General features: G+C 38.4%; 3 protein-coding genes across 7 annotated transcripts; 1 reads left to right on the forward strand and 2 right to left on the reverse strand.

The window, feature by feature from the left end:
• Window positions 1–701: 701 nt before the first annotated feature.
• ECRG4 (ECRG4 augurin precursor) lies at window positions 702–14,583 on the forward strand. The gene is made up of 4 exons (XM_081326749.1): window positions 702–1,130; window positions 3,016–3,063; window positions 8,866–9,023; window positions 14,069–14,583. Exons 1-4 carry the CDS (start codon window positions 866–868, stop codon window positions 14,231–14,233), a joined length of 636 nt encoding a protein of 211 aa, XP_081182875.1. The 5' UTR covers window positions 702–865; the 3' UTR covers window positions 14,234–14,583.
• Window positions 14,584–14,704: 121 nt separating this feature from the next.
• On the reverse strand, window positions 14,705–89,773 carry UXS1 (UDP-glucuronate decarboxylase 1). 5 transcript variants are annotated; one of them, XM_081326739.1, is made up of 16 exons: window positions 89,508–89,773; window positions 60,839–60,955; window positions 53,314–53,341; window positions 48,820–48,871; window positions 46,825–46,868; window positions 43,455–43,515; window positions 38,986–39,166; window positions 36,830–36,934; window positions 34,331–34,390; window positions 28,318–28,439; window positions 25,752–25,871; window positions 24,040–24,083; window positions 21,209–21,269; window positions 20,310–20,367; window positions 19,255–19,358; window positions 14,705–18,827 (listed from the first exon to the last, which is right to left on the reverse strand). In XM_081326739.1, exons 2-16 carry the CDS (start codon window positions 60,906–60,908, stop codon window positions 18,696–18,698), a joined length of 1,242 nt encoding a protein of 413 aa, XP_081182865.1. In that variant the 5' UTR covers window positions 60,909–60,955; window positions 89,508–89,773; the 3' UTR covers window positions 14,705–18,695. The 5 variants fall into 5 exon arrangements, with proteins under 5 accessions (XP_081182865.1, XP_081182863.1, XP_081182864.1 ...); XM_081326737.1 differs by lacking the exon at window positions 60,839–60,955 and having other exon boundaries at window positions 48,820–48,868; XM_081326738.1 differs by lacking the exon at window positions 60,839–60,955 and having other exon boundaries at window positions 36,830–36,913.
• A 29,130-nt stretch (window positions 89,774–118,903) lies between these two features.
• On the reverse strand, window positions 118,904–139,981 carry ST6GAL2 (ST6 beta-galactoside alpha-2,6-sialyltransferase 2; the record flags this gene model as incomplete). Its single annotated transcript, XM_081328101.1, has 5 exons — window positions 118,904–119,166; window positions 126,011–126,185; window positions 130,933–131,034; window positions 133,125–133,222; window positions 139,045–139,981. 5 exons carry the CDS (start codon window positions 139,979–139,981, stop codon window positions 118,904–118,906), a joined length of 1,575 nt encoding a protein of 524 aa, XP_081184227.1.
• Window positions 139,982–144,179: the final 4,198 nt, after the last annotated feature.

Genomic DNA, 144,179 nt, shown 5'->3' on the forward strand with positions numbered 1-144,179 from the left:
AAGTTCAGAGTACCAAGAGCCCAACTATTTCGTAGGGTGGAGTGCCCAGCTTAGGTATTAATGAATAAATTCATTTTGTACTTGGGGCACTGAATGGCCTAGAAGTGAAGTATTGTCCATGGACTGAAGAACCATCAGCTCCTCTGACTTTTTTCTATTTAACGTTCCTCACACACATACATCTCACACATGTAAAAAGGAGTGGAACTTCAATATCTGGCCTGCCTACCATTTTGATAACTTTTAATTGCCCCCTGGATACCCACGGCATGTGGGCAGGGGATGATGGGGGTTCAGGATGAGAGAACTGGGTTAGGGGATGCTAATACATTCTATCGACACTGAATACTGTAGATTCCTGTATGTATGTGCACCAGTGGTGGGATTCAAATATGTGAACAACCGGTTCTCTGTGTGGATGCCACTTCCGGAAATCCATTCTGGGCCTGGGCAACAAAAAATAAGCTACAGGTTCTGCCGAAGTGGTGCCAACTGGCTGAATCCCACCACTGATGTGCACCCATGCATTTTATGAATGCAGTTTGGCAGCAATAGTGATGAGCTGGAAAGATGGAGAGAGAAACCCCGAAAGAGGGAACCAGTTTTCACTGCTTTGTACATTTGGCAACTGCTGTGTAGTGTTACAGTTCCCACCCGGCGGATGTTTTACCGATGTACAGTAATTGAGGCTGGAACCGCCATCTCGGATATGCTGGCGGAATAGTTGGAATTGTAGTCAGGAGGTTTTTCTGGCACCGAATACGTTTGGAAACCTGGCAAGCCACCTTACTCCCGTTCCAAGGCGATTACCACTCCGCTCCATACTCGCTTTCCGTCCCGTCAGCCTGCGAGGGAGCAGCGGTCAATGAGAGGCTCCGTGGGGTCGGCTGCGAAAAGAAATCGCCTGCCAGACTCTCCCGTTTCTCCCGCCACTTCCTTCCCACTCACTCAGCCGCCTCGCACGCGTTCTTTCCCCCGCAGGTCGCCTAAGGACCGCGCAGCGTGGGACGAGCAACTCCGAGGACCCACCAGGATGCCGCTGCCGCGCCGTGCTTGGCCCGAACGGGCAGCTCCGCCTTCGGCTGCGCTGGTGGGGCTCCTCCTCCTCCTCCTCCTCTGCCTGAGCCCGGGTGAGTCAGCCGAGCAGGGGGCGTGATTGCTCCCTTAATGACAGGAAGGGAGCAGGAACGCACCTGGCTTGCTCTCATGCTAATAAAGAGAATAATTTGGAGGTAATTCCAGAGATGCCCCACCTGCTGGAGCGTCCTCCCGCCACACATTTGTAATTGCTGGAAGGTAAATTTCTTTTGCTCCAGCTGTTATGTGCTGCTTCTCCTCAGCTCTTGAAGATCTAATGGTAATGAGAAAGACCTGACCTTCAGGGTGCTTCAAGGAGAATGACTGGCAGCAGTGGGGGCAAAAAGAAAAATACTGCAATGAGCACTATGGTTTTGGGTTTTGCATTGGGTTTTGGCCAGTTGGGACAGAGAAAAGAAATGGTGGTGTGTACCTTTGCTGGCAGTGTTGCATATCAAGGGTGCATTTGGACCATCACCTTTGACAGACTAGAGATAAGTGAAAGAGAATAATGCTTGTCTTCCCTACTGATCAGTGTTTCTCAAACTTGGTCATTTTAAGATATGTAGACTTCAACTCCCAGAATTCCCCATGCTGGCTAGAGAATTCTGGGAGCTGAACTCTGTACATCTTAAATTGGCCAAGTTTTGAAAACACTGTTTTGGATGCTCTCAGCTCTGTCCTGCTGGATGGATGGGCAGAGCATGCATAGGACCCAGATTGTTGGGGGCAATAAGCTGACTTTGTAATAATGCCGCTTGCAGGGGGGGGCTCGAAAGCCCTAATAAGCAGGCATATACATGGAATGAAGGCTATTGCTAAGCACATTGGTTTGTGCTTAAATTGTAAGCCGCCCTGAGTCTTCTGAGAAGGGCGGGATATAAATGGGATTAAAATAAATAAATAAAATAAATTACAATTCCATATCTCTTGAAGGCCTGAGATTTATGAATTGAGTAGTAAAAAATAGTAGTATTGAGTAGTAAAAAATATTTTGCCTGGATCCATCACCACTTGTTTTTGCCTTTTTAAATATTTGTTTTCAGCTGGGCCACAATGACAGCTTTATGACCTGGGAGTTGAAGTCCATAGGTCGTAAAGTTGCCATTGTGACCGACCCTGCTCTACCCTAATGATCCAATGAGAATTGCTTGTTTCTAAAGATGGCTTCTGGCAAGATTGGTGGATGGTTCTTTTTCCTTTCTTTCTGAAAAAACAGTGCTGCTGTTTACTAATTTATCAAGTTAATGCCAACATTTTTATGCATGTACAGATCTAGAAACCGATTCCTTAATAATAAAGCATATAGCATGAATATAAACTTGGTATTCTCAAATATATCTATTCCTGGAATAGATAAGCTTCTTTAAAGATTAGTTATGTAATCTTATTCATTCATGTTTGTTGGAAATGCACATACTATACCATAGTTTCTTTTAAGTACTGAAGCACAGAGAAGGAAAATTATTTGTGTTCATCAGTCACATAATTGCATGTGCCTAAAAAGTAGTAGGGACGCGGTGGCTCAGTGGGTTAGGACGCTGAGCTTGTCAATCAGAAGGTCAGTAGTTTGGCGGGTCGAATCCCAAGTGCCGCGTAACAGAGTGAACTCCTGTTACTCGTCCCAGCTTCTGCCAACCGAGCAGTTCGAAAGCACGTAAAAATGCAAGTAGAAAAATAGGGACCACTCCGGTGGGAAGGTAACAGCGTTCCGTGCGCCTCTGGCGTCTAGTCATGCCAGCCACATGACCATGGAGACGTCCTCGGACAAGCGCTGGCTCTTCAGCTTTGAAATGGAGATGAGCACTGGCCCCTAGAGTTGGAAATAACTAGCACCCATGTGCGGGGGAACCTTTACCTTTACCTTTAAAAAGTAATATTGTATAGGAAAATTGCATTATTTATACATTTTACTTAATTTTGCTTTTCTTAATTCAGGTGTTTCAAAGGGAAATAAACTTAGGTTGATGCTTCAGAGAAGAGAAGGTAAGCCTGTTTAAAATGATGCAACTTCTCTTACATGTTAGTTGTAAAAATAATTAAAAATAGATAACTACATATTCAGCCTGTCCAAATTCTTCCCTGTAATTTAAGAGAAAGTGACTTAGGTAAAAATAAATAAATCCTGGCATGTTTCCTGCACAACTCTTCCCATTATTTTACTTGACTCAAGGGGGAGGGGGGGAGGGAGGGAGGGAGGGAGGGAGACAGACAGACAGATACTTGGGAAATCAGTAATGTCCGTCCTCTAAACTCTACATCAGGGGTGTCAAACTCAATTTCACTGAGGGCCACATCAGCGTTATGGTTGCCCTTAGGGGGCCGGGTGGGCGTGACCAAGTGGGCGTGGCCAGCTCAATGCTGCTCACTCAGCGCAGCTTACTCGAAATGCCTGGGTCAGGAGAGAACAAGTTGCACCAGCTAATTTGATGTGGGGACATCTCATTGCCCCACAAGCTCTTCACCTCCCCAAACATCTGCAGCCAAGCATGTGCAGAGGATGGAAAGGGCCTTCTTCCCAAGCCCAGGCATGATTGGTAGTTTGTTAGCTCAGATGTAGATAGCCTCCTAGTCTCCAAGCTTGGAGAGAGAGAGAGAGAGTGTGTGTGTGTGTGTTCCTTCTTCTGCCTTGACAGATCTCTGGAGAGCAAGAGGAGGCAGGGAGCAGTACTTCCCAGTCCTGCATGGGGGAGGCTGGCCCTTCTTGAAAGGGAATCCCCATTTCCACTCATGCGTGGAAAGGATGCTGGCTTGTTGGAGCAGCCTTCCCTCATGCAGCTTCCCTGCCACCTTATGCTCCTCTCCAGAGATCTTCCCTCAGCAGCGGCCGGCAAAGTAGCTCGCACGTGAAACAAGCCCGGCAGAGGAGCCGGAGCGGCGAGCAAAGACGCCCGGCCTGGATCCTGCAAGGCCCGGCCGAGACGCGTCCCCAGCAGCGGAGCTGCTCCAGCTCCTCTGCCGGGCTTGTTTTGCATGCGAGCTACTTTGCCTGACGCTGCTGGGGGCGCGTCTCGGCCGGGGCCTTGCAGGATCCGGGCCAGGCACCTCTGCTTGCCCTCAGAAGCACCTGGCCCAGAATTGCATGCGAAAGAAGCCCGGCAGAGGAGCCGGAGCGGCGAGCAGAGGTGCCCGGCCTGGATCCTGCAAGGCCCCGGCCGAGACGCGCCCCCAGCAGCCTCAGGCAAAGTAGCTCGCACGCGAAAGAAGCCTGGCAGAGGAGCCAGAGCGGCTACGCTGCTGGGGGCGCGTCTCGGCCGGGGCCTTGCAGGATCCGAGCCGGGTGCCTCTGCTCGCCCTCAGCAGCGGCCGGCAAAGTAGCTCGCACGTGAAAGAAGCCCAGCAGAGGAGCCGGAGCGGCAAGCAGAGGCGCCTGGCCTGGATCCTGCAAGGCCTGGCCGAGATGCGCCCCCAGCAGCAGAGCCGCTCCAGCTCCTCTGCCGGGCTTCTTTCATGCACAGGCTCCTCTGCCGGGCCTGTTTCGTGTGCGAGCTACTTTGCCTGACGCTGCTGGGGGCGCGTCTTGGCCGGGGCCTTCCAGGATCCGGGCCGGGCGCCTCTGCTCACCCTCAGCAGCGCCCAGCAAAGTAGCTCACACGCGAAACAAGCCAGGCAGAGGAGCCGGAGCAGCTCCGCTGCTGGGGGCGCGTCTCGGCCGGGCCTTGCAGGATCCGGGCCGGGCGCCTCTGCTCGCTGCTCTGGCTCCTCTGCCGGGCTTGTTTCGCGTGCGAGCTACTTTGCCGGGAGCTGCTGAGGGCGAGCAGAGGCGCCTGGCCCGGATCCTGCAAGGCCCAGCCAAGACGCGCCCCCAGCAGTGGTGCTCGTCCTCCCCCCCCCGCGTCCCACCTCACTCCCTCTTACCTCCTACCTCCTCCTCCTCCACTTTTTTTTTGGAGCCGCAGGAGACTAATGAGATGCAAATGGTGCTGGGTTCCACCAGCCCACGTGCACTTGCCTCCTACTGAGCAAGTGCTCAGCCGGGCCGGCGCCAAGGTGGTGGGGGCCGGACCTTTGTATCTGGGAGAGTTGTGCGGGCCGGATTCAATCATGTGGCGGGCTGTTTGTGGCCCGCGGGCCTTGTGTTTGACATGTCTGCTCTACATCTAAATCTGCTTTCTGTAAAAAAAAACAAAAAAAACGAGGCAGTCATTTCAAGTCATCATTTAGCCTTTCAGGACAAATGCAAAGCTACCCATCAATGACTGAGCTAACAAAAGACTATAACAGCCTTAACTTTGCAGAGTGGGGAGTGTGGATTTAGAACACTTTCAACAGTTAGTTTCCATACAAGCTGTAGTTCTGTTCTTGAGAAGAGAATAATGAACAATTATGGAAAATATTTGTGGCTCCGGGCTGGGATTTAGAATGTTAGTGTTCACTGTACTTGTTTTTTTTTCTTGCAAATGTTTTATGGCCAAACAAGGTAACACTGCTCCTTGGTGGAGCAGTGGGCTAATGCCTCCTTAAGTAACACCAGCTGTCTGCAATTAGTGCAGGTTCGCATCCCACCAGGCTCAAGGTTGACTCAGCCTTCCATCCTTCCGAGGTAGGTAAAATGAGGACCCAGAATGTTGGGGGCAATAAGCTGACTTTGTAATTATGCCGCTGGTGGTGGTGGGGCCTAATAAGCAGGCATATACATAGAATGAAGGTTACTGCTAAGCTTGTAAGCCGCCCTGAGTCTTCGGAGAAGGGCGGGATATAAATGGAATTAAAATAAATAAAATAAATAAAATAACATCATCAATGCTGCATCTAGCAAATCAAGATATAGATAAGAAAGAGCCAAGACAATAGTCAGGAACAATCTAAGATGAAATAATCCAGCACAGTAGGTCAGTCAGAAACAAGCTCGCAAACGCAACCCTGTGGAAGACATATAGACAATCTGCCATGCATAAAAAGCCAACATATATCACTTCCTTGGATCAAACCCTGGCAATGTTACCTAGTCTGATAATAAAACATTTGCAAAAAGAAACCCAAGCTTCATGAACCAAGGGCTAAAGAGAGCAGTGAACTTCAAACTGGGAGAAACAGCAATTCAGTCCTGCCCAAATAGAAAGTGCAAAAAGAAACTCATAATAACACCTTGATTTTTTTTGGTTTATAGGTAGTTGTTGATTTATGATAATAATGGAATTTGCCTATTATAAGTTTTGATGGTCTTAAAGTGGGTCACCCATGTGACTGATCTGGTTTTATGACCTTTTTTGTTGTGGTTGTAAAATGAACTTTGCAATTATAAAGCAATTTTTTTTGCTGGTATTTAGCAAAAAGTCATAAAATGCAGTCACTTAATTATGGGATGCTGTAAATGTATGGGGATGGACAGCTGTTGAAACTTTGGAACCAGGTCGTAAGTAGTGTCTGTGAGAAGGATGTAGGTGACCTTATGTATGAGTAAGCAGTGTCAGTGGCGTAGCATGGGTTGTCAGCACCCGGGGCGGGGCAAGGCAACCGGAAGCGGAAATAGAGGGGCGGGCGGGCGGTGACATCACGGCACTGCTGAAAAGACGCGCCCCGCAGCGGCGTAGACTTTCCAAGAAGAGTCGCGCGCATGCGGGATGCTTCCGGGTCCCTCTCGAGGGCGGCTGGGCGGGGCTCCGACCTGCAAGAGCCGCTGCATTCAAGCTCGCCGGCTATCACGGAGCCGAACCGGGCGACTTTTAAGGAAGGCTCTTATTCTGGAGCAGTCCGGTGCGTTGAGAAAGAAGGGACCCCAGTTTCTTCCTTCGCGGAACTGGAATCCAAAGTCACCCTGCCGCCGCCCTCCCGCACGCCCGTCCGTCCGTCCACTACCCTTTCTGGCTCGCTCTCCCGGAGCGGATGAAAGAGACACGGGAGGGGGCGGGGGCCGGGAGAGGGGGAGGGCCTCTGCAGCAGGGGGCCTCTCCTGGTTGGGCCCGCGTGCGCCGCCTGTCACTGGGCGGCGTGTATGTCGGCGGCCTGGCCCCGCCCCGCCTCTTCGCAGCCCGCGGCGCGGACAGAAATGACACAGAGCCTCGGTGGCTACCGAGCAGCTCAGTGCGAGCGCGCCCCCCCAGATGTTGCGCCCGGTGCGGCCGGCCCCCCCTGCACCCCCCACGCTACGCCACTGAGCAGTGTCCTAGAGTTGTCAAAAAAAGTCAATGCAGTTCTAGGCTGCATCAACAGAGGGATAACATCAAGATCACAAGAAGAGATAGTACCGCTCTATACTGCATGGTTGAGGCTACACTTGGAAAACTGCAGCCAGTTCTAATCACCATGATACAAAAAACCAACCAAACAAAAAAACCCAAACTGCTGATGCCCTAAAAAGAGTGCAGAGAAGAGTAACATAGATAATAAGGAGTTTGGAGGCTAAATGTATGATAAACAATTGAGGCAATTAGGTTGTTGTTGTTAGTTGCGAAGTCGTGTCTGACCCATCGTGACCCCATGGACAACGTTCCTCCAGGCCTTCCTGTCCTCTTCCATCTTCTGGAGTCCAACTAAGATCACACCTACTGCTTCAGTGACTTCATCCAGCCACCTCATTCTCTGTCGTCCCCTTCTTCTCTTGCCCTCAACCTTTCCCAGCATTAGGCTCTTCTCCAGTGAGTCCTTCCTTCTCATTAGATGGCCAAAGTATTTGAGTTTCAACTTCAGGATCTGGCCTTCTAAACAGCAGTCAGGGTCGATCTCCTCTAGGACTGACCGATTTGATCGCCTTGCAGTCCAAGGGACTCGCAGGAGTCTTCTCCAGCACCATAGTTCAAAGGCCTCAATTCTTTGGTGCTCAGCCTTTTTTATGGTCCAACTTTCACTGCCATACATTGCAACTGGGAAGACCATAGTCTTGACTGTTTGCACTTTTGTTGGCAGGGTGATGTCTCTGCTTTTTAGTGTGCTGTCTAGATTTGCCATGGCTTTCCTCCCGAGGAGCAAGCGTCTTTTAATTTCTTGGCTATAGTCCCCATCTGCGGTGATCTTGGAGCCCAGGAAAATAAAATCTGTCACTACCTCCACTTCTTCCCCATCTATTTGCCAGGAATTGAGAGGGCTGGATGCCATGGTCTTGGTTTTCTTAGGAACTAGATACATGTAGCCTAACGAAGAGAAGGCTTAGAGGAAACATGATAGCTATCTTCCAATACTTGAAGGGCTGTCACGGGGAAGAGGGGGAGTCAAATTATTCTCCATAGCATTTAAGGGAAAGATGAAAAGCAATGGGTGGAAGCTCATCAAAGAGAGATTCAATCTGGAACTAAGGAGAAATTTCCTGACAGTGAGAATAGTTTGTTAATACAACAGCTTGCCTCCCAAATGCATCATTGGAGATTTTCAAAAAAGATTGGACAACGATTTGTCTGGGATTGTATAAGGATTCCAGGCTTGGGCAAGGGGTTGGGCTACAAGATCTCTAAGGTCCCTTCCAGCTCTATGATTCTAGATCAGGGGTGTTGAACTGCCGGCCCATGGGCCTGATGCATCCTGCGGAAGCCACACCCACCCCATTGCCGGCAATGGCAAAACTGTCCTGATACATTGCGTGATGTCATGTGACATCGCGAGTTTGACATGTCTGTTCTAGACCATCATCACAGACCTCAGGTGAGAAAAAAAAAAGAGTACATTAAGAATTTAGCTTTTATTCAGGGACTGTGTTCTGCTGATAACATAGGGTACTACTTTTTAACAGTGGCATTTTCTTCACCTCATGCACTGAGTATTCGATGTAGACAACATATGACTGATGAACCTGCTAGAAATAGCTACAGCCCTGTTGCCGTAAATAGAGTTGGTGTTTTTGATTTTTTGCTTCAGCCCCTGTTCTGATGAAGGAAGAGATGTCTGTTAAAGAAGATAAGGCCAAGGAATTCTTAAACAATCTGAAACGTCAGAAGCGCCAGCTTTGGGACAGAAGCCAGCCTGATGTACAGCAGTGGTACCAGCACTTCCTCTATTTGGGTTTTGATGAAGCTGTAAGTGGCATAGTTGTACTGTATCTTCCAAAAATGTAATTCAGTGATCTGAATTAGCACTGTGGAAATTTTGTTGGATTCAAGATAACTGCTTAATGTTTTATTTTCTTTGAAATAAGCTTCATATTTTTGTTTTATGTAGTTATAGATATAGAAAGGAATTCAATTTAGTTTGAATCTTATATTTATTACAGTAGGTATGGGAAACCTGCCTTCTTTATCAGCAAAATCATCCCACTTATTATAAGTGAATTTGAGAAGGTGAATACTTGATAATGGTCACAGCAGGTCAAGCTTGATAACTGTTTCAGGAATCTGTTCAAACCAATTGAACTTAATTCTGGCAAAGTTTTTCTGGAAAAAAGCAGTTATTTAATGACATGAATGCACAGAGAACATTCCTACCTTATGGTTTTACTGAAGCATAAATGGGACATGCAAAAAATGAATCAATTTTTCATGTAGGCATTTTACCCGTCAAATTAAACCACTTTAATTTCAGGATATACAGGTAGTCCTCAAGTTACGAATGGAATAGAGCCTGCCCATTCCATTCGTAACTCGAGGATTTATAAGAGTGGATCTTGTATTTTGAACGTGATTCATTCTCAGCTTTTGCCCACGCATTTGCTAATTTAATGCATGGGCAAATGTGCAGCTTGTTAAGTGAAGATAAGGTATCTTAGGATGGGGAAGGCCATGGGGGGCCTACTGATGAAACAGGCCACCTGCTTCAGACCACCCCTCTCCCACTGAGATACCTCATGCTCTCTCCCCTGGGGTCTCCACAATTGCTCCCCCGACCAATCCTGCCACGCCAGGTCACTTAATTTGTGAAAATCTTCAGCCTATTTCTTTCTCTGCTCCCAGCAAGAGTAGAGGGAGGCCTCTCAGGCCCACAATGGACCTCCGGAAGCATGCGGCCACTGCCCACAGCCTCCATTCTGGGCCTTGGAGGTCTGGAGAGGTCTTTGAGGCCCAAGACAGGCCTCCGGAGGCCCACGGAAGAGTCTCCCAGCCTCTTTTCTGGGTGGCAGCGGCCAGGAAAAGGCCTCTAATGCCTGGATCAGGCCTCCAGAGGCCCTGGAAGCTGCCCCCAGCCTTTCGGGGCGGCAGCAGCCTGGAAAAGGCCTCTGACACTCAGATTGGGCCTTCAGAGCCCCACTGAAGTGTCCCTCAGCCTCCTTTCCAGGCAGCAGTGACCCAGAAAAGCCTCTAATGCAGTGATGGCGAACCTTTTAGAGACCGAGTGCCCAAACTGCAACCCCAAACCCACTTATTTATCACCGGGTGCCAGGTGGGACATGGCCCACTGGGTGGGCGTGGCTGTGGTGGTCATGGCAGACTGGGTGGGTGTGGCCAAAGTGGGCGTGGTCACCTCGATGTTGCTCATGGGGAGGGATGTCTGTGGGGGCCGTACAGGGTTGGGGGAGATCCATGGGGACTCCGGCAGGTGGGGCGGTGGGCAGGAGGCTCGTTCTGTGGGGTGAGGCGAAGCAGGATGGGGGCGCCATTGCCACGGGGCAAGGCGAGGCAGGGGCCAGGGCAGCTGCTGCCTGACACCATTGGCCCCCGCACACAGAGGCCAGTGAGCGCTTGGGGGCTGATGGTTTCCGTCAGCAGCCAGAGCCTGCTGGCTCCTTGACCTTTGTACTCTGGAGCTCCGCAGCCAGCAGTTCAGAGAAACTGCCTCTGAGCTGGACAGCTGGCTGACAGCTGAGGAGGCAATGCAGTGGTTTGTGCCCAGGAAAAGGAGAGCATGGGAGGCCAGGAGGGAAGGGGGGGAGGGAAACCAGCTGTGCCAGGATGCATCTAGCCACGTGGGACCTCAGGCGGCTGGTTGAAGAGGGATGGTTGCCATCTCCTGGGCATGGCATGTGTGCCCACAGAGAGGGCTCTGAGTGCTGCCTCTGGCACGCGTGCCATAGGTTTGCCACCACTGCTCTAATGCCTGGATCGTGCCTCCGGAAGCCTGCGAAGGCCTCCCCCAGCTTCTATTCCATTCTCTGTTGCAGAGAACAGAAGCCTAAACTACCATGAGATCATGGGAGATCAGTAGCGTGCGATCTCACGTCACTGATCTTGCATTACTTTAGGTCTCCATTCTCTGTGAATGCACCAAAGGCCTAGAGCAGCCAAGAAAGTGAAGGATCTCTCAATCTTTGCAAGGTGAGTATTCACAGGCCTAGTACCTAGGGAGACCCGAAGGGCGAGGGACGGAATAGTCAGAGTGAATGTTGCAGTGCTACTGCGGTCATTCATAAGAGTGAATGACTGCCGTGGTGCAGCAACATTCATAATTTCAGGACTTTTCGCAAACACTAGGGGGCGCTTATTGGGTAACTTTGAACACTAAGGGAACACTCGGGGATTACCTGTAGTTTGTGTGCATGTGTTATTTGATTCTAAGTTGTAGTTGTTTTTGGAAGGAAAAGTCAGAGGAGCCATTTAAAAAATACTGAATGAGAATATACTGTAGCTTTGGTGGCAATATGTTAGGAAGTCAAATGCTAAACTGAGAATAGAAAGTAATAAGGAAAGATACAGTGAAATCTTATAAACTGGATGGATTTTTTATTACTGAAGACACTGCAAAAATGTTTACTTGAATGTGCATTAGGCTGTTTCAGTACTTCAGAATTTGAAAAAACATATTTGAGTTCTTCAATTTTTGTTTTTCTATACTAGGGTATACTAATAAATTTTGAAGATAAATGACAGTAAAAGTTACTTATAAAGAACACTGGAAAACTGATAGAAGCTGAATCCTGGATATAAATCCATTTTCCAGCATGTTTTTTAAAACAATACAATAAGTACTTAATGCAAAAGAAATGAATGATATAATCTTTCAATTATTCAAGGCCTTTTTTTCCTTGACTCACTCTTTATGACATTTTTCCCATTGCAGGAATGCCTTTTTTTCTTCTAAATATTTTTATAGAAAGAAATTTCATTTGATAGGGTTTTGACATAGAATTGCTGGTAGTTATTAAAATGAAGTCATGTGTTGCCCAGATAGATGCTTGTCATAGTAATTAAAGTGCTGAGTTTTAATAGAGGAAAGACAGGTTTAAATGTCCATTGGCCCCAGAGATCATTAGATGTCTTCGCCCCAACCTACTCACTGTAGGTCCTTAAAGAGCGAAACGGGGAAGAGGGGAAAATATTAAAACCATCCTTAATGCTTTGCACTGGGATTACGCTTTGCACTGGGATTCAAATACAGGTTGTCCTCAACTTATGACCACAATTGGGCCCAAAATTTCTGTTGCTAAGGAAGAGAGTTAAGTGATTCTTGTCCCATTTATGATCTCTATTGACCTAGCTATTAAATGAATCACTTCAATTGTTAAGTTAGTAACATGGTTGTTAAGTGAATCTGGCTTCCCCATTAACTTTGCTTGCCAGAAGGTCGCAAAAGGTGATCAAATGACCATGTGACACTGCAACCGTCATAATTGTATGCCAGTAACTAAGCATCTGAATTATGATTGCATGACCATGTGGATGCTACAGTAGTCATAAGTCATTTTTTTGAGTGCGGTTGTAACTTTGAATGGTAACTAAATGAATGGTTCAGGACTACCTGTATACATTAGTGGCTCATTTTCATGTCTTTGCTATTTCTACTAGCCAAATTTACTACTGTAAGGGCTGCTGTGGTTATAAAATGAGATGAGGCCTTCATATATGTCAAATTTCCAGCAGCACTTTATAAGCAATATATAAATAAACCATGATCACAGATCACTTTATTACTTTTGTCACACAGAGAAACAAACTAGTTAATTATAGATTCATGTGATAAATGTTGGTGAACAATTAATCAAGCCAGTATGCTCTTGTATTTTAAGCTTGCATCAAAAATATTCACAAAATTGGGCAGGTAATACATAAATCTACTCAAGAATAGCAGAGTAAAAAATAACCACTTTTTAAAATCCAAATGACTGTTACCATAATAATTTACACACCATCTTCAAGAAAAGAAAGCATAATTTATTTAAAAATGTGCATAATATTCATCTGCAAAGTGCTGAAATGTTATAATAAGCAGTCATGTATGCAGAAAATATAGCTAAACACTGATACATAGCTTACAATTTGAAGCAGTGGCGCACTGGTTAGAATGCAGTACTACAGGCTAACTCATTGCTCACTCCAGGAGTTTGATTATGACCGTCTCAGTTAACTCAGGCTTCCATCCTTCCGAGGTTGGTAAACTGAGGACCCAGATTGTTGGGGGACAATATGCTGACTCTGTAAACCATATATAAATCTAAGTCCTATTGCTATTGCTACTTCATTAAATAGAATGGTACCAAGTTTCAAAGTTCGAGGTGAAATTTGATTCACACTTTCAGCAACTCTTTTATAGGTAGTCCTCGATTTATGGCCAGCACTTAGTGACTGTTTGATGTTCCAATCTACCTATCTGGAGGGGTACTTACAACCCAGATTCAAAGTTTCAATGGTTATCCCCCCCCAGTCACAATACTACATCTTAAGTTATGACAGTGATGGTAGGCTCCATTATGGTCATGACTCAAGGACTACTTGTATTCTCCATCTGAAATGAATTATAAAAGCACACACAAAGAAATGGACTACTAATATTTTTAAAGCATTTTAAGCAATTTGTGTTAAATATTAAGCAAAATTTTGCAACCTTATTGGAAATTTCTGTCTATTCTTGATTGAAATAAACTGCATTGTATTCTTCATAGAAGAGTAGATGTTATATTAGTGGGATTCACTGGCTCTGTTCCTTTTACTTTATAGCAGAGGTGGGGAACTATTGCCCCTTTATGACTTCAACTCCTAGAATTCATCAATTCAAAATCATCAATTAGCTTTTTAAATTAGAAGATAATGTTCCACAGTGCATTATAGAAGATGGTATACAGTACACATACCATTTTGGGTGAAAATATCTGATCAATATTGAAATGTATATATACTTCAAGTTTCTAGTAAAGCATAGCATTTTTATGAATATATGGCTTCAGAAATCAATGGTCACTTTTTCTCCTTCTCTGCAGAAATTTGAAGATTATGTCTCCTACTGGTCAAACGTAGGCCATGGTGGCCATGAATACGATGGTGGCTATTATCATCACCATTATGATGAAGATGCCCCTATTGGCCCACGAAATCCAGACACCTTCAGACATGGAGCAAATGTCAATTATGATGATTATTATTAAGATTCTTCTCTGTCTTGACTATTAATATTAATCCTTTCCTCTCTGTATTGACTATATTAACTCTCCTCCTTGGCGTGAGGACACTAGAAAGTTTTTTTATTGGTTTTAATCTGATTCTTAATTTTAGCTAATGGGGTTGAGGGGAAAACCCCCAAAAATCTGGTCTTGCATATATATTCCTTAACATATCTGCAGTAAAATTAAAACTTTTTAATATCGAATTTTAATTATGTATTCTGGTGAAATACTTACATTATTAAGAATAACTTTCCTTACTGAGACCAATATGGCCAATATTTTATATATAATGTACAGCTTACAATGAATAAAAACATAAAAATGAACAACAATGTCGTACAATAACATCTTATTACCCATCACAGGGCCATGATACCACCATATCAACTCTGCATTTTTCTGGTTCCACTCCCATCCTAGCCCAATCCTGGGAGAAGAGTCAGGGTTTGTGGCCTGAAGGTTCAAGGCTAAAAGGATAATTGCTCTCCAGATCCCATAGGGTCAAAAATGGAAAGCCATTCCATCTTGCTAGGGTTAAGTTGCAGTCAGTTCTTCCCCATCCATAGTCTCCAAGCATTGGGTCAGCACCTGAACATCATTACCTGTCCAGTCGCGGGTGGAGGCATATAATTATCATTTGCATATTGATGACACTGTACTGCCAACTGACTTTACTCACAGGCTTTATTAGATGTTAAATAGGAGTGATGAGAAACCAAGCCTTGAGGCACCTACGTAAGATAGGCAGATATAGACTTCTCTTCCTCAACCCTTATAGTGACAGGAAGGAGATACACTGCAAAACAGTGACTCCCATTTCCAACATCCAAATCCAATCCAGGAGGATACCCTGGTTGATGGTACTAAAAGTTGCTGAGTGATCCAGAAGAGCCAGGATGGATTCAACACCCCCCCACCCCTATCTTAAGCTTTCCAGAGATCAACAAATGTTATCGATGCCATGTCAGTACTATAAAACTGATTGAAAAGGGTCTAGATAATACACTTCATCCAGGGCTCCCAATGCTACACCCATCACTTTCTCAACAATCTTCCCCCAAACACTGCTGCCACCTGAGAAGCCTTAACCAACCTTGGAGGGAGAAAAGCCCAGATAAATGACAAGGAGCTAGCTACTTCCTCAGCATCAACTGGCTCAAACTCTTCCCAATTAACAAAACTAGTCATTTCCATAGCACCTGCCCAGCCAAGTCTACTTCAGCAAAGCCAAGTACCTTTTGACAGGTGCTCTACAGGGGTTCTCATGACCATTCCTTACCTAGAAGAGGTCTGGTGACCTAGAATAAAGCTGCTGGTTGTCTGTATGCAGATACAGTAACAGTGAAGAAGTGAGCTCATTTTGTCCTAATAAAGTATGTCTTAATAAAGACTCCTTCCTGTGCCTGTTGGCTTGTATTCCTCCAGCAGTGCTCTCATGCCACTACATCTCCTGAAGACCCTTGGCAAACTATAAGGATCTAGAGTAGCCACCATCAAAGAGACTGCACAATCACAGAGCAGTGATTCAATCTTATTAAATGCGCATTTCAGTCTGCAACTAAGGCCCTGGTTGAACCATGCACCAACCTCATCTTTGTCCTTAAGGAAAAAATATAGTCCAGTTTCCTTTTGAAAAAACAAACAAAAAAACCCCCGCACCTTGAGACAATCATGACCTGGATGACTGAGAATCTGCATAGTCACAGTCTCAGGAATAACCTCAACCCATCAGGCCACCCAATTTAATAGGTCCCTCCTCCCTGCAGTGGGAGCAGCTCATAGAGAACTCCAGGGTGAAGAAGGAATGGTCTGTCCATGGCAAAGAACTGATGATAACATTCCTCAGATTATCTTGCCACCACCCCAAGACAAATGCCAGATCTAATAGGTAACCATTTGCACTGAACTGTTTTCTCAGGTCACCAAAAGATTCTTCTCCCTTGCTTTACATTAAGGGTTGTTGTAAAAGCTTAGAAATAACAGGCACTTCTCTCTTGGCACTGTTGTGATAGTGACTGTGCATTGTTATTGGAGCTTTCCTTCAAGACAACAGAAGTTGGCTGGCCATCTACACTCCTATACATCTCAAATTTTTCCTACTGTTAAAACATGAAAAACCTGTAATAGGATTAAGACATTCCAAAATTTCCCTTTTAAAGAAAACAGGATGCCATAGTTTCTGTAGGAATGTGAAATTCAATTACGTCAATATTAACCATAGTTAAAACTCTTGTGGAAGTGGCCCTGATTCTGCATTATTTGTCAAAAGTGGGCTAATACTGGAAATAGCAATAAACATTGGGCACTATCTAACAAAATGAAATTCAATGGTGAAAAAAGTAAGGCTCTACATTTATGCAAGAAAAACCAAATGCACAAGTACAGTATAGGTGGTACCTTGCTCAGTAGCAGTAACTGTGATAGGCATCTCAGAGTCCTCGTGGACAATCACTTAAATATGAGCCAGTAGTGTGCTGCAGCTGCCAAAAAAGCCAACACTGTGCTAGGCTGCATTAACAGAGGGATAGAATCAAGATCATGTGAAGTGTTAATGCCACTTTATAATGCCTTGGTAAGGCCACACTTACTGTACTGTATTTAGTTTTGGTCACTACGATGTAAAAAAGATGTTGAGACTCTAGAAAGAGAACAGCAACAAAGATGATCAGGGGACTGGAGGCTAAAACATATAAGGAACGGTTGCTGGAATTGGGTATGTCTAGTTTAATGAAGAGAAGGATTAGGGGTGACATTTATTTATTTATTTTTTTTTATTTATTTATTTATTTATTTATTTATTTATTTATTTATTTATTTATTTATTTATTTATATTTATATACCGCCCTTTCCCGAAGGACTCAGGGCGGTTTACAGGGTGATTAAAACGAAAAATACAAAAGTTAAAAACAATTAAAAAAAATAATGATAGCAGTGTTTCAATACTCAGGGGTTGCCACAAAGAAGAGGGAGTCAAGCTATTCTGCAAAGCACCTGAAGGCAGGACAAGAAGCAACGGATGGAAACTAACCAAAGAGAGAAGCAACCTAGAACTAAAGAGAAATTTCCTGACAGAACAATTAACCAGTGGAACAACCCATATTTTCTCGTCTTTCTCCTTCCCAGTGTGATTTGTGCTCTTTAAGAGCCCCACAACCCAAGCCAGGCTTTGAGAGTAGACAGAAGATTCTGCATTCCAGAGACGGGAGCAGAAGTCGTCCACTGAATTTTATCCACACAGGTAGACCTCAATTTACAACCACTCCTTTAGCAACCATCTGAAATTACAACACACTCAAAAATTTGATTTACAACCAGTCTCCACACTTACAACAGTCACAGCATCCCCATAGCCACATGATTAAAATCTGGGCACTTGGCCACTGGCATGTATGTACAATGACTGCAGCATCCTGGGCACATATGATCATCATGTGTGACCTACCAGCCGGCTTCTGACAAGCAAAGTCAATGGGAGAAGCTGGATTAATTTGTTTAACAACTGTGGCAGAAAAGGTCATAAAATTGGGCATGGCTCACTTAACAACTATCTTGCTAGGCAATGGAAATTCTGATCTCAATTGGTATCACAGGTTGAGGACTACCTGCATGTACCTACTTGATTTTTAATTTGATTTCAGAGAGTTATTTGTAATTGAATTGTATTCATCAAAAGGTACACTATCTAAAAGCTCACATAATATTGTTTAAAAGAATCAGTTACACAGGGGCAGATATAAACATCAGGCTGCTATACCTGTATAAATAATATGTCCACAACCACAGACTTTTCTTTTACTTAAATCTGTAAGGTTCAGTGTTTTATTAAAATAGCATATTCAACCACTGGTAGCCAATAATACATTAACTTTTGCCCAGAGTATGCACCATACAGTAGTGATTTAAAATAGCATTTATCAGTGGAAATTGTTCAAATTCAAGTGTGCAACTAGAACTAAATGTTGGGTGGGGGGAATGGATTTAAAGAATACATAAAACTCTTGTACAGATATTTTCTAAATGCCAGTGTTTGTCATCTGACAATACTGCTACTTTTTTCCTTTATGCATAGTATCTCTCATTTAAAGTACCCATTTTATAAATAAATTGGCAATTCTGCCCTTATCTTATGCGTAGCTTCACAAAGAAACCAGTAAATAAAACTGTCAAAGACAGTTATAACAAATGATCTCACAGCAAGATATAAAACCTGAAGATACTAAAAAAGGATGCATCTATTTTACATAAAAAGACAGATTTAAAAAGTGCAAGGCAAGAACTGCAGTTTTCTTGTTGAGGCACATCCACTTCTTTAAAGCAAGCTTCAGAGTGAAATTCCAGTTTTTTTTTTCTTCATAATACCTGTTCTGAAGTCTTTTCCAAAAAAAACATACGACATCTTCTCAAATTCAAGGTAAAAATGTCATTTCTTGTCTAACTGAATTTTTAGTTATGTCTGCTTCTTCCTTTTTTTATCCTAGCAGGTTTTGGTTTAGGAATATATTGGTTATTTGCTTGATATTCCAGTTCTTTCCGAAAATAATGAATTGCTTTATTTAAACCTTCTTCCAATGGAACCTGTTCCGGAGAGCAAGAGCAAGAGCAAGATTATCCATCCTTACAGAATATGTGGTACTTATTTGTAGTACTAAAACCCTGCTTCCTAAAACTATACTCATCAATTAATGGAAAAATTCATGGAAGTTTGTTTTCCAATTTGATGAAATTGGAAGTAGCAAAAAATTAGACATTTACAAGGGAGAAATAGAGATTTACATATTTTGTTTCAGTACTTTTGTTAAAATGACCGGCTTTTGGAGTTTCTCCTGAGTTTAATTAACTTGTTTTATATAAAGGATCAAGGGACATTTTTTAAAAAAATGCTTCTTTCTCCTATTCCCAAAAGGAAGCACACAACAGAATAAATTTCAACATTTTTGCCTTAAATGGTATGAAATAAATATTACATTTTGAAACTACAATACCACTGATGAACAAAACGTACCACAGGTTCCCAACCAAGCAATAGTTTGGCTTTCTTGATATCTGGCTTCCTTTTTTGAGGATCATCTTGAGCTTCTGACAGAAACTGGATTTCACTTCCACTGCCTGTGAACACATTTTATAGTTAGGCATAGTAATGAGTGACAGCTGTTACAATTTCAGTTTCTGAAAAGAGATACATTTCCTTCTGGAGGCAATCCACGCCAAAAGTTCCATAATAATACAGGTACCCCTCGACTTGCATCACTAAGCAAGCCTGGCAATTATAGTTCTAATCATGACGGTCATAACGTGGCTCATCATGTGACTGATCCAATTTTGCTACCTGTTTTTGTGGCAGTAGTAAAACAAGCACCACAGTTGTTAAGTGAACCCATTGTTCGCTGCGGGCCGGTTTTGCCAAAAACCAGAAGTAAAGACCAGTTCCACCAAAACTAACATAAATCATGGTCACTGACCACAGGGTACAGCAAATAGCTGTAAATGCTGTCCAGTTGCCAAGCACCCAAAATGTGGTCATGTAACTGTGGAGATGTCAACTGCCGGGGAAATCAGGAAATCCAGGCAGTTCAAATGAGTATAAAGGTTTATTACAACCTTAAGCACTCTATAAGAATCTGACCTACTAATAATGGTCAAAAAATGAGGTGGTAAGAAAGGCATTCAAGTTGGGCTGGACTTAGATCTCTTGTGGGCATGCAGGGACTCATTTGACTGCTCCCTCAGGCTCAGCCTGGTCATTTCCTATAGGAGGCTGACATTAAAACTTTGAAACTGGGTTGTAAATACCTTTTGGGGACTCTCTGTACAATGCATTATACATTATTCAGGGTACACATGGACCACAGAAGTTTTAGTATCTATAGGCCTATAATTTTTCTTTCCTTTTTTAGTTAATTATTATTACATCATCATTGGGTTTTCTAGTAGCAGTTCCAAATTAAATCATTTGAATTTACTTATTTATTAAATTACCTTCCATGTAGCAATCAATAGGAGACACATACCACCAAGCTCTATATTTTATTTACAAAGTAATTTCAATTTTGTACTTACCCACAAGCTTTTTAATTAACTGGGCAAATTCTAGAATAGAATGTTCCTCTGGATTCCCCTAGAGATACAACAAATATTATTAAAATAATGTTTATGGTACAATTGTGTAAAAGTTAAAGTATAACAGTATTGTATAGTACAATAGTACAAATCTATTATTTAAGTACAATAAGTAGGAGGAAAATTTAGCCTTTGATCTTCCATAAAGAGTTATTTCCTGAATGCTCATTCTCTCTACCAGCAAATTGCAAAATATGTTCTCAATTGCAGAAATCTCCATTCCTGAATGGAATCCACCACAGGAATTCCTAAAGGAAAAGAATGATCTAAAGACTGGAAACCTGTCCTTGTTCTAGCAGAAATTCCTACTGTTTTCACATCACTCTTGAGGGCAAACCTAAGGAAATGCATTGTACATCTCAGATCATAATACATTCAGTAGAAATGTTATCTATAAGGGAGCTCAATGGTTTAAGTTACTATTTGATTTAGCAACAAATCTCAAAGAGATGAAATATTATGAGACAAGAATATAGTTACAAAAGCAGCACACTGGATGCAGAAATTTACAGTATAAAAAAATTGGATTTATAAAATTGGGTCTGCAAAGACTTTATTTGCAGATACAACACAGAACTCACTGCATTTAACGTAGAAAAATAGCACCAAACTAATTTGTCCTCATATGTTGCTCATGTTTTTAATAACAATGAGAAACAGGAGAAGTTGGTGGTGATGGTGGTGGGCCTATTGCAATTTTCAGGTCAGAACAGTACCAAACACTATGTCCCAGCACTGATTGATTCTATGCACTCTGAATCTGGGGGTGCTATTTTGTTTCCATACTACTTTACTGAATTTCCCATTAAGGTTGATAACAACAAGAGTGTTTTGTTTACCAAGTTAACAGGACTGCTAACGTTGCTATTCATTAAGGACACGAGCCCATTCACAAGGTCACTGAAAAAAAAAGACAACACAGCATGAGATGAGAGTTATTTCCTGGATTTATTTATGGTTTGGCCTTGCTAAGTGCTGACGATGAGGAAAAATATTTTCTTGGGAGAAGTTTTCTGTAAGCAGTGGTATGGGGGGAGGGGGGGCGGCAGCGGTCAAGGTGACCCAGGCTGACAATGTTCCATTCCTTTTATATATGCAGTGCCATACTACTTTCACCATTAGGATGAAACAGGAAGCTTCTGTAGATACCCATAAACAGAAGCCAAAGCAAGTGAACCACAGCAACTTACACTGAATATACACAAAGGGATGGACAAAACAATTTTCACAAAAGACACAATGTACCCATTGAGACAATGGGATGGATGAATTATAAAGATGTCAGATTTAGGTGCAAAACATAAAACTTTAAAGTCAGGGAACCTTTATTAGACCGAAACCTAGAGTTGGTTTTGAGTGGTACATCATGGTCCACATTTTAATCACCTATATAACCAATTCAAGAGGCAGATGACTTATATAGATTAAAAGTAGTTAATTGGATTGTTTCTTTTGGCTTTAATAATGAAAATTAAACAATGACATTTACCAACAACTTTTGGCAAGATTCAGCATGTGTAACTATGCTTTAAAGAGAGCGGAAAGGTAACTCAAGTAAATGGTTAGCTTATAGATAGTCTAGGGACAAACATGCATATTCAGTTATCTCTCATTCTAAGTCCACTATTCACTGCCTGAGTAGAAAATTTCCAAACAAAATGTAGTGTGAATCTTTCACTGTAGTCATCACAGGTGTTCATGGGCATCAAGAATTCAAGATGGCGGCCACAAGTATGCAATCAAGGCCTGTTCTGCCATGATGCATGCAAGCAGGGGTAAGGTCACTAACTGCATGATTTTTGTCATCTTCTTGATTATTTTGACCTCCTCCTTCTCTGCTAGTCCTACTTAACTTTGGCATTAAGCGCATAATGAACATTAGCAGGCAAATTCATCCAGTACAGCTATGGGATAGGAAAGTGGTTTAGATTCCTTAGGCCCTTTAAGAAATGGGGGAGGGTAATTCCTCTTTTTATAATTAAGCTATGTGATCTTTTCCCAACAAAATTCAATAAATGTAGACCATAGGCATAAGTGAATTTGGAACAGCAAAAGTAGTCACAGTATTTTTAAAATTAGCACAAATATTGTGCTTATTCTAGGTTACTGCTAAGCCACCATTATGCTGGCTAAAACTGAAAAAAACGCTCTCCTTACAAGGAAAACTGCATATCAGATATTCAGCAGAAGAGGGCAGTAATGGTTTAAGGAAAAAAATGGGAAACCTAGAGACTTCTAACACTTCTTTGCTACTTAGGTTCATGGGGTGTGTGTGTGTGTGTGTGTGTGTGTGTGTGTGTGTGTGTATTTATGATTATTACTAAGCAATTTATATTGACTATTTCCCAGTCTGTAAAAATTAAGACAAATAGCGGGTGTGGACATTGTAGACATTGTAGACATTGTATCCCAGCTGAGCTGGGCTGGGCTGAATTAATTGTAGCCAAGGCGCTGCTAGAAAAACATTCCACTCTATCCTGGGTGGGATAAATTTCCCACACTGCTCCAAATAGATATTTGAATGGCTGGCCCACCACCAAAGCCTCTGCTTGGGCCAAGGTTCAACCAGCAAATATACATAATTGGAACTGATGCAGGTTTATACATACTTTGGACAGATCATTTGTTCCTGTCTATTTTTTTAATCTAAAGCGATTGTTATTTGTTTGGAAATTGTAATCAGCTTCCACTTAAAAGCAGCACCTCAGTAGGGATGCAGTGAAAGAATAAGGCCAGGATGTACAGTATGACACAGTTATTTTCAATGGTGTCCTTTTTAACATTATTAAAGATTATATTAAATAAATATAACAAATACAAAAATCTAATACATAAATAAATCAAAAAGGAAAAGAAACAAAAAGTATTTAAAAAGTGTAAATGTTATGTTTTTTTAAAAAAAGAAAACACAAGAAGAAACTTCCCCCCTTCATTCCCAACAAGTAGATTCAACATTTATAACTCATCACTGTCTCTTAAAATAGCTGTGCCAGGACTGAACTGAGGGTGTAGGTGCTCGGAAATAATTAGTCAGTGTTTTAATGGGTAGAAAATGTTGTAATTTTATGACTTTTTTAAAAAATTAAAATGACGTTAAGTTCAAGGTAGGAGCTTTTAAAAGCTGAATTTTCTAGATTTATAAGTTTGGGATTTGAACAGGGAAGATGTTAAGCCAGCAATGGCATACTTGCTGTACAACATTGTTAGATGAGTCATGATTATCGTTCTTCACATCTGAAGCCTAAACTACACGAAGATATATTTACCTAAGAGTAGACATTAAGAGCTAGATGGAGGTTCAACTTGCTAGTTGTAATGAGAAGTTCTAGAAGACATGGATCTAATTTGCAAGAATTCTTGCCTTTGAGGTGAGCACAACTAACATTCAGAATTTGTAGTTATTACTGTTTTATTTTTCTTTTAGTTTTGAGGCAGTTGGCTAGAAGAAATGTAATTATAATGCTCCATACAAATTCCTACAAATAGTTTTTAAATCTTGCTATCAAATAATGGGCCACATGAATGAAATTACTCAGGAAGTGCTGAAAAGTTATATGGCAAAACTATGGCATGCGGAAAATGCTTTCCCACAAACTCTTCTTGAAACAATTAACATTGCTAGCTAAAGACCATAAGAAGACTGAGCTGAATAGAACATAAAAATGTATACCTGACATACTGGAATGCTCTGGTTTGAGTGCCAGGCCCATATACCTGGAAGAATTAAAATTGACATAAAAATGCATAGCAAAGATACCACTTTGCAGTGATGTACAAGTACCATTCACGTATCCTCATTTGTTTGTCCTGATTTACCAAATGATTATCTGAAGTTAGATGGAGCATAATCTTATTATATACCTCTTAAGTACAGATTAATTTTTCACTAGGTTCATGGAGTGCCACCAACAGGCTTCCTGTCCAATTTATAATCCAACAGGACTATTTCATATTGATCTATTTGCTCATTTTCATGTTGATCATTTGTTCAGGTCTAGCAATTCTTACCAATTAAAAAAAAATCCATTATTTTCAACATGACATTTTTTGTTTTGTTTTTGTAAAAAAGATTCCATAGTAGATCATGCCCCAAATAATTATCAATTTCCCTTACAAATGATAAAGAAAAAATGTTGCTAAGTTGGCAAAAAATAAAACTAAGTCACCCATGCTAGCTTTTCTAACAATTTATAAAGAATTTGAATCTTCTATAAAGAATATAAATCTTTTTTTAGTGCAAGTTGAGACACTGCCTATTAAATGACTTAGCAACAATCTTGTCAGTAAGCAGATTACAAGCATTCTGCTAGTACATGGTTGTTTGCCAGAAAACAAAATATTTCAATTTTGAAATGGCTAAATCTTATGAGATTCCATTGTTCTTCAAAAGGATTTCAATACATCCTTGTCTGAAAATCTTTTAGGTTTACTTTTATATTGTAAAACTGCTTTGCTATTCTAAGATAAAAGCATTCATTGTAAATATTTAAATTGTTAAAACTCAGCAGTAGCTTTCAATGTTATTTTAAAAGGACCATTTCAATGTACTGTATTGCTTGAATTGTACCAAATGGAATTAAGAAGCAGTTTACATGTATATATTTCTCATTTCTGAACTCTAGCACTAGGTGATAAATAGATGCATGAATATCTGCTATAAGTAAACCACAAGAGATACAAGTGCTGCTAGCAAATATCAATTCAGGAACCATTTTCAGCAGAAACACTTCACATATTTGGTTGAGTAAAAGGTAAAGGTAAAGGTTCCCCCGCACATGCGTGCTAGTCGTTTCCAACTCTAGGGGCCGGTGCTCATCTCCGTTTCAAAGTCGAAGAGCCAGCGCTTGTCCGAGGACGTCTCCGTGGTCATGTGGCCGGCATGACTAGATGCCAAAGACGCAGGGAACGCTGTTACCTTCCCACCGTGGTGGTCCCTATTTTTCTACTTGCATTTTTATGTGCTTTCGAACTGCTAGGTTGGCAGAAGCTGGGACGAGTAACAGGTGCCCACTCTGCTGTGCGGCACTCGGGATTTGACCCGCCAAACCGCCGACCTTCTGATCGACAAGCTCAGCATCCTAACCCACTGAGCCACCGCGTCCCTTCTATTTGGTTGAAGACTTCCCTTGATTTCTTACCAATGAATCTTCCACAAATTAGAAACAATTTCTATAACCTTAGGAATCTTAATATTAAATGGTATTTTTGAGTACAACACAATGTGCTTACGTGATTAAATACTATACGTTAGAATGTTTCAATTTCTAGTTTTAAGATTCTTTACTAAAATATTGATTCTGTGAGATTTCACAAAATGGCAGACTTTGATGTGTCTTTGCCACACAGTCATTAAACTGAACGGACAAGAAGATGAATACATACAGTTAAGGGTTCTCCTTGAAGAGCTTGCAAGATAAAGTTACTAACAACTCTGCCATCATTCATATGCATCCGGGGGCCAAACGTATTGAAGATTCGGGCAACTCTTACTTCAACACCTTCCTGAAGGGACAAGAAAAATAGTATCTTGTAAAAAATCCTATTGAAAATGTTCATGCTGGGTTCTATCTCTTTTTGTATTTTCCAGAATAAGATATACATACAGTTGTAATGATTTCATATGGTGCAGTTCAGCTATAGATCTACTGCCCATCAACACAGTATCCTTCAAAGATCTGCTACAACTGCCCCATCATCCCAGCCAGCCTCTAAAATGGCTTAGCAATTATGAGTGTTGGAGTCCAGCATAATGGGAGTGGACAAACTGGGGAAGACTGGTTTGTAGCACAGTTGTTGAAAGAGCTCTTTATCAGAGATTCTTCTTTGGAGGGATGATATAATGATCTGTCAAGAGTATTTCTGATTAAACTAAATCAATTTTTGTTGGACTTTTGGGGACATGAAGCACTTCAAACTAGTCAACAAAACAGATACTCTTGAGGATGCCATGAACGTTTATAGATCTTGACAACAGCAGGAAATGTTGCCAAACATTATTTGTTCTCTTTATAATATTTCTAGAAGAAATGCCAGAAAGTATTAGAGTTTACATTGCCTCTTACAATGTTTGTATAGTCAGTCTGCCTTTTAGTAGCTTAGCAACTGTAGATTAGAAAATGAATTTCACCATATAGGATGAAACATAAACAACTGTTTAACTAGTTTATTCTTACTTTCACAACAACCTATCCAAAGAAAAACTCTGCTAGATGAAGTAAAATTAACTGTACACTGAAAACATTAATAAAGCTAACAATAAAGCTAAAGCTTATGTTGCTAGAGAAGGCTCTGGATGTATAGGAAAATCTGAAAAAGAAGCCCAGAGGAGACAAAATGTAGATGCTGGCCAGTTTGCTCTAGTGGTTAAGGTACCAGCCTAGAAACCAGGAGACTGTGAGTTTTAGTCCCACCTTATGCATGAAAACCATCTTGGTGACTTGGGCCAGTCACATGCTTTCAGTACAATCCACCTCACATGGCTGTTGTTATGGGACAAATAGAAGGAGGAAGAAGTATGAGATACTTTCACCGCCTTGAATTATTTATAAAAATAATAAAGGAGGGATAAAAACAAAAGAAAAAACAACAAACACAGATTTACAACAACTCAAGAAGCAATTACTGAGAGAATAGCATGCTTCAGTCCACAAACAGTTGAGTGTGACTTAATAAACAAACAAGAAACAAAAAAAAACCAGAAAACCAGAGATGAAAAACAAGATTTTTGTATTAATATATATATAAAAGAAAAGATGGGATAAACAGAAAGACTGAAGGCTGCCTTCAGCCCCCCAAAATAATTACTTATCTCACAACTGAGAGATTTTGCATTTCTCTGCAAATGCCTTAGTATTACACTAATTTCCCAAATTCTGGACTACAGGTATTCCTCAACTTAAAACTATTCATTTGGTGATCTTTCAAAGTTACAATGGCACTGAAAAAAGTGACTTATGACCATTTTTCACACTAGTGACCCTTGCAGCATCCCCATGGTCATGTGATTTACATGCAGATCCTTGACAACCGGTTCATATTTACGACGGTTACAGTGTCGTAGGATCATGTGATCCTTTTTGCAACCTTCTGACAAGCAAAGTCAACAGAGAAGCCAGATTCACTTAACAACCATGTTACTAACTTAACAATTGAAGTGATTCATTTAATAGCTAGGTAAATAGAGATCATAAATGGGACAAGAATCACTTAACTCTCTTCCTTAGCAACAGAAATTTTGGGCCCAATTGTGGTCATAAGTTGAGGATTACCTGTATTTGAATCCCAGTTCAAGTGTAATCCCAGTGCTCCTTTTTGCAACCTTCTGACAAGCAAAGTCAATGGAGAAACAAGATTCACTTAACAACACTTAAGTTAGTGCTACTAACTTAACAACTGCAGTGGTTCACTTAACAAACGTGGCAAGAAAAGTTGTAAAATGGAGCAAAACTCACTTAACAAATTTTTCACTTAGCAACATAAATTTTGGGCTCAATTGTGGTCATAAGTTGAGGACTACCTGTATAATGTTATAACTAAGAGCCAGTTTGCATAGTGGTTAGGGCAGCAGGCTAGAAGCTGGGAGACTGAATTTTAGTCCTACAGAGACACAAAGACCAGTGCTTTTTTTGTAAAACAAAAAGGTGCCGGAACTCACAAGTGTCATACAACCCACCTTGCCTACCCTATAAGGTTCCATCCAAAAAAGGTGCCAGAACTCCGTTCTGAGCGTTCTATGAGGAAAAAAGCCCTGACAAAGACAATTGGGTGACCTTGGGACAGTTCCTCTGCTTCAGTCCAAGGAAGAAGGCAATGGCAACCATTTCAGAAAAAAAACATTGCCAAGAAAACTGCAGTGCTAGTTCTGTCTGCCACCAGAAGTCAACAATGACTTGAAGGCACACTCTCTCACACACAAATGTTAATACTGTGCAAATCTTGCCCTCAATACCTGCTTCATATAGGCATAGCACATGGTTTCAGCAACTCTTTTTCCTTCATCGTAACATGCTCTAGGTCCTATAGGATTCACATGACCCCAGTAATCTTCATTTTGTGGGTGAACTTCAGGATCTTGAAAGACAAAAAAGTTTTCAATATCCAATAACAACTATCAGTATTAATATTAATTACTTTTGATAGAACATATTTAGGAAATATTTAGTGTCTCAGGCTTACTATTGGGCACAGGTTTTAGCCATTATATGAACGAATTAACGAACTGCTACATAGCCAGAGGAGAAAGAAAGCTCTTCTATGGAATCATGGAAAGCAGAGCTCAGCAAAATATTTTGTGAATGTGTTTTCTGTCTTGAAAAATTATTTTACTTATCTTTCTAGAACCATTTGTTCAATTTCCTTGAGATAAACTGTAGTTTTAGTGCACTTTTGGAGACTTAATTTCCTTGTAAGTGATCCCAGTCAACTGAGGTGTGTGTGTTTGTGCTCCACAGTATATGGGCCATTAAAAAGTTTAATAAGGAACAAATAAAACCCATTTAGAAAAAGGGCAATATGCTGATCATATAGCTCAAGCATAAAAATTGCTATTGAGCACCAGAATTTTCTACAAAGCAGTTCACAGCATTGAGATTTTGATTTTTAAAAAAGGAGAAAGAATTGCCTTAATTTATATAAAATGGAAAAAGAGCTACTGTATGCCTAAAACAGTCAATATTTCTTTCCATTTCTACTTTGATTTACTTTTGCTGGGAACTATTAAAACCAAGTAGAATTCTTTCTTCTGAGCCACACCATCATTTGATAAGAAATTAATTTATTTGCAACTGAGTTTGTTAAAAAAATGATTTGCTAATTAAAAGTTCTGCTAAAATGCTTTATTGCAGTTACTCAATTGAGAAAGGCTAAACAAACATCAATCAATACAAAAGGTCTTTTAATTATCTGCAGTGTTACAAGAACAAATTGTTCATACATACCATGGTGATAATGTATGTTTTTTATATTTTTACTTTTCTTATATTGCAGTTTTTTTATTTTATTGGCGTTTCTATATTGTTTTTAATGGTTTCTGAGCCCACCATTAAATATTTGAGATGGGAGCTATAGCCCACATATTCTGTTTACAAATTGTTTAATAGTCACATCACAGATATAGCTTAAACTGTACATTTTAAATTGCTGAATATCTGAAATCACTTCAGTTTCCATTAAACAAATTTCCAAAGAAATCAACCTGTTAGTAAGAATGAAGATTTGACTGTAGTACATATCTACAACATGGCTTAGCAAATGAAGCTTTTCAGATATAATTGGATTACAATTCTTACAACGCTCTTTACATGGGGCTTCCCTTGAAGACCACTCGGAGGCTCCAACTGGTACAGAATGCGGCCGCGAGAGTTGACTTGGGAGTTTCCCGGTACTCCCATGTTACACCTTTGCTCTGCGAGCTACATTGGTTACCAGTTGTCTTCCGGGTAAGATTCAAGGTTTTGGTTATGATCTTCAAGTCCTTACATGGCATGGGTCCGGGGTACCTCGGGGATCACCTGCTGCCGGCGTCAACTTCCCTCCGCCCTGTGCGTTCCCACAGAGAGGGCCTCCTCAGGGTGCCTCCGGTCAGGGAATGTCGACTGGTGGCCCCCAGGGGGAGGGCCTTCTCTGTGGGCGCTCTGGCTCTATGGAACCAACTGCCAGTTGAGCTCCGGATGGCATCGGACCTTCACTCCTTCCGGCGCGGTCTGAAGACCCATTTATTTGAACAAGCTGGTCTGGCCTGATGGGGGACGTTAGGGTTTTTTAATGGGTTTCTTATATTGTTATTGTTTTTATCTGGGCACTTGTTTAATTCCCTTTTAATTTTTGTATTTGCTATTTATATATGCCCCGTTCACCGCCCTGAGTCCTTCGGGAGAAGGGCAGTATACAAATTTAATAAAAGTAAAGTAAAGTAAAGTTATAGGCCTCCATTGAGATGGCCATTGGTCAAGGAATATAGGAACTGTAATCTGAACATCTTGATGGCACTAGGATGCCAAACTCAGAACAAAACAATATGCCAAGTTAAATGTAATTGAATTACAGTAACAAATAATTAAATAGTAAAGTAGTGTAACAGACCCCTTCATGGATTACTGCATTGTCGTGGTGAAGGGGCTTGTGTAATTCAATGAAGCTATGAGCTATGCAAGTAGAAAAATAGGGACCACTACGGTGGGAAGGTAACAGCGTTCCGTGCGCCTTTGGCGTCTAGTCATGCTGGCCACATGACCACGGAGACGTCCTCGTACAAGCGCTGGCTCTTCGGCTTTGAAATGTAGATGAGCACCGGCCCCTAGAGTCGGAAACGACTAGAACGCATGTGCGGGGGAACCTTTACCTTTTAGTGTAACAGACCTCTTCATGGATTACTGCCTTGTCATGGCGAAGGGGCTTGTGTAATTCAATGAAGCTATGAGCTATGCCGTGCAGGGCCACCCAAGACGGACAGGTCATAGCAGAGAGTTCTGACAAAATGTGATCCACTGGAGAAGGAAATGGCAACCCACTCCAGTATCTTTACCATGAAAACCCCATGGACAGTACCAAAAGGAAAAAAAGATATGACGCTGGAAGATGAGCCCCTCAGGTTGGAAGGCGTCCAATATGCTACTGGGGAAGAGCAGAGGGCTAGTACTAGTAGCGCCAGAAAGAATGAAGCGACTGGGCCAAAGCCGAAAAGATGCTCAGCTGTGGATGTATCTGGTGGTGAAAGAAAAGTCCAATGCTGTAAAGATTTTTTCTCCATAGGAACCTGGAATGTAAGATCCATGAATCAAGGAAAGCTGGATGTGGTCAAACAAGAGATGACAAGACTGAACATCAACATCTGAGGAATCAGCAAATTAAAATGGACAGGAATGGGTGAATTTAATTTAGATGCCCATCAGGTATACTACTGTGGGCAAGAATCCCTCATAAGAATTGGAGTATCCTTCACAGTCAATAAAAGAGTAAGAAAAGCAATACTGGGATACAATCCCCAAAATGACAGAATGATCTCAGTTCGAATCCAAGGCAAACCATTCAATATCACAGTAGTCCAGGTCTATGCCCCAACCACCGGTGCTGAAGAGGATGAAACTGACCTTATAGAACTAACACCAAAAAATGATGTGCTTATCATCATGGGGGAAAGTAGGAAGCCAAAAGATAACCGTAATAACAGGCAAGTTTGGCCTTGGAATACAAAATGAAGCAGGGCACAGGCTGATAGAATTTTGTCAAGAGAATACGATGGTCATAGCAAACACTCTTTTCCAACAACCCAAGAGACAGATCTACACATGGACATCACCAGACGGTCAACACAGAAATCAGATTGACTATATGCTGTGCAGCCAAAGATGGAGAAGCTCTATACAGTCAGTAAAAACAAGACCAGGAGCTGATTGTGGCTCAGACCATGAGCTTCTCATTGCAAAATTTAGGCTTAAACTGAAGAAAGTAGGGAAAAGCACTAGTTCAGGTATGAACTAAATCATATTCCTGACGAATATACAGTAGAGGTGACAAATAGATTTAAGGAATTAGATCTGATAGAGTGCCTGTAGAGTTTTGCAACATTGTACAAGAGGTAGCAACTAAAACCATCCCAAAGAAAAAGAAATGCAAGAAAGCAAAATGGGTGTCTGAGGAAGCTTTGCAAATAGCTGACGACAGGAGGAAAGTGAAAGGCAAGGGAGAAAAAGAAAGATACACCCAACTGAATGCAGAATTCCAGAGAATAGCTAGAAGTGATAAGAATGCCTTCTTAAATGAACAGTGCAAAGAAATAGAAGAAAACAATAGAATAGGGAGGACTAGAGATCTCTTCAAGAAAATTGGAGAGATGAAGGGAACGTTTCATGCAAAAATGGGCATGATAAAGGACCAAAATGGGAGGGACCTAACAGAGGCAGAAGAGATTAAGAAGAGGTGGCAAAATTACACAGAAGAACTATACAAGAACGAGCTTAACATCCCTGATAACCACGATGAGGTGGTCACTGACCTCGAGCCAGACATCCTAGAATGTGAAGTGAGGAAAGCTGAGCAACAACAAAGCTAGTGGAGGTGACAGTATTCCAGCTGAACTATTCAAAATCTTAAAAGACGATGCAGTAAAAGTGCTACACTCAATTTGCCAGCAAATTTGGAAAACTCAACAGTGGCCACAGGATTGGAAAAAGTCAGTTTATATTCCAATTCCAAAGAAAGCCAGTGCCAAAGAATGTTCAAACTATCGCACCATTGCACTCATTTCACATGCTAGTAAGGTTATGCTTAAAATCCTACAAGGTAGACTCCAGCAGTATGTGGATCGAGAACTACCAGAAGTACAGGCAGGATTTCAAAGAGACAGAGGAACTAGAGATCAAATTGCCAACATATGCTGGATCATGGAGAAAGCTAGGGAGTTCCAGAAAAACATCTACTTCTGTTTCATTGACTATGCTGAAGCATTTGATTGTGTGGATCACAACAAACTGTGGCAAGTTCTTAAAGAGATGGGAGTACCAGACCATTGTATTAGTCTCTTGAGAAACCTATATGTGGGTCAAGAAGCAACAGTGAGAACTGGACACGGAACCACTGATTGGTTCAAAATTGGGAAAGGAGTCCAGCAAGACTGTATACTGTTACCCTGCCTGTTTAACTTATTTGCAGAGCACATCATGAGAAAGGCAGGGCTAGATGAATCAAAAGTTGGAATTAAAATTGCCGGGAAAAATATCAACAACCTAAGATATGCCCTGTTCACCGCCCTGAGTCCTTCGGGAGAAGGGCGGTATACAAATTTAATAAAATAAATAAATAAATAAATAAATAAATAAATAAATATGCAGATGATACCACTCTAATGACAGAAAGTGAAGAAGAACTAAAGAGCCTCGTGTTGCAGGTGAAGAAGGAGAGTGCAAAAGTTGGGTTGAAACTAAACATTAAGAAAACCAAGATCATGACATCTGGCCCTCTCAATTCCTGGCAAATAGATGGGGAAGAAATGGAGGTAGTGACAGATTTTATTTTCCTGGGCTCCAAGACCACCGCAGACAGGGACTGCAGCCAAGAAATTAAAAGACGCTTGCTCCTGGGGAGGAAAGCCATGGCAAATCTAGACAGTACACTAAAAAGCAGAGACATCACCCTGTCAACAAAAGTGCTTATAGTCAAGGCTATGGTCTTCCCAGTTGCAATGTATGGCTGAGAAAGTTGGACCATAAAAAAGGCTGAGCGCCAAAGAATTGAGGCCTTTGAACTATGGTGCTGGAGAAGACTCCTGCGAGTCCCTTGGACTGCAAGGCGATCAAACCGGTCAGTCCTAGAGGAGATCGACCCTGACTGCTGGTTAGAAGGCCAGATCCTGAAGCTAAAACTCAAATACTTTGGCCACCTAATGAGAAGGAAGGACTCGCTGGAGAAGAGCCTAATGCTGGGAAAGGTTGAGGGCAAGAGAAGAAGGGGACGACAGAGAATGAGGTGGCTGGATGGAGTCATTGAAGCAGTAGGTGTGAGCCTAAATGGACTCCATAAGATGGTAGAGGACAGGAAGGCCTGAAGGAACGTTGCCCATGGGGTCGCGCTGGTCGGACACGCCTTTGCAACTAACAACAACAGTGTAACAGAAAATATGATTTGTCAGTCATCACCATATAGCCAATTATCTATGGATCTTCATAACCATACAGCCAATTATCTATGGAAAGATAGTTTGATCTAGTGGTTAAGGCACCAGGCTCGAAATCAAGTTCCACCTTAGTCATGAAAGCCGGCTGGGTAACCTTGGGCCAGTCACATCCCTTCAAGCCAACCCACCTCATAGGATTGTGGGGAAAATAGGAGGAAGAATGGGTTTTGGATATGTTTGATGGCAGGACAAACAAATTGTTAAAACTTTAAATAGAAGACAAGTGAGGTGGGGGAAAACAATTTAATAAAGCCTTTATGAAGTGGGACTTCCCAGATCAGTCACTTCTTACCTCCATACACTTCAGAAGTGGATGCAAGGAGAAGACGGGCTCCAACACGTTTTGCTAAACCTTAACAAAAAGAGGATATATTTTTTAAAAAGAGGAGACATGTCTTTCTTTCACTCCAACCAACCCTGAAGTAAAATAATACACATCAGCACTTCTTTCAGGACAGAGCTCCAGAACAAATGCAGACTTGTGATTCGAGAAGTATTTAACTATGCCAAGAAAATCTGTACCAGTTTTAAGAGTACAACAGCATGTAGCCAGGTAATATTGTTTATTACTTCTTTGCTGTGAAGGTTCATTATATTATTAGCACAGGGGGTTAACATGATTTATAATCTGGAATTTATTATATTTGTGGAAGGTGCCACACATCCTTCTACCCCTTTGGTTCTAGCCTCTGTGAAAGGACTGCAAATATAATATAATAATAATCAAAATGTAATAAAATGAATGAGTGAGTGAGTGAATGAGTGAGTGAATGAATGAATGATCTGGGGTGAAGATGAAAAGTTTATTCTTATCCTGCCATTAAAAAATCAAAAACATCAAGGCTGAAGGCTACAAAACAAAGGATATAAGAATCTATTATGATGGCTTTAACCATATTTGTGTATACACGTGAATAATCCAGCTATAATTACTTAATAGTGTTTCTCAATCTTGGTCACTTGAAGATGGAGGTCTTCAACTCCCAGAATTCCCCAGCAGCAAAACAAAGCTAGCTAGGGAATTCTGGGAGTTGAAATCCACCCATCTTCAAGTGATTAAGGTTGAGAAACACTGACTTAATACTTAACAGAGTAAACAACATTTTAAGACAGGGAATATCAACTTGGAGTCTGGGAATACCAAAACATTCCCAGGCATGTCTACAAAAATCCTCTAGGCTCCCTATACCATCTGTTTTTTTAATTATTATTTGAATTAAAACCCCTATATTGCTGCAAACAAAAATTTAGTTTTTGTTTTTGTTTTAAAATGTTTTGTTTTAATTTTAGTGTGTGTGTGTATATATATAAATATTTATATTGCATTGAATTGTAAGCTGCCCAGAATCGTTAATTGACATGGGCGGCTACAGAAACTACAGAAACTGAATAAATAAATAAAATAAATAAATAAAAGTAGCCATCCTACTGATTTGCAAGAGTGATTCTTCAGCAGTACAATGGTCCCACTGGGATGGCTGAGAGGAATCTGGGGGCCAATCTGGCAAATGACCTTTTATGAGTGGCCATGTCCTCAATTGCATCATTTTTCTACCTAGGCAAGGCTCCTATTGCAACTACTGATAGAACTTCAAATGTGACCCCGGCTACATCTGTTTCAATTGCATTGCACAATTTTATTCTAAATAAAAAGATTCAGATTTATTTCTTAAAGATTCAGATTTATGTCTTACATCTAGGAATATTATTGGTGAATATTCTATTCTATTCTATTCTGAATGTTATTTTCTATTTCTGAGGCCAATACTTAGTGATTTGCCTTGAACATTTTATCATAAAACTGTCCTGTTACTGTTCACTATTAAATATTCTTTGCTATCTGAGCCAAAACAATGGTGCAGAATCTGTTATTCACCAGATTTGCGAATCCCTTTTCCCACTGCACTCTGCAGGAACTTTCAATGATTAGCATGGGCTGAATTGCCTTGGTATTATAGTACATTCTTTGGTAACAACTTCAAAACTAAATTTCTCAATGGAATGGAAATAATTTGAAATTGTATTAGACATGAATATATTTTTACATTCTCTATTAAGAATAATCTCTTGGCAATTCAGCCACTGTAAAAGGGCTACTTCAATCACCATGCTGGCACATATAAGCTCAACATGCCCTTTTCTGTTGGGTCTGCATACACACATGCATACACACCATTCACACTGCTAAGACACGTTGGGCAATTGACAGCTGAAGGCCCCTTTTGTGCCAACTCTGGAGTCCATGTTAATCATGATTGTTGAAAACTGACAACACAATTCATGCCAAATCCTCTGTAATACATAAAAGAAACTGCTTTAAACTCTCACCCTGTCTATATGGATAATGTGTCTTTGTACACTATAGGGCCTTCAACTTTATTCAACATTGTAAATGGGGACTGTGGCAACCAAGAATTTACTGCTGAATGAGCCACATGCTCAGTTTTTTATACAAATAATTAAAGTAAAATTCTCGCTTATTAGGCAAGCTGCATTCCCTTCCATAAGTGGATTGTCAACTCTACCTGCAAGTTGAATTTCTGAACAAATACATGCAATGTGACAGATATCAGCATGCTGCTTGCCTGTTGCAAAACCATATTTTGCCTTAGTATGTTGTGTGAACTGCTAAGTTCAGCTCAGAACTTCTTGTTAGCATTTCAGGAGATCAATCTGCAACAATACATCAATTACAGAGAGACACGCTAATGGAAAAATTGAATGAGAATGCTGGGTTTTATCCTTCCTAGGTAAACATGAAAATAATGTTGCACTTAAATTTTATACTCACCTAACATATTTAATGTTCCAATTGTGTTTGTCTTTAATGTCTTTATGGGATTATACATATAATTTGGAGGAGAAGCTGGAGAGGCTAAGTGATAAATCTGGTCCACTATGGAAAAAAGGGGAGGGAGGGAGGGAGAGAGAGAGAGAGAGAGAGAGAGAGGGAGGGAGGGAGGGAGGGAGGGAGGGAGAGAGAGAATATTTATTTTACATTAAATGAATAAAAAAATTCTGAGGTTCAACAAAACTATATTACTTTTTAGCTTGTATTAGATACATGCATGTCAAAGCCCATTTATTATTACAAGATGTTCTTGTAATCAATATCCTAAAAGAATAAGAATTAGAGTGCAAGTTACATATCTCAGAATTATGGGTTAATTCACAGCCTCTGCTCTATACGGTAGTATTGGGTAACCAAGTCTGAAACAAGGGAACTTATTTTGCTGAAGAGCAGAACATCAAAGATACTATGGAAAATTCAAGCCCCCATCCAGTCTATTATCAGATGATTAATTTGCACAGGTGAGAGCTATTTTTCAACTGCAAGATCTTCTATATTAGGTTACATGAACATGTAGGCAAGATACATCTTGAGAAAGCAGATTGAAATAGGTAGCCAGAAAAAGCACTTGAGAACATGAAGAGGTCATTTCCACAGCAGCTATAATAAGACAACCAGCTCTGCCAGGTAGTCAGTTCTTTAAGTCCTCATGCAGTCACAGACTGCTTGGAACTGGGGACCTTCCTCAAAAATCAGAAAATAGGCATGCATAGCTGAAGTATGCACTTTAGCAAGCCAAAGGAAGGCCTCCACCACTCAGAAGAAGCACCAGGAGCTTTAGAAAGAAATTATATATGCTAGAGACAAGAACCAGAAATAGAAAAAAGAATATAATAATTATGAAATGCAAACTATGAATACAGTAAATTAAATAGCTGGTGATTAAAGCTAGGAAAATGCCCTTTGCACACTACCCAGCTAAAAAAAGCAAAGTAATTCTTCAAGTCCTGTGTCATTATTTCCCAATGAATGATTCAAACTTTTTATAAAACATTCACTATGCTAACAGGTTCCTTATGAATTTCTTTCCAAAAGTCACTTGGATGAATATATTTTTTGCCTACATTTTGGTATGCCAATTCAAGAATTAATCTTTTACAATCAGTGGTGACTTCTACACCTATATTTTCATTTTATTATAGATCAATGGAGAAGATACTTTGTACTATGAAGATATTGCACTTTGCACCATGAAATAGCTGATTCTGTAAGCAAAATATCATAGAATAAACCTGCAGATGATCTCAGGTAAAGGGGATCGAATCAGATGGAAAATATATTAAGCCGAGGAGTAACATTCTCACTGAAAAGCCTTGTTCCCATTCTTCATCATTAAAAGTGTAATGATGCTCTTTCTTCCCTTTTTTAGGATACTTAAAGCTTTCCTCGATACTAAAAACCAGAACCAGGCATTCCAGGATAGCATCTCCATGTGATTTTAAATCACACTGAAGAAAGGGAGCATTGTATCTCCTTATTCTTCAGATGCATCCATAGTGGAGGGCAAATTCCCTACTTGCTATGATCAATATCATATTGACTCCAATTTGGATAAAATTTAGAAAACTTGGAGATTTGTGCAGTTTAAAACCAAGGCATCCTAATTTGGCAAGTTCTCTAGTTATATTAAACATATGCTGGTATAAATAGGAGAAAATGCAATCCACCATATCAGTTCTCTAGGAATTTCATCACTTCCAGTGACAATTGCCCGTTCAAGCCAGTATATACTGTACAGCTCTCCATGCATGGGTGAACTCAACAGTATGTAAAACATATCAGATTTAAAATATTTCAAGCTATGAAAATGTATGTAATGTTCAGAACAGGATCACACACCTACAATAAGATCAAAACAACCTGTTTTAGTTTCGAAAGAAGAGAATCAAGCCTCTAATTTTAAGTCAAATACCACAACAATCACTCAGGGTACACCATACTGTGTAAGAATTATGGAAAATGAGATTTAACAGACCTTGAGGATATCAGGTAGAAGAAGCTATTGCAGAGACATTCCAACCACACAGGGAAAGCACTTCAAAGACAAGAATGGTTCTTTAGTGCCGTAACCAGCATGTATGTCTCAGGATACTCACCTTCAATGTACAGGGGCTCTACGACATCATGATTAATCAGTTCAAAGTTCTCATGGCCAATCCAGTGTTCCACGTTTCTTTTCCTGCCCGTAAAGAAGTTGTCCACAACTGTAACTTCATGGCCATCCATCATTAGTTTGTCAGTAAGATGAGAACCCACAAACCCTGCTCCTCCAGTTATCTGCATTAGGACAGTTTGCATATAAATGTTTCTTCTATTTTAAATGAAAATACCAGAGAAAAAAGTCCACAAACATTACATAAAAGAACAACAGCACTCAGAATTCTTTTAGCATCTTGGCTGAAAAGGCACATACAAGATTTTCATTCAGATCAATCAAACAAACCAAAGGTATTAATGTTTACAATCTTATCTCACCAAAGAAATTTCCCTTTAGTTTAGCAAAGAAGTGAAGTAAGTTATAGGGAAAGAAGTAGGAATTTAGGGCCCAAATTAATATATTCGCACGTTGTGTAGGATATATTTTGTACATGTTGAGAACATTCTTTTTAATCCAACAGAGGATTTTGCCACCTTAACATGCAAGCTTTCATGAGGATGTGGAGGCTAACAGAACAGAAGAGGAATGCAGACACAGATCGTTCAGAGTAGAATTATAATACAGACAGGAGGTCTAATGCTGTTGCATTACCATCTTCATTAAGAGGCCTCTTCCCATAGTTATTATTTCACTATTAAATAAAGGAATTAAGCAGAACTACATTTTGAGCAAAAGCCCATTTTCTCATGGTTTTCCTTAAGCCTTTTCATCAATTTTGCACAGATAATGGAGAAAAACTATAGGTCATCTAGTTTTTCATAGAAATACAAAGATCTTTAGCTGTGCCATGTAGAAGTCCTAATTACCCACAACATTCCAAAGACCATAGAAAATAACTGTGCACTGTTGAACTGTGAAGAAAACAAATGGGCTTCAGTTTAATATGACAATTTCCTAAGGGTCAACTGTATAAGAGCCAATTTTTAGTATTCAACCAAGACAAGCTACAGAGCAACTGTGAAACTAAAGTGACTGCAGATATTCCAAATAACTAATAGTGGATGACTTCTCATAATGGGAAGAGTAAAAAATCTTGAATATATGCTAACTTGGCTATTCATTCTTTAATTACTGTCTTTACAATTATAAAATGCATTGAAAGGGGATAGAAAATTACATGTGGAGTAAAAGAAGAATATTTTTCTACTTGAATTTGATAAGTCAGCCCATTTAAAAATTATAATTCTCCATTATTTAATATTATTTAGCTAAAATAGCTGATAAAGTGAACAAAAGAAATACAAATATTACAAATATTCTCCGTCAAAGTGAACAAAGGAAAAAAACCCATAACAATCTATTAAGGATTATAACAATCTGTTTTATTATTTTAGATTATGTTTAAAGTTTAGTGTGTCTACACAATACAAGCAATTAATAGCAATGTTTACAACTAAATACATGCTCCTAGTGCAGTGCAACAATTACTTACTCCAGCAAATATCTCCAACCTGGTGCCCTCCAAATAGAATGAGAATTCTCAGCATCATGACAACCTCAAGGGTTTGCAGGCTTCCAAAAAGCATTGTAGCATATGCCACAAATTGTTCCAGTTAGCAATACTCTACTGTGCAAGTGAAATTCTATTTGCTACTCATATGATCCAAGTCATTAATCACTGACCCACAATGTTGAAAAATTTGACAGTAGGAAAAATGTTCTTCAAAGTAACTTCTGGATAAAAAGTTCCACCTTTTTGACCTTTACTATGAAAGTTGCTGTAGCACCTGAGCCACTAGAAGACAGTTCAATCTTTAATGTGGTTTAAAGCAGGGCTACATCCTGAACTAAATAGATGCCATATTAGAAGTGTTCATAAAACTGAGAACAGCATTTTTTAATATAATCATACCTCAAAGAGATACTAAATTTCTAGTAGATTTGTGGGGGAAGAACATGCAACATAAAATTATTAAAGGGACTAAGAGTTTGTCCACTCTATCTGATTTGGTAGGACAGGTAGATTGTCCTTAGAGAAAATAAAATGCTTCTCAAAATGATACATCAGCCTACCTTGGTGCCAGAGAGACTGACATCAACACATTTTTGCCCAATATTTCAATAACCATAAAATGAACCATAAACTATTAACTAAATTCATCTGTATAAGTGTTCCTTAACAAGTTGCTTAATGATTATTTAAAGTTATAACAGACACTCTCCAAAAGGTATTTATGACCCGTCTTCAAAGTTATGAATGCTATACTCTCCCCTGGAGTCTTATGATCACATTTGCGGCATTTGGCAACTGGCTCACATTTAGGACTGTGGTCCTACGGTCACATAACTGCAATTTGTGACATTTTTTGATGGATTTCAGTGATTTTTGCAAAAAAACACTCATTTGGGGAAATGACCACGTTGTTCAGTTAATGACAGCAGTGACTCATCATAAAAACAGTCATAAAATTGAGGGAGACATGTGTTGACCTGCTGAACCGCTACAATGACTTAGGGTGGAAATTCCATTTTCTTTCTACAGCTTTCATGTATTATTTAGAACTGATATTTCTTTTTAGAGTTTCTAGAACAATCCTATTGCTCACTTTTAAAATTGAACAAGAGTTTGGGTCTCTTGACTAAGCAAAATCTCCTCATTTAACACATTCTTTGGTCTACAAAATGAACTATCTTAGCACTCTCCTGTTCTTTTTAAATACAGGACTGTGTAAGCATATACAAAAATGGGATTAGGAAATATTCTTTAGGAGATTCTGTATAAATATAGAAGCATTGACTTGCACAATTTGAAACCTATTCCATTTTACCTGCTACTTCCTTTGTATCAGATAGTATGAGAATCATACATGTGTTTGTCATCTGATGTATATCTTATATCTAAGCATATATTTGAACACCACCACAAATGTCTGCATTAACACAATATGATCAATGAAGGAAAGCATTTACACAACTTCCTTTAGGATTTAAATTATGAAAGTAATTATTTTTTGTGAGTAGAGCCTGAAAATACAAAACAATAGGAAACTCTGCACTTTTATTTCTGCATAATTATTTCACTGAACTTTGAAAACTGATATTAGGTGTGTATGAAACATTAAAAAGATTTGTATCATACTGGAGATGCAATTTGATTCACCACAACAAAGCTGTTCCCATCAACAGGAACTACTTTGGGTCAGCCCTTCTCCCCACGGACAAGATGAAGGCTTCTGGAACAGGTCACTAATTCAGTTGGCACTGAAGTGGTACTGAAAAGGTACCTGATTGGGTAGCTTTGGAACATGCTGAGGACTGCCCACAGGGTATCCTGAAGGCCTGAAAGCATTTCAGCCAGCACTGTGGAAAGATGCTGAGAGGCGTTTCTAAGCAGCGAGGGATGAAACAAAGTAAAGGCTCTTTTGATTAAGGGCCACATTCCATTGTAACATAGGTTTAAAGAGTGCTTAGCTAGAGCCTTTGTCAAATTTTGGAGGGAAATTATTTTATGCAAATTACCATGAGTGATCTAAAGCAACTGGCATAGTCACAGAAATGAGGTTAATATTTTCCATCGAAAAAGAAAATACTAGAAATGGTTCCAGAAAGTCTTAATCTTGCATCATTGATAGTAATCATGTATTACTTCTGTATAATTTACTTTTAAGCTAACATAAATAATATTGTCTGATTTTTTTAAACAATTGTGTTAGTGGCCACATTAAAAATATGCTGGAATGCATGTGAAGTTCCTCACTTACATGGTTCACCAGTAATTTGAAAAGCTACTGCTCCAGAATATAGAAGGATCTCATTAGATGCATCACACGAGACATTGCTCCAATGGATATAATCACACTGCATTATTCATTGAGAGACTCAATGAGATTAAAAGTATCACTTCTCCAAATACCAAGTTCAAGCCTGTTATCTTTGTTTTTGCATTTTAATACAGAAATTCGCATGTCTTATGACTAATCCTTTATGGGATTTTTATTTATGATCACTTTCTCTTTTAAGATTACAAAGAGTAGCTTCTAAGGGGTTCTTAACTGCCTGGAATATGAACCGAAGCATAGCTCAATCAATCCCCCTTTTTGACAATATTAATCAGAGAATAATCTCTATACATTTTTTCTTCTCTGTACTGGGCAAACCCTAGAAATTGTGGAAGCAGTTAGTTAACTTGCATTTGATTGGTAACAGCGCTGGGGCTCAGTGGGGCAGCCTGTGGGATGCTCAATCAAGGAACCAAATAGAAATAAACAGTTGCTGATTCCACCACCAAACTGCCTTAGACATGCAAGCCTGCATAGTCCCAACAAAAGATTGACTTGGATCCCCACACAATTTTTCACAAAGTAAGGTATTTCCTTTTCAGTTTGGACCCCCTTCCAGCTTTGTTTTTATTAATTTTATGCAAAAACTGAGACTAACCGATTAGCCTCAAACAAATGTTGAACTTACCAAAATTCTTTTACGATCCTTTTCGGATAAGAACTTCACTGGTGGGTACTTTTGAGTAAAACTATGAAGCATTTCAAAATAGAAACATTGAAGCAACACATCAGTAAAGGTTGTAAGCATTGTTAGGTTCATTAAATATTAGTTTTTCTCAACTCCTTGATTCCTGCCCTTCATGGATTTTTTTTAAAAAAATCTGGATTATGAAATCTTTTATTTCAGAATGGTTAATGAAGTATTTAATAGGAGGAATTATAGTTAATCGTCCCCAAAATTGTTTCTGATGTCTAATGGTTCAAAATATCAGTGAAAATATGTACAGGAAGACTGTTACAAATACTCGCCACAACAAAAGAAATCTGCCTCCAAGTAACTGTGGAATTTCACAAGAGAGAAAAAGTTAATACTTCCTTCATTGTTTGACAGAGTCACTGGTTCTCTTCCCACACCCTGCTAGTGTTTACTTATTTCGTTTTAAGAGATTTCTAGGCCACTCCAATCTAATATTCTTCTATATCCGAAGATCTATTTTAATGCAACAGTTTCTTACAATTAAATAGGATTTCTTTGCGATGGATCCCTCTGTTCTGTTCTTACTACAGAAAGGTATGAACTGTTCATTAACATTAATTCTTTGACTTGTTCCATTGTGGACAGGGAAAAGAAACCTGGTTCTAGCCTTCCACTCATACAGGTAGTCCTCAACTTACGACCACAATTGAGCCTAACATTTCTACGGCTAAGCGATTTGTTAAGTGAATTTTGCCTCATTTTGCTAACTTTCTTGCCACAGCTGTTAAATGAATCACTGCAGTTGTTAAGTTAGTAACATGGTTGTCAAGTGAATCTGACTTCCCCATTGACTTTGCTTGTCAGAAGACCATAAAATGGGATCACATGACCACGGGCACTGCAATCATTATAAATATGAACCAGCTGCCAAGCATCCAAATTTTGATAATGTGACTATGGGGAAACTGCAACAGTCGTAAGCATGAAAAATGGTCACAGGTCACTTTTTTCAGTGCAGTTGTACCTTCAAATGGTCACTGAACAAACTGTTGTAAGTTGAGGACCTCCTGTACTTCTGCCATCCAAACATTTAATATATCCTTGCTTTGTTGTAGAGTATAGAATAATAAGATAATACATTTACAACACATATGGAAAGTCATTTATCAATATACTGGGGAAAATATTTAAAGCTTCTTATTAGCTCTGCAGCTCAAGAGTTATGTTTGGAAAGAAAACAGACGTGATGTTCTGAATAATATTCTGACAGACCGGAACATCATTAGGGACTATTTAGAAATTGCATTTTTAGAAAGAAGCAATTCAAGTAATATAAATTAGGTACCATTTAGAAGGCATCTCTCCAAGAAGGTGTTGAGAATATTATGTCTGAATTATTCTAAGACTGGAGCAGGGAGATTTTCTATCCATTTATACTAATAGACACTATTGATTCCAGCATGAGTAAAAATTACCAGCACAGTGTCATGCATTAACTTTGAAATGGAGGGAGAGAACAGATAGCAAAAGATCGTACTTCATTTTCAGATCTGAAATATCCCTCTGCAACTCTGCCTACTAAATACTTACTGAGATACCAATTTGGTTTTTCAAAATAGGGGACAATTTTTAAAATTCTGCAACAGCTATCTTATATAATACACTTGATAATCATTGCTTGAAATGTTAGATAATATTTGTTTACAATGCATTTTTCATTTGCAGTTTCTATCTTTCTTAGTGGATGAAAAGAAATAAATGCTGGTTTGGTATAAAAATGCACCAGCAGTTTACAATAATACATGTTTCTACATGTTATCATAAATACAAACATGCAGTTACCAAAAAATGTTAATAGTTTTTAGTATTTAATTTACAGTAATACTTAAATTGTGATTTCCACATTAATTTAAGTTCAGAATTAAAATAACTGGTCATGCAGCCAAAATATGTCTAAAGAAAACAAGATTTTTTAAAAATATTTAGAATCTAATATCGAAGCCTCCATTTATAATTCAGCATTCAATTTGGAATAGATACCTTACAACAGGGGTGTCAAACTCAATTTCATTGAGGGCCGCATCAGCATTGCGGTTGCCCTCAAGGGGCCGGGTGGGAGTGGCCTGGGTGGGAGTGGCCTACTGGGTGGGCATGGCTAGAGTGCGTATGGCCTACTGGGTGGGCGTGGCCAGCTCTACATCGTTCGCATCAAGGGTGCCTATGGGGGCCTGGGCAGGAGTGGGACAGATTTGGGGGTCTCTGGCAGAAGGAGGGTCTCTGGGCCAGGGCCAAGACAGTGGGGGCCATTCCCTCACTGTTTCCAGGATGGCTTCGGGGGCCGCATGAAACCACTTTGCGGGCCGGATCCGGCCCCCGGGCCTTGTGTTTGACATGTCTGCCTTACAAGAAACTACTTTATTAGTAGAATTTAAATAAAATATACTGCTTGTTATTACAGGCTGTCAAAAGTTTACAGAGATTTGAGGCAAGATGCCAGATACAGTCAATCAGTGTTTATTGCTGAAATTTACTATATGCAAAATCCTTGCATTTACTTTCAAAATGAACTCCAAATATTAATATATTTATAAAACATGATGTGCTGACATTTGCAGAAGAGAATTAAAGGGAGAATCAATTTAGTTCTACCTTCTTCCTTTTAGCATTGTTATGCTGTCATATTTAACTTTAAATTCTTGTTCTACAGAAGAGAATTGTGTATTTTAGGCTGCAAATCTATTTACACTAACCTGAGGAGTAAATCCCACTGAACACAGCAGACCTTCAGAATACAGTTCTACAGGATTATATGATTGGTTTGATAAACCACCAATGATAGGTTGCTACTACTTTCTGCTGCTAAGATATATTCCTATCTAGAACACCACAGAAAGTCACATAACCGTGCCCTACTTTATATCAGTTTTGCTGCGGTTAAGTGAATCACCACCACTGTTGTGTGAGGTCATGTGATTGTGACTTGCAACTTCCTGCCAGCTTTCCCATTGACTTTGTTTATTGCAAGCCAACTGTGAAATACAAAAATTGCAATCACATGACCATGGGGCACTATGATGGCTGTAAATGCATGCTGGTTGCCAAGCACCTGAATTGTGATGCTGTGACTACTGTAAGTTTAAATACTGGTCATATATCTACTTTTTCAGCACTAAGTTAGAATGGTTGTTGAATGAGGCAGCCGTTAACTGAGGACTATCTATACTTAATACTACCATTAGAGACAGTAGCATTTATTGCAAACAGACTTTCTTTCAATACAGCAAGATGGCACTCTAATCAAATATTGCCTTAACTTAAAATAAAACAAAAGATGATCTACTGAAAGCAGAAATTGGCATACCTTTTCTCTAATTCTCGAATCTTTTCCCTCAGAGGTGCAATAACCTAAAAGAAAATTAAACGTTATTTTTAATTTTGTGTAAATATCTTTTCCATTTAAAATGACAATTTGTAGAGAATACAGGCATTATAAGCCATTTTAAATATTTCAGGGATATCATGGACAGAGTGTTGCAATCTCTTAATAAGAATCTCTCAAGTTACTAAGGGCAGAAGTGGTGGCGGCAATAAAGGACATAGTCCAAACCCCAAAAGCATCAAATCAAATCTTTATTATGGTCACAGATCAGCATAGAAAACATCCAATTGCTACTTTCCTGAGCTTCATTTGGAACTAATCAAGTTATTGCACAAAGATTCAAGTGATTTATAGTGTTCCACAGTTGCTTTGATTAGAGAGCTTAGTGGCATATAAATTTAATAAATAAGTAAACAAACTGCTAAGCTTGTAAGCCGCCCTGAGTCTTCAGAGAAGGGCGGGATATAAATGGAATTAAAATAATAATAATAAAAAAATAAACTGACAATTGGTTAGCCTGCCTGCTTTCCTTAAATAGTCTCCCAGTCATCATGGCAAACTGCAACACTTATGACACCTGCCTTCATTCCTGTCCTTCATGGTCACTGTGGACACCTTCTTCTTTAACATTCCCTTCTGCCACATTTTTTTGCTACCTTCCATAGATGCAGTGTTAAGTTCTAACAAACCATGTTTTAAAAAACCCAAATATCCCAAAATTGAGCTCCCTCAATACATTCCAGATATAGTCAACATTATCTTAAGTGGACTCCCCCTTGGTGTCTTTTGGTTTTTTTTTTTGCCCTTTATAGCCCAAATGTCCTCCAAAGAGTCCTTCAACCATGTAAAGAGAACCCTGGAATTCACTGGGAGTGTCCAAGGACCCCATTTTAATTATTATACTATGTATATTCTGAATATATTTTATTCAGAATTATATTCAGTGGTCATGAATGTAATTCTAGAGAAAATGGCTAGAATTCATTCATTTATGTTTCAAGCACACATTGGTTTTGCCAGTTATACTAATGATATTTTATATTATAAACAGTAATTACCTACTTATAATATTCAATTATGTTCCATAGTTCACATCCACGTGGTGTTGTTATTATGTTTTGCACACAAACAAGCAAACCTTTGAAAATATTGGGATGGCTTTGAACTTACTGTAGCTATATTTTGAACAGGTCAAATGAAATAATTGAGACTTACAGTAAGTTATTTATGATGAAGATAAACCTCACTGATTTCATCACAGTTGAATCCAGGGGTGTCAAACTTGTAAGGTCACATGATGTGTTGCGATGTGTGGCAACTTTTTTGCCATTGTGGCAATGGGGTGGGCGTGGTTTCGCTATGATGCATCCGGCCTGCAGGCCGGCAATTTAACACCCCTGATCTAATCCACTTGCATTTTAGCAACAGCAAATACTCTTTAAAATTAAAAATGCCAGGACAAACTATTAATATAAAATCAAAATGACCTATTCTGATGCAGATTGCACACAGAAATTGGTTTGAAGATCAGGATATGGTTATTTATGTGGCATATAAGTATGCATTACATTTTTAAGAATTGATGTACATGTTAGTAGCCATGAGGACATTATTAGAACAAACACACAACTATTCTCCTTCAACCCCAACCAACATGAGAAGCTTAACAAAGCAGGCTACAGGGGTGGAGCTGGGAATTTCTGTAAATTTTCAAGTGGAAGGATGCAGTTTTTTAAAAAATCAAGATGGCTTCCAATATAACTCCACCTGGTTTTTATGTGTGTCACCTTGAACCGTTGTAGTCATCTTGATCTTTTTAAACCAACTCCTACAGATACTTTTGCAAGCAAAAGAAATGAAATTTCTTCTATTCAAGAGGAAGTATTAAGAGAATAAAGTGGACAATTGATTTATTAATGCAAAGCAAAATATTACAAGGGAGCAGGCAAAGAAAAAAAGACAACAGAATTTACTAACCTCTTCAATTTTATTTTCTACTTTTTGATCCCCATTATCCTGGATAAACCTGCTGGATAGGAGACCAAAGAAAGAAAGTAACATTTTAAACATGCCAAGCCACACAGTCATGCTATCAAATATTATATACTCATGAATTTGTGTTAATGTTTTTGTTCTAATGTTCTTTGAAAAAGAAGCCACTTGTCACCACACCAACTATTAACAATGACCACAGTTTGTCTGTGTTCAGACATAAATGAAAAGCCATCATAATTTCTAATTTTCTCCTTCCAGGTGGATGGGTGGGAAGAGAATAAATAGATGAATCAGAAGTGCTAAAGTAAGATTTTAACATTGTACATGGATGCTGATAAACTTCAGAGGTCAGCAAATATTATTTATTTTTTTGGTGCCTTTCCTTCTGGAACTCAAGGCTATTTCCATGGCAGTTCCAAAATGTTTATTTATTTATTTATTTTAATTCCATTTATATCCCGCCCTTCTCCGAAGACTCAGGGCGGCTTACAAGCTTAGCAGTAGCCTTCATTCCATGTATATGCCTGCTTATTAGGGCTTTCACACACACCCCAAGCGGCATTATTACAAAGTCAGCTTAATTGCCCCCAACAATCTGGGTCCTCATTTTACCTACCTCGGAAGGATGGAAGGCTGAGTCAACCTTGAGCCTGGTGGGACGCGAACCTGCACTAATTGCAGGCAGCTGGTGTTACTTAAGGAGGCATTAGCCCACTGCTCCACCAAGGCTCATTGTTGCGAAGAAAACTGCAGAAACCAGTCAACGCTGACTCAACACCTAATCTGCCCCACAAAAATAAATGAGAAGAACAGGGATGTGATTTTGAATCAAAGGCTCAAACCTTAGTCACTTACTGGATTCTCTGCTCAATTTTACATAATGTGTTGGGTATAAAAAGTTTTAAAAGCTTGAAATGTCAGGTAGAGATCATCCGTAGCTTCAGGGTGAAATATCATCAATATGCTGATGATACCCAGCTATTCATCTCCACGCCGAACCAACCCAGTGATGCCCTCGATGTGATGTCCCGTTGCCTGGAAGCGGTACAGATTTGGATGGGAGAAAACAGGCTCCGACTCAACTCGGCCAAGACTGAGTGGCTGTACATACCATCATCTCGTTTAGTCCAAGAGGTTCCATCTCTGACTATAGGAGGAGAGATGTTACCTCCCATTGATAGAGCACGCAATCTGGGCGTCCTCCTAGATTCACGACTGTTTTGAAGATCATATTGGAGCCGTGGCTAGGGGGGCATTTGCACAGATTCGTCTTATATACCAATTGCGCCCCTTTTTGGACCGGGATGCCCTATGTACAGTCACCCACACACTCGTTACCTCCCGTATTGATTACTGTAATGCTCTCTACATGGGGCTGCCCTTGAAGACCACCCGGAGGCTTCAGCTGGTGCAGAATGCAGCTGCACGGGTTGTGATGGGAGCACCCCGATACTCCCATATTACACCCCTCCTGCGTGAGCTGCATTGGCTACCAGTTGCCCTCCGGGTGAGATTTAAGGTGCTGGTACTTACATTTAAAGCCCTACATGGCTTAGGTCCGGGATACTTGCAGGACCATCTGCTGCCGGGAACAAATTCCCATCGTCCAGTACGCTCACACAGAGAAGGCCTCCTCAGGGTACCGTCAGCTAGGCAATGTCGGCTGGCGACCCCCAGGGGGAGGGCCTTCTCTGTGGGAGCGCCAGCCCTATGGAATCAGCTCCCCCCTGAGCTTCGGATGGCCCAAAACCTCCAATCCTTTCGCCGCGGCCTCAAAACACTCCTGTTCCACCAGGCTAACCTGGACTGACAGGCATTTTAATTAATTTATATTTAGAATTTTTAATTTATTTTTAAATTCTTTAATTTTAATTTATTGCACAGATGATTTCAATTTTATTTTTATCTTGATTTCTGTACTTATTATATGTTTTGTTGTTAGCCGCCCAGAGTCCTTCGGGAGATAGGGCGGGATATAAATCCCATCAATAAATAAATAAATAAATAAATCAAAAGCCAGGGAACATGTTAATGTTTGAAGCTTTGCAATTTTATTTATTTAAATATGAAGGGGCAACAGGCATCACCTAGGAATGTTAGGAGTATCTATTTTTGTTTGTTTTATATATCCAGGTTGCAAGTAAGATCCTATGAATATAACAAAGTCAACTGTGCTTTAGTGAGAATAGAGTCTGTATCAGTGGTGGAATTCAAATATGTGAACAACTGATTCTCTGTATGGATGCCACTTCTGGAAGTCCATTCTGGGCTTGGGCAACAAAAAAAAAATAGCCAGTGGTTCTGCCAAAGTGGTGCGAACTGGCTGAATCCCACCACTGGTCTATATGAATAGGTGCTCAAAGTAATTTACAGAAAGCAGAAAGAATAAAACATAGTCTACTTAAATACTATAATGTTAAAAGAGCGTGGAAGATTCAGAGAGACTGGCAGTTTCAGGAGTAAGATAATACTTCTTTCTTTACATTTTCAATCATTAGCTCAGTCTGAGAGCTGATGGGATTAGCAGATAAATCATTGCACCAAGAGGGGAGACCATGGTTCAGGCAGCATGAACCTCAAGTGAGGGAAGAGAGAAGGGTTCTCCCATAACCTAGACTTTTTCATAGGAGAGTTGTGAGGATAAATTAAGAATATTTATCATTCCCTGAAGTAACTAGAGAAAGAACAAAGTTTAATTAAGAAGCAATAGCGTGAGTGGTATTTATTAATTTATTAAGAGTCAGTTACACAATTTGTCTGCAGGCAAAAAAAATCAGAGGTATACATTGGTGTGAAAGACTGTCTATGAAATAGCTATACAGTTTTAAAATGGAAAGTATAGAAATAAAAAATGATTAATCTTGTTCATGAGTCATTTTTATTTATTTTTAATTTTATTTTATTTAATTTTTTATTTTATTTACCTCCCCCACAAGACCCCACATTTGAGGGTAATTGACATAGCTCATGAGATGGACCCTGCCACATAAAAAGGCTAATTCCAGGGTTCGAAGTAGACTTCAGACATACAGTACACAATGTCACAACGTTTAGTAAGTGCTTTTGGTTTGTTACGTCTTTTCATCTGAACCTACTTTTTCCAATTTACTTAAGGAGAATTCCAGAATATGCACACTGAGAAACATTACGGTCTGGAAGAAAACAAGATGAATTGATTTATTCTTTCCCTTTAATGGCCTTTTCTTATAGGTTTTGTGTGGAATGCTTAAAAGATTTTCTTACAAAGCATTTTCTCTGAAATGTATCTCACAGTGAGGGTTGAGTCAGTTAAATGGCGTAATTTGAAGATTTGTAGACAAAATACTCTCAACAGGGTACAAGAAGATAGATACAACAAGTACTAAAGAAATATTTTGGAATGGAGCTAACCAATAGGATAGTGCTAGAGTACTGTACAAGCTATATGGAAAGGATATGGAAGGGGACCGTGTTGCTCTAGAAGCTATAGAAATCCACAAACTAGGACCTGTTCCCTAAAATAAATTTGTATCCCAGGCTTAATATTGGAGTTGTATTATCTCCCACAGGGTTGTGCCATGCTTTAAATTCCAAAGCAAATGCTTTTTTTCTCCCTTAGAATGTACTGTAGAAGCAGCTATAAAACCCTGAAAAAGATCTGCTGTTTTAAGGATTTGTAGAGGTGTTTAACGAATGTCCTCATATATACAATAGTTTGTATGTTACAATCAGAAGTGCTACATGTTTTTTAAGAACAAAAATAAACAAGTGGACAGTAAGGGTAATTCATACAATATATATATTTACTGCTTCAACATATTATCATTTACAAAATATGCTTAAAATATTCTAGTCTCATGACAGTAAACAGCAAATTCCCAACATTAACTATAGAATCAAAATTTCTTGAAATGCTACAACTTTACTATTAAGAAAAGGAATGTGTATTATGGTATACCATTTGTATTTTCTTCCTAGCCACCTTTTCAGCAGAAGGGAGAATACAATAATGGTTTTGGGCAATGAAAGAGATAAGGTTTGTAAAAATATGAGAAATTAATATCTGGAAAATTGGAAAAGAATGTGGAATGAAAAAGCATGAATATTAATTTTGTTGGAACTAATTAATGTAAGTTTCCCTGTTCCATTTTTATTCTTCACTGTTCTTTTTCTGAAAGACCAACTTCTCTCAGATTAAGCAAATGTGGTATGTGACCAGCAGAATCATTATGGATGGAATATTTTCCCTGCTTCAAATGTGGAATTCTAGATGGAACATTTTCCCTGCTTTAAATGTGAAACATCACATCTTGTGCTTGATGGAAATGTTCAGCCCCTTTGATCAAAGGTGACCTCTCCCATCATAGAAATCAATCACACTAGCTACCATTTCCCCACCTTCCTTTCTAGCAATAAGCAACAAAGAGATATTCCTTTTAGTTTGAAAGAAAAATTATTACAACTATACATATGTATAAGAGAAGTATATAAAATTACCTCATGTTGAGCACATTTCCCCATACAGCTGTAAAAAAAACAGTAACTTTAATTAATATTGCTTAACAATAATTGGCATAATTTTCTAATACATTTGTTTTAAGACACTAATAATTTTGTCTATGTAGCATGTGTTTGTAATGCAATTTATTATTTCAGGAATGGAACGGTTTTCTGAAAAGTGATTTACTATGTATATTTTAATTCACCTTGACCCTGCAAGGGGAGAACAGAAAGATAAGGGCATATGTCTCTCAACTACGAATATTTACTTGAGAATCAAAGGCACAATTATGTTTGGATAGGTTAGCATGCTGTTTACAGCACAGAAGTACTTATATAGCAAAATATAATAACAAGTAGCCCTTAATTTTGACTGCATGTGTCACTCTTCTTGCCTGTCATTGTGCTATTTTTCCAAATGTAATATTTGCTCTGGGTGCACACTGGATGCTATAGCTTACTTCAGGCCCCCAAATCAAGAAATACATGTAGCGATTCTTCCAAGCAGCTTTCCTTATTGTTCTTACAGACAGAACCTTGCTAAACTGAAACATTTTACTATCTACATCAAGCATATACTCTGAGAACTATCAGGGAGGGAGTGTCTTCATCCTCTTTCTCTCACACAAACTATCTGAATGGAGTAGCCTCTTAATTCTTCTGGAATGCACTCCACCTTGTGAATCTAGACTATGTTTCATCACATGTCATGGCAAAGGAGGAAAGCTTTGATCTAGAACATTCTAACTAATGTTTCATCCCAACATATATGTTTATTGAAAAGTTAAGCTCCATTGATTTATCTCCAGATAAATATATATGGTTGCTTTCATCAAGCCTCAATAAAATGGCAAATTAAGTAGCTTTAGACAATGGATGTGCATGACAATTAGCGGCCCTTCAAAATCTAAAGTAAAGGTAAAGGTTCCCCCGCACATGCGTGCTAGTTGTTTCCAACTCTAGGGGTCGGTGCTCATCTCCGTTTCAAAGCCGAAGAGACAGCGCTTGTCCGAGGATGTCTCCATGGTCATGTGGCCGGCATGACTAGATACCAAAGGTGCACGGAACACTGTTACCTTCCCACCATAGCGGTCACTATTTTTCTACTTGCATTTTTACGTGCTTTCGAACTGCTAGGTTGGAAGAAGCTGGGACGAGTAACAGGCGCTCACTCTGCTATGCGGCACTTGGGATTCGATCTGCCAAACTGCCGATCTTCTGATCGACAAGCTCAGCGTCCTAACCCACTGAGCCACCGCGTCCCTTTTCAAAATCTAGTAAATAATGAAATAGCCATTATTTCAAGGTGATGGTTATTGATGAAATTATGAATATGACTCTGGAAATGATGAGGGCTACAATTAAAAGCATTACTGGTTTAGTTTAAAAAAGTATAAAAAGAGCCAAAAGCAGCTTTCAGAAGATTACATGGTTTTTTAAAAAAAATTAAAAGTATCCTAAATTACTTGGAAAGCTATAAACAGTTTTTTTTTTATTGAAAAGTTTTAAAAATACAGTTTTCCTTTAAAAAAACCCCCCTCCCCCTCCCTCCTCCCCTCCCTACCTCCCCCCTTCCTCCCCCCTCCCCCCCTCCCTCCTCCCCCCCCTACCTCCCCCCAACCCCCCTCCCCCCCCGACTTCCCAGAGCTAAATACAAGGTATATATATATAAAAAGCAATCATAAACAACCATATACTAACAACTATAAATTCTAAAATCCATCACTCTCTAACTTATATAGGATCAAACAAAACTTAGCATTATTAAATATATATAGAAGACTAAAATAGAAAAAAAGAAAAAAAAAGAAAAAAAACCCCGAAAGAAGACTTATTCGAATGCTACATAAAACTTCTTAACCCTATACTTGTTCTGGATAAACTCAATCCATTTTCTCCATTCCATAATATAATGTTCTTGCGAGTAATCTTTCAAATAGGCCGAAATCTTCGCCATCTCTGCCAGGTCGGAAACCTTTAAAATCCACTCTTGTATAGTCGGCAGTTCCTCTTTCTTCCAATATTGACCTATCAAAAGTCTTGCTGCCGTAACTAAATTCAACATCAACTTGGAGTCCACAACTGTAGCGTCAACAATTATTCCCAACAAAAAAAATTGCGGACAAAACTTTATCCTCCGTTTAAAAATCTTCTGCATGTTCCACCAAACTTTTATCCAAAAAGCCTTGACCTTTTTACATGTCCACCATATGTGAAAATATGTTGCATCTTCATCACCACACCTCCAACACTTAGGCTGATAATTTGGATACATACTTGCAAGCTTTTTAGGATCTAGATGCCATCTATAAAACATTTTATAAAAGTTCTCTCTTAGATTTTGAGCTTGAGTAAATTTTACATTCCTCACCCAGATCTTTTCCCACGTATCCATTGTAATAACTTCCTGAATGTTTTGGGCCCATTTTATCATACAATCCTTAACAAGCTCTGTTTCTGAGTCGATCTCTATCAATGCAAGATATATCCGTTTAATATGTGCTGGTCCCTGATTTCTAATTTGCTTTATCAAATTTTCATCAGTCATTGCAAATCCATTTTTCTGGTCTTCTTTCCACCTGGCCCGTAACTGAATATATTGAAACCAAGTCTGAACAACCTTCTCTTCTCGCAAGAAGCTATATGATTTCAAGCACCAAACATTCCTTTCCAAACTTAAAATTTCCTTATAAGTAGTCTCATCATGTTTGAAACCAGCATGTATATTTTCTATTGCGTGTTTTGGGATTGCCCATAATGGTATCTTGCTGCTTAACTTATGTCTATACTTCTTCCAAACTCTCAGCAGTGCCTGTCTTAAAATATGTATCCTAAACACAGTATCTACCTTCTTATCATACAACAAATATGCATGCCAGCCAAACAACAAATCATGGCCCTCAAGATTTAATAACCTCGGTTGTGTCAAATTAATCCAATCACTTATTCCTACTAGTGCAGCAGCTTCATAATATAATTTAAAATTAGGCATTTTAAGGCCACCTCTCTCACGAGTATCCTGCATAATCTTAAGTTTAACTCGTGGCTTTTTCCCTGCCCACACAAATTTATTGATACCACGCTGCCATTCCTCCAAATTAGAATCTTTCTTAAGAATCGGTATCATTTGAAATAAGAATAAAAATTTGGGCAGGACATTCATTTTCACTGCTGCAATCCGTCCCAACAAAGACAATTGCAATTTTTCCCAACTCTCCAGTTCTTTTTGAATTTTCCCCCATAATTTTTCATAATTATTTTTATATAGCTTTGTATTAGAGGGCGACAAAATCACCCCCAAATATTTAACCCTTTTAACAATCTCAAATCCAGTTAGTCCTTCTAGGAGAGCCTTCTGCGAAACTGTCATATTTCTAGCCAAAATTTTAGTTTTCTGTATATTTACTTTAAATCCAAAAACCTTCCCATATTGTGTTATTATCTCCATCAGGTCCACAACAGAGTTCTCTGGCTGGGTCACTGTAACAACCAGATCATCTGCAAATGCTCTCAATCTGTAATCCTGATCTCCAACTTGTATCCCCTTAATTTTTTCTGATTTCCGAATCTTAACCAATAATATCTCTAATGTTAACACAAATAACAAGGGCGATAGCGGACACCCTTGCCTTGTGCCCTTCTCAATATTACATACTTTTGTCAAACTATTGTTAACTATGATTCGGGCAGTTTGTTTTTGGTATAATGCCCTAATCGGTTGTAAAAAATTTTCCCCAAAATCCATTTTACCTAAAACTTTCAACAAAAATTGCCAGTTCAATTGATCAAAAGCCTTTTCAGCATCTATAAAGATTAGCGCAGCAGAGATCTGGTTGTGCCTTTCCAAAAACTCTAACACATCAACTATATGTCTCACATTATTTTTCATTTGTCTTCCACTAATAAACCCCGTTTGGTCCCCATGAATCACCTGTTGTAGAACCCTCATCAGTCTATTAGCCAAAACCTTAGCAAATATCTTATAATCTGTATTTAAAAGCGATATCGGTCTGTAATTTTTAACTAAAGTAGCATCCTGGTCTTCCTTCGGAATCAAAGAGATAAAAGCTGTTCTCCAAGACGGAGGCACCTTTCCCCCCCTCTGGATTGTCTGGAACAGTTCCTTTAACGGTTTTATCATCTCTAATTGTAAGTTTTTATAATAGGCCGCAGTCAAGCCATCCGTGCCTGGTGCTTTATCCACCTTCAGTTCCTTAATAGCTATAAAAATTTCTTCTTCTGTAATCAGTTGATTAATCCCCTCTTTTTGTACTTGCGTAAGAACCGGGATGCTAGCCTTCTCCAAATACTTATCAATATCTTTTGCATTAATGTCCTCTTTAGTACCGGTATATAATTTCGAGTAAAAATCCACAAAGGCATCCTTAATAAGATTCTGTTGATACACAACCCTTCCTTTATACTCAATCTTATCTATATTAGATGCCCTTTGTTTTTTCCTCAGTCTATAAGCTAACCATCTGCCTGGTTTATTAGCATTGCAAAAAGTATTATGCCTAGCAAACTGCAGATTGGTCGCCACTTGATCAGCCATTAATTTATCAAATTGTCCTCTTAACAGTCTAATAGCCTCCTTAATCTTCACATCCTCTGGGTTCAAAATCAAAGCCTTTTCTTTTTCCTTTATTTCATTCTCCAATTCTTTCCTTCTAGTTTCCACTGCACGTCTATGTCTATTATTCATATATATCAACACCCCTCTCATATAGGCCTTGCTAGCATCCCAAACCATATCCATAGAGGTACCCTTATTCATATTAATCTCAAAAAAATCCTTCATCCGCTGTTTGCATTCTTCCACATTTCTCTGATTTCTAAACAAATTCTCATTTACGCGCCATGAGCGCCTATCTCCTTTTTCCTTATCAATCTCCAACCACACTGGACTGTGATCAGAGATAATTCTTGCGCAGATCTTCACCTTTTTAGTTCTCAAAAGAAAATCATTAGTCAACAAAATAAAGTCAATCCTCGAAAAAGATTGGTGTCTATCAGAATAAAAAGTATAATCCTTCTCCTGCAGATGTCTCTCACGCCAAATATCTCGCAATTCCAGGTCATCCTTCATTTCAAAAAAAGATTTAGGCAGTCTAGCGTGACTTGGAATGCGCTTAAAGGCTCCAGCCTTATCCAACTGTACATCCATAACTCCATTCCAGTCCCCCATAAAAATAAAGGATTTATAATCCAACTGGGTAAGCTTTGTATGAAGTAAACTAAAAAAGTCAGCTTGTTGTTGATTTGGTGCATATAATCCAACTAAAAGCGTCTTTTTACCTTCTAACAACAGCTCGATCATAACATATCTTCCATGCTTATCTGCTTCGATTAGATCCGCTGTTAAGGCACTTTTAACATAAACAACCACTCCATTTTTCTTATTCTCTGCAGAAGCAACAAATTGCGTACCCAGCCTCGAGTTCAATAAGTACTTTTGATCCAAAACTCTAATATGCGTTTCTTGCAGGCATATAACATCTATCTTAAATTGTTTTAAATATTGAAAAACTTTCTTCCTCTTCTGCGGTGAGTTTAGTCCATTAACATTCCAGGTTAAAAATTTAGTTGCCATGTATATCCTCGAAAAGCTCTTGGACCACAGCTTTGATAGGACTAGCTTCCTTAGGCCGTGCTCCTCCCACAGCTTGGCTATGAATGCGTTGTGAAGAATCTGAAGGCTTTTGCTGATCTTGTTCTTTTATTTTCTTTGCTCGTTTTAAAGCAGCACGTGTCACTCTTTGCTCTCTAGGATCATCCAAAGAAATTGTAGCTTGATCTCCTCCAGCACCATTTTCCTCTGTTTCCTCCTCTTGTTGTTCTTCTTCTCCAGATCCCTTTCCAGCTTCCAGAAGCGTTAATGGGGTTGCTTTTAAGACATTATTGTAGAAATCACGCGCTTGTTTCACAGTAATCAGCCTGTACCTTTTACCTTCATACATCACCATCAGCCCATCTGGAATCTCCCATCTGAACCTTATATCTCTTTGCTTAAGCTCTTGCACAAGAAATGTATAGTCCTTTCTTCCCCTTAAAATCCTTGGAGGAATTTCTTTTAAAACCAAGACTTCTTGTTCAGCAATCACGACCTTAGCATCATAGGCAGCTTGTATAACTTGATCTCTAATTTCTCTTTTTGCAAAATAAACCACCACATCTCTAGGCAATTTTCTCTGTCTAGCAATCCATGAATTCACCCGAAACACTTTATCCATAGCTGCTCTTATTTCAGATGCTGGCTGGTTCAATACCCCTTCGAGAGCCTCAGAGATCAGCTGCTTTAAATCTTCTTTAACATTCTCTTTTAAACCTCTAATTCTGACAGCAAACTGCATCTGGTAATATTGGGCAAGGCTTAACTCCCTTTCCAATTTGCCTCTTACATTTTCATTCTCCCGTGCTTTTACTTCTAATATAGCATTCCTTTGAGCCAAATCATCCATTTTTTCATCTAAATCTTCCACACATTCCGCCACTTTATGCACTGAAGTCAAAATGTCTACCCTCATCACGCTGTACTTCTGTTCCATCCTCTCTTCCATTCTTTCCTCGAATTTCTCCAATTTCTCCTCCATCTGTGCAAATTTATCAGCAATTGATTGATTAATTGATTCCAAAAGTACCTGGGCATGTTTATCCAGAGCATCTCGCAAATCCTTCGATGTCAGCACTTCAGGAGGGTGCAACGCCTGTAGTGATGATTGTTGCACCGGCGAGGATCCTCCACTCCGGAGAGTTTTAGAGGGAGGTTTAGCCGCCATCTTTTAATCCTCAATTATGACGCACTTTCAATTAAAGTTTAAAAAGTCCAACAAGTTCGAGAGTATAGTAAAATAATCCTCTTCACCTTTTTCCTCTTGTACCGCTCTGCCTGCTCCTTTAAATCATAGTCCTTTCTTCAGGCAGGGATGGTTCGCAGACGCCTGGCTCTGCTCCAAGAAGTTCGGAGCAGAGACGACGGCCAGCTGGGAGCAACCCAGGCTTCGGGGGAGTTCGATCCTTCAGCCGCCCAAGCTCCAAGCTCAGGCGGCCTCGGAGAACTCTACCCCTACCTGGGGCCTCACCCCCTCCTCTTCTCCCGAGGAGGGGGCTTCAATTTCGCCCGAACAGCTGATCGGCGCTGTTTCGGGCGAAAAAACAAACAGCTGAGCCGCGGGCAGCCAGGGGAGGCTGTCTTCGGCGCCGCGCCGCCACCGGAAGTCCCGGAAAGCTATAAACAGTTTAAAGCAGCCTTCTCCAATTCAATGGCCTGCAGATATAACAGGCTTCAACTCCTGTAATTTCCTGACTGATGTTGAAATGTATGACATCTACAATCCACAATACTAGGAAGTGTGCCTTTAATACATTAAACATCTCCCTTTCACTTTTCTTCACCTAAGTGTTTATGCAAAGACAATTCAATGCTCATATGCTGCTTTAGGATATCTATAAATATAATGCAAATTCACTGCTTTGAACTGTTTACCATATACATAAGACCCAGTTTAAATAGATTACTTACTATTCAGAACAATGCAACCAAATGAATAAAGATCCCCCAGGACCAAGCATATCTTCTGAAACAGGTACATTGTTGATAGTATTCTCTATTTAGAATTTCGGACAGCTCAAGAAGTTCCTGCACATAGATTTTTAATGCCACTGAGAAAACAATTTCAAAAGCATCTAGAATGCTTTTGAAACAGAACCCTGCATCACTTTATCCTAAAGGGGTCCCACAGCTTCTTGGAGACCCATCAGCTATTTCTAGCAGATTTAAGGGAACAAACTATCCATTCTTAGGTGAGGAGGGGAGGGGAGGGGAGGGGAGAAGAGAGGTAGGGAAAACACATTACACATTCCTTTTTCAATCTGAAAAAAACATTTAAATTGGCAAAAATGGTATAAGGTTTTATTCAAAATGCATAGCATGCTACTTTACTTGTCATACTTATAGCATCGTATAAGGAATACTGTATATGCATATAAATTTCTGCACTAGAGATTGTTGCCATCTTTAGAATAGAATAGAATAGAATATCTTTATTTTCATTGTGTAATTCACAACAAAATTAAGTGCTGTCCACAGTGCACACTAAACAAGTAAAAACCACAAATAAGAACATACATTATATGCACACATCCTTCACATTCTATTCACCATTGCACTGCCCCTAATATTGCACTTCAATGTTGCACTATACTGTGGTATTTAATATGGTTACAGCTCTGGGATAAAAACTATTTTTCAGCCTATTTGTCTTTGTTTTTATTATCCTGTACCATCTGCCAGAAGGTTCAAAAAAGGAACGGCCAGGATGAGATGAGACTTTAAGAATATTTTGAGATTTCCTAAGACAACGGGAAGTGTACAGTTCATCCGGGGGTGGGGGTGGGGGGAGGAGAGGGCAACCAATAATCCCCTGGGCAATGGTAATGACCCTCTGGAGCGCTTTCTTATCTGCTACTGTGCAGCAAGCAAACCACACACAAATGCAATAAATTAGAATGCTCTCTATGGAACAGTGGTAGAAGGTCACCAGCAGTTTTTCATTCAGTTGTTATTTCCTGAGAAGTCTCAAGAAATATACTCTCTGCTGGGCCTTCTTAACCAATGCTATAACACCCAGAAACCTAAAGCTGACCACCCACTCCACACAGTCTCCTTTGATGATCAGGGGCTGAATGTCTGATCTATTCCTCCTGTAATCTACTATAAACTCCTTGATCTTAATTGTGTTGAGAAACAAATTACTGTCTCTGCACCACAAGAGCAACCACTCCACCACATCCTGGTAGGCACTCATCCCCCTTGGAGATAAGCCCCACCACTGTTGTATCATCTGCAAATTTAACAATAATATTGCTAGAGAATAGAGAATCACAAAATCTTTTGATTTATTAGTAATTACAGCTTGATTCGTTTAAATAATTTTTTTAATCTTGTTTGGAAATAAGCTTTGTCCAGGTGTTCAACTAGAACAAGGGGCTGACTCCTGATGGAACTGTAATGCCAATATTATTGTATCTCCATCTATACTTTGAGATCCTCATCCAAACCTAGTCAAACTATCAAGGTTTTCCAGCTATTCTCTTTTTTATAATATTTTATTAGTTTTCTAATTTTACAATTAAACATTTAAAAAGCAACATGGTGACTGGGTTAGTAATTCAATAACATACTTATCTATTTGCATACAATCTTGTTGTTTTCTAAAAGTTATCTATTTTCCACCATATTAAACGAAAGGTCTATTAGTCTTATTACACATCTTATCTATTCAATTATGTTACTTTTTTCTAAAAATTATCTCACCATATTCAACCTTCTAATCAGTAATATGAAATCCCGTCTAATAATTCAAAACCCTAGTTTCCTTCAGCTTTACTCTGTCTTTCTTCCTTTGCCAACTGACCTTCCATGTCAGTACTTTTGAATCATCAAACAGTTCTCCCTCTATTATTATATGTATTATTTGAAATAAGAAAGATCATTCGATTAGTTTTTTTGGAAGAACTAGCCCATTTGTATTCATTAGATCGCCTACTATTACTCCAATTTCCCACAATTGTCCTGATAGGTTTATCTTCCATTCAATCTGTTCTTCCTTTTCTTCAAATTTCTTCTGAGTTATATAAAAAGACTTTTCTATTCTCAATGTTGTCACTCTATTTTCTGATTTTTCCGTTGCCTGGATTTGTTGGTGAATTGTTGTCTTAGTGTTTGGTTGTTCCACTTTTCCTGTTATTTTCTGCATTGTTAGTTCTTTAGTTGTAGTCAAGGTCTGGGTTTGTATATCTAAGCTCACATCTTGTTCCTTTATGTTGGGTCTTATCTTGTCACAAGCTGAAAGGATGGTTTCATGTATTGAATTCAACATGGAAAGGATTTTTTCCTGATCTTCATCCATATTTTCTTGATAATGTGTTAAGTTAAAGACTTTAAAATCAAACTAAAAATAGTTTTTCATTTTTTATAACTTGGTAAGGGACATTTATTTCATGTGTTATAGGTAGTCTTTATAGTGGAGATTGTTTACCAAGTAAGAATTTATCTCATGTAGTAACAGATGCTTCTCATTTAAAGAAATAGGAAAGCAATTCCCCACATATAACTCTGAAAATCAGCAAAGGTTTACATTCATAGTTCAAAGAGGTCAGATATGCTGCCCAAAAGTTCCTTCTTTACAGATGAGTTTTTCACTGTAGTATCTGTCAAGGTCAAGAGAATTTTTTCTAGAGTCTGGGCTTCAAGCCAAGTTTCTTTTAGGCAATAACAAGTTATAATACCATACTTTGCCACAAGATGTCACCAATGCCATTTAAAGCTTTTTAAATCCAAAGTTTTAATGATAGTTTTTCAAGGTTTATTTCTTTTTTTTTAGATAAACACAAACATCTCCAGTAAGAATAGGAAAACTTTTAGCCCCCAAATTTCAAAAGTGTATGCATCCAATTATGTTAGAATTGTTCTTATAGTTGCTGTTTCCCCTGGGTAATTAGTCACTGCTGTTCTTAGAGGGTGGGACAGACATTCCCTTCCCTATCTCCTCACAGGGGGAAAAGTACTTTGGGCAGCTTTTACAGGAAGAGATGTTTAAAGTCTTAATGAGAAGATCAGATCTCATCATGTTTCATCTGTGTTGCTTTAAAGGTGCTTGGTAGTAATTTTGACTTCGGCTGTCAGCAGCTTAGTGACGAGCCATATTTCTATGGCCAGTCTTTCCCCTGCTGGTTTGGAGAGCTGCCCCGGATCAAACAGAAGAGCTGCCACCCTCCCGTGATGAAGCAGGGGTCCCCTCCTTGCTCATCACCCCTACAGGGGACTTTCGACCCTTTCCAGGGTCCCCCAGTGGGATGAATTCGGGTGCGGAAGACGGAGCTTGCCTTCCTGCATTCGCAGGCACTGCAGTGGCAAACCGGAAGTCAGCTATTCTCTTGAATATATATTAAACAGAATGCTTTACATGATCCAGGAAAGAAATAAAATAATCCAGGAAAGAAATAAAATAATCCAGAAAACCTGAACTAATGAAATAAAAGAAGGGAGGAGGAATGGATATATATAGAATATACTGAATTTACTTTTTATTCTTGCTTCAAAAGGAGCAACAAATGGCTGAATTCTAAGGAATACAATATTTCTTTTTTTTTCTTGGTTAAAAAAAACAGGCAGATAAAAAGTTAATTCTGAAAATCGAATAACCTACAGACTCAAGAATAAAACAAAAAGTATTCACATTTGTCTTTCCCTGTATGTAACAAACAGAAAATTTTAACTTTCCAACAAAAGCTGATAAAAAGAGATAGGGCAATGAATTTTCAGAATATGCATTTTGCCTAATGTGATGTTGATTAAGGTCTCAGTTTCTGGATATAAACTGTCACAATCATCAATTCCTTTTAATGCTCATTCTTCTTTTATACAAACTCCTGAAAAACTTTGCCTGCATTGATAATAGCTTTTACATGTTTGTTCATTTCTTGATTTGGTATGACCATTTTTAATCTCGATTTCTTTTACATCTTATCAATTTATGTATAAGTTTAAAAATAAACAATAGGGAACATTTTCTAATTCTTTTTATTTTCAGGTTGGAGGGGGGGAAGAAAAAAGAAAGATAAAGGGATTGAGAATAAAATATTGTCCTTTTTTTTCTTCCAAATTTCAGAACTCTGATTAAGACCTAGATAAACCAGAATCTATAGTGCATATTTCTACTCCTATTTAAGTAAACATAGAAGATCATTTTTTAAAAAAAATTCAGCCCAGAGGACTGCAATTTACAGTGATGGGCTAAATCTGAAATAACAGATTCCTGTTTTTGGTTTGTCATTTTTGTGATTCTATGCTTCTGATAATGAAAATAATTTCCCAGCATAATTCAAGAAATCAACTTGTTAATCTTTGACCAGTTCATGTATGCATCTCTCAGATGCACACTAATAGAGAATGATCTTACTCCAGGTAAGAAGCTGTATATGAAAGTTTTTTAAAAAATACTAAGATTAAGAATAGCTGATTAAACTCACACAATTTATTTTAAGACCAAGTTATGTTGTCATTTACTTGTTTGGAAAGAAAAGCAGATCAATAAGCAGAGAATGTATCACAAGAATTAACAGACAAGGTATAAAAATATCCAAAATATGTTAATTGATTTAATGGGATCTGGTGAGAATGTTGCATATAGTGTTTAAAATAGAGTGTTTAGAGTATTTTAAACAAATTTGTTCTCCTCCCAGCATATCTGTTTTGGCAAAAAGGTTATGCATTGTTTGATAGAATACATGGGTACAGTTTAAATAAATGCAGTGGCAATGTTACTTTGATCAAGCTGATATTTAGTACAAATCCTTCAAGGTTCCATAAACAAAAGGCAATTTTATTATTACAGCCAAAATACTTCAAAACCACCCACTCACTTTTAACAGGCTATCTAGAAGTCTACTTATAAGCCCATTAGCTACATTTTATCATTAACTACAGTGGACAATAAGGCAATTGTTCTTAGTCTGCTTACTGTATCAAAATTAATCTGATATCTTACTATCCACCTAATGGTGGAAAACACAGTGCACCTAACCTTAGGATAGGCCAGATCAAAAACAGTACAAGTTCTACAAAAGCCAAGGTCAATTTTGTGGAGGGGTGCCATAAAAGTAATTTAAAAAAATCTTTAGATGATCTTGAAGAAGAGTTTTCAGGAAGCTGCATTAAGTTTCATGGATAAAGTAAACAGGCAGGCATACCACTAAAACCATCTCATATACTGGCATCAATAGATGGACATATTTAATTATACCTTAATGATGTCACTAAGTTTTCCCTTAATTCTCTGGAAGGATTTCAGTTATACATCAATCCAGAAATGGAGTCAAACTAACCATGTGATAGTATAGTCCACACAAATCAGAATCAAATGTTAGGGAAGTTGAATCAGAACTGTTCCTCGCTCACTTGTTTAATCCTGAGGTTGTGCTCAATTTGAAAGAGTTAGGCATTGGTTATTCTCATCAGAATTTTCCCAGCCATCCTTTCTTACTCAGTGGTCTTTAGATGCATTCCCTTGCCCTTTTGAAAATGCTTGCTATAAGTTCTGGAACTCAAAACTGTCTTAAGGGTATCCAGATTTTAGAAGGCAGAAAAAAATATATCTAAAAATACTTTTTAAATAGGCTTTTAACAAAAATGGCTTTCATGCTTTTTTCCTCTTAGCTTTACATCGAACTGATGCTTACACAACTTGAAGACCAGTTCATTTTCACCCCGATTAAAAAGGATAAATTAATTAATTTCCATTGCTGATGGAAATAACTACAACAATTTTTTTTATTATTTTTTTTTATTAAAAAGTTTTAACATACATTTTATCTTTAACAATCCCCCCTCCCCCTCCCACACCCATCCCTCCCTACCCCTCCCCCCTCCCCCCCCCCCGACTTCCCAGAGCTAAGTACAGGGTATAAAAACAAAAAAAAACACTCATAAACATTCAAATGCTAACAACCATAAACTCTAAAATCTACCACTCTCTAGCTCATATAGGATAACTACAAACACTATTACTATTAACTATAAAAAAAGAAAAAAAAGAAAGGAAGACTTATTCAAATGCTAAGTGAAACTTTTTAGTCCCATATTTGTTCTGGATATACTCAATCCATTTTCTCCACTCCATAATATAACGTTCTTGCGAATGATCTTTCAAATAAGCCGAGATCTTTGCCATTTCTGCCAGGTCAGAAACCTTTAAGGTCCACTCTTCTATAGTCGGCAGTTCCTCCTTCTTCCAATATTGACCTATTAAAAGTCTTGCTGCTGTAACTAAGCTGCTGTAAATAACTACAACAATTACAAGTCAGGTTTCCGACTATGGACAGAAATAGTCCTTTCTCCTCAGCAGTGCTTCTTACTTTATGAAAAGAATATGCTCAGACTCCAGAACTATATAACAAAATAACACGAAACTTTAACAAAAACTATTGCCAACTATTGTGGTATCAGTGACTCCTCTAGACAAATATAACTTTTCTAAAGAAATAAACAAAGTAATGGTTTTTCTTGTGAGACACTATGGAAGTGAACGATGGGCTTTGAAGAAGTAAGTTAGAATCAGTTTCGACAGTTTAAACAGTGCTGAAGAAGACTCCTAAGCACACCACAGATATCCAAACAGAAAAAAACAAACAAACAAACAAAAAGATTCTTGAACAAATCAACCCAGAATTCTCATTTTCTTACTTTGGACACCCTGCATAGAAACCTAGTTCTCTGGAGAAATTAATAATGCTGGGAAAGATGAAAAGAAACAGAAGAGGGTGACTAGCAGCAAGGTGGATAGATTCAGTTGCAGTCATGATCAGTGCATCATTGGAAGAACTAAAAGACCAGATTAAGGGCAGGTATTCATGCATAAAATCTAAGATGATTGCTAAGAACTGATTTCTGTGGAGGATTGAACAAGATGATCTCCAAGTCCTGCTTTCACTTCCAATCTTATAATTTAATATTGACAAGCACATTTGTTTATTTATCAAATTTACATGCCATCTCACTATCCAAAGTAGTTCTGGGTAACTTACAATAGCATAAAAGCATAAACATCCTACGTCACTTTAAGAAGCATGTAAATTCTTTAAAAAGCTACACCATTTCATTTTAAAAAGCTACATGAATTTCATGATCAAGACTGACTTTTCTCACTAATACACATCTAGCACAACAAGGACTTAAACTCCAATTTTCCTTATTTTTTGTCATTAAAAGCCATATACTGGTACCACTGCTGGAATGCTTTTGTCCTAGCATTTTTTAATATATATATAATATTTAAAATGAAATGTGGTTTATTCAACTCTAACGTACTTGCTTATTAAAAACTACATCTAAGGTACTCTACACATTATGCTGAGATTGTGGTGTTATTTTATTCAAAACATGAAACAGCAAGAGACTCTTTTACTAATAGCAACTTCACAGAAATAAACATGGAAACTATGAAACACTTAAAACATTTTACAAGAAAGCAACAGCAGGCATCGTAATCACATCCATCTGGTGGAAGCAAAATCAATATTCTTAAGCTCTCAAAAGCTATTACCCTTATACAGAAATCAGTAATAGCTAGAAGAATAACTTTCCAAAAGGAGGTCACATTATAAAAACAAGCTAAAAAAAAGTTTGAGAATGTTATCTTAGTAAGCTGACTAATGATTCAAAATTCTGCAGAAACACAACAATAAAAAGCAGAAAATCCCATACAATATGATTGCATGGGAAGGTAATCTAAGGTTCCAAGTAACCTTATCCAGAGAAAGAGAGAGAACTTTAAGGACATATACAACTGATCTATACTGCTCTGTCATAGCTGGAGAAGGGAAGTAACTATTCTTTCAGCTTCTATACTTCAGCCTGTCTATGTTCTGTATAGGCCACAGGTCTGCAACCCGCGGCTCCGGAGCCGCCTGCGGCTCTTTCAGCCGTCTCCTGCGGCTCCCAGTCCTCTGCCATGTGCAGTTCCCCCCCCAAAAAAAAGTGGGACTAAAAAAGTTCAACCAATCAATTCAAATATGCAGGGTAGGCGCATATCTCGCCTTGGCTCCACTCTTCAGTCAAACCCTGTTCTGCGCATGCGCCCATGTACGTTCATGTGCACACATTTTTTGCGGCTCCCAGTTTTTCCTTTTGTGAGGGAACCGGTTCCGAGTGGCTCTTTCACTGTTTCAGGTTGCTGACCCCTGGTATAGGCAATACTGAACAGAAGCTTAGCTTTCTATGTCTTTGCTCTAATCTTTGGTTCCTTCAGTGATGCTGCATGGATCAACAGAGCATTCATTTTTCCTATACTCATTAGCAACAGGCAATTGTTACAGCAGGGGTCTTGAAACTTGGCACTTTTATGACTTGTGGACTTCAACTCTCAAAATTCCTCAGCCAGTGTGCCTGACTGAGGAATTCTGGGAGTTGAAGTCCAGAAGTCATAAAAGGGCCAAGTTTGAAGACCCCTGTTTTACAGTCTCTTCAGTCAAATGAATGCAGTGTTTTAAAGTTTACATTTAAATTAGGGATCCACAGGTGATGACTTGTGGTGACACATATATAAATTATATGGTTTTTGACTGGTCAAGAATTAGTATTTTCTAGAAGGAGAGTGGCACATGCTGTGAAGGCTCTTTTCTTTCAAAGGAGGGGACACACCATAGCATAGCAAATGCTTTATTGCAACACAAAACTTCCCCAGCAATAGGCAATTGTTTTGGGTGAACTCCACCCTAGTAGGTTTTGCAAGGTGATGTTGCAAATAACCATGTCTTTAATCCTCAGTCCTACATTCTATAACCTTTTCCCAAAGGTTCTTGCACTAATTGGGGTTGTAGTGCTGTTTCAGTGCAGTTGCTCCTTTTCTGGTTGCTACCAAGCTCCTGGCAAAGCTCCAACCAGGAGTCCCACTGGACTATGAAGCTCACCATAGCTTGTGGTCCTGGAAATGGACTTGCCTACTTGAAATAGCTGCCAATCTCCAAATGTCGCCTTCGCTTTCCTGTCTCTAGTCTGTATAAAATGTTATTTGTAGTCTCCTTTCCTCCTACACCCCTCCCTACTCTATCTTAGCATCTGTTTTTGTAAACTAAGGGGCTAAGCGGGGTGAGGTCGGCAGGTCTTTGAAAACATCAGGGTGTGTCTCAATTATCACAGGCAGCTGCAACACTTTCTTGGATCCTTGTGAGTGAAGTGAATGTATGAAGGCATGAGAGAAATGGGGCTAGGAAGTATTTCTGCCTGGCTGCAGCTTCTTTTCCCAAGCACAGATAGCAATCACATCACTCTCTCACACATGAACACCTTGTAACTAGCAGTCAACAACAAAAACGCTTATCTTATATTGGGTTCTGAAATGCTGGTGGGAGGAACACATGTACATTTATTTTGTGAAGTACTGAGATGCAACACTCCCAAGAAACTTACTACTCTGCTGAGCTCCAATAAACATAGGGATTCAACACTGTCTTTTCTTGACCAAATATCTGACATTTTAGGAACACCAATATAGAATGGAGATAACCATTCTTTAAACTTTACTTACAAGAAGAAATAAATATCCGGTTATATTTACTGCAGAATAATTTTCAGTTTTAATCAATAGCAACACAACCTTAGAACAGTAACACTTAATAGTCATAAAAAGATGCACATATTCATGGATGTATTTTATTTTATTTTATTTTTATTTTAATTCCATTTATACCCCGCCCTTCTCCGAAGACTCAGGGTGGCTTACAAGCTTAGCAGTAGCCTTCATTCTATGTATATGCCTGCTTATTAGAGCTTTCACACCCCCCCAAGCGGCATTATTACAAAGTCAGCTTAATTGCCCCCAACAATCTGGGTCCTCATTTTACCTACCTCGGAAGGATGGAAGGCTGAGTCAACCTTGAGCCTGGTGGGACGCGAACCTGCACTAATTGCAGGCAGCTGGTGTTACTTAAGGAGGCATTAGCCCACTGCTCCACCAAGGCTCTTTTCAGCACTTATCATTCCCCCTATGAAAAACATAATGGAGAGCTAGTTAATTTTGACCAATATACTATGCTCAGAATCTTAGGATTCACCCTTGAGTTTTTTTTCTTCTTCTTAGCATTTTCCTGCAAGTGCAGGTCCACTTTTTTCGGATCAGCCAAGTGGTTTGCAACAGGAAATGATGGATTGGCCTGTTGCCTGAGCCTGTTGTGTGAGGCTGAGAAAGAATGACTAGCTCAAAGTGACAGGTGGCTTTCATGCTCCTGGTTTCTAGCCTGATGCCTTAACCATTAGACCAAACTGCCATTCTATTCACCTTCTTGATACAGTACAATGCCTAGAATAGGAAATCTCAGACAAATTACATTTTTCAGGAACTGTATTTTTTAATTACTCCACAGCTATGTCTTAGTGATAATTTCTTCTATCCATGTTCATGAAACACAAAATATATTTTATATTGGGGTCAAAACAAAGTATCTCATGCAGAATATTCTGTAAAAACCGTTTTGAAATGTCTGCATTTCAGGGTAACATCTCAAAGCTGTTTAAACATTTCATGTTTCATGAAATAAAACAAAGTGTTTCAAGTATTTCAGCGGTAGAAAACAATGGGAACACAGAAAAAGGCTTTTGCTTTATAGTTCTTCATCCCTGGAATAGAAACAGAGAGGATAGAAGTTCATGCTGAGTGCTACCAGCAAGTCAGCTTGCAGAAGGATTGGCACAGGAAATAAAGGAATAATCCCATTATGGCTTCACTGACCTTCTATTCTGCCTTTCTTAAGTTCTTTTTTTTAAAATCTATCTTTCCTTGCCTGAGGAAAACTAAAGAAAGAAACATAAAAAGAGAAATTGCTAGGTGGCTCTTTGCATTTGCTTTTTAAAGGACATAGAGATCTTAATCTGTCACATACCCATTTCAAATCAATTACCTCCTCCAGGACAGGAAGACATCCTGGCACAAAATGGATTCCAGTCAGTTCACAAATATGGTTTGTTTACATAATGTTTTAAAAGGAAACCTCTTGCATGCCAAAACCTAACCTTGCAAACAATCAGGAACATGGATTGCCTCTGTCTACCCCAATACTTGCAGGTTTATCTTCATACTTCCCTCCCCCAGCTCCCAACTTTCTTTTTCTTGTCAGCCTGGCACTGGCTGGGTAGGGCAGGGCAGGGCAGAGTAGAGTAGAATATAGCTTAGACCTAACAGATCGAGAACATTAGTGAAGAAAAAGAAAGATGAACCAATGCCCAGGTGGAAAACTAAAACCTCTCCTTGTCTTGTACATCCTAAATACAAGTTATATTTACATCCTCAATAGCACACAGAAATCATAAGTCATGCATTGTTCAACCTTATTCAGCAAAACATTTTTCTTATACCTGAAATGCTAATGGAATGATACGTGACAGCACACAGGTCAAACCAACAAGTGAAAACATCCTTTTGCACCACACAGGAATGTGAAGAGTGTGCACACACCTCAAACTTTGCAGGCCAACTAGCAGAACCTTTTTGTATTTTCAATTGCATTCTGTAGTCTCCACAAACAAAAGGACAACATTCAGTGCAACAATGAATATCAAAATGCCCAGGAAGCCAGTTAATCTTTTTGTTTTTTCAAATCCCCTTGAGCACAATTCCTTTGTCCAAACAACAAACCACCAAATCCATCAGCATAACAAACTTTTTTTGGGGAATACTACCTTGCTGGTTTGTTAAGATAGTCGTCCGTGTGTATGCACACAGCACTTTATTTTTGGTCCTGATGATTGTAATGCTTTCAGAGTGCCTTAAAGACACTGAACTATATTGCAACAACAATAAAACCAGAGTATATGCAGACCATTCAAACCAATATTGTACTTCTGAATACAGAATACCAGAGTTGAAAGGGATCTTGGCTATACCATTCAGAACAAATGGCTGTCCAATCTCTTCTTAAAAATTTACAGTGATGGAACATCCACAACTTTGGAGGCAAGCCACTGTTTAATTGTTCTGTCAGGAAATTTCTCCTTAATTCTAAGTTGGATCTATTCTTGATAAGCTTCCATCCATTACTTCTCCTGCCCTCAGGTGCTTTGGAGAATATGTTGAGCCCCTCTTCTCTATGACAGCCCCTCCCATTATTGGAAGACTGTTATCATGTTATCCTAGATATACCTGGTTATCCTAGATATACCTAATGAGAAGGAAGGACTCACTGGAGAAGAGCCTAATGCTGGGAAAGGTTGAGGGCAAGAGAAGAAGGGGATGACAGAGAATGAGGTGGCTGGATGGAGTCACTGAAGCAGTAGGCGTGAGCCTAAATGGACTCCAGAAGATGGTAGAGGACAGGAAGGCCTGGAGGAACATTGTCTATGGGGTTGCAATGGATTGGACACGACTTCGCAACTAACAACAACAAAATCCTAGATATACCCGGTTCCTGCAACCATTTATCATATATTTTAGCCTGCAGCCCCCTAATCATCATTGATGCTCTTCTTTCTTTCTTTGTGGTGACCAAAACTAAATGCAGTATTCCAAATATGGTCTTACCAAAGCAGTATAAAGTGGTACTAACACTTCACATGACCTTGATACCTTCCCTTCTAGCTCTATTCTGATTGATTAATTGATACTATCCCTACGTTAATGCAGCCTACGACTGCACTGGGTTTTTTTGGCAGCTGCAGCACACTGCTGGCTCATATTTAAGTGATTGTCCATTTGGATGCCTGGATTCCTCTCACTGTTACTGCTTTTGAGCCAGGTACCATTTATTTTATACATATGCATTTGGGTTTTCTTACCTGTGTAAAACCTTACTTTTCTCACTACTTAATTGCATTTTGTTGCATATGGCCCATTGTTTAAAACTCTCAAAATCCTTCTGGATCTTGAACCTATCTTTTTTTTTATTAAAGAGTTTTACAATATTTTACAATATATCCCCAAATCCCTCCCACCCCAACCCCCCCACTTACCCCCCCCCCACTTCCCAGAGCTAAATACAGGATTATAGTTACAACAATCATATTCTAAATAAAAATTTACACAATATACAATCAACCAAATTCGTACTGCGCTTTAACTCTCTCTTAGCATAACTACTAACAATAACAATATCCCACTAAATTCTACTCATAAGCTAAATGGAACTTTTTGGTCCCATATTTGTTTTCAATATAATTTATCCATCTCCTCCAAACTGAAATATATCTCTCCTGTGAGTGATCCTTTAAATAAGCAGAAATCTTGGACATTTCTGCAAGATTAGAAACTTTAAACACCCATTCTTCTACCGTGGGCAGATTGTCCTTCTTCCAATATTGTCCCACCAGTAACCGTGCTGCCGTTATCATATTCAACATCAGATTAGTCTCTTTGACATCACAATTTACAACAATACCCAGTAAGAACAATTGCGGGGAAAACTTTATCTTCCTCTTAAAAATCTTTTGAATGTTCCACCAAATTTTAATCCAGAAGGCTTTTATGTTTCTACAAGTCCACCACATGTGGAAATAGGTAGCTTCTAAGCTACCACACCTCCAACACTTAGACTGCAGATTAGGATACATGTTGGACAGCTTCTTGGGATCCAGATGCCATCTATAAAACATTTTGTAAAAATTTTCTCTTAAATTTTGAGCCTGGGTAAATTTAACATTTTTGACCCAAATTATCTCCCAGGTGTCCAACGAGATTGGTTCCTGAATATTTTGTGCCCACTTTATCATGCAATCTTTAACCAATTCCGTTTCCGAATCCAATTCAATTAAAGCATTATATATCCTCTTTATATGTGCACATTTTGGATCTCTAATTTGCTTTACTAAATTTTGATCTGTAATTGTGATACCAACCTTTTGATCTGACTTCCACCTAGCTTTCAATTGGGTATATTGAAACCAAGAGTAATTTATGTTTTCTTGTCTTAACTCCTCTGCTGATTTAAGTTGCCAATCATTCCCTTGCAATTTGAGTAGTTCCTTATAAGAAACCATATCCATACTCACTCCCATAGATACACCCTCTATCGCGTGTCCAGGAATTCCCCAAATCGGTATTTTATAATTTAACTTATTATAGTACTTTTTCCAGACACGCAGTAAAGCACTTCTAAGAATATGGGATTTAAAAGCCCTGTCTACCTTCTTATCATAAAGCAAGTATGCATGCCGTCCATATACCAAATCCCATCCCTCAAGATGAAGTATTCTCTTGTTAGTTAAATTAAGCCAATCACTAACCCAGGTCAAAGCAGCCGCATCATAGTACAATTTCAAATTCGGCGCCTTAAGTCCCCCTCTTTCCCTGGCATCCTGTAAAATCTTGAATTTAACTCTTGGTTTTTTCCCCGCCCAGATAAATTTGTTAATACCCTTCTGCCATTGATCAAGGTTGGCATCCTTTTTCAGTATAGGTATCATCTGAAACAGAAAGAGGAACTTTGGTAGAACATTCATTTTAACAACTGCAATTCTTCCCAGTAGTGATAATTGTAATTTTTTCCAATTATTTAAGTCCCTTTGTACCTTCAACCATATCAAAAGATAACAATATAGTGAAAATATACTGCTCAAAAAAAATAAAGGGAACACTTAAACAACACAATGTACTGTATTTAATAGTAGGATGTCTTATCTTGTGTTCCCTTTATTTTTTTGAGCAGTATATTTCTAAAGCAACATGGAACGCTTGAAACAATTCCACTGGAAACAACAACATTTTCTTTCACTATCCAAACAACAGTCACAAAAGTGGGCTTTGTTTGGGGCATGAACTACTCAAATAGTTACATAAAGTTCAGAACATTTTTTAATAATATTTTATTGGTTTCCCAGTTTTACATTTAAGTATTTGAAAAGCAACATGGTGGCAGGGTTAAACAATAATTCAATAATAAAATCTTTAGTACAAATCTCAGGTTACATCATCAAATATTTCTTTAATTTTCCCCTTAACATTTACTATCTCATATTCAAGCTAATACATTTCTAATTATATCAATTTAATGAAAACATCATTATTACATTTATCAATACATTTTTAGCTTATACATATTTTAATTAATCTTTGTAAAAAATCCATGTCCTGTTGTTAATTTTTACTTAATTTTTAATTTCTCATTAATATTCCAATCAACCTTTAATATCCATAATTTTCAAACTTTGGGTAACCAAGGTTTCCCTTATCTCACTTCATAAGAAACTGTAATATCCAGAATACACATTTTACCTTTTTAAATGTAATCTTGTTCTATTTCCTAAAAATTTTCTATTTCCCACCATATTAAATCTTCTACTTAATGGCTCCCGACCTTCGCTCTTTTCGCCGCGACCTGAAGACTTGGCTATTTGAAGTTGCCGGCCTGGACTGAGGGACTGGGATTTTAGATCTTAAATTTTAAAAATTTTAAATTTTAGAATGTGCTTTATTGTTTAGGGCTATTTGGTTTAATTTCATTTTAATTTTTGTATATTATGTGTTGTTCATAGTGTTTTAATTTCCCTGCACACCGCCCCGAGTCCCTTGGGAGAGGGGCGGTATATAAATCCAAATAAATAAATAAATAAATAAATAAATAAATAAATAAATAAATAAATAAATAAATAAATAAAGTATTCCCTTTTAATTAGTCAATAAATCTAACACATTCCTGATAGTTAATTTTCATTTCCCATTTAAATCTAATTTTTCAATATTAAACAAATCAAATCCTTATTTTCCACTAATTTCCAAGTATTTTGAATCTAATAACCCAAATTCCCCTTATCCTAGCATCTCCTTTTAACCCTCTAATTGACAATATAAAGTACCCTCTAATAACTCAAAACCCCAATTTTCAACCTTATTCTAGCTTTCTTCCTTTGCCAGCTAGGCTTCCATATCAATGCTTTTAGATCATCAAATAAATCTCCCTCCATTTTTATATGTGTTATTTGAATCAAAGGAGAGCATTTAATTGCCAGTTTTCTGGAAGGACTGGCCCATTTGTATTCATTAAATTGTTGCCCTGTGATTCCAGTCCCCCATATTTGCTCTAGTATATTTGTCTTCAATTCAATCTGTTCTTCTTTCTGAAATTTCTTCTGGTTTGTATAGAAAGTCATTTCCATTTTCAATAATGTCACTTCTTTGTCTGGATTATCCATCAGCTGTACTTGTTAGTCAATTGAGTCCTCTGTCTTAATATTTAGCTGTTCAACTTCTTCTGCTGTCTTCTGCATTGTTGATTCTTTAGTTGCAATCAAAATTTGGCTTTGTGCATCTCAGCTGGCAGTCTTTTAGGTCTCATTTTGTCACAAGCTGCAAGGATGGTTTCATGTGCTGCTTTTAGCATAGAGAGGATTTTTTACTGGTCTTCGTTCATCTCTTTCGTGTATTTGTAAACAGTCTTTCTAGTAGAAGTTGTTTGTTAAACAAAAATCAGTAAGGGTCTGCATTCACAGTTTAGGTCGGCCAGTTTCACTGCCCAGCTGTTCTCTTACAGTTGGATAGTGCCAAGGTCAAGACAGTCTTATCTAAGTCTTGGCTGTGAGCCAAGTCTCTTTTTAGGAAATAACAAATTGCCATACCAAGCTTCACCACAAGATGTCACTGGTACCATTTAAGGTTTTTTAAATCCCAAATTTTTCTGGGTTCTTTTCCAATTTTATTTCTTTTTTTCAGATAATAACAAGAATTTCCAGTAAGAATAGGACACTTTAGGGTCCGCAAGTTTCAAAGGCATATAAATCCAGTTCGATTAATGATTAAAATTGTTCTTTTTGATGCTTAATTCCCCTGGGTAGTCAGACAACGCTATTCTTAGAGGGTGGGGTAGAAATTCCCTTTCCTCTCTCTTCACAGGGGGATAGTACTTCAAAGAGCTGTTACAGGAAAGTACTTAGGGTAGAGAGAAGATAAAATCTTACCCAGCTTCATCCGCGTTGCTTTCAGTGTGCTTGGTAGTAAGCTTGACTTTGGCTGTCAGCAACTGAGTGACGGGCCATATTGCTATGGCCGATCTTTTTCCTGTCAGTTTGAAGAGCTGCCCCAGATCAAGTTGAAGGGTTGCCGCCCTTCCGTGATCAATTGGGGGTACTCTTCTTGTTCGTCGCCCCTACAGGGTGACTTCCGAACCTTTCCAGGGTCCCCCAGAAGGAGAAAATCGGACACTGAAGACAGAGCTCGCCTCCATGCATCCGCCAATGCTGCGATGGCAAATTGGAAGTCATGCTCAGAACATTTTGACCTAGAGTTGATCTACAATTCTGATTTTTCTGTATCAGCATTCAAGCTATTATGTTCAAGAGAAGTGAAGAATTATTATGAATTATTAAGCAAACTCAATTTTTTTCTGCAAATTATTAAGCATAGTATTGTAACAGGCTTCTATTTACTTTTTAATCCAATCCAACAAAAAGAGAGGAAAAATTCAAATACCACTGTGCTAGCAGCAGAACAGAATAATATAAACTACTGTATATACTTGAGTATAAGCCGAATTTTTCAGCCCACTTTTTGGGCTGAAAAATTCCACTTCGGCTTATACTCCAGTCAACAAAAAAACTTACCGAGGACTTGTGCGCGGCCGAGGCTTTGGTGCTTCCGGGATCGCGCGCACCTCTCCCAAGCCACCGCCGTCCGGAGACCTGCCGAAGTTTGGGGAGGTTTGGGGAGGTGCGCGCGCACCTCCCCAAACCTCCCCAAACGTCGGCAGGTCTCCGGACCTCCGCGCCCTGCCTGCCTGCTTCTTTCCGCTGTGGAAAGAAGCAGGCAGGCAGGGCGCAGAGGAACGGAGACCCGGCGACGTTTGGGGAGGCGCCCAAACCTCCCCAAACGTCGGCAGGTCTCCGTTCCTCCGCGCCCTGCCTGCTTCTTTCCGCTGTGGAAAGAAGCAGGCAGGCAGGGCGCAGAGGAACGGAGACCCGGCGACGTTTGGGGAGGTTTGGGGAGGCGCCCAAACCTCTCCAAACGTCGGCAGGTCTCCGTTCCTCCGCGCCCTGGCTGCCTGCTTCTTTCCGCAGCGGAAAGAAGCAGGCAGGCAGGGCGCGGAGGAACGGAGACCCCGCAGAGGTCCGGAGACCTGCTGACGTTTGGGGAGGTTTGGGGAGGTGTGCGCGCACCTCCCCAAACCTCCCCAAACTTCGGCAGGTCTCCGGACGGCGGCGGCTTGGGAGAGGTGCGCGCGATCCTGGAAGCACCGAAGCAAGTCCTCGGTAAGCTCCGGGCGGTCACTTGCTTCGCGTCTCCTGAGGGAAGGGGGGGCGACTGGAGCGGGCGTGTTTCCTCGCCTGCTGGGCGCCGCGATTTGCCCGGGGAACGCGCGGGCCCCGAATGGCAGCGTGGAGCGAGGAAGCGGACAGCCAGGGCTTCCCCGAGAGCCGCGGCCACACAGGGTATTCCTGTGTATTCAGGCTTGCAAAATGGCGGATCGAGCCTCTGCTGGCGGCAGAGGCTTGCAGAACGGCGGATCGGCTTATACTCGAGTCAACAACTTTTCCCAGTTTTTGGGGGTGAAATTGGGGGTCTCGGCTTATACTCGAGTCGGCTTATACTCAAGTATATACGGTATACCTTATACAATAATTAGACAGGCCATACACCATTCTAACTTAGAGCCTGCAGAAGAAGTGCCTTCCTAAAATCAGCAGGGTTAAGACCAAACAGACTTCTTGGCCATTATCCAAGGTCATTTTAAATATATATATAGTGCCAGTAACAATTAACGGTGAAAGACAGAAGCACAATGCACATTGTGAAACTTTCATACAGCATTCTGAAAACAAATATTCTCATCTGTAACTTCATAAATTGATAAATGAATTTGCACTTTGCCTCCTCTGAATAAAACTAATGCTTTCATTGGCTTTCAGAATGCCATCTACTTAAAATAATTACATTTTATTTATATATCAAATAGAATAATGACATAACTTCCAATTATATAACAGAAGTAAAAATACTGAACTTTACTAACACATACACTTCTACAGATAGTCCAAAGATTATAGATATCCTACTACACACCAGATGGGTCGATATGGTAGACTCTGAGAGAAGCTAAACCCAAGTATTGGTTCCATTTAGTAGAGAAATGTCAGTTTCAACTGTATTATAAACTCTAGCACATGAACTAGGCCAGTCTTGTAATCAAAATAAATTACCAAAAAGTTAATTTACTGCAATTTTGTGGAGAAAATTCAACATTTTGAGACACATATGGCTTTAAAATTCATACCATTTTTGTTTAAAAATATTGCTAAAGTGTAGTGGTTAAGATGCTAATTTAGAGCGCCGTGGCAGGATGACATCCTTTGGAAGCTCCCAAAGGATTGTCGCTTTTCAGCTGTTTGGGGGGGGTCTGTCTGAGTTTCAGACAGATCAGAGCTGTCCTGTAGGGACGGTGAAGAAGGGAGGCACAGTTTTGGCAGCACAGGAGAGATCGCAACCTCCTGGAGAGCCGACGGAAGCTTCCCGGACCAGCAGCTGTCAGACGGCCATTGTGAGCCGTCACAAGCCAGGGCGGCCACTTGGAAGATCTTGAAAGTAAGTTTGGAGGATTGCCTGGGTGAGAAGATTGAGAATCCTTAAATGCTGGAAACTGGGGGGGGGGAATAAGAAGAATTTGAAGCTGTGGAGAAGTGGGGGAGGGGAGCAGATTTTTAAACTGCCCCTCTCCTGGAACTGCAGCAGCGGATAACAATAGAAGGCAAAAGAAGGCAATGAATCAAGTATCTTGGCTGAGAATACCCTTGAAGCTTAAGAAAAAAAGGGAGACTAAGTGACCTTGAATGACAGCTGCTGGACTCACTGATAAGAAGTTTACAGAGTCTAGTTTTTTTTAGTTTGCGGAATGGTGGATTGTTTTTTACTTTGATTTTTTTTCCTTTTGGACTAAGGCACAGAGACTCTGAAACGAACAAAGATCGTAACCTGTATGGATTAATTTCTTTCTTTTTTTTCAGATGTAAAGATATTTGGCTTTTTCTTTGAAGAAAACCACAACACACCCAGCAACAGCTGCCCTAATATCACAGAGTCCGGTGGCACAGAAATCACTGGACAACACAATGCAGCAAGATAGATCCAACAAGGAATTGAAAAATATGATACGTATCTGGCTCTACACACAGACTTCAAAGAAGGGATTGGCAAACTAGAAGAGGACCTAAAAGAGGTCAAAGAACTGATGTAGAAAAATGAACAAAGATTGCAACAAGCAGAAGAAAGAATTGAATTAACAGATAAGAGACTAGAGGAGATTGATAACTTACATTAACAGACAGGAACCAGGAGAAAATGATCATTGCTTTAGAGATGGATAAAGCTGATTATTATTTAAGATTCCAAAATGTTGAAGAAGAAAAGGGACAGAACCTAGCAGATGTAATGGCGGGAATATTAGTAGAAGCATTGGAGGAAAGCAAGGAAAAGATAATTAATGATATAGATGAGATATTTAGAATATACACTAGATATGCAACAAGAAATACTCTCCCCAGAGAGGTGCATATAAGATTTACTAAAAAAGCATTAAGGGTAGATATACTACAGAAGCTGAGAAATGTTAAAATAAAATATAAAGGAAGAGAGATAGTGATGTTAAAACAGATCCCAAGAAGAGTGAGAGACCTGAGAAAGGAGTATCAATTTCTGACAAAATGCTTAATTAAAAAAGGGATAAATTTTAGATGGTTAATACCAGAAGGAAAAATGATAAATTGGCAAGAACAGAGATATACACTGGACACAATAGAGAAAGCAGAACTTTTCTATGATCAATACTTTGGGCAGCAAGAAGAAGAAAGGCTGAGAGGGTAATCAGACAGCAAGGAGATGAGACAGAGAAACAATGCAGTAAGTATAGCATAGAACAGGAGGAAAGGGTGTTGAGAGAAGGGACAAGAGCAAAAGAGGCAAAAGAGCAAAGAGAGATGAGAATAACGAGAGCAACTAAAACTTCAAATAAATAATCATGGAAGAAGAAATAAAAGCAATTTCGATAAACGTAAATGGACTGAATTCGGCTATAAAAAGAAAAAGAACACTACATAAATTGGGGAAATTAAAATGGACATAATTTGTTTACAAGAAATTCATATTAAGAAACAACATAAAAATCTACTAGAATATCCAAAATTGGGAGAATTATATATCTCACTTGCAGATCAGAGTAAAAGAGGTGTGGTATTAAATATACAAAAAGCAATACAAACTACATTGTTATATTCAGATGAACAAGGGTTAATTTTAATGGTGGAAGTAATTATGAATTGTAAAAAACTTTATTGGTAGCGATTTACGCCCCAAATGAAAACCAAGAAAATTTCTATTCAAAATTACACCAGAAAATAATAGAATTGGAATTCGAAAGCATATGTATGATTGGAGATTTCAGTGCTATTGTAAAGGCCGGGCTGGATTATAATACGACAAAAAAAAAAAAAGACCCTAAGGAGAACACTTCCAAAATCTTTTCATAATATGGTGGACGAATTAAGTATACTAGATGTTTGGAGAGAAAAATATCCGGAAAAGAAGCAATATACATTCTATTCTAACAGACACCTGTCCTGGTCGAGAATAAATATGATATGGACATCAATAGACCTATTTACAAGTACACAAAATATAAACATAGAAACAAGCACATGGGCGGACCACAACCCAGTCACAATTACATGGAAAGGACAAAAAAAAGAACAAGATGGACATTAAATCAAACTGTATTGAATGAAAAAGACTTCCAGCAATATATGGAAAAAGAAATGACTTTCTTCTTTAAGGAAAACAAGATACCTCACTTCAAAATGTCTGGGATACTGCAAAAGCGTACATGAGAGGACTTGCTATATCTTATATGGGGAAAAAGAATAAACAGAAAAGACAAATTAGGGAAAAACTGGAGGAAGAATATAAGACTCTTGAGAAAGAATTATAGAAAGATACGCAAAACAAAAAGATTAAAAATTTAATGGAGTTGAACAAGCATAAAATGAACTTAAAAGAAAATGAAGAGGTGGCAAGGAAAATAAAGGCAGCTAAACAAACCTTTTTTGAACATGCAAATAAACCAGGGAGATGGTTGACATATAAAATTAAAAAGGAGAAAGAGAAGAGATGGATTAAACAACTGGAAGATGCTGAGGGGACTTTACAACACCGGAATGAAGAAAAGAAAAAAAATAGCTTGGGAATATTATGAGAATTTATATAAGGAACAAGTAGTTTCAGATGATAGGATAAAACAATTCTTAGAAAAAACAGAGATACCTAAACTACCAGAGAAATTTAAAAAGCTACTAGAAGAGAAAATAACAATGATGGAATTAACAGAAGCAATTAAAAAACAAAAGAATGGCAAAACACCAGGACCAGATGGGCTACCAGTGGAACTATATAGAACATTGCAGGAACAGTTAGGCAATGTAATGCTGGAACTCTATAATGAACTCCTCTCTGAAGCTAAGATACCAAATTCGTGGTCAGAAGCACTTATTACCCTGATACCAAAGGAAGAAACGGAAATACAGAAAATAAAGAACTATAGACGGATTTCCTTGCTGAATGTGGACTATAAAATATTCACCTTAATCATGGCCGAAAGGCTTAAAAAGTTCCTAAATGAATTTATACATATGGATCAAAATGGGTTCCTGCCGAAAAGACAAATTAGAGACAATTTGCAAATTATATTAAACACATTAGAATATTATGAAACACATCCCGAAAAACAGATGGCATTGATGTTTTTGGATGCGCAGAAAGCATTCGACAATGTGAATTGGCAATTCATGATAAGACAACTACAGATTATGGATATTGGGGAGAAATTTATAAATGTAATTAAAGCAATTTACAATAAGCAAATAGCCAAATTAATGATTAATGGAGATATGACTGAAAAGATTAACATTATGAAGGGAACAAGGCAGGGATGCCCTTTATCCCCATTATTGTTTGTATTGACACCAGAGATACTAAATAGAACGATAAGACAGAATAAGTATATAAAAGGTATGAACGTTAAGAGAGAAGAATATAAGCTACAAGCTTTCGCAGATGATTTAGTATTTATCTTGGAGGAACCACTAGAGACAGGACCTGTATTAATAGAACAAATAGAAAAATATGGTGAGGTAGCAGGTTTGAAGATTAATAAAGATAAAACAAAAATGTTAGTGAAAAATATTACTGAAAAACAAAAAAAAAAGAATTGATGGGAAAGTTAGAGATACAGATTGTAAAGAAGGTAAAATATCTGGGGATTCACCTGACAGCAAGATGTACAACAATTAAAGAAGATACAAATCAAAGTAGATTTGGATAAATGGAAAAAGTTAAAACTATCATTAATGGACAGGAATGCAATAATCAAAATGAATATATTACCACGATTGTTGTTTTTGTTTTCAACAATACCAATAAGATTGGAAAAGAAATATTTTGAGGGGCTAAATAAAATAATTTTGAAATATATTTGGCAGGGGAAAAAGGCAAGGATTAATTTAAAAATGTTACAGGATGCAAGACTCAGAGGTGGGTTTAGCTTACCTAATTGGGAATTATATTACCAGGCTGCAGTAATGTCACAGATGAGAGAATGGATTTTACTGAGGAATACTAGATTATTGACATTAGAGGGACATGATTTACAGTTGGGATGGCATGCGTTCATATGGTATGGGGAAAATAGAATACACAGCTATTTCCAGAGACATTATATCAGGAATTCTTTCTTGATGGTTTGGGAGAAAATAAAGAGGAAGCATTACTTGAGGATTCCAGATTGGCTCTCAACGATGGAAGCGTTAATACACCCCAATATGTTTAACATGGGAAACATTATAAGATATAAAGACCTACTAACAGATACGGGGAAGCTGAAAACCAAACAACAATTAGAGGAACAAGGAATAAAGATGGATTGGTACATGAGAACGCAAATACAATCTAGATATGAAAAAGATGCTAAAATAGATGGTTTTAATTTGGGGAGAACAGTGTTAGATGAAATACTTACAGGACCTGAAGAAAAATGGATTTAAAAAATGTATAGCTACTTATTATATAGGGAATTAGAGGAGGAGCAAGTTAAGGAGTCAATGATAAAATGGTCAAGAAATTTTGGATATACGATTGAATTAGATAGATGGCAGCAATTGTGGGAAAGAAACTATAAACTGACAATGGCGACAGCATATAAAGAAAATATGTACAAGATGTTCTACAGATGGCATATGTCTCCAGAAAGACTAGCTAAAATGTTTAAGGACAGATCTATGAAATGTTGGAAATGCCATCAAATACCAGGCTCCTTCTATCATATGTGGTGGACGTGTGCAGATGCTAAAACCTATTGGAACATAATCAAATCATGGATAGAAAAGATGATACAACAATGTATAGAATTAAGACCAGAAATATTCCTGTTGGGTATTTTACCAGAGAAATATAGCAAAGAGAACACATATTTGATTATTCATATAACCACTGCAGCTAGGATTGTGTTTGCACAAAACTGGAAGGCACTGAAAGCTCCTTCAGAAGAAGAGGTGATCAGGAAAATAATGGAATCTGCGGAAATGAATAGATTAACAATGATAATTAAAGATAAGACAGAGTCAGAGTATTATGAAATTTGGGGAAAATTTTATGAGTGGGTGAAAAAGAGAATATGCTTAAAAGACAGCTAACACTAATTTAGATGGAAGAAAAATGAGGAGATAAGGATATCATCATACGTAATATAGACATTGAAAATCCAAGGAGAGGAGCTGCTCGGACATCACCCCTGAATTGTATCGGAAGAGGAATGGGAGGGAAGAAAGGAGAGGAGAGAGGGAAGAGAGTAGAAGAGGGGGAAGGAAGTAGGAAGGTTGGAGGGAAAGAGGAGGAGAAGTGGGGAGAAACGGGAGGGGAGTGGTGAGGGAAAGAGGAGAGGAGAGGAAGAAGAGGGAAATAGGAAAGAAAGGAGAAAGGGAGAAAGAAAGTAGAGAAGAGGGAAGAGAGAGAAGGAGGGTGGATACAGTGAAAGGGGAAATGGACGAGCAGCAACCAAACTTACGTGTATGTGTTTATGTATGGCGATATATTTGTTGACTTGTCTGTGGAAGAAATGGGAAAATAAAATTGAATATATATATATATATATATATATATATATATATATATATATATATATATATATATATATATATGTATATATGTATATATGTATATATGTATATATCTATATATCTATATATCTATATATCTATATATCTATATATCTATATATCTATATATCTATATATCTATATGTATATGTATATGTATATATATATTATTTTATTTTTATTTTAATTCCATTTATATCCCGCCCTTCTCCGAAGACTCAGGGCGGCTTACAAGCTTAGCATATATATAAGATGCTAGTTTAGAAACCAGGAGATTGTGAGTTCTTATCCCACCTTATGTCTGAAAGCCGGCTGGGTAACCTTGAGCCAGTCCCTCTCTGTCAGCTTCACCTCACAGGGTTGTTGTTGTGGTAAATTGGAGGAGGAAAGAGTGTTAGGTATGTTTGCCACCTTGAATTACTTATAAAATTATAAGAGCAGAATAAAAATCCAATAAATAAATACAGTTACTTTATACAAAAAGGAGGCAAGTGGAAAACAAACGGCAAGCTTACATAATATTAAAAAGTACAACTGGTATGTCTAAAGCATTTTTTTTTAAAAAGTCCCTTCTCCAAGTTGTTTGAAAACCCCTGGAGATTATGTCACACTTTTTGAGAACTCTGCAATAATGTTATTTCAAAGACAAACTACCTATGTGGATAATTTGAGAGACATCCATTTGCATCACAAATACACAGCTAATGGAGACCTTAATATCCTGCAAAAGGCAACACAAATATTTAGCAAACGTCATTAGTTTCCTCAAACATGCAAAACTGAACCATCATAGGTGCTGTACGTACTAAATGCCTTACCCATTGTTACAAAATTTCTAAAATCAATGGAAAGCAGAATCAATTATAATGCTGGAAAACTCATTTATTATTCTCAGTCATTGTCTTGTTATACATAGCCAGTTTGGTGTAGTGATTAAAGCATCAGACTAGAAACTAGGAAACTGAGAATTTCAGGCCCATGTTAGGCACAAAGGCAGCAGCTGGTGACCTTGGGCCAGTTACCTTCTCTCAGCCCTGAGAAGGAAGCAATGGGAAAGAAACCACTTCCAAAAAACTTTGCCAAGAAAACTGCAGAAAGCTGTCCAGTGGTCTCTGAGAATTGGACACAACTGAATGGAAAGAAAAAAACAGTTTATATCAAAAGCACGTGATCAACAAAAGATAATGGTACAATAATAAATAACACAGGTTGGACACCAATACCTTAAGCCTGACTATCAGAGATAACACACAATAAAACCACAAAAAAGCAAAAAACTTTCTTTAAAGCCGACTTTCTTTAACTGAAGCTCTCCAAACTAGATTATAATTCTTGCTCAGCAGAACCAGTTAAGTCTTGTAGCAACTACACAAATGGAAAATATCAGATAGGAAAGGCAATTCTAAGCTTTTCTGATAATACAGAATGTTCCACTGGTACATCTCATATAAAACAAATGTCCTGCATGCAAACAAGTCTATCAATTTTGTTTTCTATCAAGTACCACATTATAATAACATTCAAGTATTTGTCATGTTGATTCAACTGAAATTATCCAATCTGATCTTAAACTTTCAGACTGTAAACGAAGGTTTAGAAAAAGGTACATGAATCCTCAACTAGGCAGTTAGGTATTGTGATGGCCCAATACTTCCCAACCCAAGTAAGATATTCTTGGCAATTCAGGATGAAATGCTGGCCTTCCACCAGTTGTTGCACTTCCTTAGGATACTTATTACACGTCACAAACTTCTCTTTGTAAATATGAGATAAGAATACATATGGACTCCTTTCATAAGACACAACACAGGAATTATAAGTATTTAATTCCAAAAATATCTAGACAGGACCAGGCTGAAGATTGGTATAGACCTGTGTAAATTGTGATTTAGGTGATAATACAGTGAAGAGCTATGGGTGTTTGCAGCAACTCGTGGCGTCTTCAAAATGTTGAAACATCTATCTTAATATTATGTTTGTATGAAAAGTCACAATGCAAGTATAACATGGCTACAGTTTGCATGCTCTGGAATGCACATGGGCATAGTACAGTGACAGTGAACATACAACACCCATGTCAAAAGTGATGCATCATGATGTTTTGGGTGTCACATCAGCATTCACCAACACCTGACAACTATTCTTAAAAGTATAAACTATTTCCATGTGATTTTCAGAGGTTGCAGGGACTGTGTGAGAATGGGTGTGCTCTCAGGCAGCCTCTAGATCCTCCAGAAGTCACAGAAGTGAACTGTGCTCTTGCATGGTAACTTGAGTGTCTGAAAATCATGTGAGAATGGGTCGTGCTCTCAAGTGGTTTGGGACAGCTTCAGAAACTGTGGAAAAGTATTTCCTCAAACCAAATCAAGAACGAAGGCCTTGTGCAACCTGTAGCAGCCTCAGTGGGCCACAGGGGCCTGTCCAAAGGAAGAGAACACTGCCCAAAAGATACTAGCATGTGGTGCTGCGAGGTGGCCTTTTTGATGGCGTAGTGGCGCTAGGGCTGAAGTTGAGGCAGTGCTGCCATTGAGTGCCCCTGTGTCCCCGTTTAGGATGGCCTGGATGCAGGGGAGAATTGTTTCTCTCCTTCCCTTTGGGGAAGGAGCAAACATGCCAGCAAAGTCAAGTTAGGCATGTTCCAAATTTCTGAAAGGCCAATCCCAAAAGGTTTCGTCACTGGCACAGATGCTTTGGATGCATTGTTCAAACCCTGAGGATGTTACCTTGAAACCCTGGACAGCTACTAAGAACTCCAGAGCTTTACTCAATTACTCTACTGGTGGCCAGCAAGTCAGATATCATAGCCTGTTAATTAACCCTTGATATCCTCTCTAGATATCTTGGACTAAAAGCTTTGTAATCTCCAGTTGGAACTGGAGTCCAAAACATCAAGAGGAACTAAAGTCAGCAAATAGGATTCCCATTTATATTTGCTGTGTTGTGTCTTCAAAGACCAGCGTGCTCCTTTTTTATCAGCTGAGGATGTGAAAAAGTTAGTTCCTTAACTGTCACCAATTTTTATCTAAATTAGAGAAAATATATTCAAAATCACAATCATAACACATTTCAAAGCAAAGAGACATTGTGGTCAGCTGTATAATCAGGGCCTAAACCAGTGACAGTTGGTGAAAGAAAATTTTGTTTTTGGACTTCTGTAAAGTTTCAAAGGAAGCACCTGGAACAGAACCCCTGATGGAGAACTCCAGGATCCTTTCCACTTTAAAAATAAGACACCCCCCCCAAGGTAGGAGCCTGGCAATCTCAAGTGACCCACAAACCTATGGCAACCTCTGGATTGCTACAGCACGTCTACCAGCCGTCTCCCTTGCGTTGTTGTTGTTGTTGTTGTTGTGCTTTCCCAGCTGTGCATGCAACACCTTCGATGTTGCCTTCGGCTGGGCAAAGGGGCGCGCTCAAGGAAAGCAGCCCGCACTGCCTTCCCGGGGGCAGAAAAAGCATGCCAATTTCCCGGCCTGCCCGAGGGAGCCGGATGAATGAAGTGCCCCTCTCCCGCTGCTCCACTTACAGACGACATAGGCGACCAGAGCGAGCCCCATCAACAGCTTCATCCTCCGTCTCCTATTGATGGCAGATAGCACGCGCTGCAGCGACCCTTTACTCAGCATCCCCAGCCAGGTGGGGAAGACTCAGCCACGAGCAGCAGCGCTCAGCACCGCAAGGCATCAGCTTCACCCTCGGGATCCCTGAGCCGCCGCCGCCGCCGCCGTCGCCTTGCTCGCCGCAGACCTCCTCAGTACGCCGCGACACCAGCGGCAGCAGGAACAGTAGCCAGTCCAGTTCCTGGCAGCGACACCACGCATGCGCATATGGGTCCTCCACTTTTCTCCCCGCCCTCCCTCCGCTTCAGCCCCTGCTTCGGCAAAGCAACGGGACCCGGGCGGCGGAAGGAAAGAACCCGATGTTGAGGTGGCGGAATATGAAGTCACTTTTCCTACTGCGCTTGCGCAGAAGATTTCACCCCCGCCACCTCCCCCCCCCGCATCACAGAAACGTTTCAGGCGCCTCGCGGTTGTTGATGTCAGTGTGTGAAGAATCAAAGCGCCCGCTTTCTTTCATCAGTTTTTACTTAGGATGGAGCAGAAACAGCTGTCAGAACACACAATTTCTTCCCATTGATTAAATTATTAGATACGGCTGTGCAGTTTTTGACATTCTCAGAGCACCAAGTATATGTATATGCACACATTTGTATAGGTTACGTGAGAGCCAATTTGGTGTACTGGCACCAAATTTGGCACCAAGTTAGAAACTATTCCTGCTTTAGGCACAAAGCCAACTGGGTTACCTCGGGCCAGTCGCTTCCTCTCAGCCCTAGGAAGGAGGTAGTGACAAACCACTTCAGAAATCTTACCCAAAATTTTTTCGGACTTGTGCAGGCAGTTCTTAGGAGCTAACCCCTCCTCCCTCCCTCTCTCTCCCACACACATACAGACAGACACACATGTATATGTGTGACATTTCTGAACTTGGTGTTGGAGATTTCTGAGAATACAATACCATGGACAGCCAAGAAAACAGACCAATAGATCATTGAGCAGATTAACTCAGAGTTGACACTCAAGGAACATGTATAGCACAGATCTTCATGAATATTTCATGGCGTTGATTTAAAACTACTATCAAAACTGTCTGTGATTTCAGTCTTCAGGGAGCATAGTGATTTGTATGGGGCATTTTCCCCAGAACAACTTTCAAGAGGCATTTTGCACTGAAAATTATGGGCTACACTGAAAATACTTTCAGTCTGATGATTCCCTATGCCCGAGGCTACAAAGGCAAGAATCTTCAGTGATCTTCATGATTTTTATTCATAATCCAATGGTTTGGTGTATATAAAATGTCACAGTTTTTATGCCAATATTATAATTTTCTTGGCTTGATAATTTTTGTTATGACTGTTCTTTGATGAATTTGACAATTTTGGTATCTTTTGAATTATTGCATTGCACTATGTGTATTGTTTGTTTTGCTTCATGTCACTTGGAGTCAGATGCCTAAAGTGACATAAAGAAAGAGAACAAAAGAAATACAATTTATTATTTGAATAACTGGCCAAGCATCTTGCCTGATATGTATATTTATTTTGGATGTTTTAATTGTTTTTATTATTTAAATGTTTTATTGTTTTAATTTAATATTTAAACAGTGTCATTGATTGAGAAAGGTGGCTAAAGAAAAATAAATAAATCCATTACCATACATTGAATCTGTAAGAAAACATGGATGCAGTGATAAAAAATGTTATAGTTAAGGATCTTAGTAAATTGTTGAACTATTACTAACTCATGGAATTATTGTAAGTTTCTATATTTTAAATTTTTATTATGTTGTTTTATATTATAACCTAGTGAGAATCTGTTTATGATTTAATCAACATATAAATTGATAAATAAAAGTCATCACATGCATTTGTACTTTCCCATTCAGGAAGCAGAGACACCTGCTAGTTACAGCCTTTTCCCCATTCACTGCCTTTTAATCACTAATGCTAGGAAGCTCATCAGGAGAAAGTTGTGTTGGATACATTTTACTGCCTTGAGTTATTTGTAAAAATAATAATGGTGGGATGCAAATAAATAAATACAAATAAATAAGTAAAAATAATCAGGAAACCTTGATTTGTTTGCTTATACTGTTTTGTTTAACCTTATATATTCTTTTTGACAACTTCACCTTAATAAAAAACAAGAGAACTTATTCTACATAACCATTCTTCTCATTATTAAGCTATCTACTTTTAACGGTCATGAAATTTTGGAGAATGTGAAACATTGACATAGGAATACTTTATCTAATAATGAATAGAACAGAACAGAACAGAACAGAATAGAATAGAAAGGGATCTTGGAGGTCTTCTAGTCCAGCCCCCTGCCCAAGCAGCAGAATCTATACTGTTGTGTAGTGAGTTCTTTGCACAGGAAAGGAGATGAAGCAATTGAGTTCAACAAAGCTCATTGTTTATTGCTTGCAGGATCTGAACTGAGAATTGGGCTGCAGCTTGCAGCAATTTATAGCCTGGCCCCTAGGCGGCAGCCAATAGGTTTAAAGCAACCCATTGCCACCTAGGGACAGCCAATAGCAGCACTGGAGACCTGGAGTCTGGGTTGCTGGAGAGCCGTTAGCTGCTCCAGCTTACCACATGGTGTTACAACAGCCCAATACATAACATACAGTATACCATATCAGAAAAGTGATTGTCCAGTCTCTTCTTTAAAACCTCCAGTGATGGAGCACCCACGATTTCTCAAGGCAAGCTGTTCCACTGGTTAATTGTCCTCACTGTTAGGAAGTTTCTCCTTAATTCCAGGTTGCTTCTCTCTTTGATCAGTTTCCAACCAATGTTTCTTGTCCTGCCCTCTGGTGCTTTGGAGAATAATTTGAACCCCTCTTTTTTGTGGCAGCCCCTCAGATACTGGAATACTACTATCATGTCACCCCTATTTCTTCTTTTCTTTAGACTAGCCAAACCCAAGTCCTACAGCCATTCTTCATATGTTTTACTCTCCAGGCCTTTGATAATCTTAGTTGCTCCTCTCTGAACTTTTTCCAAAGTCTCAACATCTTTTTTGTAGTATGGTGACCAAAATCGGTTGCAATATTCCAGGTGTGGTCTCACTAGGGTTTTATAAAGTGGTACTAATATTTCACATTATATTGATTCTATGCCTCTGTTTATACAACCCAAGATTGTATTAGCTTTTTTGGCTGCTGCTGCACACTACTGACTCATAGTGAAGTGGTTGTCCACTAGGATTCCAAGGTCCCTCTCACAGTTACTGTTTTTGAGGCAGGTCTCACCTAATCTGTACTTATATCTTTTTTTTCTGCCTAAATGTAAAACTTTGCTTTTCTCCACATTAAAACTCATTTTGTTGGATAGGGCCCATTGTTCAAGTTTGTCAAGATCTTTTTGGATCCTGAGCTTGTCTTCTGGAGTGTTGGCTATTCCAGCCAGTTTAGTGTCATCTGCAAATTTAATGAGTTCCCCTTCTATTCCCTCATCTAAGTCATTAATGAATATATTGAAGAATACTGGGCCTAAGATGGAGCCTTGTGGTACCCCACTGCTTACTTCTCTCAATGTGGATGTAGTATCATTGAAGACTACTTGTTGAATATGGTTTGTCAGCCAGCTACAAATCCATCTGGTGGTGATGTTGTCTATTTCACCTTTATCTAGCTTACTACTTTGTCGAATGCCTTACTGAAATCTAAGTATACTATGTCCACAGCATTTCGCTGGTCTACTAATTTGGTCACTTTATCAAAGAATGAAATAAGATTGGTTTGGCATGATCTGTTTTTAACAAACCTGTGCTGGCTACCAGTTATAACTTTTTTTGCTTCTAGTTGTTTGCAGATGTATTTTTTGATTATCTTTTCCAGTATCCTCCCATGTATTGATATTAGACTAATTGGTCTGTAGTTTCCTGGGTCTGTTTTTCCCCCCTTTCTTGAAGATGGGAACCACATCATCCCTTTTCCAATCTCAGGTACTACCCCAGTGCTCCAGGATTTTTGAAAGATATGGTGCAATGGTTCTGAGATAACATCTGCCAGCTCCTTCAGAACTCTGGGATGTAGTCTGTCGGGACCTGATGATTTATATTCATCAAGGTTGGATAGGTGTACTCTTACCATTTTTTGCTTACCGTATTTTAATTTTTGTTTCTAGTTTGTCTTTCACAGTAGGTTTTTTTGGTATCTTGTGCTATAATTTCTTTTTGTGTGAAGACTGATGTAAAGAATGAGTTAAGCAGCTCTGCTTTTTCCCTATTGCTTGTTACTTCCTTGCCATCTTCTTTCTTTAGTGGACCTACAGGACCTACAATGGACTGGATACTTCACTGTGTCCTTTATTTATTGTTAGCAAACGTTCTTTTTTCTTTTTAATGGTGTTGTATTTAATCTAAAATTAGTATCAGAAATAAAATCCCTGGCAAGTATTATAGATTAAAGAAGAAACAGATGAAACACACTGTTTTAAAGATCTTACTAGCATATAACTGAAACCATTGGAAATCTTTAACAATATCTGGCTCTAAGATACCTAAGAGTTTGGTATAATTTCCCGTACCAAAAACAATACTGGGCATCATTACATTAGTAAAAAAAACAAAAATACAAATACTGTATCATTTAAATCACAAGAACTATAATTAATAGGCAATTGGAAACCAAAATATACCCTACTACTCTTTAGGTAATAAATCCAATCATCCTGGCCCCAATACCGGTGGTGGGGATAAGGGAGAACCAAGTTTTTAATGCCTCTGTAAAGGCCAACAGAGTGGAAACCTAATGTATGTCAACTTTTTAATATAAATTCACAAACTTTGGATTTGGTCAAAATTAATTCATCTAACCAGAAGAGCAGACCCATTTTACATCTCCTTGATATTTCAGTTTTCTTATTCAGGTCCATTAAACAAAATGGACTGTTATTCTCCAGAATGAAAGGAACAGTTCTGTTCAGATTTATATCCCATACTAGAACCATAGTTTTAAAAATAAAAATCAGTAGTCAAAATTAACATAACTCCTCCTGATTGGCACAGCTGGTAAGGGCATGTGTGGCTTGCTTCAGAAAGTAGTTAAGTCTTTTATGAGTGAAGGGGTGTTGCCATCTGTTTAAAGGCTTGGTAACATGGACATAGCAAACCTATGTCAGTGAGGCAAGTGGCACAGAACAAACTGGTAGACTACAGTCACCAAGTCATGACTGCTGTTCTTTGCCTGGTCAAGAGAGAAGGGGCTAGCGACGAATACCAATACTCTTCTGGTCAAGAATTCACAGCAGCCCAAGTTGTTCATGCAGAAAGCAGTGAGATTGCTATACAGCTGAACAGGTATATTAATCCAATTTTGTGCTGTCAATATAACTCATTAGATTAGACTAGATAGCTTGGCAACATCAAGCATATTGAAGAGGGCCCCTGTCTTGTTTCAAAAGCATTATTCTCATCTCATTTTTCCTTCATGAAATTAAACAAGTTTAGAGAAGAAGACATATATCATGCTTCCCCAAAAATAAGACCTGGTCTTATTTTTTTTTGCCTCCAAAAGTGGCACCAGGTCATATTTTGGGGGGATATCTTACTTTAGGACTGCCGCAGCCAGGCCTCCCACTTCCTGTTGCGCTGCTCCCTGAATTCTTCTGCGGCCGCTTGTGTGGCTCGTTGTGCTGATCGTGCTGCTGCCGCCACTCACGGCAGGAGGCCACATGGCACATTGCACCAATTGTACTGGTGCCACTGCTTGCGCAGGAGGAAATGCCTCTGACTGAAATGCAGGACGGAGCTCCATTCTCAGCTGCAGAATGAAGCTGCTTTTACAGAGCTGTTGATGCTGCCAGCACAAGCTGAGTCTAAAAGACACCCCACGAAAATAAGACTTGGTGCCTCTTTTGGAGGCAAAACAAAAATAAGACCGTGTATGATCCCCACATTGCACGTGGGATTAAGATTCAGATTCATTGAAATCTATGCTTTAAATGAGCATGAGGACAGAACCTTGATGGCACAATGGTTAGAATGCAGTATTGCAAGCTAACTCGCTGTTCACTCCAGGAGTTTGATTCTGCCTGGCTCACGGTTGACTCAGCCTTCCATCTTTCTGAGGTTGGTAAAATGAGGACCCAGATTGTTTTGGGCAATATACTGATTCTGTAAGCCACTTAGAGATGGTCGTAAAGCACTGTGAAGCAGTATATAAGTCTAAGTGCTATTGCTATGAGTGATTTGGGGTATTTTTGTACCAGATACTAGTAATTTACATAAACATTTTGGTAAATAAAACTTACCAAAAATTTACTTCTAAATAAAATCTTTGGGAACAATTTATTATGATAGGGAATTGCTGGGGAGAAACACTAACATGGCAACTTGGCTACAATCCTTATAATGAGCTTCTCCTAAAAGCTGTTAATTCATTGCTTATTTTTAGATTAGTTGACTTAACAATCATTTTTATAAAGTTACTTTTAAAAAAAATTATTATTGGATCAGCCTTTTTTTTTACAAAAAGCACATTTGTACTATAGACTTGGGGAAAAGGAAGAATTGACACTGGGTACCTTCTGTAACACAGACCTTATTTAAGCCTCTGAAGCAACAGAAAATTGACAGATTTATCAGAAGCAAGCAAGCTTCTCCAGTAAATAATGCCACCTCACTTCATCTGTGGGATAGATATAACCCCTTAGAGAGGGATCTACAGGCTTATATTGAGAGCCAACAACTTTTAGAGCTTTTCTCCTCGCTGATAGTGAATGCTCCCTCTCCAGAGGCTATTGTTTGCTCAGCCACCGAACAGCTCATACAGGAAAGAGATGATGGCTCTAATTTTAAATCCCTGAAAAAACAAAATACTGTACATTACATTTTGTAACTAGACAGAATCTATTGACAGCACAGACTGTTCTTTCAAACTTTGACTTGCTGACTGCAGTTAAAAATAAAGTAGATTCTGTGTAAGAATCCTTTGGAAAATTTATTGAGAGACAATCAAATAAAATCACTCACCCTGCTAAAGCCAATGGTTTGTGTCTAAGCTGTGTCCTGCAAAAGAAGACCTTACCCCTACATTTAGTTTCTTACAAACTAAAATAATTCTAAACAACAGAGTAAACCGAGGCAGGGAGTGGGAAGTCCTGTTGGCATTTGAGCAGGCTGTAACATACTCTTTAAAATGAAACCTTTTTTGAGGACTTTTCCAAATTTCCAAACTCTGTGTTTTCCATTCTGAGCAACTCATTTCACTTTTAACTCAGTGCAGTCATGAGGGTGTTGGCATTTTATCAAACAAAAGTAAAATTCTCGACTCAGACAATTTCAATGACATCTTATCAATGCAAGGGAAAGATCTAAATAAACAACTTGTCCAACTCACAGCAATACAGCTCTGTAATGAACCACTAGAAGAAAGTTTGATTAACTCTTTTAGTACCTTGTCAGATATACACCAGGCTGACTTCATTAAAAGGCTGCATGATCTGAGAAAATATTTAATGACAACCTATAAAATAACCAAGCCACTAATTTATTTATTTATTGAGTTTATATACCGCCCTATTCCCGTAGGACTCAGGGAGGTTTACAAGGCAATTAAAACATAAAATACAAAAATTAAAATCAATTAAAACAATTAATTAAATTTAAGCCCTAAAAATTAAAATCTAAAATCCAATTAAAAATTAAAAACCCCTCAGTCTGGGCCAGACAGCTCAAAGAGCCAGGTTTTCAGGTCCCGGCAAAATGAACGAAGGTCGGGGGCAATCCTAAATTCCGTGGGTAGTTGGTTCCATAGGGCTGGCACAGCCACAGAGAATGCCCTCCCCCTGGGAATAACCCGCCGGCATTCCTTAACCACCAGTACCCTGAGAAGGCCCTCCCTGTGGGAGCGCACAGGACGATGGGAAGTTGATGCCGGCAGCAGGTGTTCCCTTAGATAGTCCGGACCCAAGCCATTTAGGGCTTTATAGGTCATCACCAGCACCTTGAATCTGCAAAATAAATTTAGCATTATTAACTACCAAGGATAATAAATTTCATCTTGGGAAAAAATGTGATTATGCTACTGAGGAGGAGCATTGTCTGCACTGTCACAGGTGTCTTGAACAATTCAGATTCACAAAACTCCAACACAGAAGTTGATATGAAGGACGTCTCTGTTTCTAATCTATGATCCAACAATCCTCTGAAATCCTCAAAATCAAAATTATTTTTTACAGTTGTTCAGGTTGAGCAGCCTCCTGATACTTCTAATCCTCAGAATTCTGACTCTTCAGAAGCTATGCTTATTGATAGGACTCAGCAGGACCATAAAGTGGGCATTGATATATAGGATACATAGTGCAGAAGGCATGACAGCATGTAGATGAGTAGAAGGCAAGTACTTTAAAAATACTAACATGGAAACTTGCTGGCTAGTACTGTAAAAGAAGCTTCAATTTTTTTGGTCCTCTGTGTGGTAAGGATATAATTCTCAGGCAAGAAGCATGGATAGCTAATGATCTGCTTAATGAGAATCACTCATATAAAATGGAAGCAATTTCAGACAGAGGGCCAGAATGGCTATTAGATGGTTTGGGCATCCTCCTCTCTAAGTCTTGGAGAGTAGCACTTACATCCATCCCTCCTTTAAAGAAATGGCCTTACTACTTAGTTTGGGTACTAGGTTATTGTTAATTGTTAATTATTAATCCCTTCATTACAAAGAAAAGCTGAAATCTGTGTTGAACGGACTGAGCTAGAACAGTATTTAGGCAACCTTCTGTTGGATTACTCAAATGCTATAGTAATACGGGGGGTGGGCTTTAATGCTTGGGCCCTGATTATTATACACAGTGTACTAAGTTCTACTACTACCCACCAAATCAGGAATTTAATTTAGCTTGCATCTCTACTAAAATAAAATATCAAATTATACTGGACTCTATCTTGCAAAAATGACAAATAGGTTTAACTTCCTTGTAATAACGATTAGTCAAAAGGTGAAGAGGGCATTGGCAAAGAACAATCTATAAAAGTATTGATTGGCTCTCATGTCGTCCAACCTCACATAAGATCCTTTGGTCATATACAAAACTCCAGTGCCAAAACTACAATCTTTATTGGTTTGTGACTTGAATTACTCAATTAAGCGGCACCTAATTTCATCAAAGCCATGGTTTGATAAGGGTGTTGAGGCTAAGAAAGCCTTTACCACAGCCTATCACTTTTATAAATCTAAGATAGGGGACAATAACACAATGATTCTTGAACATCTTCTCACCCTTAAAGACAATATAAATAAGTAGTGGCTTTTAAGAAAAAGAAAGATATAAAGACTTTTACAGGCTAAGCTGCTAGCCCAGTTTTTTTATGGGACTCTAGTTCACCCCTTAGCTTCATGTTTCACCTTTCTGGAAAGGGTATACCGTATTTTCCAGCGTATAAGATGACTTTTTAACCCATGAAAATCATCTCAAAAGTTGGGGGGTCGTCTTATACGCCCAGTCGTCTTATACGCTGGAAAATACGGTAATCTTAATTTATTAGAGCAGTTCTCCAGATACTCAAACACACACCATCTGATCATGTTTCCTTTAAAAAATAATTCAAAACAAAAGCATGTTCCCGCAGGAAGGATTTTTATAATTAATTCCAAAATCATACTTCCAATCCATCTAGCTCCTTTCTCTATTTGTAACTTTTTCAGAATCAATGTTCTAATCACCCCTTTGCTATTGATTAAAAATGTTTTAAAATTGCATTTAAAACCTTTCCACCAAGGGATGAAGGAAACTCGCTTGGTGTTTTCAGATTTCTCAATCCAAAGCTTCCTAATAGCTGAAAAGCAGTTAAGAAGCAATTTCCAAAAGTGATTGGAAAAGGAATTATGGGAACCAAGTGCCCTTTTGAAGAAGCCAACCATTGTTTGAACAAGATGGCTATTCCTTCATCTCCCAGAACTTTAGTCTACTGGACAATGCTGACGTGTCTTCTATGACTTGAATTACTTGATTAAGTGACACCTTAAGGAGCAACTGTCTCAAGCACATGTGGATGATCTGAAGTCCTCTCCTTCTCTGGAGAGAAATTACAAAGAGCTGGTCTACTTATTGCCTTTTCATTCTGCTGGGGTCATAGGCTCTGCTAAAAGTTCACCATTTCTTCCCGGGAAATCTGCACTTTTTGTTATTGATCTTAAAGGGGAACACGACTCCTGAAGTAATGTTAGAAGATATCTGTGAACTTTTTAAGCAATCTAGAACAGCTGTGGTAATTGGCAACCATGTATAAAACTGCTTTTTTGCAATGCAGCATTCTTCTTGCCTCTAAAAGTAAGCAAGGTCAAACTACAAGTAGCACATCTTCATGACATTGACAAGATCCATGTTCTTTACTATGTAATATCCATCCTGTGTCTAAAGGAGACTTTGATATCTTCGTTTTGCTGATTTACACAAGGATAAAGATAAGAAATTCATTATGCTTCCCCATGTTTATAGAATAAGAAAAGTCACAGTTATAATAACATGAAGAGATAGTTTACAGGGTAGCCATCCCTTTGATAAGCTAATGCTTATGTGTCAATTTGCTTGGTACCTTTAATAATGCTTATGTATTGCAATTTCTTTTCTCTGAGGAGTCAGGAACCTCCTGCACCTGATTTGTTTGCTGTGAGCCTGTGTATTTCTTTGTTAGCACAGCACAGAACTCCCCAAGTCTGGATTTGGAGAAGAGGAAAAACTCAAGTTTTCTCCAAATACCACTTATAGGGCAACCATGGTGGAATAGAGATAGATTTCAATATCCTGCTTGTGAACCTTTCAAAAGGATCTGGTTGACTATTATAAGTTACAAGATGTGGGACTCATATAGGCTTTGCCCTGATTCAGCAAGGCTATGTCTAAAAAACTGCAAAGGCATTCTGACACCATTGAGTTAATTAGGTGAAATACTGTTATGGTACCACTGAAACTTAATCTCAACAGGAGCTGGAAGAGAGGCAGAATTTCCACCACTTGGGACCAACTGCCATCAGTTCTTCTTGCTGCATGACTGGCCCATTTCCATTTCCATTCTCTTACTCTCTTGATGGTATAGCAAAGAAAAAAGAATTGTGGAGTTGTGCTGAGTAGTAGACCACATTTCCTTAAAAAAGCTGGAGGAGAATAAAATCCAATGCCCTTAGAATTTCAATAAAGATTTTTGAACCTGTGAGCATATTATAATATGTATTTTGAATGTCCTCCAAAATATTTGTCAGTGCATCTCTGCTTTTAATATATTCTCAGTATTTACTACACCTAAGGGAATTTGTTACATGTCTGTAAACATTAGTTTGTCCCTGAAGAGATTTTGTTGTTGTTAGCTGCGAAGTCGTGTCCGACCCATCGCGACCCTATGGACAACGTTCCTCCAGGCCTTCCTGTCCTCTACCATCTGCTGGAGTCCATTTAAGCTCACGCCTACTGCTTCAGTGACTCCATCCAGCCACCTCATTCTCTGTCGTCCCCTTCTTCACTTGCCCTCAATCTTCCCAGCATTAGGCTCTACTCCAGTGAGTCCTTCCTTCTCATTAGGTGGCCAAAGTATTTGAGTTTCAACTTCAGGATCTGGCCTTCTAAAGAGCAGTCAGGGTTGATCTCCTCTAGGACTGACCAGTTTGATCACCTTGCAGTCCAAGGGACTCGCAGGAGTCTTCTCCAGCACCATAGTAAGTATTTCTACATTGCTTTTACATCCAAATGCTCTTTTTAGGTGACCTGCTATCCATTTACTAAAATCTATTAGAATGGTATATGCAGTCCACCTTCCCCTACAGATGTTTAACTAAGCGCCCCCATATATGCAGGGTGTATCTTCTGTGGTATTTTTTAGCCACGTTGATCACCAGGAGGCAGTATATAATCCTTTTGGGAAATCATCAGGCATACCTAACCTTATTCTATGGTTGCACTTTAGATGACTACATACAGTAAACATGAGCTTTGGGAGCTATCTAGGTCCTATCACAATCTATCACAATGATATACAGTATGAAAGAGGGAGGGAGGGAGGGAGGGAGGGAGGGAGGGAGGGAGGGAGGGAGGGAGGGAGAGAGAGAGAGAGAGAGAGAGAGAGAGAGAGAGAGAGAGAGAGAGAGAGAGAGAGAGAGAGAGAGAGAGAGAGAGAGAGAGAGAGAGAGAGAGAAGTTACAGTTAGGTATAAAACTTCCCAGCTAAAACATTCCTATGAAATATATCCCAATCCAGCCTTGAAAATCCAAATAAAATAAGCAACTCAAAACAATCTAAAACAGAATAGCAATAGTCCACCACCCAAAATCAGAGAACAACTGATTAGAGTCTCCTTAAAGCAGTTTAAGAGGGTTTCCTAATTTCAGCTCTAAAAGCCCCTGACCAAAGTGACAATGAGGAGGTTTCTATAGATGAGTTCATAAAGGCACCCCTTTATTCAAGCCCTATAACTGTGGTTTTCCACAAGACACCCCCAAACAGAAAGTGTACAACATGGAAATGATTTGGTCCAAGTACTGCTCTTAAAAAACTCTAAATACTGTATATCAGTTCATTCTTTCATGAATTTGGGCACTGTTTGCCAGAGCATCTGTTGAAGAAGACAACAGGCAGAGTGATCAACCAAGAATCCTCTTATTCTGACAAGATCCACTGACTTGAGAAGGAAGAGAAACCAACCTATGAATACAATCATCCCTGTAGCAGTGTTTCTCAACCTTGGCAATTTTAAGATGTCTAGACAACTGGCATAATTCTGGGAGTTAAAGTCCACATACCTTAAAGTTGTCAACATTCAGAAAAATTGCACTATGGAAAAAGAAGCTTTGTGATAAGTTTAGGATACTGTTTGAAGAGATGAAAAGAACTGAACAACATTGGAAGACTAACTGAATCTTATTTGCAGCAACTGGTTGTCAATATCTGCTTACTTGAAAATATTGTAAGTCAGTGGATTTTTTAAAATTTTGTTGTGACAATGGGCCATGAAAAAGGACTTTCAAACAAACAATGTAATTGTCCAGGTAATTGTCCTTCTTTTCTTTTCAACATGGCATACTGCTAATGCAGTAATATGTATCCATGTTTTATTTCTTTTTGTGGTCCAGCATTAGGGAATCCAAGACCACTTCTAAATGTAAATTTTGAACCTGAATCTCATCCCACTGTCTGTTTTTGTGTTTGGGCTCAAACTGTTCACCTCCCTTCCACATGTACCTACTGCTGGCATCAGCAATTTTCTTCCTGGGGACCCAAAATTGTTAATTTTCAAAAAGGGGCCAGTTCAAAATGTAGAATTCCACCCCATGTGCGCAAGTGCCTGCCGGCCAGTGGAAGTTGAGTTATGGATATGCTCTCTGGCTAGCCATTCACGTGGCCCAGTTCTGAATAGGCCACTGCTGGTAGTGGGCCACCGCCCAGGGGATTGGGGACCCCCTGCTTTAAGTGTTTAGATAACATAATAATGAAGTTGTCTCACTTTCCAGGCTTATGTTCTCTGATCATAATATTTCACTTAGATAAATATGAAATAGATTTAATTTCCTATAACATAATGTAATGTGCAACACTGAAATATTTCCAAAAATAATTGAATCCGAATCCATTATTAGAATCTGTGAATATTTCTAAAAGGCAATATTTTACTAATAATTGGTACTCACCTTTCCAAAAACACCTTTATAAATGGGAAGGAAAACTTGATGACAGATCCCACACTGCCACCTGGTGTTTAAAAATGTAAAGCTCCCTTTGAGTTGGGCTAGTTAGATCAGCTGTTTCAGGATCCAGTTTGAGTCATCACCAGGACCAGAGGTTTATTCTTCCATGCTTTCGGATTAATGCTGGAGCCACAACATTCTGGGGAGAGAGAATTTCCCTGAGGATGGGCTCCAGCACAAGTCTGAAAGCTTGGAACACTAAACCTTTAGTCCCAGTGCCCGACCCAGACTGGATCCTGCAACATTATCCTGGGACACATATATTTGCCTTAATTCATGAGATCCGTGTTTTCCCACCTCAGCCATTTTAAGAAGAGTTGACTTCAACTATCAGAATTCCTCCATCAGCTTTCTGGCTGGGCAATTCTGAAGCTGAAGACCAGCATCTAGGGGTTGAATCCCAGAATATGGAAATAGTCTGGTTCATTTTTGGCTCACCAGTAGTAAATAAAATCTCATATTCAACAATACTTTGCTTTTATTTTAATATTTTCCAAACTTGTTTTAGAACAGAAAGCAAGAGATTTGCAGCAATTTAAGAAGTAATAAATCTCCTACAACAAAGGCTTTTATAGACTCCATGTATGAAGTGGTCTTTATTCAAATGATCTTATGCCTTAATAATTTATTTGAAAACTCAGATTCATTTCTGTTTACATTGTCAGGGTCTATTCTTTTTGTATTTTATTTGCCTCCTGATTTCAGTCTCTGCTAACAACCAAATGTAAATGTTCTTATGCCAATTACAATTCACACATCTAATGAAATAGCTTCAAATAGATGAAAGCTTACACTATAACATAGTGAATGGTCATTAAGATGTCGTACAATTCTTTAGACAAGATTGCAGTTCTTTTAAAGACACTTTGACTGTAGCTGTTAACACATAGAATCAGTTCAGTCTTCTGTGAATTTCATTGTGGACTTTGTAAAATATGTTACATATGTTTTTCAGAATACAGGTAGTCCTTAACTTGCAACAGTTCATTTAATGACCATTCAGTTACAGTGGCACTGAAAAAGTGATTTATGATCATTTTTCACAGTTCCGACCTCTGTAGCATCCCCATGGTCATCTGATCAAAATTCAGATGCTTGGCAAGTGGTTTATATTTATGACCGTTGCTGCAGTGGTGGGATTCAAATATGTGAACCACCAGTTCTCTGTGTGGATGCCGCTTCCAGAAATCCATTCTGGGCCTTGGCAACAAAAAAATAGCTACTGGTTCTGCCAAAGTGGTGAGATCTGGCTGAATCCCACCACTGCGTTTCTGTGTTCCAAAGTCATGTCCTTTTGCGACTTTCTGACAAGCAAAGCCAGTTTCACTTAACAACCAGGTTACTAACTTATCAACTGCAGTGATTCACTTAACGAAAAAGGTTGTAAAATGAGGCAAAACTCACTTAACAAATGTCTCATTTAACAACAGGAATTTTGGGCTCAATCATGGTTGTAAGTCAAAGACTACTGTACTACAGGAAGCATCAGAAAGGAGGTTTACCTGTTGTTTAGTTAAAATTACTCAGGAGCTGGGCAGCCATTTAACTTATTGTGCTGCTAGGATTCATGATATTATTATACAAAATCATAGTCCTGAAATATTTTTCAATTGGCTTGCACACTAAGGCAGTTAACTGAGAAATTTTTCTACTAAATATAAGTTCCTATCCTATGAAACAGCACATCTTCCAGGTCAAGAATTGCCCCACTTTCACAGCCTTCTGGAAATTTGATAAAAGATCTGGCTCTTTTAGAAGAGGCATCATCAAATTAGCTTGAGTGTACTGTATTACTCTAATATTTTAATATTACCATTTTAGTTTTATTGTAACTTCTATACAATGCCTAAAGTTTGATTATATAAGAGTCTGGGAACAAACTGCATAAATAAATAATATTTCCAAGCTTCTCTTTTAAGACTGTGCAGGAATGGCATCAGAAAAAAAGAGAGAAGCTTTTCCTTTGCAGGGACGTCTTTAAGAAAGGACATTGGCCCAGTTAAAGATAATAGCCCAGGCTTATAAAAATATATTTAAAAACCCATTTAATTTAAAGAAGCATGTTAGCATTGAGTGTTAATTTGGTGAAAGATACAGTTTCAAAATTTAGATTATCTTTGAGAGTGCATTCATAGCACTTGTGGGAAAAATAAGTTGTTCGCTTTCTCTTTTAATTTATTGTCATGCTACAATTTGTAGCAACATATTTATCAAAATGTTTCCTGCTGAGCATGTTTGAAGAGCAGAATAGGCAGTTGTTCTTGGTATTCTTAGTCTGAAAGTGATTTGATTATTTCTGCTGTAACCATCCACACAAAATGCTGTTTGCTACATCATGATTTTTCAGAATATTTCTGGGATCCTTTTGGGAATAAAGAATGGTACCTGTCAGGTTTATTCATTCATTCATTTATTGTATAGGCTACCCATCTTACCTCAAGGTAACTCTGGTGGGCTTACTATCATAAAAACTAAGAAATCTATAAACTAAAACCATAAATAAAACAGTACAAAATATCCTATTAGATATTTTGTAATCCTATTAGATAGTTTTTTTCTAAATATAAAATCAAATTATTTATAACTCCCACATGTGAACTAAAGTGCAGTGCAAAAAAACAAAAAACAAAAACAAACCAACCCTGTAGAACAAATTGTATGTAAAAATAATTTGTAGGCATTTACATTCAACTAACATAAAAAGTAGAAGTTGAGAGACTTTGGGTGATTGTCCCTTCTGTAACCTTTTTGTTTTTTTTCTGATTCCACTTGTGACATTATGGGATGGTCCAAAGTGGTGCATTTGGCATATCTTGTCTATTGATCTCTCTAAACGATCCGATCCGTTCTTTGTCTCATGTTGATTCAGAGCCTGGCTTTGCTTCCCTATCTTCCATAGTCATCAGTTAAAACTGCATGCACGTGTCAAGGTACTTTTAGTTTTCAAGATAAAGAAACAGCATGGTGTAGTAGTTAAGGTGCTAGATGGTGAACCTTTTAGAGACCAAGTGCCCAAACTGCAACCCCAAACCCACTTATGCATCGTCAGGTGCCAGGTGGGTGTGGCCAATTGGTAGGCGTGGCCCATTGGGTGGGTGTGGCTGTGGTGGTAACAGTAGACTGGGTGGGACTAAAAAGTTCAATCAATCAATCAATTCCAACTTTGCGAGATCTTTTTTTTTTCCTGAAGAAGTTGAAATTGATTGTCCGAACCTTTTTTTTTTTTTTGGCACATGGTGGCGGAGGCCTAAAGTGAAAAGTTTTTATAAAACCCAGCTGACGGACTAGGACTGGGGCCATGGCATTTGTGCCCACAGAGAGGGCTCTGCGTGCCACCTGTGGCACGCATGCCATAGGTTCGCCACTATGGTGCTAGACTATGACTGGTGAGATCCAGATTCTATTTTTTCCTTGGACCCATCAATTCTGAACCCTCAAACTAGCATCAGGGTTTGCATTAATGTTTTCATCATATGAACTAAAGTGCAGTGCAAAAAATAAATAAATCCTGCAACTAAGCAGGATTATTATCTTATTATTTTTGCTAACTAAAATCTTGTTCTGGTTAAATGATTTCTCTCTTTTGAACATTTTTAGCTTTTCCATATATTCCTTAGCTAGTAACTCTTAGTTATGATATAGTAGAATGAAACACCAAATATCCAAATCTCTTCCACTGAAGATTTAGCTGGAAGAAGTTATACCTGTCAGGCTGACTGCTTCAGAGCCATTGCCCAATCTCAGGTGTGAAAGAAAGGCTACCTAGAGACTTTTCACTCTTTTTTAATGTTTAAATCATTGTGCTGCCCTCTCAGCCAAAACAGAGCATACCAACATACGGAAACTCAGTAAACCTCACTACTTACCGGTATATAACAATCACAAGAAAAGATATAGCATTACCAAGACATGATAAAGACATGATATGTTAGGGAGTAATGGATATCCTGAAGTACCTGGCTTTATTGATTGATTGATCACATTTATATCACATCTCAAAAGAAGTGACTCTGGGCAGTATACACTGTCACTAAAGAACCAACACATAATGTATATAAAACACATATTTAAAAGTAGAAAAAAATCAGTGTTAGAAATGGACATAATTAAAATTAAAAATACATGAAAAACCCAAGCAGAGAATTTGTGAGTACTTCTATCTCAATAGTGGAGCCTTCTAAACAAGTCTCCTGTTCCATGGGACATTACCAGGCTTGATGGCATAATCAGGCCTTGAGGGACTTTCTGAACATCAAAAGTGATGTAGGTAACTTACTGTCCAGGGAGACAATATTCCATAAGGCGGGCGCCACAGAAGAGAAGGCCACTGCCTGAGACCCACCAAATGTAGATCCCTGGCAAATGGTCAAGCATATGGTTTATGAAAGTGCTGATATGCAATGTCAAAAGCATGAGCAAGGCTTTAATTTATTTATTTATAAAATGTATTTGCCACCATTTTGTATCCAAAGTCTCTGGGCAGCTTTTGACTTGGGAGGGGTTGTAAGCCCTTCTTCTGAACTTCAGGAATTTGGATGAGAAGGATTATTCCCAAAAGATTGCTGATTGCTTTTGATAATACTGTAGTGCAGTCTTTATAATACCAGCAGTCATGTTGCAGGTACTAAATGAGGTACATAAGTAGTAAATGTAGATTTTCTTTGTGATCTCCAGACATTGAGCGACATAGATTATCCAGATATAATCATAGTTATACCTATGGTTTCTTCTTCTTCATAGCTGTGTCCAGAACTTTGAAGTAATCTTAAGTTTACTAATTAGGATATACAGTCAAATGCTGATTTTGATTCATACCAAGTAATGCAAGATTAAAACATAGTTTACAGATTCCAAATGCAAGAGTACGTAAGATGTTTCTTAAACCAAAATCCTTATAAGCCAGGCTAGTCTCATATATAGCTTTATTTATTTTAAAAATAAATTCAATTTTCTTGTTAAGTAGCTTTTTGAAAACTAGAAACCTCAGTTCTTACTTGTTGAGCCACATAATGTGTTATGCATATTGTTTTGAATCAAGTATGCCTCTCCATATTAAGAATTTATACCATGTCCTGAAAGGCATATTGTCACCTACTGTCCCTGTTCACATTTTTAGTATATATGCCTCCAATAGTATGCATGTGCTACTTTTTTTTAAGAGAAAAAAATTAGGGCACTAAGTTCCATTATGTGCTCTCACAGAAGTGCAAATTGCACACATGGTGCTTGAACTATCATGTGAAGTACTTACCAGGTAATTTATTCCACTTCTGAACTACTGTTATGTTATTATCAGGCCCCAAGAACCAGGAACGACATGTAGAATTACTTAAGTAGTATCCTTTATTCACCTATAGATGAAATCTTGTCAGATTAAAGCAACTTTTTGCATAACCACAGATACACTCTGGAAAAAGCTAGGGAGGAGCTGTAACTCCCTTCCTGCCAATTGAACTTTTTAGATCCACTGTCTCTTTGCCCTCTGAAAAGCAGCCCCTCCCTCCTGAGAGTTTCAATACAGTTATCTTTTTTCTAACATTCAAGTAGAATCTCTTTTCCTGTAACTCAAGAACCTAGTGTTGTGTCCTGCACTGTGGGTCTGAAGAAAACAATCCTTGACTTTCTAGAAGTTATTTCTTGAAGCTGTTATTATTTACCCATTGGATTTTCTGAAGATTCTCCTTCTCTAAGCCTTGTAATATTTAGTTTTTGTCCCCTAATACAATGGTTCTTAAACTTAAAGGATATACCTGGAAGTTATGCACAAATTTGTAATTGTTTGTTTGTAGGTCAAAGATCCAGTTTGGGACAGCCCCTACTGAGATGCTTGTGTGTAATAGGCAGAAGAAATAACTTTGAGGAACAGGATGAAGAGATACAAGTGAGAAAATGGTCAGATAAAAGAAATCCGAGTCCAGGCCGAAATGCAATTTAAGAAAGCACGTCAGACTTGACCATCCCTAGTTCTTTTGAAGATAAAGGGAGGGAAGAAGCAAGCACATTCAGACTTGTGACAAAAGTTTTATAATAAAACTAGTTTTACTTTGAGGCTTTTTTCAAGTTTGGCTTACGGGTAAAACAAGTTCGTGTATGATGACATTATTCAATATGTGGGAAAGGGATAATTAGATCAGTTTAAGCACTACTTAATGTTGGTCTTATATGCAACTTGTTCCTGTATTTCAGCATATTTGTAAAAAAGTGTAATGCTCAGAATTGGACAAAATTTCAGAGATTAGATTTAGCCAATACCAAATATAGGAGAACTACCGCTTTCTGTGGGTTGGAAATTTTTCTTTGACAAACACTTTGCTGAAATTGGCATTCTGGGTGTATTAAACATAGAGCAAAGCTTACTAAGGAATTATGAGGACCATTAATTGCAGGAAAATTAAATTGCAATGCACACATCAGGGAAATTTTATTTTGACACTAGGGATTGTTGCTGAATGTTCTATTTTAAAATATTATCCTTATTCACTGTGTTAGACAGGAGGCAATCAAGTCAGGCATCAATGATTAATGGCTAATTATGGTTAATGTTTAATTGAGTTGATAATTAGAAATAATTAACAAATTGTTTGAAAATCAGTGATCTAGTTGATTTTCCAAATTAGGGTAGGCGCAATAGAATTAATGATTAATGGAGCAATATCACCTGAGGCTGATCACTAAGTAGCTCTCATAGTCAAGATGTTATTGGACTCATGACAGTAAGGTGGAAAGAAACTTAGTAGTACTATTAATAAGGATCACCATCCTTCCCATTGGTTTCAGTAAAGGCAAAATGCATGTAAATTTGCTAATTAGTTGTTGGCATATAAGGGACCTAGAAGAGACAGGATCTGCAATTTTAGAAAGTTCTTCCACAGCTATTTGGGGAGCATTAAGACTAGATTTCCTTCTTTTAAAGTCAATACTTCTGTTCCCTGCAAATAACTGATTTATAATTTAATATTACAACATTTACAGCATACCACCCTCTTCTTCTAGTTATTGCCAGGGCTTCTTTTGTCATAGAATGCACGGAATGGCGTTTCGGCACCTTTCTTCAACAGAATTTGTGGTACTAAAAAAAGTTCAGTCAGACCTTCCAACTTCTTGAGGGGGAAAAAAAATCACAAGGAGTTGGAAGGTCTGACTGAACTTTTTTTAGTCTCACAAACTCCATTTCCCTGCAGCAGAACAAAAACATACCAGAGCTGGAAAGCAGGTTAGCAAAGAAATGCTTTCGGGAAGAAGGAGGAGCTGCGCCAGGAGAAGAAGCTGCAGGAAATGGGGCTGCCATTTCCAGAAGGGAGATGTGGAGCAATGCAAGGCAGCAAGCAAGTGCTGTTTTCTGCTCTGCTTCTCTGGGCAGAACTGCTGTGTTCTCCGTTCTCGGCGAGACAGGCAACAAAAGACTGGCGGTGGGAAAGGCTTGTGTCATTCGGTCATGACGCGAGAGTTGGCGGAGGACAAGAAGACAGCGGCTGCCACCCTGGCAGGTGATCTGCAGGGCGAAGATTAAAGAAAGCCCTTCCAGCGGCACATAGCGGCAGCGGAGCTGTTCACCGTCACTCTCTCCTGGCTCCGAAATGGTGGAGGGGGACCAGGCCGATCCCACCTATCCCATCCACCTTAGTATGGCAGTCCGGTTTGGGAGGGGAGTGAAAGGTTGCTGATCAAGGAATGGCCTGGCGGGTGTGTGTGTGTATGTGTGTGTGTGTGTGTGTTCCGGCACCATTTGTCTTACAAAAAACCCCACGTGTGTGTGTGTGTGTGTGTGTGTGTGTGTGTGTGTGTGTGTGTTCCGGCACCATTTGTCTTACAAAAAACCCCACTGGTGTGTGTGTGTTTTTAAGCAAAATATGAAAAATATGCCATCTATGCATAAGCCAATTTTGAAAATTAAAACATACAAACATCTAGAGCAGGGGTGTCAAACTCAATTTCATTGAGGGCCGCATCGGCATTGCGGTTGCCCTCAGGGGGCCGGGTGGGTATGGCCAGGGTAGGCGTGGCCTACTGGGTGGGCATGGCTAGAGTGCGTATGGCCTACTGGGTGGGCGTGGCCAGCTCTACATGGTTCACATCAAGCGTGCCTATGGGGGCCTGGGCAGGAATGGGACAGATCTGAGGGTCTCTGGCAGGAGGAGGGTCTCTGGGCCAGAGCCAAGGCAGTGGGGGCCGTTCCCTCACTGTTTCCAGGATGGCTTCGCGGGCTGCATGAAACCACTTCGCGGGCCGCCTTGTGTTTGACATGTCTGATCTAGAGGGTCAGCTTATCTGAAAATGGAACATTTTTCATTTATTATACAAAGGTTTATGGTTTCCCAACTCACTAACAGTGATTCTAGAATATGTGGCTTACAAGATTAACATTTTAAATTGTATTTAATTTTAAAGTTTTAAAATTTTTATTTTTTAAAATCTTGGCATTTAAATTTTTATAGTATTTTGGTTAAAAATTTAAGGGTCATCTTATCTGCAAATTGGCTTATACACAAGTATATGTAGTAATTCTATCGCACCTAAATTAATTTAGAAAACTAACCAACTCATAGTCTCCAAACCATTTGGTGTTAATTAGTTCTAATTAGTAACTCATGAACTATTTACAATACTTTATCCTTGAAGGTTCAGTTGTCTGTGACTGGGCAGTTAACAAAGATTCAAACAAAAGTCCAGTGGCCATACCAGTGTAGAAGTAAAACAAAAATCCAGACAATTCTATCATATCATTCAATCTTCTCCCTGGTAGGTATCCCAAAAGGATGAGGCAAGAGTGCTGTCTTGAAGGCATGTGAAACTGGATGGGCAGGTGAGTGAGGTAGCATTGTTACTGCTTCAGGAGTGAGGACAGGATTGCAGAAATAGTTTCTTTTGTATCCCAGGCAATTTCACTTCAAGTTAAATAAGGAAACAATTAGTACTTCTAATTTACCAAAAAGAACTTTATTTACAAGAAAGCCTATATACTATTTTTACAAAAAAATATATAAAATCAAAATAGAAAATACAAAAGTGTTAAAATGTATACAAACACTTTTTAAAAACATGACTTCTGGAAAATCTCAAACTTTCATTTCTTGGAGAGTGTACATTCACTTAAAAATCATCATACAAAATAATTATCAAGGCTATTAAAAAGTACACAGTTTTCTACTGAATAGCTCAGCAACTAGCTTTAAAGAATTCAGTTCACAGATAATTTAAGAACAAATTTCAACTCATGCATTGTATGCAAAATTGCATTAAGAGAAAGGTAGCTTTGTGCAACTCACTTTTCTTACTTCTTGCTGTAGCTTTCTGTTCCCCCTAAAGATCTTTCCATTGAGTATCAAACTTACTGAATATTACTAACTACATCTTGGAGAGTTGCAGTGCGAAGTGGAAAATTCAACAGAGAAAGATTCTCAATAAGGGCAATTCTCCTAACACACATTCCATTATATTCAGTAGATTAAGCCATGGCCGAGGCCATTTGTTTTATTTTGTTTTCTGAAGAAGAGAAGGAAAAAGTTTGTCGCATGAACCAGCCTTGACTAAACCATATAGGATACAATCCTTTATTAAGCAACAAAAATTTGCAATATTAAAAAATGTTTAGTTCCATAAACTTTCAAGAAGCATCAGTTACTAAAATCTAAACCAGTTATTAAGGTATTTTTTGCTACACCAAAGACAATATTATGACCACCTCTATTTCTATAAAGGAAATTTATTAAAAATTGCCCACAGTGTAATTCATTTATTTCCAAATCGTACAATACCAGGTGAAAAAACGTGGATATTAAATGGAATTCAATTGCTTTTTAATTTACCTTTGTAAACTGTAGATAGCTGAGCTTCTGAAGTCTACAAAAAACAGCAATCTGAATATCCATTGTCAGCTTGTACATGCTCAGCTGGAACACTAGAAAACCACACTGGCATACTGTTTAATAAACATCCCTGTGTATTTAATATTAAAAATATTGGTTTTAATCAAATTAATTGAGGAACTTTGACTTGCGTTACCCAGTTCAAAGTTTAATCTGTGACTAGAATAGAGTTTTTGAATAAAGTTCAAGTGCTCAGTATCACATAGAGCCTGAATATTTTCCAATAAAGGTAGTTTTGTTTAACAACTGCCTTGTTTGTTTCCTCACACTTACAACTGTTGCAATGTCCCACAATTATGTGATTGCTATTTGCTGGCTTCCAACAACTAGAGTCAGTGGAGAAAGCCAGCAGTAAATCTGCAAGTCACAATCACACAATGTTTGCAGAATAGCTACAGGTGATTCACTTAATGACTGTGGTGGAAATGAGGTTGTAAGCCCCTCGTGATCATATGATGTCTTGCATAATGACTGCAGTGCTTAGCAACAGTTATGGTTGTTACACAAGGACTACCTGTACATTCATTTGTATTTAATATTTAATAAGCTGACTTTTAATAATAATTATTACTAATGCATATATTTTCTTTATTAATACATGCCCTTTTTCAATCTATACATAATACTAATATCTGTTTCAGATATTTGACTTAGGATGAAAGATATAATCACACGGCTGGTATGATATCTGACATGACCCAATTGAAATATGGTGCTATGAAATATAAGTCTGATGCTCTGTGGCTCCAAAACCTCTTCAAGCAAGGCTTTACATTCTGAAATCCAGCTTACCATGGTTGCCTTAAAATTAGTCCAAATTGTTCTGCTTTCTTTTAATAATTCATCTATGAGAAAAACTAAAACTAAAACATTGTAAGCACACATTTCACCTCACTACACATATTTACAACTGCTTTTGGCAATAAATGTCACTGATTCCAGGGGTGTCAAACTGCTGGTCCATGGGCCGGTTGCATCATGAGGAGGCTGTGCCGACCCCAGCTCTAGCTATGTGAAAAGTCATGATGTGTTGCGACACATCACGTGATGCGGCGAGTTTGACACCCGTGTACTAGATTATACTTCCAAATAAGTGTGCTTAGGGTTAAAGTTTAAATTCAGTCATTTGGATTAAACTCTTCTGGCTGTTTTAGACTGTAATTCTCACGATTTTCATTCCAGTAATTAGAGATGATAGAAACTAGAGTCCAAAATACTAGATGACATTTGTCAAGTTTGTGCTAATCATAGTTTAATTATCTGGAATGAGGCTATTTATATATGGGCACGAGCACATTTCCCATCCTCCTATGTACTTTATTAAGTTACCAAAGGATAAATTATGTTAAATTTAAATCAGGGTAGTCATCTGCAACAATACAGCTATTTTTCATGGCCCCTAAATTTGGACAATATAATTGCTTAAAAAATGTTACAGTTTCCTGCTGCTTTATTAGGGTAAACACTGATAGCATAAGCAAGTAAATTTCACATAATTATCAAAGATTTTGCTTTTACGAAAACTTCCTCTAAAAGGAACAAAGAACTTCCTTGCTGTGTCCTGGATTGTGGCAACTATCATTTAAACTAGCAATAATTTGCACTTTTCAAACATATAGATGTGCATTAGTGACAAATTACGGTGATTAAAGTAAGAAAACTGATCTCATCACTCCACCAGAAAGAGAACACAGCAGAAAAACCAAGGCTCATTATTGCCTGTTATGTACATGAAATATGTTCATGTATCTAATTTTAATTAAATTAGTGTAAATTTAATTGTCCTGTCTTCAGTCATTTACTTCTTTATTCTAACTTTGCCCACTGTTTGGCAGGCTATCCTGAAAGGGGCAAACACATTTTTTGGCTTGAAAAAAAAAGTGCATCCTGATTTCTAGATGTTGAAACTCTAGAAAGGATGCAAAGAAGAGCAACAAAGATGATCAGGGGACTGTAGGCTGAAAACATATGAAGAAAAGTTGCAGGAATTGGGTATGTCTAGTTTAATGAAAAAAAAGGCTAGGAGTGACATGATAGCAGTGATCCAATATCTCAGGGGCTGCCACAAAGTAGAGGTGGTCAATTAAGCACCTGAGGGCAGGACAAGAAGCAATGGATAGAAACTAATCAAGGAGAGAAGCAACCTAGAACTAAGGAGAAATTTTTGTGACAGAACAATTAATCAGTGGAATAAGTTGCTTCCATTGGTTGTAGGTGTTCCAACACTGGAAGTTTTTAAGAAGAGATTGGATAATCATTTGTCTGAAATGGTATAGGGCAGGGGTAGGCAACCTTGGCTGTTTAATGACTCGTGGACTTCAACTCCCAGAATTCCTGAGCCAGCTATGCTGAGGGGAAAGGGAAAGGTCTCCATGCTGAGCCATGCTGGCTCAGGAATTCTGGGAGTTGAAGTCCACTAGTCATAAAAGAGCCAAGGTTGTCTACCCCAGATATAGGGTTTCCTGCCTGACCAGGGGATTGGAGTAGAAGACCTCCAGGATCCCTTCCAACTCTGCTATTCTGATTTAAAGTATGATTTAAGTGTTACATTTGCTTGTTACATCAACGCTGATATTGTCCCCTAGGAATTCAAAGCAACATATACAGCATTATTCTCCAATTTAATTCCCTTTACAACAACTCTTTTGAGGCTAACAACTAGCCCAAAGTCATCAAGGGACTTTCTATACTAATCCCACTATTATATAACCGAAATGATACTAAATATTTATCTTTCAATTTTTGTAATTGCCTCAAGATTAAGATTAACTTTCTATTTGAGAGTACTAGAATACTATCTTTAGAACTAAACCCAGGAAAACTTTCTCCTGATTACACTTTCATAAGAAGGCATTGTTTATATAGGAATAGGGCTATTTGTACTCATTATTAAAAGTAATTAAATTTTCAGAGTTCAAGGCTACTCAGGTTCCATCAGAGAAATTGAATTAGAGACTTAACTAAGCAACACTGTGGGTTCTGTGAAAACCACACACAGCACACAATAGCTCTCCCAAGCCACTGAAAAAACCTATCTGGACATCCTTGACTTCTAAAATTCCAACAAACTGTGATTCCACTTTCAATATATTTTGAAGGTCTAATCTTGAACGTAGGAACTCTTTATCTTTTAACCTCATAAAACCTGAAATTCATAGGAAACTGGATTCTACTTCTAAAGTGGGTTCTACTCTTTTTAAGTGCTCTGGTAGAATCAGAGCACGGATGTTGGATATAAACTATGATAAAAAACAAGATTTCAGAAAGCAAGACTAATGGGAAGACCAATGATAGCTTAAATATGCCTTCAAATTACATAAGAGTAGAAGAATACAGTTTAATGATTATTATGTTTTTGTCTAGCAATGAAAAATTGGCTCAATAGTTAATTCCCTGCAATATACATAAAAAACATTTGAATTTCACCATTTGAAGGCATTATTTATAAAAAATCGAGAGCACCACATTAAAAAATTCACAGTGAAAATTATAGATTATAAAATAACAGAAAATGAATCATTTACCAAAAGAGTTGAGTGCAGCTTTTCACCTGTATCGATATCAATACAGAGATGAGTGAGGCTATCAGTGTCTTTGTGTCAACTGAAATTTACCTTTCCAATCAATTCCTGCCTTTTAAAAAACATTACAAGTAGTTCTTGACATACAACCATTCATTTAATGACCAAAGTTACAATGGCACTGAAAAAAGTGACATGACCAGTTCTCACACTTATGACCATTGCAACATACCCACAGTTACCCAATAAAACTTCAGGCGCTTGGCAACCAGCCTGTATTTATCAGGGTTGCAGTGACCCAGGGTCCCGGGACTGTCATTTGCAAGTCAATGAGGGAAGCCAAATTTGCTTAACAAGTACATGATTCACTTAATTGTAGCGATTTGTTTAACAAGCATGGCAAAAGTCATAAAATGGGACATGACTTACTTAACAACTGCCTTGCTCAGCAGCGGAAATGTTGGGCTGCATTGTGGCTGTAAGTCAAGGACTACCTGTGTTTGCTTTCTAAAGCAGCAAATAAAGCAAACTCTTAAACAGAATTTACATGTGTTTGTGAGATTTTTCACTAAATTACAGTACAAATGTTAATAATGCAGTATTTATAGATAAACCAAAATGCATGTGCACTCTGCTCTCTCTCCCCCCTCTTTGTATATATAGTAAGCTGACCTAAAAATATACACATTCTATTTAACATTTAGTTCACATTCACTGTCTCAAAATAAATAAACTTCCAATAATCTATAATTCATTCTGCTTTATTCTATCCACAACATTTTAAGAATTAGTAAGAGAATGAGGAAGAAGAGATACCACTATCCTCCTATTCTTTTTCTCATTTCTTCCTTCGGATTACATAGGTCTAAAATACAAAGGAGCATTTCTCTTGTAAAACGAATCTCAAAATAAGAGCCAAAAAATGCATATATTTCTCAACTTTACAGCCTAAGGCTATTGTAATTGATAGAATAAACAACCACAACTTAAGTTGTAGAAGTTGTTGCACTGGAATATTTGAAAAAGTGAGATAAGAAACAAAGTTTAGTTGAAAAGTAGGATCTTGGCATCCACAAGTTTGTGCTAGTCCATATTTGGAAAACAGGCAATACTTGGGAAAAGTCCATTTGGCACTATGCACGGAATAAAAATCCTTGAAGGAATATCAAATGACACTTGGTTAAAATGACTGCTCAAGGTATACTGCCATGTATCAAATTATACTTTTTAAATTATAAAGTATGCTTTGGCTGATTATTGGTAAAAACTGGCAGGTGCACACAGATGGAATTTTTTTCCAAACCCAGCTGAGTATATGTATTAAAAAGACTATGCTCATCTAAAGAAAAGAATGTACAGTTGGTCATTTTTTTAATCAGGCCTGCTTATGATTCAGCACATTCCATAATAATGTGTACTACGTAAATTACTTTAGTTAATACACAGTAGTGTTCCCCTGAAATCCAATACTTATTGGCAATGGTTGAATTTTTTTTCCCCTAGCCTTAGCTGGAGATGCTGGAATTTAACTTGGAATCTCCTGCACTCAGACCATGTTCTTCTCCATTGTGCAGGATATTTTTGCCCCTGCAGATTTTTAGAGAGTTTTTTGTCTAATGCATCAGGTCAAAATAATAAACCGTTTTCTGAAATAATAGGTAGTTTCTCTCTTGTCACTCTTTCCTATCTATCTATAAATCTATATATTTAATTAAATAGAGTCTTAATGCTTTTTAAAATAGACTAGCACAAATACTTGTAAGATTGGGATGCAATATTCTAGCACTAGACGAAATAAAGACAAAAATATGGCTCATTGTATTAAATACATATCTAGTTTTTGTTCTTTTTGATTGTTCTTTTTTAATTTTTTATAAGAGGGAAAGGATAGAAATCCTAGGCTATGAACTTTTCGCTATCATTCCATTTTTATTTTTGTTCTAAGAATTATTTTATTGTATTACAATAAACTAATAAAATGCTTCAGCTAAAAGGCTTTAATCTGACACATGAAAGTAGAAATGTTTAATGTTTTCTGCCAGACCACACAAATACTCAAATTTATTTTCACTATATTTTGCATTTCTCAAAAAGCTACATCTTTAAAATAAACCTTGGAAAGAAAAAATAAGTGGCCCTAGAAACAAGAATTTCCATCATGCCTGCTACTTAACTACACATTGTAGACTTAAGACTGGTTAGTCTCCGATCAATTTTTCAAGTATTTCTGCTATTTATCAGTATGACTATAGCACCTTATTGCACATTGTTTAAGAAATATATCATTCTTATGGGAACCAGAATCGTTGTCGGCATCTCACTGACCTAAACCCTGGTAAAATCACTTTCCCTTTCCTATACAAATCCTCCTTGATTCCTGTGTTCATCCTCTGCACCAGCAGTTTCTCATAAAGCAAAGGGTGATAAGCCCCCAAGGTACAAGCTGCATCATGGTAGAGTTCATGGTAGTGGCAAAGATCAGTTTGTCGGATGGAGGGAATATATTCGTAGACATGGACTTCACTGCACATGGACATCATGATGAAAATCCCTAAAAATGAAGTACATACATAACTGCAGTTTCACCACAGACTGTAATATGCAGTTATAATATCAACTCAATAACTATGGAGATTCTCCGTCATCCAGGTCATAATTGTTCCAAATATGCTTTTTCACGAGGGAACTGGACTTTCTTGTTTTTTTTTGAAGACATTTTGCTTCTCATCCAAGAAGCTTCTTCAGCTCTGACTGGATGGTGGGGAATGGAAGGATTAATACTCCTTGCAGACAGCTGGTCATTTGCATTCTTTTAGAGCAGGGGTGTCAAACTCCCGGCCCGTGGGCTGGATGCATCATCTGGAAGCCAAGCCCACCCCATTGCCAGCAATGGCAAAACTGTCGCGAGTTTGATGTGTCTGTTTTAGAGAGTCATTGAGGCCACTTGGAGGTTTATCTGTGTCGTCAGGGTCACCTGAGTAGTGCAAATGGTTGCGGAGACTTCTTGGAGTTGTTGAAAGGACTGTATTGTAGACTGGAGATAGATGATGTATGTTGCTCAGTTTGTGTCTGGGGGTTTTATCCTTGGGGTGGACAAGGTTCTGCCCTAGTGTATTCTTGGGTTTGATGTGTGCACATATGTTGTGTTGGCTGAAGATCCTCCTGAGCTTTTCCGATATTCCTGCAATGTATAGAATGACTATGTTTCTTCCTTTATTTTCTTCTTTGTCTGTTATGGAAGAGTTCATGCTGGGCCTTTTTTGGGATTTGATGAAGGTCCACTTGGGAGAGCCGCAAGTTCTGAGAGCTTCCTTGATGTGTTTTAGTTCTTTTTCTTTCCCAACTTTGCTGGTAGGCAGACCTTCCTATCTCCAGTCTACAACACAGTCCTATCAGCAGTTCCAAGAAGGCTCCACACCCATTTGCACTACTTAGTGACTTTGAGGACACAGATGAACCTCCAGCTGGCTCAATCACTCTCTAAAAGTATGCAAATGACCAGCTGCCTACAAGGAGTATAAATCCTTCCATTCTCTACCACCCAGTCAGAGCTGAGCAAGAAAATCCAGTTCCCTAGTGAAAAAGCATCTTTGAGATAATACCAAATCCCTTTTTCTTTTCATGGCGGCATATACAAATGTCAAACAAACATTTCTAAATGGAATTGGCTTTCACAAACTTAAGATAAAAACATTTTACCATACCTATTACTAATATATAGTTTGGTTACCAAGACAAAATCATGCTCCAACCCGGTTATAAAAGCAACTATCAGAAACCAGAGTCACCAACACATCTGGAGGATGCTAAATTTGGGAGCATGAAGTACTATATAAGCATAAAAATAACATACCCATTTGTTAGAATGAAAAGTAGAATATGATACTAAATTCTGTGCTACAAAATAAGCATAATCATTTGATTTGTTAAAACAAATGTAGCAAATTTCTGCATTATTTTTAATTGACAAGACATTAAATTTTCTCATCAGACTTTAAAGATAAACGTGATCCAGTGAAATGTTGAACTTTTGAAATGGACATAGTGCTCCCATTGCATGCACTGTCTTTGTATAAGCATTTCCTTCAAATACCTGTAAATCTTCTGAATAAAGAAGTCCCCGGTTTACAACTGGTCGCTTAGCTTTCAAAGTTATTTTCTATTTTTATTTTATTAAACAAAAGTTAAAATAAAAAAACTCCAAAAATTTAAAAAACAACAAAAAACACAAAACAAAGAAGACATTTAAAAAGTGCATTAAAAATACCACAAACTCATATACACATATTACCTCCTTAGTTGAATACTGATAAATATATTACAACAATATTGGTTTCCACCCCTTCCACCACTCATTTTTTTAAACGATTAATTCTATTTGCAAATTATTAACCTGTGATCTATCTACTATATTAATGACAGTTAACAGGTAAAACAATAATAAAAAAGCAAGATTAAAACTTAAAAATCCTCTGTGTATGAACTGTTATTGTAATCAATTTGTAGAAAGTTTACCACTGCTTCTTACCTACCCCAAATCTCCTGCTTAGCTTTCAAAGTTATGATGGACCTTTTCAGAAGTACTTATGACTCGATTCCAATCTTTCAATGGCTGCCCAACCCGATGGTCACACGACCACATTTTGAGTGCTTGGCAATTGGCCTGCATTTATGGCAATTTGCAGAGTCCCACGCGGTGGGATTCAGCCAGTTTGCACCACATCGGCAGAACCGGTAGTTAATTTTTTGTTGCCCAGGCCTAGAATGGACTTCCGGAAACGGCATCCACACAGAACCGGTTGTGCACATATTTGAATTCCACCACTGGTCCCACGGTCATGCAACTGTATTTTTTGATGTTTTTGCAGAAAAGCAGCCCATAACCAACAATTGGTTTGCTTAACCGCTGCAAAAAAGATTGTAAAATTAGGTTGTCCACAGGGTGACCCTCTGTACAAACATCACAACTTATGACTGAAATGGGCAGGCTCCATACAGTTGTAAGGTGAGAACTAGTTGTATGTAAACAATTATGCTTTGAATTTAAACTGATAAAAACAAAGATGTGGAAAAATAAAGTTTAACCCATCTGTTTATAATCCAGTTGGATATCAGTACATGGAAAAGTGCCTGAATTGCCTTTTTCTTTAAGAATGCACCAACATTTGCTGACGGTGAATAGCAGTAGCATTTAGACTTGTATACCGCTTCACAGTGCTTTACAGCCCTCTCTAAGCGGTTTACAGAGTCAGCATACTGCCCCAACAATCTGGGTCCTCATTTTACCGACCTCAGCCAACATTGAACTGGTGAGAATCGAACTTCCAAACTGCTGGCAGCGGCAGGCAGCCCAACTGCTCCTTTTGCTTCCATTTTTTTTTTATTTTTATTCACAAAATTAAAATGCAAACTCAAAAACAGAAAAAAAATGCAAGAACAAAGCAAAGCTAAAAACACATTAAAAAGTGCATAAGAAACAACAACACATACACATGGATTGTCCTCCATAGTTGAATACTGATAAATATATTTCAAGAATGATAACATTTCCTGACAGTGAATGCAACTTGTTAACAGCTGCTCCTTTTTGTAGCAGCTCAGCCAGTGGACATATCCACTTTATGACAGCTGATGTAAGAACTTTGGAAGTGCCCTTCTGATCGGACCTCTGGCCCATCTAACCCAGTAATATCTTCATAGTAGCTAATCAATTGCCCAAGGAAGCCTATGTCATTCATTCATTCATTCAGAATGCAGGCAATAGTGGTTCGACAGAGATTTTTCTGGAAATGTCTCTTTGGAAAATTATGCTCCCAGAATTTTGGCCCTTTTACCCAGACAGGCTTGATTATAATTTTGAGAAAAAAATCTGAGACTGCAGGTTCCATACTCAAGGGACCACTTCTTTTTGGCTTCTTGGGATAAACTCTAGTTGAATGGATTGACTTCCAAGGCTTTCTTGGTTTCTCCTTATGTTCCAGGAATGATGGCTATGAAAATTGTATAGAGGACCTCTGAAGGCTACCTGGATCTTGCTTTAATTAGCCTATCTATCTCAAGATGACAATGTTTCAGGGTGAGATTTTGTTCCCAAGGCTGTAGATTGGCTAAGATGCCTGTGTGTGTGTGTGTGTGTGTGTGTGTGTGTGTGTGTGTTCAGGGAGCAACATCATAGTCGGAAAATATCTGGAGGCTGCAGAAAGGCAATTCTTTTGTTTAAGGGGTTTTCCACACTGCAGACTTAAGATGCTTGAGTCCCATGTGTAAACTAGCTGGAAATAAAACTGGATTTCCAATTCCTTCCCCAGCTTTGTAATTAGTAATTTTCAAAGTGATTTTCTGCTTTTTTAGTTTTATAATATCATCAGAGTTGTAAGATAGTGTTATGGAAGAGTGCACACTCATGTATCTGCTTATGTAAACAAACCAAACTACTGTATGTTAAAAATAAAGCGAGGAAAAACTTCATAAGGAGGTCTTTATGTGCTGAAGGTTCAATTCCAGAAGACCAAAGTATGATAAGGAGGCTCTGAAGGCTACTTCTTTTCCACTGATACTACAACAATAGGCCTGGGCCTCTGACCTTCTTAGTCATCACATAGTATCTCTTCCAGATGAGAAGAGGGCTGCTGCTGCTTTTCATGGCTCTACTGATATGGACCAAGGTGATTACTGAAATGTTTTTCATCTCATTCAACATACAATTTAGCAAAAAAAAAAAATATCAATAGAGTCCCCATCACTGGAGGTTGTTAAATGTAGCCACCTGTTAAGCATGCATATAATCCTGTTTGGATTATGATAATCTTTCAATGTATGACATGTCAGGGGTCCCAACCCCCAGGTCCGTGGACCGGGACCATTCTGCGGCATGTCAGAAACTGGGTCGCACAAAGAAGCAAAGCCCCATGGGATGTAGGAAGCATTCGAAACCACGCCCCCTCCAGTCCACAGAAAAACTTCTCCCCTGGTGCCCAAAAGATTGCGGGCTGCTGCCTTATGTGATTTCTTTAACATTTATGTAGCCATTGAATATTTTCAGGCAGATCATCTCTCTCCCTCTCTCTGAGAAGATTTGTATGGAGTGTAGCATAAATAATGTAAGAAGTGTTAATTTTCTTGGCTGAGCTATCCAAACTCTTTTTGCAAAATATAAAGCAGCAATATAATTTCTAATACTTTAATGCCTACAATACCATATTTGCAAATATTTAATGCTCATTGCTCACTGCAGTTTAATCAACTGAAAATTTAATATTTATTTAAAATGATTTAATCCTTTGTTGGAACAATTTGTATTGTTCCTCTTCTTCCTGTTCTGCAGAGTTAGCAAAAGACAATATTGTAATATTTACATATAGCAAATCCATAAAAAGCCATTGTTTTCTTCTTAAACTCAAATATGGCATGTTACAATAGATGCAAAAGCTCTGAATACTTTATCATAAAAAGATAAGTTTTTATAAACTTATAATGCATTCTCTAGAATACAAAAAAATCTTTTTCTAACAGATAACTTAACCCTAAAAATAAAGATTGTCAACATTGTGAAATACGTGGTTATATAAATTTAATAATAAATAAAAAGAAATTACACATTGTAAATGTTTCTTTCTACATAACATTATAAAATATACTTTGCCTCCCTTCCAATGCTGTTACTGCAGCATGAGTGCTGTTACTGCAGAAACTAAAGACAAAACGAAAAAGCAACTTATGCTACAGCCAATGTCTGTTTCAGACTCATCAGTAACTGTTTTTTTAAAGTTGCTTTAATGTTTAGTTTTGCAATCACAGTTCTCAGCAACAGACTATTTTATCAGATAATCATTATGGCTCAAATAAATGAAAACTCAGGACTTATGGTATATAAAACAAGGCATGATTGCTTGCAGTATATACTGTACTCAAACAATTCTGGGTCTAATTAAAAATTACTAGATAGTTTTATGAAAAAATGTTCTTTTTAAGATAGGAAACCAAACATGAAATCATCACTAATATCACTTTCATTTATCACAGTTTACAAGTTGTCAAGGCTACTTGGGATCTTGTCGATCAGAAGGTCGGCTGTTTGGCGGGTCGAATCCCGAGTGCCGCGTAACAGAGTGAGCGCCTGTTACTCGTCCCAGCTTCTGCCAACCTAGCAGTTCGAAAGCACGTAAAAATGCAAGTAGAAAAATAGGGACCACTACGGTGGGAAGGTAACAGCGTTCCGTGCGCCTTTGGCATCTAGTCATGCCGGCCACAATTTGCTATGTTATGCTAATGACACTACTAGTGATCTGCAGGCTCTGGTAATGTAAGTCACAAAACACAGTGAAAAAATAAGACTAAGATTAAGTAAAAAGGTGACCCAACTAATGGCAAGAGAGCCAGTCTGGTGCTGTGGTTAAGGCACCTGGCTAGAAATGGGGAGGCTCAAGTCCTAGTTCAAGTCCTGCCTTTGGCATAAAGGCAAATGGAAGATCTTGTTATATTAGAAAGTAGACACTATATTTTAATCTGCATGCTCTTAATTGTGACATGTTTCATAAATTATTTGATGTTTATGTGAATATCATTGAAACACCTATATGCAAATTTATTTATTTAGCTACTTAAGCTAAAATATTCCATTAATTCTCAAATGCCACCAAGCCAGAGTATGAAATACTTTCATATCTAGAGTTGAACTGTGACCTGGTAAGATGATTTATGACTTTAATCATTATTCATTAGTTTTATATTTTATCTTTGTATGAAACCAAGTAAAAGCTTCTTGTCCACCATAAATAACTTCAATAATAAATTATTTTTTCAGAAATAAGAGCAGTTGATATGTCACCTACTACTGAACAACAGTGAAAGTTGGACCATAAGAAAGGCTGAGCGCCAAAGAATTGAGGCCTTTGAACTATGGTGCTGGAGAAGACTCCTGCGAGTCCCTTGGACTGCAAGGTGATCAAACTGGTCAGTCCTAGAGGAGATCAACCCTGACTGCTCTTTAGAAGGCCAGATCCTGAAGTTGAAACTCAAATACTTTGGCCACCTAATGAGAAGGAAGGACTCACTGGAGAAGAGCGTAATGCTGGGAAAGGTTGAGGGCAATAGAAGAAGGGGACAACAGAGAATGAGGTGGCCGGATGGAGTCACTGAGCAGTAGGTGTGAGCTTAAATGGACTCCAGAAGATGGTAGAGGAAAGGAAGGCCTGGAGGAACATTGTCCATGGGGTTGCGATGGGTCGGACACAACTTCGCAGCTAACAACAACAACTGAACAACATGCTTTCCAACGGTTTCTGTAATATTTTTTTAACCATTTTTACCATTTTGATATACAAGATTTCAACTGATATAAATAATTATTTACAGAGACACAACACATGAGAAAATCTACCATAAGACATACCTACCAATGAAACCTGAAGAAGGAGGGTTGGGCTGTATCTTCTCTTTAGTGTTCTCCTGAATAATATCCCAGAGCTGCCATATAAATTTTGGATGAAGAATGTAGAATGGCTGGTTTGGATTTTTACTGCGGTGCTGTACATATGGAGTAAACAAGTTGTAGTCTGGATTCCTATACCACTAGCAGGGGAAAAAATTGAAAATAAAATTTTTCATAGAGTGCGTAGCATACACCAAAAATTATCTAAAGTATCACATTGTCATCTCTGTAAATATGAATGCACTCATGGTATAGCTCAGAAGAAGCAGTATGCTACATCTTTTACTTAAAAATCCATCACTATTTTAATCACTATTAATTTACAGGTAGTCCTCAGTTAATGATCAGTCACTTAACGACCATTCAAAATTATGACTGACCCCAGAAGTTACTTATGATCCATCCTCAAAATTACAACTGCCCCACAGCCTCCCCGGGTGACATGATGGCATTTTGGACACTTGGTTGAATTCATGACAGATTGTAATGTCCCATATTCATGTGACTGTGGTTTTTGCCAGCTTTGGGTATTTTTTGTCAGTTTCCCAGCAAAAAACCCATTCATTCAGAATGGATTCACTTAATGACCACATGGTTTTTTTTAATGACCACGTAATTTGCTTAATGACATATTTTATGATACAAAAGACAGCAAAATGAGCAGAGATTTTGACACACTTTCTTGGTAATTCTAAAATACAAATAAACCTCTAAACATTGCTTGCAATAGATTAGTAGTTGATAGGAGGATCGGTTAGGAAGCTGTTATTATCACACAAATTTCAGTATCTCTAGGACTTAGGAAACAATTATCTCACCACACACGTATAGACAGACGGAGAGAAATTCAGGTAAAATCTTTTACCTTATTTTTTATTCATTTTTATTTATATTTAAATAACAGCTCCATTACTGGAGATTTTAAAAAATAGACTGGACAACCATTTAACTGGGATGGTATAAGGTTCCTGCCCTGAGTAGGGGATTGGACTAGAAGACCTTTGAGATCCCTTCCAGCCCTTTGATTCTATAATTTTATGAAAATGCTGTCAAAATTAGAGACTGTACTGTTCAGCAAAAATACAGTGTTTTATTCTCTATTGGTGCAAGATTCCATTATTCAATTTCGTAATGATATCATACCAATGGGTAAGATTAAAAAAAGGGCCCAAATATGACACTTTGCACATATACAGTTCCAGCAAATGGCAATTCCAACTGCAGCATTTTCAGGTAGTTCTTGCTTAACAATGGTTAGTGGGGTTATAATTTCCATTGCTAAGTGATGGAGTCATAAAGCATGATGTCACACGACTATATTGGTCAGCAACAGCAATCCCTGCAGTTGCCAATGTTGTTGTTAAGTGAGAATTTCATGTGACTGGACTTGTGACTCCTTGCAAGATTGCAACAAGCACAATCAATAAGGTTGTCAGTAGGAAGTTGCAAGTGCCAAATGGCTTGCAAGCAGGCTGGTATAGAGAAAGCCAGGGGTGTCAAACTCAATTTCATTGAGGGCCGCATCAGCATTGTGGTTGCCCTCAGGGGGCCAGGAGGGTATGGCCAGGGTGGGCGTGGCCTACTGGGTGGGCGTGGCTAGAGTGCGTATGGTCTACTGGGTGGGCGTGGCCAGCTCTACATCATTCGCATCAAGGGTGCCTATGGGGGCCTGGGCAGGAGTGGGACAGTTCTGAGGGTCTCTGGCAGAAGGAGGGTCTCTGGGCCAGGGCCAAGGCAGTGGGGGCCGTTCCCTCACTGTTTCCAGGATGGCTTCACAGGCCACATGAAACCACTTTGCGGGCCAGATCCGGCCCCCGGGCCTTGTGTTTGACATGTCTGGAGTAAGCTGAGCTGGGGAGGAGATACTATGGCATGGCTGGACACATGGTCTTTATGGAGTATGGCTGGAGAGTACAGCAGGCATGAATGCACTAAGGAGTATGAGATTCCTGGGATCTCGTGCTCTCTAGGACAGGGCTTTTCAACTTTTTCACTCATTGTACCAATTTTAGGATATGGCAACATCCGAGTACCACCAGTCACCTAGCAAGGTGTCAAAAACTTCATGACCAAAAAAAAAAGAAGGAAAAAAGTGATGAAGTACAGGTAGTCCTCAACTTACAATAGTTTGCTTAGTGACTGTTCAAAGTTACAATGGCACTGAAAAAAGTGCCCCCCAAGCCACAGATTAGCAAGACACCTGCCTGCCCGCCCGGCGGTGCTCTTCCTCCTGTCCGAGGTTTTAATTCTTGTGAGCATTTCTGTTGAGGATTGGCAGAGGGGATGGGGTGGGGGGTGTTTGGCTTTTATTCCCCCCATCTGCTGGGTGGTTGCAGCAGGTTTTGGTCACTTCACATGACCCTGGGACACTGTGCCCGTCATAAATATGAATCAGTTGCCAAGCATCTGAATGTAAATCACAAAGCCCTGGAGATGTTGCAACATTCCAGCTGATCGGTGGTTCTTCTGGGCTCAGAAGTGCCAGGATCAGTGCCGAACTCCAGCTGGAGCCTGGCACTGATCCTGGCTCTTCCGCTGAGCCCTGACAGACCTGCAGCTCCAGCCATCTCTCGCTCAGGCTTGTGTGGTGCTACCACTGGTTCAGCTCATTCCCCTCCCCCGCTACCACTTTTCTAGGATGGTCGCATACCACCTGCCAGGTGCCAATGTACCACAGGTCGTACCCGTACCACTGGTTGAAAAGCCCTGCTCTAGGAGGCTCCTTGGGAGAAAAAGGGGCAGGAGTGACTTGTGATCTTCCCTGTCAGCTTCCCCATTGACTTTCCTGGTGCACATGTCTGCAGCACTCTGCAACGTTTGGAAGTTTCAGCCAGTTGCCAAGCCCCCAAATGCAGTCACATGGCCATGGGTGTGCTGCAAAGGCTAGAACTTTGAGGGCCAATCATAAGTACCACTCACTCAGCATTGTTACAACAGTCACTGAATGAATGGTCATTAACCAGGTGCTACCTATAAAGACATCTGGAATATTTGGGCAGTAAAGGATAAAGGATTTCAGGAATTTAGAATGATAGAATATTGCAGAAACCCTGAAAAATATTCAAGAAAAATAAGAATGATTAAAATGTGACTTTATTATTTGTCCATATTTTAGCCTAATCAGATATTTACTCCATTGTCAAAATTTGCTCTGTACTTATGTGGCTACACAATTTTTCTAGATTTTGATTTATGAATGAAGTGGTTATAGCCAGTGGTGGGATTCAGCTGGTTTGCACCACTTTGGCAGAACCGGTAGCTAAGTTTTTGGTGCCCAGGCCCAGAATGGACTTCTGGAAGCAGCATCCACATAGAGAACCAGTTACTCACATATTTGAATCCCACCACTAGTTATAGCAATATGTAAAACTTGCGCAATTTGACCATGTGTGATATGAATCTCTCTCTAAGGTAAAAAGATGAAACTTTATTTAATAAGCCTGGCAGGTTAGATTTTAAAATCCCAGATATAATTTAAAATGCTATGGTTCTTCCTCCCTGTACCTATCTAGGTTGCCATTTTATTTTGAGTGCAATTCAGGGTGCTTGTTTTAACCTATAAAATCCTTTATGGTTGGGGGCCAGATTATTTGTGGGCTTGCCTCTCCCCAATTATCCCAACTTCCCATTAGATCTGACAAAAGAGCCATGATTCAGGTTCCATCTACTAAGAAGTATCATCTGACAGGATCCAGAAGGGAACCTTTTTTTCCCATGGTGCTTGTCCTTTGGAATATCTTACCCTTGGTGATCAGATTGGCCTACTGTGTCTGCCTCTATAAGGCCTTAAAGACTTGCTTCTGCCTGGGGCTCAGGTGGGAAGGTTGAGCCCATGCATCGCTATATATCTAAATTCCCTATTTTATGTGTGTTGCTTTTGTTCTTTCTATTTTTATATTTCTCAGATTGTTAACCACCTAGAGTCATTAATCTGAGATTGACAGCTATACAAATGGAATTAATTAATTAATTAATTTTATTTCTACATGCATGGGGAAAAAACCAGTAGTTGAATTTGATGAAGTGTTTAGTGAAGCTGAGAAAATGGATATTTTAAGTGTGTGATGACGGTAGATAGGTATGAGATGACAGTGTGAAATGGAATTTCTGAAGAAACATAAAAGTTGAATGAAACCTGAATGGGATAATGGTTAACAAGAAGAGATGTAATGAAAAATGAATTGGTGCTGAATAAATACAAGAGTTGGTGATTAGTAGAGAAAAAGTATGATGAGGAGGTTTGGGCAAATAGAATGAATGAAAGCCGAATTGCAAAAGAGATAAATGAAGGAAAAATACATGGACTGAAAGGAAAGGAAAGTTCAAGAAAATTGTGGTGAATTTATATCCTAAAAAAGGGAGATGGGAAAAGTTTAAAAAACACAAGGCACATTAGGAAGCAGGGTGAAACAAGCTTGATAGAATAATAAATGGTGGAGTTTCTTTTTCTTGCCTTCTTTCTTGCTGTCTATTTCATCTTTTCTTTTTTGCTTACTATTACTCCTTTTCTAAACCCTACTTATCATGAAAGAAAATAGTGGGATAAATAGAGAATAGTTGTGTATGTGTGCACATATGAATCAGAAAACATAAAAAATGGAAATACAGAAGTTCCCCAAAGGCAGATATTTAAAAATGCTAAAGTTCAGCTACATACAGACAGATCACTAGGTCACTCTTTTTGTGCTCTAGGAATACATTTCAATGAGATATGGAAAACAACATTGCTTTTCAGTATTTTAAACATTCAAATCTAGATCCGTAAATGGTTTAACAATTTCTCTCATAGATTCAGTTTTGGCAAAAGCCCTAAGGAAGAGTATGAAGTTCATTTCTTTTGAATAAAGAAAGTACACAGTGGCATCAACACAATAACTGATGACTTACCTTATCCAGATTTGAAGAATAAGGAGCAGGATCCCAAGCCACTAAAATAACATCTTTATACAAGGAATTATCGACGAAATGATAATTAGGATTAGTAAGAATCTGTTAAATGCAAAGAAACACATATCTACTAAAAATATTCCAAACTTTATTTCTCTTCCATGTTCTTACCATTATCTGGCAGTTTAGCTTAAAAATTAGTTTAAAATCCCCTTCAACTCCTCTGTCATCAGGTTTAAATGCACTTTACACTTTCAAAAAGAAATTTGAAGTACCCTTGCATACACACCATATGTAGAATACCATTGTAGAGCAGAAGGTAAGTCTTGTCATATCACTTTCAAGAAAGAAAGAAATGGAGAATGGCTTTGCCAAAGAACATGCTGCTGTCTACCTAGAATAAATCAGTTTTTTTATTTTTCTTGTAGGTTTCAATCAGTAATTGTCTTGGTGGAGCAGTGGGCTAATGCCTCCTTAAGTAACACCAGCTGCCTGCAATTAGTGCAGGTTCGAGTCCCATCAGGCTCAAGGTTGACTCAGCCTTCCATCCTTCTGAGGTAGGTAAAATGAGGACCCAGATTGTTGGGGGCAATAAGCTGACTTTGTAATAATGCCGCTTGGGGCCCCCCAAAAGCCCTAATAAGCAGGCATATACATAGAATGAAGGCTATTGCTAAGCACATTGATTTGTGCTTTAGATTGTAAGCCGCCCTGAGTCTTCGGAGAATGGCGGGATATAAATGGGATTAAAAAAATTGTCACTGCTAAAATGCTAGCTATTGGTAAACTACAACAGCTGGAGATACATTTACAACTGTTGCAGCATCCTGCAAGTAACATGATTGCTATATGTGCGCTTCACAATTGACTTCTGAAAAATAAAAAGTCAAAAAGAAGTAGCAGTCACTGATGGCTTTTTAATGACTGTGGTGATTTGCTTAACTATGGAAGCAAAAGTGATGTCATAAGGGCAGCGTGGTCATGTGATGTTTCACCTAATGACAATGGAGTTGTCAGGCCCCATTGTGGTTGTTAAGTGAGGACTCCTGTATGCTCAAGAATGGTGAGATCCTATACAAAAAAATGTAAAGTCATTTTCAGCTTATGTACGGGGATACTGCAGGCATGAAATATTTTCCCACAAGTATTTGAGAAATAATTATGGCCTGAGGAACGGGGAATTTATTAGCTGCAAGTCATAGTTAAGAAATACAAAATTGAAAATGAATACAAATAGAAGTTTGTTTTGAAGTGAATAATGTACCTGCCGCAAGAGGGTGCTGCAGGTTTTTAAAAAGCAGTATTCATTCTGTTTGGTCATGAATTTCTAATCATTACAGCTCTTGGCTTCATTCCACTCTCTACAACTTTGCTGGTTTATGTCATCTCTATTTTGTCTAGTTCCCGCGAGTTCTTATGGTGTAACAGTCTGAATATTTAATGCTAGTACAGTATGTACTAAATTCTATATTCATTCCATCCAATTTCCACATCCCATGGCATTTTTAAATTTCAAAAATTCAGATTTACTTCTCCATGAAGTATCTTTCTAACTAATTTAAAATATCTTTCTCCAAACCATTTTTTCCTGCATTTTTAAAGACAAGAATTATTTATCTGGAATATTATACAATCCAAAAGATCTCTCCTGATTATTTGCCTAGGAAGCATAAATTTGTATATTTAAAATGCAGAAAAAATGAAGTTGTCTACTTAAGTTACAATTTATAAAGAATGAAATAATAAAGATGATAAGGACAGACAAATCAACAAATGCCACTGTGTCTGGCTTTCCTGTTTATTTTCCTCTTCTATTTTTTAATGTGATCCTTAGGATATAAAATTAAAAGAATGTCCTACATATTATGAGGCTAGAAGTTTATTATTTACAATCCTAACAGAATTTTACACTAAAGCTAATAGACATGTGATTGATGATTATCAACTATCTAAGAGCAGAATCCATTTTTGATTAATAAATAAAATATGAGTTTACTCAAACAGTAGCACCTAATAACTTAGATAATACATTTTAAAATTATGTTGTAGAGTGGTTAAAGAAATTTTGTTGAGTATATGGATGGAGATACATATAAACATTTAGAAGTGTGTTTATTAAATTTCATATTGCTTACAAAAGGTCAATATCTCCTAGAAAATAATATATATTTATGGATCTTCAACAGATTTACCTGGGAATTAATGATGCGCATTGTAGTTTTATTTCCAACATCTTTTTCATAGCCTTTAGTAGGAGCAGAATTGAATCTCAGAACTGCATCATGAGAATCTAGTATGAAAGAAGTTATATTTATTTGAGTTTTTATACATGTGCAATCATACAGATGCGTATTTAAAGGTAGATACCACTATGTTCTAAATAGATTCCAGTATACATGCCTGATCTGCAGGTATTAAGCACAAATAGATTTATTATATTCCACTTTTTTTTAACAACTTTGTAATCTCTTGCATCAGGATGGAGTGAGGGCGATTGAATGGAGCTGAGCATTTAATGGCCAGATGCCCTTCCTGACACCTATGTGGAGCTCACAGCAGTATATTCTCTTTGCATCCAGAGAGAGAAATATCTACTGCTACCTAGGATTGAACTCATAGCTCCTGATTGTGAGGTGAGAGCTCCACCTTTAGGCCATCACACTGCTCATTTTCTATTATATTCTACTATAATATTTAAAAAGGGACGCGGTGGCTCAGTGGGTTAGGATGCTGAGCTTGTCGATCGGAAGGTCGGCAGTTTGGCGGGTCGAATCCCGAGTGCCGCGTAACAGAGTGAGCGCCTGTTACTCGTCCCAGCTTCTGCCAACCTAGCAGTTCGAAAGCACATAAAAAAATGCAAGTAGAAAAATAGGGACCACTCCGGTGGGAAGGTAACAGCGTTCTGTGCGCCTTTGGCGTCTAGTCATGCCGGCCACATGACCACGGAGATGTCCTCGGACAAGCGCTGGCTCTTCGGCTTTGAAACGGAGATGAGCACCGGCCCCTAGAGTCAGAAACGACTAGCACGCATGTGCGGGGGAACCTTTACCTTTACCTTATAATATTTAAATTCACTCAGTACAAAGAACAATCTAAGCCAAGACAAATATTTAAGCTTTTAAAATTAATACGGAAATGTGAACAGTCCATGTAAATAGAAATTTCATTAAGCTTTTGAAATTAGAACAGAAAAATTAACAATCCATGAAAATATGGTTCTATTGTCATATATACGTAATTGTTTTCGCAAAGAGACAATAAATGCAAATACCTAGTTGCAGAACTAGTTGCATTTATGGTTTCCTTTTTCACTATTGTTTTAAAAGCTATGCTCTGAAGAGATACTCAGTTGTAATGAACTTCCTAATATATAAATATTTTTATGCATCTTGTATATTTATCTTCAAATACATTTTTGCTGTTTCCTGAATTACTATGCTAACATTTAGATTATGAGAGAGTGTGAATATATCTTGGCAATGTTCATTTCATCATCAGGTACAATTCAGTTATCCATACAGCATTCTGCTATTCTGCTGTGATACAATTCGGTACTGGCCTGGAATGATTGAATAGTATCTGAAAAGTCTGTAATACTGGGAAAGGTTGAAGGAAAGAGAAGAGGACATGCAGCAGCAAGCTGGGTTGACTTGATTACAGCAACAATGGGTGCACCATTGTAAGAACTAAAAGACCAAGCTGGAATCAGATTCTCCTTGAGAAAAAATCTATGTGATCACTAAGGGTTGTCACTGGCTTGATGGCACCAGATCAATCTAATATAGCTGTCAGGAGAAAGAATGTTCCTGTAATTGGGAGACAGGAAGAGAAAGAGCCAAAGCAGGGCAATAGTAAGGTAGTAGTGTTAATACTGATAATGCTGATTTCTTGCCTGGACTACCTTGAAGGGCTGACAGTTCCACTGTAAGATACAGGGAGTTTTCAAAAAATACTTTTGTTGTAACATCATGCCATCATAAATTCATGGTATTTTATAGGAGGTGCAGATGGTAGTATTTTCCACTTCTATGTCCTTTTTCATGTTTTGTCACCTATCATTCATCTTTTCCTCTCCCACAAAAAAGTGAGAAAAATTAGTAAAGTAGGGGGCCTTTTCTTATAAATACCAACACAAATATGGTAAAAAAATTGCATATTAAAACTGTAAGGTTTGAACCTATGTCCCCATGAGATCTGATGTGAGATAAAGCAGGATACCTTAAATAAACAATAAAGAGAGCATTAGCAGAAGTAACATATATACAGGCAGGAATGTAAAATATATATGCACTAAGAAATAAAACATTTGTCCTTTTCCTTTGTGCATTCCTTTCTCAGTAACTAAAGGAGAAAAGAAATGAACAGTGGCCCAATGTAGAAAAAACAGTAAAGAATTAACACTGAGACGACAAAGGAACAAAAGGGGTGATAGTTCATGAAGAAAAGAGAAATATGAAAGCAGTGAGTATTGTATGGATTGCCACTAGAAAAATCCATTTTAAATATTTTGCAGCTTATCTCATTATTTGCTGAGATAAATGTATCACAAATGTGCTTTAAACATCTGAAACATGGCAGATAAAATTATATGTGCTACTATTATTATTGCTATCATCAGCAGCCTAGAGGTATATAAGTGAAACTGTCCAGAGCAGGTAATGAGTGAAACATTAGGTCTGGAATGACAGAACACTATTTTAAGAGGGGGGCAGACAGGCAAGTAGGCTATGGGGTGGTGATGGGGGGAAGAGAACACTGAGAATGTCACTTTCTATAAATTAATGAATGTTAGGACTCTACCAAAGCAAAAGAAGAGAATAGAAGACTATGGGCTGCCAGGAATTAGATATGATAGCATCAGTTTTATAACTAACATTTGTTTGCAAAATTACCATTGCTTCATATAGACACATAGTTAGCTCATAAGTGCAACGTGAAAATCTGACTGAAAGCTGAACTTCCTGTATCCACAGATCCCATAAGAAGCCCAGCAGGCATAGTAAAATAACTACAAAAATGGAACACATGTATTCCATAGTGAATACATGCATTTGCAATTACGGGGAAATACCCACATCAAGATATACACTTCCAATCATATTTATTTTAGATTAAGACTACGTATTATCTATAGTATGTCTATTTCTCAGATATTACTGTGATTAAGACTTTCTTTGAAATATGTTCACTACAGCTAGTCATTTAGTGACTGTTCAAATTTACAACCACTGAAAAAAGTGACTTACAACTCAGGTTTATCACCACAGCAGAATCCCCAGTCATGTGGTCAAAATTCGAACTGATAACAGGCATGTATAAGCCAGATTTGCTTAACGACTGCGTGAATCATTTAGCAGCTACAGTGATTTGCTTGTAGCAAAAAAGATTATAAAATTGGGTGCAACTCATTTAATAAATGCAGTCTTGCTTAGCAATGAAATTCTGTTGCCAACTGTGTTTGTAAGTCAAGAACTATCTGTAATCTTACAAAATTAATGGGAAAGAAATTGCTTCTGAAGTTGTGTTGGGATGTCCCACTTTCATGATAAATGATGTCTTCTGTAGTTTGCAGCCTTTCTAATCCCCATGTTTCAAAAACATCTCAGAGAAAGACATTAAGAGGCAACTCCCCACATGGGGGTTTCTCAGATCAAGGAGGACAGTCAGGGGGCCACAGAATGATAAGAGAGATACAGGATGATACATAGTACCTTCCACTGCTTCACAAAAATAAACAAACCTCATAAGCATCACTAAAATAAATTCTCATATATCTGAGAGTGCGATACAAGATAAAAGCATTTTGTTTTTCCAGAGGAAGAAAACTTTCAGGAAATTGGAAGATTTTTTTCCAGCCAAGTATTATTCAAGATGGTCTCTTCCATATGCAAGCTGGTATCTTTATTTGCATATATATAGGGATGTTTAATGAATATTTTGAAGAGAAGGAAATGTGTATCACCACAAAGGCAAGAGAAACATTTTCAATAAAGGATGAGTCATAATGTAGTGAACATACTAAATAGAAAGATTCCAGGAAGGTTACGCTTCAGACAAAACTGTTAATTCTGTTTAAATGACAAAGCTTAGTGGAAAAAAGTGGTGCATGTATTTATATAATAAATTGTCATTGTTCTTTCAAAACCCTTAAAACTAAACTTGGCTTAGAAAATGTTTTAATTAATGTACAGTATATTCACTGAATCTCCTAGGAGTAGGGACATACAAATGAGATAGTGAGCAACTACATTGTAAAAAATCTATAACTTGAATTGTTTTATTATCAGCAGCAGCACACTGTGAGAAAAGGGGAAACGGTTATGCTATTTTATTTTTCAAACCAGTAGGACTTCCCTTAATATTTGATATTACCCAGTTTCAACTTTCTGTGCTAGGACAGCATGGCTCTTAAGCTGAGCGGAGATGCCTACTGAAATAACTAGATAATGCTCACAAACATTTTAGTTTTTGAGAAAAGAATAATAAGCATTAAGATAAAGAAGGATAGGTAAAGGTAAAAATAAGAAAACATATTTAAGTACATAGGACAACTTAGTATTTGTGAGATTAATAATAGAGAAACTCTTCTCTCTCTCTGTCTTGAAGAACATGTGGCAAGGGGTGAATGGAAGACTGCCTGCACCACAGAGTATTTCAAATTTTGCATACTTCTTAGTGGATACAGACATAGATTTGCATTATTCCTAAAGAAAAGTGTTTATATTTTAGTTCTACATAATTTATTTTGCATTTATAAAGAGCATTTTTCATATCTGAAGTACAGGATAAAGTGTCTTATTGAGGTTACACATGAAATGTTGCTTAAGCATTTTGTCTTGTAGATGTTAAGATTTCTCTGTGGCCACATGACTTTATTAGTCAGGGGAATTAATTCATTACTTTTTCATCTGTCAACTTCTGATGTTAGCTAATTAACATTTTTCAACACTTTACTTTCTATAGAAAAATAAGATACAATTCAGTGAAAACAAACCCAACCAAACCCATAGCCATTTTGAAAATTGGAGATAAGCAGCAAAATGGAGGCGAAGGGAGGAAGTTTTTGCTACTTCAGTTGCTTATTGTTACTGTACGATATGATACAAAGATTATTAAATTATATTTAGAAAAATTGTGGGGGTGATGAAATTTAGAGGAAAGGGGGAGGCAAGTGATTCTGTTTATTACAGGCTTTAATTTAGGCATCCTAATTCTTGGATTCCTTACTGGGAGAACCAAAGATAGTGTGTCTCAAAGGTGTTTTTTTCTGAAAAAGGCAACTGAACTGTTTTTTTTCCCTTGAGGAAGAAGAAAATGTTTTGCTTCTTATCCAAGAAGCTTAATCAGTTCAGATGGCAGGGATGAAGCTTCTTGGATGAGAAGCAAGATGTTTTTTTCCTTCCTCCTCAAGGAAAAAACAGTTCAGTAGTCTTTTGAAGAAAAATATACCTTTGAGACAAGAATGCCATCCTAAAAATTAAGTCCCAGAAACTGTTGGCTCATGCTTGATTTTTTTGCACTACAAAATTCAGCAATGAGGAAATCTAACTGAAATCAGAACTGAAGAAGCTTCTTGGATGAGAAGCAAAACATCTTCAAGGGGAAAAAAGAAAGAAAGTCCAGTTGCATTTTGAAAAGCATCTTTTGAACAACCCGATGACCCGATTGACTGAGAATCTCCACAGACCTCCAAATACATTGGTTCCCAATTTTTTTTGTTGGGGGGGGATGAGGAGTTGATAGAAAAGATCACATAAAAAGGAGAAACTAAGTGCTGGAAGAAAAAAACCCCTTCTCATAATATTTATAAATTCATTGTCTTCAAATGGAGACAAATGCATATTAGTTCTCAGTTCAGAGGAAGTATGCCTCACATATTGCTGGAGAATAGCAATATGGGAAGATTGCTACAAAATGCTGTTCTGTTTAATCCCAGAAAAAGAATATGATTGCCTCTATAGAAAATAGGATGTTGTCTTAGATCTTTGGTCTAACCCAGTGCTTCTTTTACCTTATCTTATAAAGGCCAAAGAATACAGAAATAGCCCACATGTGGTTATCTGAATTTCAGCTATATACCAGAGTTCAAATAAACTAAACATCTTTACCCACCTATTTCATGCCCCAGTGAAGAGTTCAGTATGGCACCAGCAGACATAACGACAGCACAGCTTCCAAATCCACGAGGATATAATTTATTCAATGAAGTTTGAGGGACGTGTTTTTTCCAACCAAGGACTGAAAAGGGAGCTTCCTCACCATCAATGGTTCTGATGTTTACACGTGCCTTGAGCTCACAGAAGAGCTGTTCTGAAGTCAGTTGGGAGTTTTGCTTCCCTCTGAATTTCACCCCATGCTTATTGGCATTCAAATAATCTTTCATTGCTTTCTGAAGGCGAGGATTCAGCATCTTGGAGGAGACATCCCCCCTCCAAAGCCTGAACAGGAGCGATTTTGACATTGTGGAATAGATTTCATTCCATTCATGGGACTCTTCAACCAGTTCTCTTCTTCTGTGATTTATGTGTCTTTTCTTTATCTTCTTTTGAGGGAACCAAGTATTCTGTAAAATATTCCTCTTCTGAACCTCCTCCTGTGCAGAGTTTAATTTCACTATTCGCTGAACATTATTTGATAACTGAGGCTGACCAGCAGCAAATAAATAATCACCGTTCCTCTGATGAAAATTGCTTTTGGATTTTCTTCCTAACTGAGAAGGAAAAAATTCTTCACTTTCAAAACTGTTATCTAAGGCAGTCCACTTTTTAGTATTCCCAGTCTCTGACTTAAATGAATCTAAGACATCTTTGTCAAAGAGCATCTCGTTGACTGTTTCGGAGAAGGGTGTGTCATGAATTGCTCCCATGATAACCCTCTGTTTGCCTTGAATAGGCAAGAGTCTTTTAGTCTCAACATATGAGAAGGAACTAGGAACTGCATCAGTGGTGTTGCTATCTGTGAAATATATGAAGATAAATAGGAACAGGAGCCCCCAGGCAAATATTCCAAACAGCATTGCTTGTTTCCATTGTTTCAGATTGGGTTTCATGGCAACGTTTGTGACAATTCCTCTGTGCCTTAAAGATTTTATGAAAAGAAATAAAACCTGGAAAAAATATAGTATTAATGAAACTCTTGAAATATTGACAAGATAGCACAGAAGCAATCTATTTTTCAGAAAAATAAGAACTCTAAATGTGATGATTCTGAACAAACTATACCATGCTATTCTTATTGTACGATAGACTGCTTTTCTCTACTAACAGTTCAGTCACATAATTTGTGATATAACCCTCATTCCCCAGTAAAATGTAATTTTATGCAATAAAATTTTTATATAATAAAATTCTTCTTTTGTATCAATAGGAGAGGTTCTTTTAGGGAAAGCTGTATTCCATCTATTTAGCATTGGGTGATTTTAGGGGACACTGCTGTGCAACAACTAAACCATGACCGGTAAACTAGTGCAGAATCACAGAGCTTCCAGCAAAATGAAATCGTTTGACTCAGAAGTAAAAAAGAAATGTAATAAAATCAATGCGTATTTACTAAGGAATTAATTTTGTATAATTCAATGAGACTTTATTTCCAGGTGCTAAAGATCTGGAAGAACTAAAATATGCTAATGGGAATTTAATGTACTGATATACTGTATCAAGAAAGGATCATCAATACAACCTAATACATTAGCTCAAACTTTATTTAGATTCAAGACAACATGTAATATTTAAACATCTGCTGGGCACTGAGTTTTCTATGAAATCATGTGCTGTGATCCTTATCCCTTCTACATACCTCTTTTTAAAAGATGAGGATAAGATGGCCTTATCTTACAACAATGCTGAAAAGTTGTGAAGCAATCTTATTAAACAATTAAAAGCTCTGTATAAAAAGTACAAATAATATTACTTGCACTTAAATTGCAATATAGCAAAGTCACATGACAGTTAAGAGTCCTAGAACTGATCATACAGGTCACTATTTACAAAGAGCGCTCTCTGTTGAAACTTGTTGTGCTGAAGGAGTCTTAGTTTTCCTTTGATCACTTACAAATATCTGAGTGTAGCCCCTCTGCTAAATCTATTATTTGTAACAAAGGCACTTTAAATTAGATCTCCTTCTAATTATTATGGGAGATCTGAATGGAAGAAGCATCTCTATTTCTTTCAAGCAATTTCTTTCATTTGTTCTTATTGCTTAGAATTCCTTTTTTTTTAAAAAAAAGACAAAACTACGATAATCATTCAAGTTTAGGCACTGTTAAATAAAAGACAGATGAATTTCCTCCATCACCACCTTTCAATTAGACCTTTGTTCCCAGGTTAGTAAGGATTTTGAATTACTGCAATCAGACATTCCAAAAGCAAATTTCTTTTGAAGCCTGAACAGGTTAAGTAGAGAAAATATTTTACAGTAGTAGTATTAGCTGAGCAAAGTAATTAAAAATCTTTTCAGCACAAAGTGTATTATAACTTTTCTTCAGAACCTGGAGTTATACATGCTATGTAGCCCAGCATACAATTATTAGCAGCGATATAGATGCATTGAACAAGTCTGACATTCTTGCCTGTGTCCTGAATTGATTGGCCATCAATATACCACCAACAACATCAATTTGTCTACAGGTGACTCAGTGTCGTCTCAGGGATCTCAATAGTTATACTCTGACATGACTTGCTCAGCCTAGATCCTCCAATCATTGGGAAGAGGGCAGGTTGGGTTTCAGGACAGAATAGGAAGCTTCCATGCATATACCTATACAAGCATATAGAGTGTACTACTTAACCTCAGTAATTTTGCTTATATACTGTATAACAGAAACAATAAGAAGTATGTCAATTATAAATGATGGCTGTATTCTGACATCACCTTAAGGTATGGTTTGTTTATTGAATAACCACAGCTACCAAGAAAATACAAAATGCTAGATCATTGATAGCAAAACATAGTTAATAGAATACTGATGCAAAAAAAAAATCAAATAGGTTATAAATGTTCTGTTGAGAGGAATTCAATTAAAAATTCAGCAGATAGAAAAGCCAGCTAGTTTAGTTTCTTAAACTGGAGCAGTTTAAGAATAATACACTGGTAGCAAAAACTGAGAAAACAGTAGGAAAAGAAAACAGAGAACCTCACAAATTTGATCACTTTTTTTCAAAGATACAACCAGGAAAATATAGAATATCATAGAATAAAATATTATCAGGAACAAAATGAAGCACATCATTCATCTTTACCTGTCAAAACTTTCCTATAGACAAAAATATCCACTGAGTCACAAGAAACCTCTGAGTTTTTATGGACAAAAACCATATATCTCAATCAGTGAAGGGGCTAAGAGAGCAACTGATAGCCATTCTCATGTCACCTTGGTCTCTCATACTGGTCAAGAGTCTTTATTTTAATGCATCAAGTAAGCCATCTGGCTGATTTGCAAAGGATAGTGATTAGGGAATTGAAAAAAATCTTATTATGCAACAGTAAAGAAATCTGGTGCGTGAGTTCAATGAAAACATCTCTACTATTCTCCACCTTCACTGAAAATCTTGTACAAGGCATGGCTTTTTTTTTTTACTACAGATGAAATAAATGGTTCAGTGACTGGTAATCATGGCTGAGCTCATTTAAAAAGTTATTCATGGTGTCTGAGATATCCATGAAGTCTCAGATATCTACCACCACTGATTCTTGAGCAGTAATGCTCACCAAATAGATTGGCAAAGAATTTATAAGGGAATGTTGAAACAGAAACAAGCTTTTGAGGCAAGGGCTTGACACAATTATATCTCACTAATCTTTCACTATTTGGTGCATCACATGGAACATTATCTCTTTATTACAGGTTTGTTTCAAAAGTGATTTTAACCATTTAAACTGATGTAATTTACCCACTAAAGAAGCTTTGTTTTTTTTTAAAAAAAATGTATTATTAGAATGTTTGAATATAATAAAATTATAAAAAAGTAAAGGAAAAGTAAGAAAAAGAGAAGACAGAAAATAAAAAAGAAAGAAAAAGACCAACAGACAGAAAGAACAGAATTATGAGTCCCACCCTTTTTTCTATCAAGTAGCAGCCATTTTACTTATTGCCTCCCTTCTTTAACCCTTTGTAATCCCTAAAATGTAAAAAGCCTATTGGAGATAGGAAGATTAGAAGTCATCAGCCCATGCCATGTAAATATAGCTGTGCTCAACCTGACAAAGATAGGTTACACAAAACTTTGCAGGAAGATGGACAAAAGAAATATTTCACAACTTTTGGGGATATAAACCCAATTAATTGTTAGTGTATCCCACTCATCATTTAAAGTTATGTTCAAAGTAGCAGATACTAATATTCAGGTAATATATCTCTAATTACAATTGACAAATCAATTAAAAATGCAAATATCACAATGTCAAATTAAAACAAATCTACCCAACAGTTAGAAAATATTAACTTGATATTTGTATTGATGGATTTTTAAAGCTTCTTGGTGAAAATGTAATAAAAATGACGGTATTCTTCCTTTTCCCTCTGTCAGGCATTCCAGATATATGCGTAATTAATACCTATCATGCATAATATAAAAAGCCATTTTTTCTGCTGTCCTATTTATGTAGCCAATTTACAACAAAATGAGTATAGGCCATACAAATATATGAATTATTTAAAAATAATCATGTTTAAAAATATGAATAAAAATAGAAACCTGTAAATACATTACAGTAAGGATACCAAGAACAGGAAATAAAATTAAATAAATCATAAATAAATCAATAAAACATTCAGGTTATTTGGAACTAAAATGACAAAAATTTTGCCAAGTGCCATGCAAAATAATAATTTACTACCCAGATCTAACTGCCCTTTCCAGTAAATTTTATAATTTTAATTGTCCCTGCTTCCACATTCTGTTTTTAAACAAGTGATTATGGATTCCAACATAGTTATAGACCAGAAAAATAAAACAAACTATCAAGGTTTTTGTCTATTTGTCAGTGTTTTTATTTTGATACACTAGAATAGAAAATAGCTCAGACCTCTTAAAAATAAAACAGATCCTGCCCAAAGGAAAATCCATGAACAACAGTTAAAGAGAAGGAAATTAATTCAAATATTTTGTCTGCAAAATACAACCTTAGAAAATTTAAGAAATAAAAGAATTGTAAAGAATAATGTTACAGTACAAGTAGTCCTCGATTTATGGCCATGAATTCAAAAAGTGCTGAATGAAGGGACATCATTGGTGCCCAAGATTATGGTC

This window comes from Vipera berus, assembly GCF_964194415.1.
Source record: "Vipera berus genome assembly, chromosome: 4".
Taxonomy (NCBI): Eukaryota; Metazoa; Chordata; class Lepidosauria; order Squamata; family Viperidae; genus Vipera; species Vipera berus.

Excerpts from the sequence above, each read along its gene's own strand:
- ECRG4 (XM_081326749.1), top strand. The coding sequence starts at position 866 with ATGAGAGGCTCCGTGGGGTCGGCTGCGAAAAGAAATCGCCTGCCAGAC. Across the intron at positions 3,064-8,865 it reads GATGCTTCAGAGAAGAGAAG|CCCCTGTTCTGATGAAGGAA; the intron begins GTAAGCCTGTTT and ends TTTTTGCTTCAG. Across the intron at positions 9,024-14,068 it reads ATTTGGGTTTTGATGAAGCT|AAATTTGAAGATTATGTCTC; the intron begins GTAAGTGGCATA and ends CCTTCTCTGCAG.
- UXS1 (XM_081326736.1), bottom strand. The coding sequence starts at position 89,607 with ATGCTGAGTAAAGGGTCGCTGCAGCGCGTGCTATCTGCCATCAATAGG. Across the intron at positions 25,872-28,317 it reads GCTATGCCTATATGAAGCAG|GAAGGTGTTGAAGTAAGAGT; the intron begins GTATTGAGGGCA and ends TTGTCCCTTCAG. Across the intron at positions 24,084-25,751 it reads TTCAAGGAGAACCCTTAACT|GTATATGGGCCTGGCACTCA; the intron begins GTATGTATTCAT and ends TAATTCTTCCAG.